The sequence below is a fragment of the Equus asinus genome, chromosome 6 (assembly GCF_041296235.1).
Source record: "Equus asinus isolate D_3611 breed Donkey chromosome 6, EquAss-T2T_v2, whole genome shotgun sequence".
Taxonomy (NCBI): domain Eukaryota; kingdom Metazoa; phylum Chordata; class Mammalia; order Perissodactyla; family Equidae; genus Equus; species Equus asinus.
This window is the reverse complement of record NC_091795.1, coordinates 99,627,232-99,752,294: the sequence shown is the minus strand read 5'-3', so window position 1 is coordinate 99,752,294 and position 125,063 is coordinate 99,627,232. Positions and strand designations below refer to the sequence as shown.

At 44.8% G+C, this 125,063-nt stretch overlaps 2 protein-coding genes across 2 annotated transcripts; both read left to right on the top strand.

Moving 5' to 3' along the window:
* The first annotated feature begins 13,979 nt into the window (after window positions 1–13,979).
* ALLC (allantoicase) lies at window positions 13,980–37,881 on the top strand. Its single transcript, XM_014866712.3, has 11 exons — window positions 13,980–14,069; window positions 15,542–15,592; window positions 18,062–18,149; window positions 19,435–19,560; window positions 20,755–20,834; window positions 21,967–22,099; window positions 30,483–30,638; window positions 31,042–31,115; window positions 32,111–32,219; window positions 36,742–36,866; window positions 37,675–37,881. Exons 1-11 carry the CDS (start codon window positions 13,980–13,982, stop codon window positions 37,879–37,881), a joined length of 1,239 nt encoding a protein of 412 aa, XP_014722198.1.
* A 1,189-nt stretch (window positions 37,882–39,070) lies between these two features.
* On the top strand, window positions 39,071–109,729 carry DCDC2C (doublecortin domain containing 2C). Its single transcript, XM_070511487.1, has 10 exons — window positions 39,071–39,357; window positions 47,006–47,057; window positions 64,907–64,983; window positions 69,527–69,655; window positions 76,345–76,482; window positions 80,824–80,866; window positions 93,865–93,988; window positions 96,568–96,668; window positions 103,023–103,091; window positions 109,565–109,729. Exons 1-10 carry the CDS (start codon window positions 39,071–39,073, stop codon window positions 109,727–109,729), a joined length of 1,185 nt encoding a protein of 394 aa, XP_070367588.1.
* The last annotated feature ends 15,334 nt before the right edge of the window (window positions 109,730–125,063 follow it).

Below are 125,063 nucleotides of genomic sequence, written 5' to 3'. Positions count from 1 at the left end.
AGCCAGGATCACATCACCCTGCAGGGGGTGTGACAACGAATGAGGTCACCTCTGCCCCGAGCCTGTCAGGTGCATGTGTGTGTGTCAGGTGGGTGCTCAGTTCCCATCTCCTGGGCCAGGGGCTCCGAGGGCAGGGACACGTGTCTTTGCTGCACACCATGAGGCGCAGCACACAAGTTACGGCCCAAGGGGTGGGGCGGGGGATCGTCTGCCGGCTGCAAGATATGCCAGTAGTCGAGAGGCGAAGTGGTAGGAGAGAAAGGGATTTATTACAGCTTGCTAGCGAGGGGGCAGATGGCCGACGCATGTCCAAAAGAACATCTTACAGAACGAAGACTGCAGGCCAGTCATGTAGGGGGCTGGTCTCCAGGTAGGGCGGTCATCTGGTCTCTGGCTGGAGGCAGACGTCTGGTCTTAGTTCCTGATCATCTTTTGTTTTACCGGATGTGCGTCAGAGACGGGAGCAACGCCTTATACCCTGATCTTTCCCTTGTCATTGATGACGGCTATCAGCATAGACTCTCTGCCCGGGGGGCATCACATTCGTAAGGAACTCAGAAGAACAAAGTTATCTACCTACAGCAGCTGGGAGGGGCCATAAAATCTGCAGAGCGTGTACATCTGCTGGAGGGCCCACATCCAGCTGGGCTAGTTAATCAGAGGTCATTCACAGTTACAATGTGGTTTCTTTTCTACAATATGGCTTCCCTTATGTCAACCTTGTGTTGACAGGTATCACACACTTGGCAAGGTGTGCTTTCTCAGGGTCCATGAACTCTTTTCAATCACATGAAAATTTCACGAGTATCTGCATTTTCCTGGGGCTAAGGGCCCTTCCCCTTGGTCAAATCCCCCACAGGCTGTCTTCTTCAGAAACATCGCTGGAAACCATTGCTGAGTGTGCCAGATAAATGCAAGAATAGGAGCCTTCTAGAGACAAGACTGACTCAGAGTCACAGCTGGACGGGGAGGGGGGACTTCAGGCCCAGGCCGGCGCTGGAGGGACCTTGTCCGGCTATGGGCCTTGGCCAGCCGTCCTGCAGAGACTCTCCGGGCTCCTCCGGGGGGGGGGGGGGCTGCTCCACCTCAGAGCCCCATCTCCCCACAGCCCTTGTGACATCACACAGGCACGGCCAATCTCCAGAAAGCTCTGTCTCGCTAGCTCAGGCCTCTATAAATTCTCTCCTGGCTGGGACCCGAGCACCGTGGGACCTTGGCTGGCTTGTGGGGAGCAAGAAATCCAGTCCCAAACCCTGAACTTCAGACTTCTGGGTGAGGTCGGAGTGCCGTTTATAAATAACTTGCTATTTTTAAGTTGTCATTGCCAAAAGAACAGGGGGACAGCAGAGATGAGTTTAATAGAGTGATGAGCATTTGACACCTTGGGAAGGTGAGGGTGGGGCAGGTCATGGCAGACACTGCCTGGGTGCTGTTGGCTGAGTGGTATGGGGGTGGTCCAGCACCAGGAATCATGTTTCCAGAGTGGGGAATGGCCCCGGAGCGAGGTGAGAGGCTCTGGGCTCTGGTCCCTGTGCTGCTGGGGTTTAAGTCACGTGACTTTGGCCTTTACAGAAACTCTGGAAGAACTAAGCCCATTGGTGAACTGAACCTATGTCCAAAAAAAAATAGCCAAGCATTCGAGCAAAATTTGAATGTATATGCATCAGTTTAGCACGGGATCTCACGTGCTGATTTCGGGCTCCTCCGTTTCCTGTGTTAGCTCACTCTGGGTGTGTCCCAAACTTGAATAAACTTCTTTTATTTCACCGTAAATCTCAGACTTTTGGCCAAAGGTTTTTTAAGGAAGTATCGACAGTGATGACAAAAGTCCCTGGAGCCCCTCTTTGACTTGCTGGCTTGTCAGAGGAAGAGCTCTCTCCCACATTTCCTGGGTGCATCCTGTTGGGTCTTTTCTTATTTTAAGGCAAATGCCAAAGGAAAAAAAAAGGAGGGAACAGTGCTTGACTGTGTGAAATTTCAAGATTATTCTTTTCCATCAGAAGAGAATAATTGCCTCACCTCAGTGGAATAACCCGTTGCAATGTTCCTCGTTTCTGATGAATAAATTGCACTTTGCACGCAAAGCTTTAGCATATTCACTGTACATCACAGCCTGGCCTCAGTCACAGCTTGCCTCTCTTAAAGGGCATCCTGTTCCTTTGCGTAGATGTATTTAAAAGCTAATTTAAGCAAGGGTTTCCAATGACAGATTTAGAGGTAGATGCCACAGGTGGTCTGAGCGGTGGGTGGCCTGTTGGGAGAAGGTCAGGTCAGGCCTGGCGGCTCCCTCCCCGTTGCCTCGTAGAGCTTGGCTACTCTGTCAGTAGAAACCGTAGGAAAGAATTGACTATAGAGGACCATGAGCTGGGAGCTTGTTGAGCCCGTCACCAAAGTCACAGAGCCGTGAACTCCTCCCACCAGGGCAGAGAACCGGCTTCCTTGGAGCGTGAGGTCCCGGTGGAGGAGTCTTCCAGGACCTCCTGAGGGCCTGCGAAGGCCAGGCTGTCCGTGAACACTCTTGGGATTTGTGGCTGAGGAGAGACACAGCAGACACAAATCACAGGGCCTGTCTGCAGCTGACGATGGCACTGTGTGTGGTCAGGCGGTGCTGTGGTCTGGAGACCCACACTGGAGGCGTCGTCTCTTTTCTTTCTTAGGTTTTTATCTTAGAGGTGGAAAGACTTTCACCCAAAAGTCTGCGAGACTGTTTGGAGAGCACAGATAAGCCCTGCAGCTCCCAGGGAGAGAGTGATGCCTTCGCTGCTTTCTCTATAGTTAACAAAGTGGGTAGGTGCCTGTGTGTAAAACCTGTCCCCCTCCCTTTTCATTCCTGTGTGACACTGGGCAAGCCCTTCACCTCTCTGGGCTTCTCTGCAATGGACCTGATCACATGTAACTGTTGGGTGGGGTGAGGAAGGCATGAGAGGGGATGTGAAGATACAGAGTTGAGGCTTAAGGATGTCGGCTCCGTGCTGTGTGCTCCTGTCTCATATCGTTACACATGTTTTATTAAAAGTGTGGCAGAACCTGAACTTAACGAGACCCAAGCCCTCAGTGGAGAGCTCAGCTTGGGAGACAAGCCTCCAGCTGTGGGGTCGGCGAGGGTTGAGGGGGATGGTTGGGGGTTTTAATGAGACCTGACCAGCCAGGGTGCTGTCTGGGCTGGATCAGCTGTGAAACCAGAGGCTCCTGAGAGCTGTTATCAGGGAAGAGCTTCACCTCGGGGTACCTGCTGGAAGGCGGGGGGCTGGCTGTTCCAGACAGACAGGGCACCCTGAGGTTCTCCCATGGGGGTCAGGCCAGGCGTCCTGGGTGCGTCTCTGTGTGCCCAGGATGCAGCACCATGACCTGTAACTCGGGCACAGGTGATGCTGCAACAGTCTCTGGCGGTGGGGGCCAGGGGGCCGCCGAGCGCTGTTTTCTCTCCCAGAAGCCTAAGGTTCTTCACTGTGCTGATGATAACTCGTCTCAGGTGTTGGGAAGTTTGAATGAAAAGTATGGGCGTGTGTTAGTTTTCTGTTGCTGTCACACATTCTGAGTGTCTGAAGCAACACAGCTTATTACCTCAGTCTGTAGGTCAGACGTCCAGGTGGGCTCAGCTGAGTTCTCTGCTCTGGGTTTCGCCAGGCTGAAATCACAGTATCGATGGCTGGGCCGTATCAGGAGGCTCTGGTGGGAATCCTCTTTGAGCTCACTGAGGTGGTAGCAGGACACTGTTCCTGTGGTTGTACGACTGAAGTTCCCGGTTTCTTGCTGGCTTCAGTGGGGCCACCCTTAACTTCTAGAGGCCTCTTTCTGGGCCTCGCACGTGGGCCCCAGTCTCAGAGCCAGCAAGGCCTGAGGGGGCCTCTCTTTTGCAGTGTGATCCAGTGTCATGCTTTGAGTCTTTCTGACTGCCTTCTGCTGTGTGGTTCCTGTGCTTCCAGCCGGAGAAAGTCCTCTGCTCTTAAGTTCTCGTGTGATTGGACTGGACCCTCTGGGACTATCCAGAATTACCTCCGTGTCTTAGAGTCTGTGAACTTAATCACGTCTGCAAATTCCCCCTCGCCGTGTAAGGCAACATGGTCACAGGTCTCAGAGATTAGGGAGCAGACTTTGTTGGGGCCCTTCTGCCTGCCAGAGGTGGAAGTGCTGTGCCAACGCCAACGCCCTACATGTGTCATTTGTTATTAGGACCATCAGTGTGTCCCTGGCTTCTCTCTCCTGGACTCAAATCTTGCATTTAGGAAGTATGTGTTTATGTGTCCCATTCATGGAACTCAGACCCAACGGACTGGGGAATATAGATGTGGGGCTAAGTCTGACTGTCTGCAGGGACACAGCCCCCGGTCCGTATACCTGCGTCCCCAGAGACAACGTAGCACCATTGTCTGTTTCTGGTGAATCCCAGCCGAGCTCAGATTTGTACCCTCCTGATCGCCTGCATGACAGCCACCACAGGAGGTCCTCTCTGCTCCTGCCCACATGCCAACCCCTCTCACCACACCCCGCCAGTCTTCACCCCACACACGATCTTTGAAGGTGTGTGGGTTCAACAGAATTCTGCATCGTCCTCAGTGCCCAGAGAGGGTCCTGCACAGAGCTGGCTATTGGTGGATACTTTGGGAATTGCTGACCCATGAGTTATAGAGACCGATGACAAGGCACCACTTGAAGAAGACCCTATGGGAGGTGGGCTTGAGGGCTGGTGAGATTCCTGTGGGAGGTGACGCTGTCCTGGTTGTCTCCGGGGGGTCTCATGAGCAGGTGATGCAGCTTCTTCTCTAGTTTTGTGTAGACACGTGACTCAAAAAGTAAAACAGACAAATGCACGATTAAAATAAAGCATTGTTCTTTACAGTTCCCGGGGCACTTCCTCTGGCTTTGGGGCTCAGTGTGACCTCTGGGTCCACCAAGGGAGTGAGTGGGTGTGGAGCGACTGCTGTGAAGGCGCGGGGAGGCCGCCCCGTGGTGGGCAGAAGGCGACGGCTCCTCCCACTCGTGGGCTCCTTGGCAAATGCTTCTCCGACTATAAGGCCTTCTGCCTCCAGAACTTCTGGTGGAAACTTCTGCAGCTTGCCTTCTGCCAGGACGCCTGAGTTCTCAGCTGTGAGATGGTGGTGTGGAGATGGGTCTGCCACTTTGGAGAAGTGTGCACCTGGCACTTCGGTCTTCTCATCTGTAAAATGGCAGAGTTGAGTAAAGTTAGAGATTCTCGGCCCTGGTCCCACCCTGTAGATTCTGATTCCTTTGTCTGTGGTGCAACCCTGGAACTGAGGCTTTAATGGCCTGGGAGGGAACTGGCTGGGTGGCATAGTGGTTAAGTTTGTGCACTCCCCTTTGGCAGCCTGGGGTTCCTAGGTTCAGATCTGGACAGGGACCTAGCACTGCTCCTCAAGTCACGCTGTGGCAGCATCCCACATAAAACAGAGGAAGATTGGCACACATATTAGCTCAGCGACAATCTTCCCCACAAAAGAAAAACAAACAAATAAAGGCCCAGGAGGTGATTGGTCTCCAACCACCAGGTGGAGAACTGCCTTGGATGACACCGAGTCCCCGTCCCACCGGCCAGTGTGGGTACCTTACAGTGGGCCACCGGGGGGCTGCGGACGGAATGCAACAGAGACACGCAGTTGGTCTCTCAAGTGGGTGTGCAAGAGGATCTGCCGAGTGGAGGACGGAAATAACCCAGCCACATATTTTATTTTTTTAAATAGTAAGAAGGAAACTAATCACACATATAGTTATAAGCAAACATTTGTGTCTCGGGGGTGCAGCCTGTCTTGCTGACAGTGACGGGCAATCAAGGAAGACTGGAGCCCTGGTACACAGCTGTGATGTTACACCTTCCAGAGATGTCTCAGGAGCTGAAGAGGCCAGGCTAAATGTCACGTGGAAACATGGGGTGTCCAGGTCATGGCTGAGGGGCGTCTGGAACCAGCACTTGCACTCCAGGCCCTGCTCGTCTTTGGTTTGCCCTGCATCTTTGGTTTAATTGGCCCTTTCTGCCCTGTAAGCGCCTTTCTTCCCAAACAGCACCTCCCGGGGTGCAGAACACTTTTGGAGTTGCCCACAGCAGAGTGCTGGGCCTCAGCCTGCACCCTTGAGTTTCTCCGGCCTCTTTCCCATGCAGAGAAACATCCGGGGCTGGGATCTCAGAATGTTCCAGAGCCATATCATAGCCTAGGATATTAGAACGGGATTCGGGATCATCGTAACACCTGCGTTTGGAAAGCATCGACAAAGACCTTTGGCAATGTCTTCTCATGCCCTCTGCTGGCTGCGCCTGCTTCCTAGGCCGGGAAAAGGTGGGAGAAGTGAGGTCCCCTTCCCCGGTGAGGAAGTCGGGCTCCTTGGCTGGGGCTGGGTGCTGACCGCCGTCCCAGGAAGCAGGGTAGGGAGAGGCGCCTTGTGCTTGTGTGAAGGGGAAAGTGGCTGACTGCAGTTGGGCAGGACCACAGCTGTGAGGTCCAAGAGGCCAGCCTTCCAGAAGTTGGGATGAGCCAAGGGTGCGTGCCTGATGTCCAGGCATTTAGATTGTGGCTGAGGACTCAGTGAAGGATGGGGGGGTGGGGGGTCTCAGCATCAGCTCCCAGGAGGGGGCGACGTGCAGTAACTGTGCCGCAGGTGAGACATTCCGGAGGACAACAACCCAGAGCCTTGAGGAGAGAGGCGTTCGTCCAGATGATGGGAGCACCTGTTTACTGGGAAGGCAGAGCTGAGGCCCGGAGGAGAAGCTGTGAGAACGACTAAGCGGGCTTCGTGGTCAGCACCATCTCTCTCAGGAGCTGATGGCTTGCTTGTCCACAAGGCACCCGCTTTCTTGGGGGCACTTAGCTGTTGGGATCCTAGATGCTCAGGAGTTGGTTCGTTCTCACCCACTAACCTTACTGCGTCCCTGCAGGGGGCTGGGCACTGTGCTGCAGAGCCGGCCGCAGGCCACCCGAGATGCCTGTTACCCCTCCAGATGGCACTACCTTCCCTGAATATCTTCCATTGAAATGTACATCTTTCTCAGCATCCTCCCAAGAAACCCCGCGGCACAGTTACAGGAGATTAGCCGGCCCCAGGCCTCAGAGCTGGGCCAGTAGGGCAGGACGGAGATCTGCGCTGTCTCTGTAGAGACAGCTCTAAACACTGACCCAAGAAACCCGCCTGTGGGAGCCGATGATCATGCCCCGCTTGAAAGTCCGCCTGCCCTCGGCCTCCCGCTGAGCTCCTTCCCTCCCCTTCCTTTCCACCTCTAACTGCGCTGCTCCCAGGTGTCGTGCTTGAGCCCTGGGCGCCTCTCTGTCCACCTTCTCCCCAGACCATCTCATCCTCTCTTCCTGGTTTCAGTCACTGCCGTCGTCAGCCCTATCTCTCTCTCCCTGCTTCCTCTCTAGCTATTTCCCAGTGTTTTTGAATATGCTCCTCTCCTGACACCCGTGATATCTTGCTCCGATTCCCACAAACCTTCCACAGTGTTCTCCTGGTCCTTACTTTGTCTCTGCTTAGCCCACCCTCCACACTGTGGCTCAGAGAGCTGTCTACAGTGAAAATCAGACCATTCCCTCTGCCCCAAATGCATCCCATAAAACAAAGCCTGGACTCTGTAGGCAGATACATAGGACCTTCCTTCCCTGATGCCGTGTGCCTTCCCGGCCATTGCTCACCACTCTCTCCCTGGACATGTTAATGTTGAGCTGCAAGCTCCTTGCGCAGTCTTCCCTCCATGCCCAGGCCTGGAATGTCCCTCCATCAGGTTCTGAGTCCTGGTCACCGTTTAGGACTCAGCTCACCTGGTCCAGGATGTCCATGACCCTGGTCCTGCCCCGGCTCCTGTAGCATTCCTGCATCGCTCTGCCGCTGACCCACTGTGTTGTCTTATTTGTTGCACGTCTTTCTGTGGGGGCTCTTAGGTGGTGAAGACTGGGTCTTGTCTACCTTTGGTCCTTGGTGCCACAGTTCTTGGGAAGCAGAAGGTGGGCGACAGATGCATAGTGGGTAGAAGATGGGGAGAGGCCAGCGCTAGCTGACATCTTACTGATGACTTTTCAGGTTTTTCTGTGGTGTAGAGTGGGGTTGCCAAACCACGGCCTGAGGGCCAAATCCAGTCTGTCACCTGTTTTTATAAGGTCCACAAGCTAAGAATGGTTTTTACACTTTGAAGTGGTTGAAAAGACCAAAAGAAGGAGAATATTTCACGACACGTAAAAATGACGTGAAATCCAAATTTCAGCGTCCATACATGTGTTTCACTGGAACCCGGCCACACTGGTTTGTTCACATATTGTCTCCGGCTGCTTTTGTGCAAGAGGCTGTACGCCTTGTGAAACTGGAAGTATTTACAACCTGGCCCTTAACAGAGACGTCTGACAACCCCCGGCAGTGGAGCGCTAGCTTTGGGGGCAGCGGAGGAAGATCTGAACTCACCATCCTGTTTCAGACCCAGCGCTGCTGGATGAGCGTGATATAACTGCCTTGAGCTGCGGTTTCCGTGGGAACAGGAGGACACCTTGTGCGGAGGTCAGGGACTTAGAGCCTATGTCAGGTACCCAGTGCATGCCTGGCACATAGTAGGTCTTCAGTAGTAGGAAGCCAAAAAGATGGCTTTACAGTTTTGTTGAAGCCTTCCTGCATTGACGAGAGGTTCTTAAAGATTTCTAAGACCACACCAAATATTGATATTACGTCTAAGGTCATTAGCGAAAAGGGATGTTAAAATAACGGATGTTCTCCTGGAATGAGCATGACAATACTTTGTAAACCGTACACCCGTGCCATTGACTAGAACTTTCTGCAATGATGGAAATGTCTGTTCTGTGCTGTTAATACAGTAGCTACCAGCCGCACCTGGCATCTGAGCACGTAAAATGTGGCTGGTACAATTAAGAAATGGAATTTTCAATTTCATTGGATTTAAACTTAAATATCACACGTGGCAAGTGTTTCCCATCTCAGCGCAACCATAGATCGCTTAGACACCATGGCCAGTGTTAAAGCTTGTGCACGCTCAGTACCTAGTACTGAGTGTCTCTGTTTATAAGTCTGATTTCTTTGTGTAAAGACAAGGAAGCAGAAAAGAGAGTGAGTTCCTGTGGAGAAGATGGTGGTAGATTTTACCCCCTACCCCCCAACCTCGGCTACTGCTGTTGCTATTAACTGCACTGGGGGTTTCATAGTCCTTTGAGATTTACCTCTATCGTGACTCCTCTGCAGTAGTTTGCAAAGGGCTCTTTGGCTTCCTTTCATCTCAGTGTAACGCATTTTAAACGCACTTGGGTATCAGGTCTTAATTGCAAATGGAGCTTTGCCAAGAAAATGATAACGCATTTAAGTGACTATTTCTTGGAAGTTGCTATAAAGGTCCCTTTATTATTCCCACCTCTAGTGAGGCTCGCGGGCCAGGGGTGAACCAGCGGACATGGACTCGTGGGAAGGCTGAGGAAGAAGCCCACGGAGAAATTTCTGCTCCAAGCTAAGTTCACTTCTGCCAATTAAAGCAGATGTGTCCAAATGCTAGATTTCATGTGGAAAAACAAACATTAGCCTGGAAACGCCTGTTTTGAGGTGATCTTTGTGACGATGCATGTATCTTACTCAGCTGGAGGAGGGCGTGCTCACCCGGTTTGAGCCCTGGACACGGCTTCTGCTCCGAGGCGATCAGCTGAAAGGTGCAGCCTGCTTTGCCACCTTAGCCAGAGAGGACACTGCTGCACGATGGATGTTTGCTGAGGGGGGTTTTATTTGTTTTCCAAATGGAAACATTCATTTCCAGAAGGGACGTTCTTTTTCTAAAAGGAGTGCTGAACCCAAGTGTTTTATTATCTAAATTGAGTCAGTTTTGGGGAGTGGGTGAATAAAAATCTGAAGCGTTGAGACTGATACCTTGAAACCAGGGTAAAATGCCCCTCTCTCTCCATCTCTTTCTCCCTCGAATTCTCAGCCTCTGGTTCATGCTTGTAATGCGGCCTGCTTGGTGTAAGTCATCTGAGGCGCATCAAAGCAAAAGATACAAGACAGCAAGGATAAAGAACAGCATGGTCCACCTTCCCCCTGTTCTGGCCAGCAGGGAGGTGGAATGAACAGCTCCCGTGCAGGCTGTGCCCCACGTTAATACAACACCTCGCTTTCTCCATCAAACTGGGCAGCTGAGAAAGGAGCCTTCAATTATTGACTTAGGGAAAATGTTTGAATGCTCTGTCCCAGTGCATATGGAGCTCTCTGCAACTGACTGAAAACAAAATGAATGGTTGGGTAGATCAAATGTTTTCTAATTAAGCCCATTAAATACTCAGGCAGCCTTTGTTGAGTGTTCAGGACTGGCCTGTCACTGTGTGGCTGTGTGTGGGATGTAGGACAGTTCCTGAACTGTTGTGGTGAAGAGGGGAGGCCAGGAGGGACCCACCGGCTCCGCCAGGCCCCGTTGGTGACCGGCCTGAGCATTCGTGGCTGCGTGCTCTGCCCTCCTGAGTCCCTGGGGCGGGCAGGTGGAAAGGCTGGCAGAGCTCGAGCAAATGAGAATGCCTCCGCTTTGATGAGCTGCCCGAGAAGGTCAGGTCACAGTGAGAACCCCAGCAGGAAGCCGTTTGGTTGGTCTGTGTGTGGGGTATGCATCTGTCTTGTGGTTCAGTGTTGGTTGTAGTTTTGCACGACGCTGAGGTGGCAGGTGTGGGGCGGGCTCTGTCCCATGATCTCGTCAGAGCGTTTCCAGCACGGCCCAGTAAAACTCTGCGATGACGGAAAGGTTCTTTGTCTGCCCTGTCCAATACGGAAGCCACACGTGGGCTATCGAGCAGTTGAAATGTGGTTGGCACAAGGGGGAGGTGGATGCTTACTTTTATTTAATTTTAATTAATTTTCAATTTATTAACTAGCCACGTATGGCTAGTGGCTTCCAGGTTGGAGATCGCCGGTCCGGACAAATGTCGTCATCCAGCTCTGTGGCTCCTGAGCCTGCCCTGCCCCCTGCTCTGTGCGTGCCATCTCTCCTGCAGCTCCTTCTCGATTCCCCGCTCCCAGAGGAGCTCCTGAAGCTCACAGGGTGTGTGTCCTCAGTGCCCGTTGTGCCGTGAGGATGTCTCCATTACCACCATCACCTGTCGTTGTACCTGTACCCTGCCCTCCACTGTGAGCCCCTCGAGAGCAGGGGTAACCCCACGGCTTGGCCCGCTGCCTGACCATCCCAGGAGCCCTGCACACAGTTGCTGAGTGAATAAATACACAGCGGAACTAAGTGTGCTTATCCAACAAACCTGATGTAGCAGTTCCCTGTGCCAGCACTACGCTGAGCGTTCAAATATCCACCACATTTGGGCACATCTGGGTTGGAAATATCGTTCACTTCCCAGCTTTGTTGGGTTAGACAATTTACTTGACCGCTCAAAGATGCGTTTTCATCATTCGTAAGATGTGAATAATACCAAAATCACAGAGTTGTTCTGAGGATTAAAATGAGATAAAGTATTTGAACCATGCATGATGTCATTGCAAACTCGTGACGAATGTTAGTAAATTTCTCCTTCCGCACATCTTCCTCCTTGGAAGGTTTTAGTCCCTTTTAGGGAATCAGTATTTAAAAACACAAAATGAGTTAGGAAACATTATGCACTCATTCGTATATTCAACAAATATTTACTGAGCATCTTGTATGTGCCAGGCAATGCACCAAGCTCCAGGGATACGCTAGTGGACAGAACAAAAATCACTGTCCTCCTGGAGCGTACACCTAATTGGGAAAGAGGACAAAATTATAAACAAGGTAATTACATACTATGTCTACCTGCCATAGAAACAGAGGCAGACGGGGTTGGGGTGTCAGACGTGCTGTGGGAGTGGAGATGCCTCTGTAAATAGCGGGTATTGTAGCTTTGCTGTAACAGCTTTACTGCGAAGGTGGTAGTCAAGCAAAGGCTTGGAGAGAGGTGAGGGGTGAACCGCACAGATATCCCGGAAGAGCATCCCAGCAGAGGGAACAGCCATTGCAAAGTCACGGAGGGCAGACATGACTGTCACGTGCAACAGTGAGGAGCAACAAGGACTGAGTGTGGCTGTAGTAGAGTGAGGCGAAGAGGAAAGAAGAGGTCAGAGAAATGGCTGCCCAATGAGGGAGGGTCTTGTGACCACTGTAAGGAGACCAGTTCTCCCTGAGTGAAAGGAGAACCACTGCAGGGTTTTTGACAATCTGACTCTTGTTTTCCAAAGTGCCGTGTTGAGAATGGACTATAGAGAGGGTGGACATGGGAGAGCAGTTGGGGAACGTTAATGATCCAGGAGAGAGACGATGATGGCATCTCCCCACCCCTCATTCTCTCTCTTTGTGCGTGTGTGTAATGGGTATAATATGTATAACCTTTATTGTATTACATATTGTATTGTAATGCGTATCATCTTTATAAAGATTTCAAACATGTACAGAAGTAGATAAAAATGTATGGATCCTCCATGTACCCATCATCTAGCTACGACAATTATCAACTCATGGCCAACCTTGTTCACCTATGCCCTTACTCCCTTCCCTCCTTCTTAGATAATTTTGAAGAAAACTATCCAGATTATTTTAAAGAAACTTCCAGGTATGATATCATTTCAAGGTTCTGAATCTAATTTGAATGTAGATGTGATTTTCCCACAGAGTGGATTGAGGTGTAAGGGAAAGAGGAGACGAGTGAAAGACGACTCCAAGGTTTTTCCTTGAGCAGCTGGGAGGATGAGTTGCCACTAGCTGAGATGGAAAGACCGAGGGTAGATAGAGCAGGGCTAGGAAGAGCGGGAGCTGAGTGTGGGACACGCCAGCCCTGGGGCACGATTAGACATCCAAGGGGAGATATTTTGAGTTGGTGGATGGAAGTCCAGGAAGGTGATATGTATTTGGGGATGATCAGCACATGGATGGTATTAAGAAGCAGGAGACTGCTGAGCTCTCTGGAGGGACATGTGCAGAGAAAGAGGAGAGTCAGCTCAGCCTAGGACACTAGCCCGCAGAGGTCACCGGCAGAGGAGAATGGCAAGGAACAGCCTCTCAGGTTGTAGTTATCACCAAATCACTCTGCAGAGATTGGTCCAAGTGACTCTCCTGAGAGCAGATCATGGGGAAAGTAACCATTTCATAGGGAAGAATGTCATTTTATGATTAATTGTATTCCTGCAATTTCAAGAGAGAGTTGATATCATCTCATGTCCATTGACTGTTTATATTTATTTTGTGAGTAAGAATAATTCTTAATGAGATATTAGTTTTTATGTAGTTTTCTCTATTCACCATGAGGAGGTAGAGAAAAAGGTTGGTGACAAATGCTCACCCATTGGCTCAGGAGTGGGGCGATCTCGGCAGTCCTGTCTCCTCTGGCCTCCCTCGGCACCACTCTCCATTTCTCCGTCTCTGCTTTCTCAACTCTAGAGTAAGGATGCGGGGGAGCTGGATTCCATTATGTTAGCTCCATGATGATATGACAGGTGGTCTTGAATCCTCCTGGATGGAGAAATCTCTGTGACTCGGTCTCTGGTTGTTCCAGAGCGTCGCTCACTGCGTGCGTCTGTGGGCATCTGTTTCCCACTGGGTGGGGAGCCCTGTAGGCAGGGTGTGCCTTCTCTGGACCCCATTTCTAGCCAGGGCCTGTCACCCAGTTGCTCAATAAGTGTTTTTTGAATGGATCCAAAGACTGTTAAAAGCAAATTATTCTTTTCTAAATTAAAATATTTCCCCCCTTTAAATAATGAAACTTTGCATTTTGTGGCAGTAGGATGTGTACATTTTATTCTTAAATACTTCAGAAGGAAGCTGTGCTCTAAATTCCTCCCATTTCCGTGTGTTTGGGCAAAGTCACCTTTTAATTCAACCTGTGAGGATCCTTGAGTGGGAGGGCACCTGCCATATCCAGTTGACAGTGGTGTTGTCTGAATGTCCCAAGTCTTGGTTTTGGGAGCCTGGATGAGGGCCTCACTCGCTTACACATGCTCTGCTACCCTTTGCACCCAGAAGTTGACCGAGTCTGCCTTTCTCATTGCCAGGAAGCATGGTTGACTCTCCCAAGGAGGGGAAATGGGCCAGGGCTCCGGACTTCACTCAGCTGACCGACATGGCGTCTGAGTCCGTGGGAGGACAGGTAAGTGGGTCTCTCCCAACCGGAACAAGCACTTAACGTGCCCGTGCTCAGGATCCAACTCACTACTGCCGAGAGCCTAACCAGAAGGGCGAGAATTGGGCTGAGGGATCGGCTGCCTGAGGAAGCCCATTATTGCAAAAGTTTTCCAAAGAAGTTTTCTTAAATCGGTGGTAATTATGAGCAAGGGCAACATTGCCTTAAGTTTAAAACAGAAAGACATTTTGCACCTGTGAAAAGAATTCACTATCCCTCTGTGTGTTTTCTTACGCTGTAGATAGTGCTCCTTAAACTTTAGTATGAGAATCACCTGGAGAACTTGTTAACACAATGTGCAGGTGCTGTGGTACCAGCAATGTGCAGAAAGCACTAAGACACCAGGAATGTGCAAAGGTGCTAAGGTACTGGTCATGTGCAGAGGTGCTATGTATGATACAGAAGGAAAAGACCCACATCTGCCCTTAAGGAGCTCACGCTCTGCCGGGAGACAGTCCGCACCGGAGCTGTCATCCAGGCAAGGACAGGTGCTGTGAGAGCACCTCGACTCCAGCCGTGGGCAGCCGCGGGTAGGGAAGGGTTGGGAAGGATTGTCCAGGTAAGTGATGTTGAAAGGAGTCTGCAAGCGGGAGAGGGAGCTGTCGAGGCAAAGAAGGGGTGAGGGGCGTTTCAGACAGGGGATGCTGCTCCAGTTGGTTTAGTGTTTCTGGAACGCACCAGATGTGTGTGGGGCAGTCAGGAGCATGAGCCTGGAAAGGCCCCAAGTGCCCTGTGAGAGGTGCTGCCGAGGAGCCATTGAAGGATCTGGATAGGGGAGTGACTCCGACAGGTCCTGATGAATTCTCAGGGGGCAGGCCAACCCAACACAGCAGCGATGCCCCTACCCTCGGCCACCCAAACAGCCAGCAGCTTCAAAACAGTGAGATCCTCTCCGCCTTTTAGGTTCTGAGCAGGAGTCAGAGAGCGGTACGCTCCAAACTGCAGCTGTCACTGGGTCCCTGGTTAGCCAGGGTGACCAGCAGGCTGTTTTCCTAGGGAAAATCCAGTTCCCATTGTTTCCTTGGGGTAATTACTAGCACCCTCCCCACTCGAAAATGTCCTGCAGGGCATCGTTCAGTGAGCCGGCCAAGCCACAGGGATGACCCAGCGCGTGGCGTTTTTCACTGCTTTGTTTGTGAAAGAGGTCCTCGGTTCTTGAGAAGACGTTGGTTTATTTCCTTCCCCAGTGTAAGAAGTTGGCACGTTTGCATCCAGATGGTGAAGAGGATTAAGAAAAAGGGTGGGAAGGAAAGATTAAGTGGGAGGCAGCAGTGACATCTAAGCATTTCAAAGCATCGTGGCTTAATTGCATATTGTTTCTTTTCCCCTTGGCAATTTCCCATTTTCTTTTTAGTGCATCTCATAATGTTTCACTAGGGAATGAAATAAAATGGTTTTAAATTTATAGTTATTTTATCTTTACTTCTTTCTTTGTCTAGATTTTATTTGCGACAGATGACTTTTTTGCTCCTGCAGAAAACCTCATCAAGGTATTGTGAATTGGCGTTCGTGCTGGCGTAGAAGATGGTGCAGCCATGTTAATTGAAATCTGCCCGCATATTTGTGATGTGCACCAGTGAAGAGCATATTAGAACAGGAGAAACACATAGAGATCAGCTTCCACTCATGCTAAGACATAGCAGAGACAGTCGGGGCCTGACACAGGAATTTGGGACCATGCTGCTTGTAGGAAAACTACTGAGATCCTCATATATTATTGCTCTTCTAACGTGGCGTTCATAAGCTGTGTTGGGAAGAAAACTAGTACACATCTTGAATTTTTTGGAAAATGTTTTACCTGCCTAATTATAAAAGTGTAGGACGTGCTTATTAAAAAAAACACAGAGAAAACACTAACAAACATATTAGGAGGGGAAAGAATGGAAGCTCTCCTGGCATCCTGCTGCTTTGCACACCTGCGTGTGGTCAGAATTCTTGCGAGTGTGGAGATGGACACAGGTACACACAGAGTTGGCGCCCATGCACAGAGTGTGACTGCACCTAAGGGTCTCCCACCTGATGTCCTCCACCGTGGTCAGTGGCCATCTGGACACTGTGGTGCAACGTTGCTCTGTCTGGGCAGGACTTGACCAGGTCCAGAGCACATTGAAGTATGACCCTCTGAGGGCATCTTGCATATATGAACTTATTCCTCAAAGAAAATGCTAATAAAATGAGGAACAGAGGTGTTGGCTAACTTGTTCTAGGTCACACAGCTAATAACGTCAAAGCTCTTACCATTTTACTATATGTTCTATCTTTGAAAGATTTAAATGTGTATGTACCTAGACCTAACTATTCCACAGATTTACATTATTTGCACATGTAGGCAAAGATATGTAGAAAATATTTATTCTAGTTTTGCTTGGAGGGGGAAAAAACCAACCGAAATGTCCACCAATAGGAAATTAGCTAAAGAACCTATGGATCTCTCAGATATGGAATATTATGTGGCTACTAAAAAGAATGAGCCAGCTCTCCACACGCTGGCAACGAGGGGTCCGTGCATGTCGTGTGTGCATAAACATGTCTGAAAAGATGCACATCAAACTGGGAAGTGTGGTTGTCTGCCAAGAGCTGGGCTTGGGAAATGGGTGCGAGAGAGAATGGGCTTTATTTCTTGTATTTTACACTTGAGTATATATATATATATATATATAATTGAGTATACATACATTCCTACACTTGAGTATACATTATACATATGTGTATACATAGTCACGCTTACAAATCACTTTTACAAGTCTGGAAAAAAAGAATATTACAGATAATGCTAAAGCCTCTTTGGCCAGCAACTTCGATGCCAATCCACTCCTTCCCTTTATAGAGTTAACATGATTGTAAGATTGGCATATTCTTCTAATACATGGTGTAATTTAAAATAAATATATCCATATGCATATCCACATCTAGAAAATAGTACTACTTTTTATTTTTGAATTTGTGTGCATATTCTCATCCAGTACTCCACGTTCTGCAAAGGTGCTTTCTCCCTGGATGCTCATGGGCTCCATCCAGGCTGGTACTTGGAGGTCTGGGTGACCCCTGAGCTGCCGGGTGATAACCAACCACTTCATGACGCATGGTGGCGTGTGGCATCCTTGGATGTGCCACATGCAGCAGCTCCGTGGGCACCCTGCCCAGGCCCCACCACCATGTCTGTGCCTTGATCTTTTTCTTCTGCAGCTCTGGGGAGCTTTTCCTAAGCAGAAACATTAGATCCTCCTTGCACCCAACTTGATGTGAAAGGAGAAAATGTCCCCAAACTTGGCCACCCACCAAGCCCAGAGCAGTTTCTAGAGTCTACACTATTCAAGGGGCCTTCACAAGTTTTATGTCAACTTCATAGCAATTTTGCGAGAGACGTCTTCACCATCCTGTTCTTAAAAATGAAGCCGTTTGTCTCAGGGCCCGATAAGTGGCTGAGCTGAGCTTCACACTGGCTTCGGTGACTTCAGAGTCCACTTTTCCTCAGGTGGGCATGGAGCAGCTTGGAGCACTGAGCTTGAAAGCTCTGCTGGACCCCAAGCATCTGACCTACTCTTCATATGACTTCGACTGAGTTCCTCGTTGCTTGGGAAGTCTCAGTCTCCCTTCTCATTTTGTCCCAAAGGCCTTTCAGTGCGCCCCCAGATTGCAGCTGGGAATTGCACCATTAGCGGGGCCTGTGGAATTAATTGTGATTTTACCTGTTGCTGTCAGGGGTTGATTTCTGTGTTCTGGGGCCTGCAGAGGAGAGTTTCTTTCTCTGAAGACGATACAATGATAAGGCGGCATCCCCTGATTTGGAACTGGTTATCTGTCGGGTGAAGATTGGGGCAGGGACTCCCCACGATGGGCTTCCCAAGAGGCCTTGTTGGCACAGCCCTTCTGTATCTTTGGGGCAAAAGTTAATACGCTGGAAGCCCAGGCTCTCGAATGAATATTAATTATCGACTTGCTATACTTGTTTGCTTTAGAGTGACAGCCCAAGCTTTAAAGAACATGAATATACCGAGTTTGGGAAATGGATGGATGGATGGGAGACCAGAAGGAAAAGGATTCCAGGTAATAAGATGATGATTCTGTTCACTTGATACTGCAAAGTTTAGAAACAGGGGCTGTTGGAAAGCCAGTGTACATTTTGGGCCAATTTTAACATGGGCCCTTGGAATGCTCCATCATCTCGGATGTCCCTTCTGAACATCAGGCTCTGAGAATTCAGGAAGGGGTAGCTGGAGACCTGGTCATCTGTGCACCGCCAGGCAAAGGGCAAGCACTTTGTTAGGGAAATGAAAATATTATGAGGGCTGTGAATGAAGGGGAAGAACAGATAGTCACTGAGCAATGTGGTGAACATTACTTGGTAAATCCACTTATATTTAGTCTTCACCACAACTCTCTGAAGGAGGTGTTCTTGTCCCCATTTAAGTGCTATGGAAATAGGCTCACTAACTTAGCCAAGGTCACATAAATGGCAAGATAAGCTGGTAATTGAAGCAAGATCTGTCCCACGCCATTGCACATGCTATCTTTTATGTTACCTTAAGATGTTACTGTTATTCATTGCTTCTCATCATTTTCAATCAAAATAGACCTTTTAAAGTTGAAGAAATGCCTGTAAAAGCAAACTAATCCAGCATTAGGCTAATAATTGGATTTTTTTGCTATTGTCTCAAGTATTACATAGATATTTCTAATTTTCTATATTTCTATGGTACTCCAAACAATATTAGAGTCTAAAAATCTGGACATTTTAAGGTGGGTCTATATCTGACTGGAAGTAACCAAGAACTACAAGTGACATACTGACTTTAAGAGTTCTTGGACTCCGGCAGATGCCGTGGAAAGTGTTCTGGGTGGGGGCACCGTAGGAAATCCCTGAGGCCCGAGATGACAGTGAGCTGGGTGTTTCTGGGAGACCCAGCTCTACACTGAACACCTGCTGAGCTGGGCTATGCGTTCTCTACACCACACAGTCACACTCAAACTTTTTGGAAGCTAATCTCGTCTCTGATTTGCAGCTGAAGAAATGAGGCTCAGAGAGGCCAAACCATTTGCTAAAGACACACATAGGAAAGGATCAGTTTGGAATCAGAATTGCCTGTCCCTCCATCTAAGCCCTGTACATGTTCTGGTCTGACTAGAATTGAGGATTTGTGTGGGGAATGGTGGGCACATGTGGCCACATTGTGAGCGATCTTCAAGTCACAGCTGGGAATTAACGCAGACATGCTTCTCCATGTTGGGAGGAGGGTGTTCCCGTTGTGTATTTCCGTTTGGGCTCTCCTCAATCACACGCTTCCTCTGCTGAGTTAAAGCTACTGAGGATGCTCTTGTTTACATCTCATAGGTCACGACTGGTGCATCATCAGGCTGGGAGTGCAAGGAATTATCCGGGGCTTCGACGTGGACATTTCTTACTTCACGGGAGATTACGCTCCTCAAATGTCAATTCAAGCAGCGTGCTTCGAAGAAGGTGCCTCGGGAACCACGGGCCCCCAGATCGAGCACTGTGGGGTTGTGAGGTTCATTGGGCCCAGTCCCTGACTGTACACTTTCCACCCAGATGGGCTCAGCAGCTCGTCAAGGCCACTCTACTGCCATGGAGCTTAGCACTCTGTTCCCAGTAGAGTGCTCTGTGATTTTTGATTTTTAACTTAACAGTGTTCTTTGGCCCAGTTTAGATTTCATTATTCCCACACTCCTCAGGCCTCACCCAGAGGCACACCCTCCTGTCCTCGTGAGAGTTGGTGAACAGGTTGCCTGGGAGGGTGGCAGGGGGAGGGCTGCCTGGCTGCTCCAGACCATGTAGGGCCACGTCTGAGCCAGCTGTGGGGCCAGTGGCAACAGCTCTGTGTCCAGCTCTCCCAGCGTGCGTTTGATGCAGCAACTACAGGGTTTCAGAAGGGCTTCCCTTCTTCATTTTGGAATGCTGGCCCATGTGAATCATACGGGCTCTGTAAGTTAGGCCCGTGTTTTTATTCCTTTAATTGTCATTATCTGACGTTGGTCCCAGAATTAATTTTTTAGAAATATGTATCATTGTGTGTGTGTATGCATGTACTTAGGGAAGATAAATCATGCCGGTTGGTGAATTTATACTGAAAGTGCTATGTGCACAGTACTGCATGAGGCTCTGTGGATATGAATGGAGCCTGCTCCTGGGAGACAGCTGGGTACCTGAAAAGTTAAATGGTAATGGGGGAGATGTTACTTTACAAGCAGGAAATAACTAACGACAAGCTGGTGAGACTCCTTCAGCAAGCCCGTCAGTCACCCCAGTTTCAGTTCTAAGGTTGCCATTGGGGAAAGTAGTTTCTTTGGAATTGACCTTGCAATGTCCTGAACCTTTACTAATCTGACTTTTGAAACTCTAGTCATGTGTTGAATTTGTTGAAGTTTGATCTAACTTGAAAAAGGTATTTACTATTTTGACAAGCAAATGTACTATCAAATGTATTGCACTACTTTTTGAAATTACCATATTTTAAAGATTGAGGAACTTCAATGAGCGTGTCTATTACTTTGATCATCTGCTACTTTGATGTAAGAAATGATATCTTTAGTGTTATTTGGAAAAATGAAAATAACCATACAACCCACTAAGGGAGCGTGTTGTCTTTGATTTTTGAACCCAAACTGTAACCCTAAATGGTCACTCTAACTTCAGATAAACAACCAGAAATCCCAGCAAGAGGAATCAGGATGGGAGCTGCAGCCAGCCCTGAGGAGTTTGAAGCTATTGCTGAGGTAGGCCTCCAAAAACAACTTTGTCTTGTCTGGATTGTTACGACAGCAAGGAAACTTCTTTGCACGCCTGGTCATGCAAGGGGGTTCTTCGGGACACCCAGCCCTGGCACACCTCTCCTCATTTCCTTGCCCAGTATGACCTTGCAGACGTTCCATGAGTGGTTCATGCAACTCCTGTACAAGGGAACTCCGTGGCCTTGCGAGATCTAGGGTAGGGCTTCTCACAGGGCTGTGTGCTTACTGGGACCCACCTGCAAATTGCTGCAGGCCTCTGATGAAATAAATACAGAAATTAATGGTAAGAGTTTAAATACTTTACTTTTCCGTTAAGGAAGACTCACCCTGTGCCATCTTTCTCTATTTTGTATGTGGGTCTCCACCACAGCATGGCTGCCAGCTAGTGGTGTAGGTCCACACCCGGGGAACTGAACTCAGGCCACCAAAGCAGAATGTGCTGAACTTAACCACTAGGCCATGGGGCTGGCTCAGAGTTTGAATACTTACAGCAATTTAACAAAGTAATTTTATGCCTGATGAATTTAACAAAAGAAATAATTTGGGCTTGTGTTTTGGTACATTCTTGTTTTATTAAGTTTGTGTAGTAATTAATTTATATTGTGTTTTACAAATGTGTTGATCTATAACAGACTGGGAAATAAATAACAATCACAAACAGGTCCTTCAGTTTGAGAAGCACTGATCTAGAGAAAATTGTTGCAAGGTTCAGGCCAACAAATTTACCTGAGATCTCACGGTCCACGGGACTATCCCTAGTTTTTATTTGAATGTGCACATCACCACTCAATTTTGTTCTTTCTAAGAATCCTCAAGGTGAAGGCATTTGGAGGGATCTCAGAGCTTCTCCTTCATTCCCAGCCCTCCCCACCCACACACTGCCACCATCACCCAGTGGCTATTTTGATCAGGGTGAAAAAGTACAGAGCTTTAATATGTTTATTATGAAACCTGGGACTTGATCTTTGTTAGTATTTTTATTAAAGTGGTCCATTAGGCATTCATCATTAATTTTTATTCTGAAGTATCTCTACCCTGTGAACCCCACACAGGCACTAGGATGAGAGAATTTATTGTTCCCTAGAGCCGTTGCTAACATTTTTGTATTTATTGCCAGTTAAAGTCCGACGATTGGGATTACTTGGTTCCCATGACAGAGCTTAAACCAGGAAGGCCTGCTTCCAGCCACAATTATTTTCCTGTCAATTCCCAGCAAAGATGGACTCACATAAGACTCAACATTTTCCCAGGTAAATATGACGTGGACCCATCTCCACTTCTATCGTTTCTGTTCTTAAGGTTGGCATGTTTAAAAATGCCAAATGAAGTCACTCTTTCCTTCTTGGTCACCGACCTCTCTAGCATTTTAGCATTATAATTTGCCCTTTTTGTGCTCTAGGAAATTCTTGTTTTAACTCACCCATCCATAGGTAGTTATCAGAAAACTGTCAAGTAAATTAGGATGTGATGGAACTAAGCTGTATCAGGTTAGATAGCTCCTAACAGTTTCTATTTCACAGATATATTAGCAGTTGAAGTGGTATGTAAAAATGACGATTTTATTTAACAGCTTTATTGTAAAGCAATTCACATAATATGCAATTTACCCATTTGAAGTGTACGATTCAATGTTTTATAGTATATGTAAGCATATGGTTTAAATTTTATGTAAGTATATAGTATACATGAAACTGTCACCACAGTCAATTTTAGAACATTTTTGTCACCTCAAAAAGAAATCCTATGCCCTTTAGCTATCAACCCTCATCTTCCCCAGCCATAAGCAATCACTAGTCTACTTTCTGTCTCTATAGATTTGACTGTTGTGGACATTTTATACAAATGGTCTATTGTGACTGGCTTTTTCACTAAGCATAATTTTTTCAAGGCTCATCCGTGTTGTAGCATGTGTCAGTACTTTATTCCTTTTTATGGCTGAATAATATTCCATTGTATGGATAGACTACACTGTTATCCATTCGTGAATTCATAGACATTTGGGTTGTTTCCACCTGTTGCCTACTTATGAATAATGCTGCTTGTATACATTCCTATACAAGTTTTTGTGTGGACATATGTTTTCATTTGGGTATATATCTAGGATTGGAATTGCTGGGTCATATGATAACTGTGTTTTCAATTGTTTGAGGAACTATCAGACTGTTTTCCAAAATGGCTCATCATTTTACATTCCCATAGCAGTGTATGAGGCTTTGGCTTTCTTCACAGCCTCTCCAACAATTGTTATTATCTGACTGTTTGATTATAGCTATCCTAGAGGATGTGAAGTGGCATCTCCGTGTGGTTTTGATTTGCATTTCCCTGATGACTAATGATGATGGGCATTTTTTCAGTTGCTTACTTGGCCATTTGTATATTTTCTTTGAAAAACTGTCTATTCAGATCTTTCACTCACTCTTAAATGGGCTTTTGTCTTTTATTATTGAGTTGTAAGAATTCTTTATATATTCTGAATAAAAATCCTTTATCAGATGTATGATTTACGAATATTTTCTACCATTCTGTGGGATGTCCTTTCACTTCTTTTGAAGCACGATGGTTCTTAATTTTGATGAAGTTCAACTATGTGTTTTTTTCTTTGGTTGCTTGTATTTTGTAGTCATATCTAGGAAATCATTGCCAATCTGAGGTCATGAAGAATTATTACCCCTATCTTTTATTCCAAGAATTTTATCATTTTAGCTCTTAGGTTTAGCTCTTTTGATCAATTTTTGTATATGGTGTGAGTTAGGACTCAATTTCATCCTTTTGCGTGTAGATATCAGTTGTCCAAGAACCATTTGTTGAAAAGACTCTTCTTTCCCGATTGAATTTTGGCTTTGAAACACTTGGCAAAAATTAGTTGACCCACAGACACATGGGTTTATTTCTGGCATCTCAGGTCTATGTATCTATCCTTTTGACACCCCCATACTGTCTTGATTAGTGTTACTTTGTAGTAAGTTTTGAAATCAGAAAGTGCGAGCCTTTCAAATTTGTTCTTTTTCAAGATTGCTGTGGTTATTTGGAGTCTTTTACAACTCCATATGTAGTTTTATATTTTAGAATCAGCTTGTAAATTACAGAAAAGCCAGCTGGGATTCTGATACAGATTGCATTACATCTTTAGATAAATTTGGGGAGTATTGCCATCTTAACATATTGTCTTCCAATCCATGAACATGGGATGTTTTCCCACTTATTTAAACCTCCTTTAGTTTCTTTCCACAATATTTTATAGTTTTTAGAGTATACATTTTGCGCTTCTTTTGTTAAATTAATTCCTATATCTTTTATTCTTTTTGATACTATTGTAAATGGAATTTTCTTAATTTCATTTTTGGGCTGCTCATTATAAGGGCATAGAAATACAATAATTTTTTTTTTAAAGATTGGCACCTGAGCTAACAACTGTTGCCAATCTTCTTTTTTTTTTTTATTCTTCTCCCCAAAGCCCCACAGTACATAGCTGTGGATTCTAGTTGTGAGTGCCTCTGGTTGTGCTATGTGGGACACTGCCTCAGCATGGCCTGATGAGTGGTACCATGTCCACACCCAGGATCCAAACCGGCAAAACCCTGGGCTGCTGAAGTGGAACACACCAACTTAACCACTCAGCCGTGGGGCCAGCCCCCTATAATCGATTTTTGAATATTAATCTTGCATCCTACAGCTTTGCTGAACTTGTTTATTAGTACTAATGGATTTTTAGTGGAATTCTTAGGATTTCCAAATACAAGATCATATTATCTGTGAATAGAGATAGTACAGTTTTTCTTCTTCCCTTCCAATCTGGATGCCGTCTATCTATCTGCCTACCTATCTGTCTGTCTATCTATCTATCTATCTATCTATCTATCTATCTATCTATCTACATATCTATCCTAATTGCCCTGGCTAGAATATCCAGTGCATCGTTGCATAGAAGTAGCAAGAGCAGAATCCTTGTCGTGTTCCTGATTTTAAAGGGAAAGCATTCAGTCCTTCACCATTAAGTATGACTTTAGCTGTGGATTTCATAGATGCCCTTTATCAGGTTATGAAATTTCCCTTCTATTCCTAATTTGTTGAGTGTGTTTATCATGAAAGGGTATTGGATTTTGTTAAATACTTTTGCTTTCTCTGAGGTGATTATGTGTTTTAATAAAATGTCTTTCATTCTATTGGTACAGTGTATTACAGTAATTGATCTTCAGATGTTAAACTTGCATTCCTGGGATAAATCCCACTTAGTCATGGTGTATAATTTTTTAAAATATGTTACTGGATTTGGTTTGCTAGTGTTTTGTTGAGGATTTTTGTGTCCATATTCATAAGAGATATTTGCCTATAGTTTTCTTTTCTTGTGATATCCTTGTCTAGTTTTTGTATCAGGGTAATACTGGCCTCATGGAACGTGTTGGGAAGTGTTCCCTCCTGTTCTATTTTTGGAAGAGTTTGTGAAGAATTGATATTTAAATTTTTTTGTTTACTAACTCAATCTGTTTACTTGATATAGGTCTATTCAGATTGTCTATTTCTTCTGGGGTCAGTTTCAGTAGTTTGTGTCTTCCTGGAATTTGTCCATTTCATCTATCTAATTTATTGGAATATAATTGTTCTTTTGTAATCCTTTTTATTTCTGTAAGGTCAGCAGGAATACCCTCTCTTACATTTATGATTTTAATAATTTGAATCTTCTCTCTTTTTTTCTTGGTCAATCTACCTAAAGGTTTGTTAATTTTGTTAATCTCCTCAAAGAACCAGCTTTCAGTTGCATTGATATTCTCTCTTTCGTTAATTCCACTCTAATCTTTATTATTTCCTTGCCTCTACTTGCTTTAGGGTTAGTTTGCTCTTTTTTTCTAGTGTCCTAAGGTAGAGGTTCTTATTTTTTAATGTGGCATTTACAGCTATAAATTTCCCTTTAAGCACTGCTTACTGCACACCAGAATTTTTGGTATGTTGTGTGTGTATTTTCATTCATCTCAAAGTTTTTTCTATTTTACTTTTTGATTTCTTCTTTGACCCAATGGTTATTTAGAATGTGTTGTTTAATTTTCATGTATTGATGAGTTTCCTCAAATTTCTTTCTCATTGATTTCTAATTTCATTCCATTGTGATTAGAGAACATGCTTTATATTCTTTCAATCCATTTGTTTTATTACCTCATCTAAGGCCAATCCTGTGGAATGTTCCATGTGCACTTGAGAAGAATGTATATTCTGCTGTCGTTGGGTGGAGTGTTCTACAAGCCAACTAGGTATAGTCAGCGTACAGTGTTGTTCAAGGCTTCTCTTTCCTCATTGATCTTTTGTCTAGTTGTTCTATCCGTTACTGGAAGTGGAGTATTGAAGTCTCCAACTATTATTGTTGAGTTATCTATTTCTCCTTTCATTTCTGTCAGTTTTTCCTTTATGTATTTTGGTTCTATGTTATTAGGTTCATATTTGTTTACAATTATTATATCTTCCTGATGGATTGATCCTTTTATCATTATAAAGTGTCCCTCTTCATCTCTAGTAAACTTTTTGTTTTAAAGTCTATTTGTCTGTTATTAGTAAAGCCACTCCAGCTTGTTTGTGTTTGCTGTTTGCATGATAGAATTTTTTCCATACTATTTTTCGTCTAGTTGGACTATTTCTGGCTTTTGACTGTTTAATGCATTCATAATTGTTATTTACTCAGTTGGATTTACATATACCATTTTACTTTTTGTTTTCCATATGTCTTGTCTTTTTGTTCCTCTTTTCCCCCTTACTTCTCTTTTGAGTAATTGAATATTTTGTAAGTAGGACTTTAATTTCTTTAATGATTTTTTCATTATTTTATTGTTATTTCCTTTCAGAAGCATTACTCTTACATAGCTCTATTTCCCTTTCCCCCTTTTAGTGGCATTATTGTTATACAAAGTACATCTATGAATGTTACAAACTCAATAATACATTTTTATAATTATTTATATAATTTTATGTCTTTTAAAGAAGCTGAGAGAAGAAAGAGTGAGTATATACTTATATTTATTTAAGGTTTATTATATTAAACTTTCCACTTATCATTTCTGATTTTCTTCATTTATTCCTGAGAATTTGAGTTACCATACGTAGTTATTTCCTTAGCCCAGCGCAGCTCCCAATAACTTCCTCTGTGCTGTTTCTGGCAAATATGTTACACATAAATTACTTTTCTTTATATTATAAGCCCCAAAATGCACTACATACATAAGATTTTATACTATTGCTTTTTAAGTCACTTCAGAGAAGAAGGGAGACAAAATATGCCTTTATACTGTCTCATAATAATTACATAATTGTCTTTGCAGGTGCTCTGTTTTTTCATGTCCAGCTCCTGGCTGCGTTGTTTTAGTGAAGGCAATTTCACTCTCACAGTGTGAGGCTTCTCAGGTTGCTGCTTAGGGAGGCGCAGGCTTGGATGTGCCCATGGTGATCCTGAGGCGACAATTTTGGCAGAGCTCTCGTTGACTATCTCTTTCTCTAACCATATCCACAAGTAGCTCCACTAACTGCCATCTGATGGCTCTATTTTTCTAACAGCGTCCTGGGCATAAATTGCTCCACATACCAATCCAATTAAATTTGAGTTCCTCTGAGGTGATAGTTTTTGAGGTCAGCAATTGAGATTTGTTCTGATCCCAGAAGGGCTTCTTGGAGCTCTTCCCCTGTTCTTTCCAGCAAACTACCTGGCTTACGGTTTATACCACAGTCTTATAGTTTATTTCTCTCTCTAGTGAATCTGCCAGTCTCCCCTTCATAGCTTTTGAGCACAACCCACCTTGTGTTTGAGAGCACCCTTAGGCTTGAACTTCTCCATAGTCTGTTGCACGTGGAGTCAGCTCATTGGGAAGAGGCTTGGAGCTCTCTGTTCTATGACTTGCTTCTTCCCCTGGGCAAAATCTCTTGAGTCCTGGCTTTGGAGCTCAGGGTGGGGACAATGGCGCACTTCTCTCTGAGTGACACCCCTGCTTTAGGAGCTATGTGCTCAGTGGAGGGGAGGCGGTAGCCTCAGGTCTCCTTGGCTTGCCTCTCTCAGCGTGGAGCCTCTGCCTTATGAACTGAGACATGGTGATCACGGCCCCAGCATCTCAGCAGGGCTGTGCCCAAGGTAGAGCCCCTGTCCTTTGAGTGGGGCCTGGGTTGAAGAAAGGAGGCCCCTCTTCTCCACCACACTTACCTGGGACTTAGCCTCAACAACAGGCAGGTGGGGCAGAGTGAGAAACGGCCATGTCCTGCTCTTCCCAGGAGGAAAGCCCCCAACTGGGAGCTGGGGGAGGGCAGCCCTGCGTTCTTGGCTGTCCCTGTCTGGAGTGGAGTCCCCACCTCACTAAGTGGGAGGAGGGAGTGAAGGTGCTGACCTGGCTCAGACACCACAGATTCTCACGGTTCTTACCCAGTTTCAGTAGATTCTCTTGAATAAATGTTGCTTCACTTGCCCTCATGACTATTTCCAGAGATCTGGAAGTGGTTGAGTTTTTCCTGTTTTTCACCAGTTTCACTGTGGACTCAGTCAGCAGAGCTCCTCATGCTCTTATGACAGAAGCGGAGCTCTTGACTTTCATTTCAGATGCAATGTATTTCTAGTTATCATGCTTTAAATTAAGACAGCAATGTGTAAAGATCTGAACATGTTATTGATTGCTCGTTGAAACCATGTGTTCTAAAACCAGTGGAAGCAACTGAAAGGGCAAAGCCAACAAGAGAGATTTAGGCCTTTTTCCATTTGTTAATTCAGCAAACGCTTACAGTGTAGCTACCTTGAGCTGGGGACCGAGCACTGGCCATCTAGTCATCCCCTGATGATGAGAGGGGCAGAGCTAACAGAATGTGAGCCCCATGAAGGCAGGGCTCATGTGTCTGGGTTGTTGTTTGTGTCCCCTGGTACCTAGCACAACTTGGGGACCAGACTAGATGCTCAGCAACCATTCGTTGTTAGATTGAATTGACAGAGTCCCTGCCCTTATGAAGTGAGCAACCCCGGTGGGAAGAAGGACACGTGAAAATAACTGCAAAATAGTGATGTGTTGTAACAGAAGAGTTTAGGTAAAGCCCTGAGAAATTTCCATTTGGCAATTTTTGATTTACCAAAATAGCAACTTCACACGTTCCACCCAGTTTGTACAGAGGTTAGAAGTTGCGGTGGGGGGGGGGGGGGGGACTCTGAAAAATGCCACGAGAGAAGCCCTGCTCTGTGGGATCAGGTCTTGAGGTTCGCTGCTCACATTAAAGTTCTTTTTAAATTGGCTTATCCGCTGATGGAAGGCGAGGGGGCACTGTCTGTATGCAGGTCTCTCCTCCCGTCTCAGTGGCATCCTTCTCTGCTCCTGAGGATTCCACCTGGGATCCAAGTGTAAAAGGGAAGGAAGCAGTACGCAAACTGGATGGGACATAAGAGGTGGGAAGGGAGTTGCTTTAAACGAGAGGCCCTCAGAGCATCGAGAGGCACTTCTGATGTTCCTTGATAGTTTTGATTAAAAGTGAAGCTGGATATTAACTCTGTAAAGAAGAATCTTATCTTTTAAAATATAAAATCAGCTTTACATTCAACAGACAATATCTTTTATCCCATTAATGGAGATCATACTGGTCAATGGACCAGAGTCGTGGTTCGCAGATTCCAGCACCTGCTGAATTACTCCCTCTAGAATATTTTCTAGGGTTGTGAGCCAACGCAGTCTGGTTTTATTTATTGTGATATCAAGACTTCCACTCTTCTACTGAAATTTTTCAGATCACTCAGTTTCACCAAATTTTTTGGGTGAAAATATGTAGGGCTTGGTTTCAGTATAACAGTCTGATGAATGATTTTGAGCTTCTATATAAATAAACCTTCTAGGAAGTAATATTCAAACTCATAAAAAAATTTATTAAAATCAGATAATGTGGAATGATCTTGGAGGCCGTTTTCTGTTCTTCAGACGTGATCTCAGGCTGCTGTGGTTCACAGGAGCTGTTTGATTTTGTGAATATTACCATTCGTATTCTCAATTGCATTGCTAAGCAGTGTGTCATTGTAGAAATAAAAACACAAGGCTCTGGTAGGAGTCCCTGTGGGATTTAGGATTGCTGATTTCTGGCTCCAAATATTATCTGTCAGGTGGATTTCCCAGTTGCTTTGACCTTCCTGAAGTTATTAATTCGATAAAAGAATGTGGGCACCTACTGAGTGCCAGGGCCTCTTCTAGGGAGAGATGGCATAGAAGCAAATAAAATAGGCGACTATTCTGGCCTTCAGAGACTTTATATTTTCTTTTTGTGGGACTTATATCAGCGGGGACTCCAATAAAAACGATACTTTCAGCTTGATTAGAACTATGGGGTAGAGACTCATGAGGTGGTAAAACTTAAGCTGGGGAATGTGGCAGGCCAGGCGGGCAGGAAGGAGGTAACATTATAGAGTGAGAGGAAGGCCTTTCTGAGGCCATGACGCTTCAGTTGAGATCTAAGCACAACAAGCAGTCTTTTGGAGAGCTGGAAAAGTTGTTCCGGGACAAGGGAATGTCAAGTGCAAAGGCCCTGGGGCGGTGGGCTTGGTGTATTTGAGAAACAAAGCTGGCAGATGTGGAGGGCTTTGTAGTTTATGATCTACACACAGTCACTCTCCAAGTAAGAAATGACTCAGGCATCTTTCCTTTTCAGATGGTGGAATTGCACGTCTTAGGGTATATGGTACTGGACAAAAAGACTGGACTGCGAGTGACTCCAAAGAACCATCAGACCTAGTGACCATTGCTTATGGAGGTGTCTGTGTAGGATTTAGCAACACACATTTTGGGCATCCAAACAATATGATAGGTGAGACAATGTTCTAGGAGCCGGCTTCTATTTGCAATGTCTGGGCACCAGAATTAAACACCCAATACGGTATGAGTGATTTAAGACGAAGGGGCCATCCGCAGCATGGGAGTGGCTGAGAATAATTTTCCATATATTGGATTTGGTGCCTTTATGACATGAAGTAAATCGATATCAATTTTCCTTCCTAATTTTGGCTTAAGCAGTTGCCATAAAAGGAGAAGTAAAATTTACTAACCCTATGGTTGTATGTGAATTTACTGAGACATTAACTTTAGTGAAAATAGTTTATGTAGCAATGTTCAGGTGCGTGGGATCTGTGATTTAATTACACTAATGCATTCATTCTCACACTTACAATAACATCCTGTGATACCCTGTGAAATGATGTTCTTTTCGGAAGGCGTTGGCCCGGCGAAGTCTATGGCAGATGGATGGGAAACGGCAAGAAGGCTGGACAGGCCACCGATATTGGAGGTAAGATTTTAAAAACAACCATAGTTTAAAGTTCTTTAAGAAATGTTTTTTTATTTTTTTCATTTTACATCAAGGAAACTCTTATTTTAGAAGCCTCTTAAGCATTGTTCTAAAAGCTCATTACTTTTCCACGTTTTCCAAATTTCCTACTGCCCCACTCTGCTATCAGGGCAGAGACCCAGCAGCCCAAGCACGCTGGTTATTGCCAGCTCCTCGAATGCACTGCTGGGGCTCCCCTCTGCTTCCTTCATAAAGAAACAGACCTACAATGTCAAGATATAAAACCCACAAATAAATTTGTTGGTCAATCTGGAGAAAAAACACCAGTTTAATCATTTCTTATACCTGTGCATCCCTGGACACCTGTGACAGATCCGGGACTCCAGAGACGGCTCGGCTGCTTCATGTGGCCAGCCACTAACTTGAGATAAGGAAGTCAAAACGAAAGCAAAACGAAACAGAACACCTTTGAATCTGTAAATCCCATTGAAAACTTAGTCGTAAACACCCCTTTTGGGATAGTTTTCACGTCACCCATCACTTCTAGATATAAATGAATAAATGCTCCTTGCGGCAGACTAAGGTTTGGAGGCAGATCATACGTTGATATTGATTTGACCAAGAACACATCTAATTTGAAAGGCCAAAACAAACTGCTTACAGAACCTATGGGCTGGGCTGGGTAAAGATCCTGTTGTGTATAGCATTCTATGTGAATTTGTAATTGACATAGAAAATCATACCAGAAATTTATAAAGATTTGCCAAGTACCCAATCAACTCAGGAGTCGGCATGAGGCATTTAAGAAGTGGTACCAAAGAGGCAATTTACACAAAAAGTAATTTACAAATCAGGTCAGAGGAAACCTCTTATAGTAAGAAATAAGAGAAATAGCTTAAGTACGTGTCAACATTTTTCACCTGCTGGTTTTCAGGATTGGTTTCTTGAGTGACACTAAGTTGGCTTACGTTTTTTCTCTCTTTTTTGAATTCCAGAATGATGAGAATGGCATTCTCCTTGTTCCAGGTTGTGAATGGGCAGTTTTCCGACTGGCGCATCCTGGAGTAATAACTCAAATTGAAATCGATACCAAATATTTTAAAGGTAGACGTAAAGCCATGAGGAAATGCATGACGATCAGTGTGCTGGTTATAAAGATAGCGGGGTCCTGAGGCGGGCTGGGGACTCAGGACAGTGGGCTGTGGACCTGGCTTTCCACTCGCCAGCTATGTGATTTGAGCAAGTTACTTTAACTCTGTTAAAGAGTCTCCCCCTTTATAAAACGTCAGAGCTGAACTGGATGACCACAAATTCATGTGAGATTCTACGATGCCTAAGGCTCTTTACTACAGAGGCTCTGAATCCCATCTGGAAAAAGCCTATGAAATGCTCCCTGGTTAGGTCCTGAGAAGAACTGGATGGGGGGCATCTTCTGATAGGGAGGGGTCCTGAGCATATTGATCGGGGGACCGTATCTTCTCTGGACTGGACTTGGAAGGCAGTGATCTACATATTTTTTAAATCATGAAATTCCAAAGTAAAAAAATAAATGGATAAGCACCCGTGATATTCTATATCTACTTTCTTATGAAGTATATATGCGTCATTATATTAAGAAAGTTCAAGAGAAGATATGAAACTTTTATAATGGTTAGGTGAAATTTTGACAAGTATTGGATTGGGTGTCTGATGATTGTTCAGCTGTCTCTCAATAAACGTGGCCGTTTATGTCATATTTTGGATGCCTGATATATAAATATCTTGTGAATCATTATGACTTCACTCAATTATTAACTGTTACACAAGGTACAATGTATGTTTAAGGAGAGCTTCATCATCAGTGGTAGTGGATATAAATTAACTATTTCAAGAGGTCTTGATAATTTTAACTTATATTTGGAAGACTGGGTTTTAGATCCGACTAGCTGGTCATTGCTTGCACTTTTCAACGTGGCTGATGAAGAGCTCATCCTGAGGGTTGGGAGAAATGGCAGCGCAGCTCCTTTCTTATTGTTCATGATGCTTGCATTTCTAGTAGCATCTTTAATCCAGCGTTCTCTGCACGGATAGTTTAAAATCACTTGTTTATTTTTGTGAGGGTAGTTTCGTTAAAACCAGGTAACAACCAGTAAATATATGTGACCAGGGACCCCCAAACTGAAATGTGCCACGAATAGATTGCTGTTAGCCCCTTAGGATATCTCCATTACAACATGATGACAGCCATGGGAATGAGGGAGCACACCAGTATCCACTTATAATACCAAAATGCAAAGCTCAATACATATATTCATACATGTGTGTGTACATATAAAGAAATAGAAACAGTCCCCCTAACGTTCTCCTCCTGCATCCTCTGGGTTCTCATGCACACCCCAGGAGTGTACTTGTCTACTTGGAGACCATTGTTTTAAGAGACAAGCCACAGTGGGCCTGAGAGCAATCAGAATCCTCTTCTGTTAGGGTTTGTGGTCAGCCATGCCTCCTCTGTTGATCTTAAAGTCTTGGGGAACCACGGTAGAAGTTCTCCTCACAAAAAGCGTGAGGTCGTTCCACAAAGGTGCTCTACTCCACAGGGCACATCATTCCGATGAAATTCCAAGGAGTCCAGAGAAACTCAAGACCGTACATTTTCAGCTGCAGAACACTCAGAAATCTTTGATCACAGTGCATCTGATCGGTGCTAAGCACTGGTTAACTTACTCAGTATTTCTTCTTTTTATTGTCATGCTACAAAATATGATGCCATAAGGAAAATATTTTCCAGCTTCATAATAATTTCGGATGAGCCACACAGCAGCACGTGAGTAACCAAATCTGCAATCTAGGAAGTTTATCGAATACATTCAACTTTCCAAGTGAAATGACACCCATTCAAACTCCAATGCGCCAGCCCATTAACATACGTCGGGCCCTTTCTGATTCCTCTGGAAAACAAACACTCATCTATTTCATGAGCAGAGCCAGCTCCATCACAAACCTGCACGTCCCTCCTCTCACATATGTCATACTTGTGCTTTTGCTTAGAAAGAACAATGATTTGTTCTTTGCTGGGTGTTTGATCCAATTTAAAAAGTCTGACATCCTGGAGTCTCGATTCTATTTCATTGATCTGTGTGTCTGTTTTTGTGCCAGTACCATGCTGTTTCGGTTACTATAGTTTTGTAGTATATTTTGAAGTCAGGGAGTGTGATACCTCCAACTTTGTTCTTTTTCCTCAGGATTCCTTTGGCTATTCAGAGTCTTTTGTTGTTCTATATAAATTTTAGGATTCTTTGTTCTATTTCTGTGAAAAACGTTGTTGGAACTTTGATAGGGATTGCATTGAATCTGTAGATTGCTTTAGGAAGTATGGACATTTTAACGATGTTAATTCTTCCAATCCAAGAGCATGGAATATCTTTTCATTTCTTTGTGTCTTCTTTGATTTCTTTCAATAATGTTTTATAGTTTTTGGTGTACGGACCTTTCACCTCTTTGGTTAAGGTTATTCCTAGGTATTTTATTCTTTTTGTTGCAATTATAAATAGGATTGTATTCTTAATTTCTCTTTCTGCTACTTTGTTGTTAGTGTATAGAAATGCAACTGATTTCTCTATGTTGATTTTGTATCCTGCAACTTGACTGTATTCATTTATTGTTTCTAAAAGTTTTTTTAGTGGATTCTTTAGGGTTTTCTATATATAAAATCATGTTGTCTGCAAAAAGTGACAGTTTCACTTCTTCTTTTCCAATTTGGATCCCTTTTATTTCTTTTTCTTCCCTGATTGCTCTGGATAGGATTTCCAATATTATGTTAAATAAGAGTGGTGACAGTGGGCATCCTTGTCTGGTTCCTGTTCTTAGAGGGATAGCTTTCAGTTTTTCTCCATTGAGAATGATATTAGCTGTGGGTTTGTCACATATGGGCTTTATTATGTTGAAGTATTTTCCTTCTATACTCATTTTATTTAGAGTTTTTATCATAAATGGATGCTGTATCTTGTCAAATTCTTTCTCTGCATCTATTGAGATGATCATGTAATTTTTATTCTTCATTTTGTTAATGTGGTGTATCGCGTTGATTGATTTGCAGATGTTGAACCATCCCTGCATCCCTGGAATGAAACCCACTTGATTATGATGTATGATCTTTTTAATATATTGTTGTATTCAGTTCGGCAGTATTTTGTTGAAGATTTTTGCATTGATGTTCACCAGTGATATCAGCCTGTAATTTTCTTTTTTTGTGTCTTTTTCTTTTTCTTGCCTGGTTTTGGTATCAGGAAAATGTTGGCTTTGTAGAATGAGTTAGGAAGCCTCTCCTCCTGGTCAATTTTTTGGAAGAGTCTGAGAAGGATGGGTATTAAGTCTTCTTTGAATGTTTGGTAGAATTCACCAGGGAAGCCATCTGGTCCTGGACTTTTATTTTTTGGGAGGTTTTTGATTGCTATTTCTATCTCCTTACTGGTGATTGGTTTATTCAAATTCTCTACTACTTCTTGGTCCAGTTTTGGAAGGTTATGTTTCTAAGAATTTATCCATTTTATCCATCAAACTAAAAAGCTTCTGCACAGCAAAGGAAACCAACAAAATGAAAAGACAACCTAACAATTAGGAGAAGATATTTGCAAACCATGTATCAGATAAGGGATTAATATCCAAAACATACAAAGAACTCATAACATCTCAACAACAAAAAAACCAATGAGCCAATTAAAAGATGGGCAAAAGATCTGAACAGAGATTTCTCCAAAGAAGATATATGGATGGTCAACAGGCACATGAAAAGATGCTCAACATCATTAGCTATCAGGGAAATGCAAATCAAAACTACAATGAGCTATCACCTCACTCCGGTCAGAATGGGTATAATTAACAAGACAGAAAACAACAAGTGTTGGAGAGGATGTGGAGAGAAGGGAACCCTCGTACACTGCTGGTGGGAATGCAAACTGGTGCAGCCACTATGGAAAACAGTATGAAGCATCCTCAGAAAATTAAAAACCGATCTACCATGTGATCCAGCTATTCCACTGCTGGGTATTTATCCAAAGAACTTGAAAACACGAATGCATAAAGATACATGCACCCCTATGTTCACTGCAGCCTTATTCACAATAGCCAAAACTTGGAAGCAACCTAGGTGCCCATCAAGGGACGAATGGATAAAGAAGATGTGGTATATATACACAATGGAATACTACTCAGCCATAAGAAATGATGAAATCTGGCCATTTGTGACAACATGGGTGGACGTTGAGGGTATTATGCTAAGTGAAATAGGTCAGAGGGAGAAAGTCAAACACTGTGTGATCTCACTCATAAGTAGAAGAGAAAAACAACGACAAACAAACACATAGCAACAGAGACTGGATTGGTGGTTACCGTTGGGGAAGGGAGGAGGGGAGAGGGCGAAAGGGGTGATTAGGTTCACATGTGTGGTGATGGACTATAATTAGTTTTTGGGTGGTGAACATGATGTAATCTACATAGAATTCGAAATATATTACTATGTACATCTGAAAACTATGCAATGTTATAATCCAATGATACTGCAATTAAAAAAAAAGTCTGACATCCTATAAACCAAACTGTGCTGAGTGCAAAGGGAGGGAGAGAGTCACTCTTTATTTTGTTCTAATAGGCAATTATCCTGACAGCTGTAAGCTGGATGGGTGTATCCTGACGACTCTGGAGGAAGAAGACATGATCAGGCAAAAGTGGGATCTTCCAGGCCACAAGTGGAAGCCACTGCTTCCAGTCACAAAGGTGAGCGTGGCGGAGCATCCGCCAGGCCGGCCCCCGACCTGGGTCACTTCACTCAGCTTCGCTTCCCAGGGTTGTGATACACCTCCAGACCTTCTGCTCAGTGTAACTAGTTTAAGTTAAACTGCTCAGTTTAACTTAAAAATCATATCTGTGCATTTATATAATAAAAAGATAGGCTCTATTTTTTCATACTTTTGCATTTCTAACAATCAAATTTTATTTTAAACCATCATGTGCAAAAGGCAGAAACAGTCCTGCATTGCTTAACAACAAGGAAGCGCTCTGAGAAATGCATCGTTTGGTGATTTCATCGTTGTGCCAACTTCATAGAGTGCACTTACACTAACCTAAATGGTCCAGCCTACTACATATCTAGGCCGTATGGTACTAATCTTATGGGACCACTATCATATATGGGGTCTCTCTAGCACATTTAAAGCTATAATGGTGTGTCTACTCAGATGGACACTGAGATAGTCCAGAAGCGTTTTCTTTTATCAAGTAGGAGGAAAGTCATTTGCAGGTCAGAGGGTGGGGTGGGACTGCTCCCACGCAATGATGGGTGACGGCCATCATGGTGACGTACAGCACTGTCCGTGGTCCAGATGGGCTGACTCACCCAGTGCAACCCCACTAGAGATCTGCTGGTAGAGAAAGGATGCCCAGATAATGCTGACGTGAACGCTCAGATCCCCTTGATGTTTGTTGTTTTTAATAGTTAACTTAGAGGACAAACTGATATGAAAAAGAAAGAATCAGGCATGTTGGTGCGTCATTACAGGGACCTCTATGTCTGCCTCTCTTTCAGCTATCTCCAAACAAAAGTCACTTGTTTGACAGCCTGACCCTGGAGCTCCAGGACGTCATCACTCACGTGCGGTTCACCATCTCTCCGGACGGGGGCGTGAGCCGCCTCCGCCTCAAGGGCTTCCCCAGCTCCATCTGCCTCCTGCGGCCCAGGGAGAAGCCCATGATGAGGTTCTCGGTTAAGGCGGGGTTCAGGGCGAACCTTTAATCCCAACAAAACCGTGTGCTGGTTCCATAATTACTCATACTTTTATTTTGAAGTAGTCTGAACACTTGAACCTTAAGAAGTTTCTAGCAATTAATCTTTTTAAGATTAATATAATTCCTGGTGATTTAATAAAGTGGTCACTCACACATTGCTATCTGTATCTAATGTTGCTATGAAGCGTTTGGTAGTTTAAAAATTGGCTGTGACTGTGAATGGGAGGTGGTTTCTTAAAGAATTCCATTTTTTTTAACAGTACAAGATCTTAATATTTATAGTATAATCTATACCGTCCGTCTGTAGATTCAGCAGGTAGCACATAGACTGTTGTCTTTAAAAATTTAAGACTATCAAAACCATTGGAAAAATGTATTTCTAGAACCATTCATTGTCCAGCTCAAGAGGATTGGCCTATCTTTACCCAGAATAGAGAATGGCTTTCCCAAGGACACATACCCCCTTGAATGGTTCTTCCCCTAAATAAAGGTGCATTCTGAATGTTAAACCTTTGAGATACCACGTGCTAGCTGTGCCTAGTAACCCAGTTTCTCACAAGCTCTGAATGGTTCCAGACAGTTCCTCCTCCATGCAGTTTTGATTCTCAAGATGGTCCTGATGCCCCCTCCCCCAGTCCACACCCCAACCTCTTCTGCACAGGCAGGTGCCAAGCGCAGCCGCAGGGTTTGCAGTGGCGCCTGGTGGATCCTCCACCTCCTCCCACCCCTGCCACGCTGGCAGCAGCCACTGCTTCCCTTCCGTTCCACGAGCTCTGCTGCCTTCACCTGTCTAGGCTCTCTGATGCCCCCTCAGCTGTCCTGGCTCTCTGATGCCCCCTCAGCTGTCCTGGCTCTCTGATGCCCCCTCAGCTGTCCTGGCTGTCTGATGCCCCCTCACCTGTCCTGGCTGTCTGATGCCCCCTCAGCTGTCCTGGCTGTCTGATGCCCCCTCACCTGTCTTGGCTCTCTGATGCCCTCTCACTTGTCCCAGCCCTGCTCTCCCCTCACCTGTCCGGCCCGCTGCCCCTCTCCCGGGCGGGTCGGCGACAGGCAGCGGTCACAATCGCCGGGTGGCGTCAACACAGGCGGGGAGCGCCAGGGACCCGTGCGCCCGGGCAGCTGCAGTCCTGCGCCCCTCGCGCAGCGCGCCCTGGCCGGTGCCCACGGGCGGTGGAGCGTCTGCTGTCCTCGCGGCCATGGGCACGCGCGGGGTCCCCGCGCTGGTGGACACCACGCCCGCCAAGACCATCCTGGTGTACCGCAACGGGGACCCGTTCTACGTGGGCCGCCGCGTGGTGCTGCCGCGCCGCCGCGCCGCCACCTTCGAGGCGCTGCTGGAGCAGCTGACGGAGCAGGTGCCGGTGCCGTTCGGGGTGCGGCGCCTCTTCACGCCGACGCGCGGGCGCCCGGTGCTCGAGCTGGCCGCCCTGCAGGCCGGCGGCAAGTACGTGGCGGCCGGCCGCGAGCGCTTCCAGAAGCTCGAGTGAGTGCGCCCCCTGCGCCCGGGCTCGCGGGGCGGACGGGGGCCGCGGGACCCTTCTCTGTCCCGAGCGCGGTGACCTGTCCTGTTCGCACAGGGCGGGGATGTGCCCTCGGGCCGAGCGCCGCCCGCCCTTGACGCGCGGGCACTGCCCCCGGGGGCTCCTCGTGCGGGCGGTGCACCCGGGCGCCCGGCGGTGGGGAGGGCGGCCGTCTGCCATCACCACGACCTGCGCACGTCAGGGAACGTTCGAAGGGGATGGAAAAGGGGGTGGCGGGCCGTGGGGATGACCAGAGGTTGCTCGGGGTAGGCCTCTTTGAAAAGATGTCCTCTGCACGAAGATCTGAAGGAAGAAGGGAGCGAGCCATGCGGACGGAGGAAAACTGGGGGAAGCAAGCTGAAGAGTGGGGATCAACTCCGGCCACCCCTCCACGGCGTGTGCAGAGACGGCTGTTCCGGGGTCGCTGGCCGTGCAGTCTATGAACGCACTTACTGAAGGGTGTAAATCCAGCCTTTTCACCGCTGGCTCTTCTGCTAGACTGTCACCCTACAGGACAGTGATCTGTAATCCTGGCACGTGAAGCAGCGCTGGAGTGCAGTACAGTCTCCGAAGGCTGGCCGGGAGCAAAGAAATGCCCTCCCCAGGGTCTGCTGCGATCAAGACGGCAGCCCCGGAGCCACGTGCTCTGCCCGGGGGACATAGCCTATGTATAAAGGCCAGGGCCACTGCAGAAAGCCATAAGCGAAGTTGACTGGTCATATTCAGGCTGCGGGTTGTACTGGAGGGTACCCACTCGATATGCCCATTTAATCCTCCTTGGTTAGCCTGGGACTGGTATTGCAATCCCTTTGAGATCTTTTTGACTCTGGGCTTATACAACACTGTTCTGCTTGTACTCTTACTTTTCTTCCTGGGAGTACCTCAGTCTCATAATTTCTCTAAACTTTCTTGGTAACTGTCATTATAAAATTTCTTTGCAACCTGAACCGCAATCTTGCAGTTCTTCAGAAATAGCTGCTGTGCGCTTCTTCGAGTCGGGCAGCCTCAGGTGCTGCAGAGGCAGCGAGGGCTTCATAGTGTATGTTTTGGGGAGATAAAAGACAAACAAAAAAGAAATTGGTAATACTATGACAGAAGCACAGGTTTAATTCTGTCTAGGTGCAGGACCTCAGAAAAGGCTCCCTTTACTAAACGGAAGTGGGTCAACTGTTCCTTAATCCTCCATGAATTCCTGACCTGCCTTAGCATTGCCTACTTCCTGTGTCTGCTTTTAAAAGAAATTATTCCTGTTCTTTACATTGTTGCTAACTCCATTTCTTTTATTGTGAAATATATCATATATACAGAAGAGCGGATACAATCTCTGTATAGTTTCAAGAATAGTAATAAAGCAAAGCTCTGAGTAAACCACAGCCCCGATTAAGAAAAAGCGTTACCAGTATTTTAAAAACCTCCTACCTCCACCCCTATCCTTTGCCCATAGGTAACCACTATTTTGGCTTCTGTAACAATCATTTTTTTGTAATAATCTATCCCTGAAGGATAGATTTTTTCAACGCTTTATGTTTGTATACTTTATGTAAATGCAATTATATTGCATTTTTTTGTTACTTACTTTTTCACACATTAATATGCTTGTGAGACTCATCCATGTTAAAGCATGTAGCTGTAGGTCATTCATTTTTACTGTTATTATTTCATTGACTAATATACCAGTTTATTTATCCAATCTGTTGATGGGTAATTTGGGTTGTTTTTAATTTTATGCTAAAATAAGCATTCTGCTGTAAACATTCTTTTGCATGTCTTTTGCATATGGGTAAGATTTTCTCTAGGAGGGTGTGTTAGCTATTTATTGCGTAACAAATTACCCCAAGCTTATTGGCTTAAAACAATGTTTATTGTCTCATAGTTTCTATGATCAGGAATTCCCGAGCAGCTTAGCTGAGTGTTTCTGGCTCAGAGACTCTCCTGAGGTTGCAATCAAGACGCTGGCTGCAGTCATCTGAAGGCCTCACTGTGGTGGGTACTTCCAGGCTCACTCATGTGGCCATGGCAGGAAGCTTCATCCTTGCTGTGTGAGCCTCTCCACAGGTGGCTTAGCAGCTGGCTCTCTGCAGTGGGAGTGATCCAGGCTGAAGCCACAATGTCTGTTGTTGCTGCTGGTTCTCTGTTATGCTGTCTTCTCTCTCCATCTGCCTAGTTATCTTTGACTGTGTGCTGGACACTACCTTTAAAACTTATTTTCAGAAATAATTTGAGGCCTAGGATGATAGTATCTTTTGCCAAAGTGGATTTTTGTATGCTTCAGCCAGGTACCTGTATCATCACCAGTTCATGATCATCTTAACACAGCTTCAGAGTGTGCGATAGTTTGGACCACCCAGATGGCTTGAAGCCAGGATGCTCCCTACCCTGGGTGCAGCCCTGTGGGGTCCCAGTTCACAAAGAGGGGTAGCTCACAAGGACCCCTGTTGTTGGTGGGCCCTGAACAGGGGCTTTTGCCTAAGTCTGTCAAAAACATGGTTCAGCCTCTTAGCTCTCTCTTCCTAACTGACAATAACCCCTGGGCCAAAGAGGCCCCAGATAGCAGGCTCATGTCTCTGGATTTCCCTTCTTTCCTGGAGCTTAGCCTGATAATCCCTCACTATCTTGTTAGATGTCTTATGTTTCAAAAAATTGTTTTTTGTTGATGCTGGCCCGGTGGTGTAATGGATAAGTTTGCACGCTTTGCTTCAGCAGCCTGTAGTTCCCCGGTTTGTATGCCGGGTGCAGACCTGTGCATTGCCTAACAAGCCATGCTGTGGCAGCATCCCACATATAAAACAGAGGAAGATGGGCACAGATGTTAGCTCAGGGCCAATCTTCCTCAAGAAAAAAACACTTTTTTTTGTTTTGTCCAACTTTATTAGTTTTTAGTGAAGGGTTGCTCAGTGTTGCTTAGTCCATGGTTCCCAGAAGCACGAGTCCTCTCTCCCTTGTTCTTCATGTACATTTCTGTTGCACGTGTGATTCTGTGGATGACCATCCTTCAGTCCGTGAAAGGTGTTTTTCCATTGTCTTCTAACTTAGAGGTTGCTGATGAGAAACCAGCTGTCATTCACTTCTTTGAAAGCACTATTTTATCTTTTTTGGCTATTTATCTTTGGCTATTTAAAATATCTTCTCTTTGACTTCAGTGTACTGGAGTTTAAGTGATATGTCGAAGTGCTGATTTATTCAATTCCCTTGAGTCTCTGGTGTGGTAGCTTTCATTCGTTTCGGGAAGTTCTCAGCCATCGTCTCTGCAGATGATGCCTCTGCCTTCTGCGTTCTCTGTTTGCTGCTGATCTGAGTCCATCTGGGTGGGCCTGTCCCATTGGCTGTGACCTCCAGGGGGCCTCCTCTTTTTCATGTATTTCTCTTTGATCTTTGTGCTCACCTCTAGGCACTTTATTCATGTAGATCCTCTGGCTAGCTTTTCTGCTGTGTATATATAACATGCTATCAAAGCAATTCATTGTTTTAAATTTAATTATTTTGTTTTTCATTTCTAAAATTTCTATCTGGTTCTTTTTCAAATGTTCCATGTTACTGTTTCCAGTTTCTTGGTCCTGCGTGCATTTCAAGCTTGCCTCTTGGGGAAGTAGTGTCCTTTTCTGGTCCATGTCTACATTCCCACTGTTTGAAACCTGTTTCTGCTCTCTGTTATTTCAGCTGGATTTCTCTCATGGTCCTTTCTATCCTTGTTAGTTTACTTATTTTTTGACTGTGAATGACTCCTTTTCTATGGAATTTTATTTGGGGAAATTCTTTGTGGGCTGAGATAAAGGTGAGACTCTCCAGAAAGGATTTCCACTTTCTTCTTCCAAACAGTGGGCATGCTCCCTAGCCAAAGATATTCTGAATTAAATGAGTAGCTTGAGTTTTTTTGGACCACCCAGATAGTGTGATTTGGGGAGCTAGCTGGCTTGGGATCCAGATTCTTAATGACATTTGCAAAGATGCAAACTTACCATCCTATTGTTTTTGAAGAAAAATTGTAAGTCACAGACATCATAGTTGCTAAGAGGTAAAGTTTGGGTTAATATGAGATTTTAGATTTAAATTTATTACTATGGTAATCCTGATGTGTATGAGAATTCACTGACAAGAATATCTTTCTTTGTAGATGTTTGATTTTGTGATTATTTTTTCAGGGTTATTTACTGCATGCTATAGACCGAATGTCTGTGTCCTCCCGAAATTCGTAGGTTGAAACCAAACCCTCCATGAGATGGAACTGGGAGGTGGGGTCTTTGGGTGGTGATTAGGTCATGAGGTTGGTGTCCTCATGAATGGACTTGGTGTTCTTACAAAAGACACCGCAGAGAACACCCTCACCTGTTCCACCATGTGAGGAAGCAGCGAGAAGACAGCCGTTTGTGAACCAGGAAGCAGGTCCTCACCAGGTGCTGTGATCTTGGACTTCCAGGCTCCGGCACCGGGAGGCACGTTTGTTGTTTAAGCTGCCCAGGCCGTGGTGTGGCTGTTGCTGCAGCCTGAACAGACTCAGACGCTGCTTATGCTGGATTCTGGTTCTGTAGCAGCGTCCAGTTTTGTTTTGCAACAACAGAAGAATACGTTTCTACAAAAATTGACTTCAAAATCCTTTTCCATATGTGAATGATGAAAACTATTTAGTTTTCCCCCCAAAACATTTCCTTGTAAGCGTGGCACATCTTTTATATGCAAGCAGATGAGGAAGGAACCTGTGAGGTGCCGGCTCTCATTCCTGGAAAGGGCTCAGCGGCGGCTGCTCTTCCCTCTTTCCTGAGGTCAAGAGAGTGTCTGATAGACCCTGGGAGCCCTCGAATTTTGTAGAGAAATTTTCAGAGTTTAGTTAAAATGTTTTGGACTTGTGGCAAAAATATTGAAAAAACCTTTGGGGTGTTTCTCTTTGCAGATTTCTTAACATTTAGTATTATTTTCTGTAAGGAAGGACATGTGATCCAGTTCCCTGAGCAGGGAGGGGAGACGGGATTCTGACGTGGTCAATGGGCTTGATTATTCTGCATTTCCATGTACCTTCATTGCTGCAAAATAGATGGGTGATATTTGCATGTGAAGTTCAACAGGGAGAGACATTGGGTTTCATTTTCTTTGCTGCTTTTTAGATCAGTGAAGTATGAAATCGGAATCCCGGCTTTGGTGAATAAAGCTCTGAAAAGTGTTTTGGCTTGGTTTCCGCTGGTATCAGTGAGCTAGCACTTGTCATAATGTATATTCTGTAATTACCGAGCCATCGAGCAGTTAAAATTAATTTTCACCAGCAAATAATCTTCTAATTGTGCCGCCGGCAAATGAGGTTTGAAGTGAAACCTGGTGATACATTAACCATCCTGGAGCTGTGCTCAAAATAATGGCTGTGAAACGGTACAGTGACAAGACCAACACCGTAAAAATCTATCAAATCTAGTCATTATTCAAACATTTCCTGCATTTTCTGGAATAAATTAATTTGAGATGAAGAACGTAATTTTTTCTCTACAAAACAAAATGTTACAGGCTGATGATTACTTTTCAAAAAAAAAAAAAGTCCCATAAAGGCTAGAATTAATTCTTTTGTGGAGAAAGCCACATTCAAAACAAAATCTAAAGCAGGGCAGTGTGTGTGTGTGTGTGTGTGTGTGTGTGTTTGGGGGAGACCCCAAAGAATCTGGACTATAGTAGGAATGCTGTCCTACTTACCTTATGAGTTTGTCGTTGAGACAAAGGAAAAGTGCTGTTTAGATCAAACTCTCCGAGTCCCTCTGCACCCCAATCCTTCCTCCTAACCTCCTGAGCACCCGTGTGTGCCCTGGGGAGTCGTGGACAGCAGGACCAGGAGGAGCGGGCGTGGAGAGGCAGCTGTGCCAGGGGAAGAGGAATGTGGTCTCAGAGCCAGAAGACCTGGGTTTATCCGAATCCTGGCCTTTCCTATCTGAGTAACATTTAGCAAATTAAATAACGTCTCTGAGACTCAGTTTCCTCATCAATAAAATGGGGTTAGTAATATCTACTCCAGTGTGGTGGGATGGGAATTAAATGGATGCAGTACTAACATGCCTGACACTGATGCTAGTGGATGGCCTCTTCCTTTCCTCGATTCTCTGGAAGCAGCAAGGAGGGACGTTACGTTGCACATTAACGTCCAGTCTCCGCTTCAAATACCTGCTCCCCCCGCCACCCCCAAGGAAACCTCTGGCCAACCAGGAAACTCCAAGCGCCTGGTTTAAAGACTCCAGTCCATTGCATGTCTGAGGAATTGCTTGTTCCTCTTTCTGTTCTATTTATATGTTCTTCGGGATGCAACGTTGAAACAATAAATAACACTTTGTGTTTTTGTAGGATCTTTCCATGCCTTAATTTTTCCATATTTATTTTAACTTTTTGTTTCCACTGATAATAAATTGTCTTATTTGGAGGATTAATGTCCATAATAAAATATGGAATTTGGGGACTGAAAACTCATTCAGCGTACTATTTGAAGACTAGAAGAGTTCAAAGAAGGGCCTGTGAGCTGAAGTGACAAATGGGAGACCTGCAGGCTGCACTCAGCCAGCAGGAACGTTTTGTTTAGTTCACACAGTTTTCAAAGATTTGAATTGGTTGCAACATTTTATAACAGGGGAGTTCATGCAATAATGAGAAATTTTGGTTTCTATTGGAAAAAAGTAGAGGATTTGATTGTTCAAAAGGACTTGGTTTTAGTTGCCTCTACCAGCACACGAAAACAGTGCCCTGGGGCTACGAAGCTCCTGCATCTTAGTTGGGAAGCACTCTCCCACTAGCCACAGTCCCCACCATTCCCTAATATTGCCCTTGGCAAGAGTCATCATTTATTTGCCTGGCCTCTGTAGGCTTCTGAGCTTATGACCCCTGACCCTGTATTGAATAATTTTTAAATTTCTTTTTCCTTCTATCTACTGACTCTCAGTCAATCCCTCTTTGAATATTGCTAAAATCATCAAAAACAACAATATCAAATATATAGAGATATATATATTTAAATCAAGATGAATCCTTAACACATGTAAATCTTCAGGTATTATTTATTATTGTTAAACTAATTTTTCTATTTTTGAGGCATATAGAAGGCATTCCAAAAGTCCCCTAGGGTCAAAAATTGCATTAATGGGGCTCATACACATTTTGTTCTGATGACTCTATTTTTCAGTGTTCTTTTTGGCAGAACGGGTACAATGATGAAATTCTATGAGACAGGAGGGAACGGTGGAGGTGACAAGGAGCTGGCCAACAAACTCTACCCTGACTTTGGCCAGTTGTGGGACCCTGGATGCACTCACAATTCTGGGCCTTTAGTGACCTGATAAAAAAGGGAGTTGAATTAGATGATCTCTCAGGTCCCTCTTTGATCAATAGGTTGAATGAGGGACAACAATGCCATTTAAGAGACTGTGTCCCCTGGGCGACAACAGTGGTAGCCAGTGTGAAAATTGTCCTCCAACGACATTGCTATGACATATTGATTATTGATGTGATCCTAGCTTATGCTGTGCTCTTGATGTTAATTTTCAGTTGCTGCGGAGTTGTGAGTTGTAATGCTGAAAAGGAGTAGTCTCTGAAGAGGCTCAAGTTTTCTGTCTAAATATTTACCTTCTAATTAAGATTTCCTTTCTTCTTTTGCAGTTATATTCATATAGTTCCCAGAAAACCTGCAAAGATGAGAAAGTTGAAGGAAGTAAGTGTTCACTGCTAACTACTGAAGATGGGATAAGTTGGACGACTTGGTAAAAATTTAAATATCAATATTGAATAACTGAAGTTTTACAAAAACAGCATTTTATAGGCAACTGCCTGAAAAGGCATGTTTGCTCCTGAAGCCAGAATTCCCTGTGCGAGCTTGACATACCTGTCAAAGCATCAACGGAAGTAAGATGATGGAAGTCATTAAGAATATTCTGAGACATGGTTAGGGAGATAGTCATCTCTGAGATGCACTGCGCAATTATTTATTAAAACTTTTCACTTTCTTTTGCTTTTTGGGTTTAGAAAGATGGGTGTCAGGAAAAGTTACTTTAGGTTATACAAGGTTGCAGCTAATTATGATGCTGAATTTGAAGATTGCCCCATGTGCACCTATTAGTTTTGCACTTGGTAGACATTTGAAAGGTCTGCAGGGTGGGGACCTTGCATGGCTCTGTTCACATCACTTGATTCTTAGCGCCCCCTCCCCAAATTTAGTGTATAAGTTAAAAGAGATCCACTTTTTAAAATAAGCAATAAAAATCGCCAGGTTTTAAGTGAGAAAGCCTATTGATATTTAGGATGTAACATGATTTTTACTTTAAAAAAAAACCAGACTTGTCATTTTGTGGAGTGTTTCAAAGGTGAGATGCTTTTAGAGCATCTACTTCTCTAAGTGGTGGTTTTGCTATTCTTGAGTTTTCTTCTCTGTAAAATGGAGGTGAGAATCTTCACCTTCAAGGATTGTTGTGAGAGTCAAATGATGAGCTATAGATAATGTACCAGCACCAGATAAATGTTGGTTCTCTTCCCCCACATATTAAAGAAGTGGGACTTCTCTGTGTCCTTGAATCACCACCCAGTGTTCCAGCAAAGGACATTCTAGTCGCTTGAGATGACCACAAGCACTGGGCTGCAGAGGCATCAGTTGCCTCCTTCGCATGTGCACTTCGAGGCAGTGTGGTGAATCAAGTCAAATTTCTTACTTACTCACCTTACGTTGTAACTTGCCAGGGGCAGGAGGGCAAGAATCCAACGAGAAAGCAATTCTGGCCATCACTGAATTTCAGGGTTCCCTTACTAAAGAAAGTAGGAATGGTAGATGATTATTCTAACGTCTACGTGCCTGCCTTCCCCTCACCAGGTGGGATGGGGAGTGGGTTGAAGCAACAAATCTGAAAAGTACCCCTCCACAGCATCTGTTGGAGTTTGAGTCCATGTTTATTCTTTGTACATTTTGGTGATTTAAAAAATAAGACACGGTTAGAAGGTAGCATTTAGCATTTTAGGACAGGAAGGAAACTTCCAGATTTTGACCAACGTCTTTGCTTTCTAGTTGAGGACGCTTTGATCAGAGAGGTCTAGGTGACATACCCAATGGCAAACAAGCATGCCAGAATTTAAACACCCATGGGAGCCTTATCCTCTTCACATTGGCCCAAGATTGCTGTGTGCTCCCAAAAATGAGACTCTAGGCGTCCAAAGGGTTTTGTAGTTTTTCTTTTGGAATTTACGCCTTTTTCATTTCAAAAATATGACTATCAAAGTAGTTCTTGTTGAGTAAAATGTCAATAAAGCTGGACAGAAAAGCTCAGTGAAGAGAATGGAAATCCCCACAATCCAACCTCCCAAACTCACCACTTCAGTACTCCCTGCATTTTGTCCTGTCCACTCCCAGTTGTTTTTCTATGCACAGAAGCAAATATGTACACAGAGACACACATGCATATGTCTACATACATGTACATATCCGCAGAAACGGAATCCATCGATACATACTATTTTTCTGTCTGCTTTTTATTAACTGTGTATCACGACAGTTTCTCATATAATAAATGATCTTCTGCAACATGATTTTTAATGGCTGTAGAATATTCCATCATGTGAACCTATCATCCTGATTTAACCTGTTCCCCATCAGCAGACTTGACGTCATTTGGCCTCTTCATTCTGGTAAACGGTGATCTAACGGGTTCCTCATAGAGACATCTTTGCTCACAGTCATGACTGTTTATAGAGAAGTGGAATTCCATGCACATTTTCGCCTCTTTAATATTTACTTCTGGAAAGTTTCTAATAACACATACTGCTTAGAATGGAGTGTGACAACACCCATGACTCCCCGTGGGTGGGGTAGGGCTGAGCAGGATGACGTGCGTTGTGCTTGGCCTGCGAGGTGCTAGGTGCCCTCTCCTTTTGTGGGAGAAGTCACTCCATAAAAATGGGTTGTGGTTATTGTGGTTTGACTTGTGAATTTTTGCCTTGGAGGGAGTATAGTGTTTTCATGGACATGCGTCTGGGGTGCAGCCAACACTGAAGGAGTTGGGGCCGCCACCAAGAGCTTTGATGGAAAGTCAAGATTTGGTCCAAGAAATCTGCTGTTCCAGTGAGGGGACCATAAGATAGCCTGAAATTAGCATCTGTGTCCTGCTGTCCTGTACGAGGACATAGAGTGACCAGTCACAGGTGGAGGTTTGTCAGTCACTCGAGTGGGTTCTTCTCTCTCTTGTCACTTGTAACTACCTACACTCATTCTCTTTTGTCACCTCTTCTTACTCACCACTGCTTACAAGAAACCACATTTTGCCTGCTCCGTGGTTTGTGGGAAAATACCCGTGATTCTGAGGTTATATATTTAATGGGCTAAAAGACTTGCCTCTTATTGATTTGTTTCAATCGTTTACCTTGTTCTAGGAAAAGAAATGCTCTGATGAGATGTCACATGCTCAGTGCTAGCACTTTATGGGAGCGAGCCCTCTATGCTATTGAATGTGTGTGCGCCTGTTCTCTTAGCCGGGCTCCGTACGTCCCCATGTACCTTTGTGTGTTGGAAGGTCACTCTGGTCCTCGCTGTGCTTCATCGTTATGTTTGGTCTTTCTCATCTTGCTTCTTATTGTAACATGGAATGCCTATAGTTTGTGTTCTCAGGTTTCCACATCCATAGTCTCATCTGGGAAATGGAAAGATAGGCACCAGGTGAGGTAGAACAGGTCAGAATACCTGCCATTTAAAGGAAGAATAAAGAGTTCAAGAAAGGTAGCTAGTTAGTAATGGGACTTGGACTGAAACCACGTATTCCAGAGATGATTGCAGGGTTTCCCCCACTCTCTCCCCAGGGAAAGACCATCACTGCATTGTACAAACTATCAGTATGAAATGAGTTTCTTCTTTTTAGTTCGTGGAGTTAAGTAGGTCTATGAATTATTTCTAAGGGGCATTTAAGCACTTGCCTGACAGGGAGAGAAGCACTGTGTGCAGTGGGGGCAAGGGCCAACCCCACAAGGTCATGCAGTAAAGGCACGAAGCAGTCTCTGCAGGGAGACCGAGAAGCAGAGGTCAGCACGATGGGGCCTGTGAGTCTCCAAGGTTTGTGCAGAGGGCTGAGGGCAGCGACCGCCTGTAGGATGAGCTGCAGAGGGGGCACCCGGCCCCAGTGCTGCCCCACCTCTTTCTAGGGTGAGTGGAGAACAGCTCTGTGAGCAGGGGAAAGCTGTGTGAGACCCGGTGCCCAGGGCCAAGGGTGCTTCCAGCCTGGGACCAAAAGCTCCTGGAGGCCTTGTCGGGTGTCGAGGCCATGCACAGCCCTTCCTGCACCTGCTCCAGCTCACTCACTCAGGGGACAGCCCTGAGTCTGTTCGCACATGGGGCTTAAGGATGTTTATAGCAGCATTTTAAATTTTTTTATAATTACAAAAATGTGGGAACAACTTGACTGCCCATCCATAGAGGAATGGTTGAATGATTCATGACGTGTCATACTGTGACGAGATCGATAGGTATTGATCTGAAATAGCATCTCTCAGAATGTTGTTGGGATTAACTGAGATGATCTACGTCAAACATTCAGCACGTGCCTGGCATGTAGCAAGAGCTCCACACATAGTTGACATTGTTATTACTCATAACGTCTTTAAGTTGGAGTGGCTCAGCCTGTCCAAATTTGAGATCCATGAAGGCCTACCAATTTGAATACCAGTGCAAACTGTTAGAAAAATTAAATAAAGTACATTGTAAGCTTTGGCTAGGTCCAAAGATTCAATGTTTAAATGTTTTACTAAGTTATTTTGCCTTATTTTATGATATGGTAACACAGAATGGAACTACCTAGCTTTCTGTAGGTTATTCTTTCACAGAATTTCTGTTTTGGTCAAAATATATTAGTGGGAAAATTGACAAAACTTCTCAAGAGGGCTTGATTTAGTATAGAAATTTACTGACAATTAATTGAATACCATAAGGTACACTGAATGTAACCATGGAAATGATTTATAAAATACCTCAATATAATGAATTTGAAATTATGTTTCATTAAATGGAGGAAAATTATACTCAAAATAGAAGCTCTTGGGATCTTGACTTTCAAAGACCGAGTCTTAACGGTTTTAACAGGAAAAATGCCCTCGGTCTCCCTTTAATTCAAGGACTTCTATTGTAGCTCTTAGAGCTCTGGTTTGTAATCTCAGATTGTATTGATTTAGGCAGAATTTAGAAGACCTCTCCAGTCCTTTTCTCTGCATTTCTGGAAACAAATGAGCCCCAATTTAATATTTTTTCCCCATGAGAGCTCTGTTGTGAGTCTGCTCTTTCAGTGGGCCTACCTACGTGAAAACAACCACACCGTTAATGCAGACCTTCTTTGTCTCAAGTTTTCGTGGAAGAGAAGGAGGTCATTCACCGAGGGGAATTTTCCAGAGAACTGCAGCTCCCAATGAGTCTAACATAAAGAATGTTTTAAAATTAACTTTTAATATAAATTTTAGTAAAGTGTTTTATGTGACTCCCTACCTTATTGCAAAGCATGGGGAATGAAATTTAACTTCATCTCGATCTCTCAGGGTTAGGCCGAGGTCCTTCCGACCGACAGCCAGCACTAAATTCCACCAACTTTCTCTTAGTGGTCTTGCCACTGGGGCTCCGTGTTTGTTGTTGAACTGTCCTGAACACGTTTTTGGAAGCTTCTGTTTCTGTTAAAAAAATACTATATAATTCATGTTCATTGTACAGAAATTAGAAAATGTATGTAATTTAAAAGGAAACACATCCATAACCCTATTACCCAGAGATTAACCTCCATGTTTTCTATGTGCTTCTAAGTATATAGACATATATATACTTGTAGCTTTATAAATATATTTATTTGAGCAAAAATGAGAGCATAGTCTACATTATTTTTTATAAATCCCCCTTTCTTAACAATGTATCATGAAATCTTTACGTGTTAACAAATATGCTCCCATAATAATTTTTAATTTTTAGTGCATTCAGAGTATTCCATTATACCGTATTTTTCAGCTTTATTGAGGTATAATTGCCAAATAAAAGTCTAAAATATTTAAAGTGTACAATGCGATGATTTGATATATGTTGTAAAAGGATCCATCAAGTTAATTAACACATCCATCACCTCACACATTGATCTTTCTTATTTTTTTTATGAGAACATGTAAATTGTACTCTCTTAGAAGATTTCAATTATGCAATACAGTGTCATCAACTCTAGTCGCCATGTTTCACCTTAGGTCCTCAGACCTTGTCCATCTTAGAGCTGAAAGTTTGTGCCCTTCTACCAAACTCTCCCTGTTCCCCCACCTCCCGGCCCCTGGCAACCACCTTTCTACTCTCTTTTTCTTTGAGTTTGACTTTTTAAAAAAAGATTCTACATATAAGTGACAGTATGCAGAACTTGTCTTTCTCTGTCTGGCTTATTTCACTTAATATGATAATCTCCAGTTTCATCCATGTTGTCACAAATGGCAAAATTCCCTTCTTTTTTTATAGCTGAATAATATTCCAGTGTATTATATAACACATTTTCTTTATCCATTCACCCATCAGCACACAGTTTGTTTCCATACCTTGGTTATTGTGAATAATGCTGCAATGAACATGGGAATATGTACAGCTCTTTAAAATAATCATTTCATTTCCTTTGGATATATACCCAGAAGTGGGATTGCTAGATCATATGGTAGTTCTATTTTAAATTTTTTGAGGAACCCCCATACCGATTACTATAGTGGCTGTACCAGTTTACATTCCCACCAACAGTGCACAAGGCTTCCCTTTCCTCCACATCTTTGCCAGCATTTGTTATCTCTTGCCTTTTTTGCCAACAGGTGTGAGGTGATAGCTCGTTGTGGTTTTGATTTGCATTTCCCTGATGATTACTGATGCTGAGCACCTTTTCATGTACCTTTGGGCCATTTGATGTCTTCTTTGGAAATATGTCTATTCAAGTCCTTTGCCCGTTTTTAAATTGGGGTCTTTGCTTTTGCTTTTTTGCTATTGAGTTGTATGAGTGCCTTGATATTTGGGAATTAATCCCTTATCAGATATACGGTTTGCAAATATTTCCTTCTAATAAGTAGGTTATTTTTTCATTTTGTTGTTGGTTTCCTTTGCTGAGCAAAAGCTTTTAAGTTTGATGTGGTCCCACTTGTTTATTTTTGCTTTTGTTTCATTTGCTTTTCATGTCAAATCCAAAAAAATTATTGCCAAGGCCAATGTCAAGGAGCTTATTCCCTATGTTTTTTTCTAGGAGTTTTATGGTTTCAGGTCTTATGTCCAAGTCTTTAATCCATTTCAAGTTTATTTTTGTGTATGGTGTAAGACAAGGGTCCAGTTTCATTCTTTTGCGTGTGGCTGTCCAGTTTTCCCAGCACCATTTATTGAAGAGACTATGCTTTCCTCATTGTATATTCTTGGCTCCTTTGTTGAAAATGGTTGACCATATATACATGGGTTTATTTCTGGGCCCTCTATTCTATTCCATTGATCTATGTGCCTGTTTTTATGCTGATACCATACAGTTTTGATTACTATAGGTTTGTAATATAGTTTGAAATCAGGAAGTGTGATGCCTCCAGCTTGGCTCTTCTTTCTCAAGATTGCTTTTGCTATTCAGGATCTCTTGTGGGTAAACTGATGACGTGGGAGAGAATAGGGAGAGTTGCTGGAGAACTGTCCTTGAGCGGATGAGGAAAGATGAGAAGAGTAATAATAACTGTCTCTGTGGATTTGCCTATTCTGGACATGTCATATAAATCGGATTATACAATATGTGGCCTTTGCATGTGACTTCTTACACTTAGCATATGTGTTCAAGGTTTATCCATGTTGTAGCATGTGTTGGTTCTTCATTCCTCTCTATGGCTGAATAATATTCCATTACATGGATATACCACATTTTATTTATCCATTCAACGGTTGATGAACATTTGGGCCTTTTAATTAGAGCCATGCTGGTGGATGTGAAGTCCTCTTTCTCATTCTTGAAATTATTTCTTTCCTTGTCTTCTGAAACTCTTCTTCTTGTTTCCTCTGATTGTTTCTTCTAAATTTTACTTGTGGCACTATTGTCACTGTCTGTCCTTTGAATGTCCATGTCTCTCAGGGTGCTGTCCTACTTCCTTTTCTCTTCTCATCCAGGCAGCACACTCGCCTCATCCCTTCCATGACTTCCATTATCCTCTGTTTTCCCAAGACTCCCCGGTCTCTCTCTAACTCAGGATCCACATCTCTGTCTATAGGGCATTGTCACTTGGATGTCTCAAAGACAACTCTAACTCCATGTGTCCAAGTTTGAACCTATTGGTTTCTGTCCCCAAACCCAATTTTTGTTTGCGTTCTCCATTTCAGAGAATGGAACTGTCCACCCTATTCCAAAAACCAGAAACCCAGATATTGTTCTCAACTCTTACCTCTTCCAGCAACTCCCCAGCCCCTCCGACCCCATCCGTTCTACTTCCTCTCAGATCCATTCAGTTATTGCCATCTCTGTTACTCCTATTCTTGTTGAGTGCACCAAGATCTGTTCCTAGAAAGAGAATTGTGCCTTCCCACTGGTCTCCCTACTTCCAACCTTGTCCTTTTCCAATTTGATCCACCACTTCCCTTGTTCAAACACTTCGAGGCACACCTCTTTTCTCCAAGGGGATGGAGTTGACACTGTTCACCATGAATGTTAAGGCCCTTCTTGATCTGGCTTTTGCTTGCTTCCTCAGCCTCACCTCTCACACTCCTTCCTCTGTGTTTGAGATCCAGTCCATGGTGAATTTTGTTTCCCCAAAGCTTGTACCCACATACCCACTCCTCTAAGGGCATTTTGGGGATGCTGCTCTTTCTGCCTCGTTTAACATTTCTTCCCATCCTGAACTGACTGGCTCCTCCTTGTAATTCAGGTCTTGACCTAGATGCCCTTTCCTCCAGGAAGCCTCCTTTCTCCCCCCGTCAGGATTAGGCGCTCCCCTTTTCTGCTCCCGTAGCGCCCCATGCTTGCCTTGACAGCGCCCTTGTCACACTGCTGTGTGCGCTTGTTCACTTGTTTATAGATCACTTGTTTAGTGTGCGTGTCCACACTAGGCTCCCGCTCTCTGAGGCCAGGCATGGTGATGCTCTTGTTCACCTTTGTATCCCTAACACTTAGCACGGTTCCTACTATGGGGCGGATCCTCCATACGTAGGACTTAAATATGTGGATGAAGCTGACCGAGCACCTTCAGGAGGTCCTGCAGCCTGGCAGAATTTGAGGGGCAGATATTCTCTCCTGGGGTCTTTTCCTGTGGATTGGTTTCAGTCGGGGCCCTGCTTCTGAGTAGGGAGTTACCAGGACAGCCAGCAGGCTCCATAAATCACCTGGCTGTCTGCCTCTGTGGCATGGTTTCTCTAGTTCGCAGAATCAGCGATTTTGGAGGCGTTCAGCATGTCAGGTTCAACCTATAAATCCATTTTTCAGCCTGGAGTGCCTCTGTGGGAGCGTGACACAAATCAGCTATGTGGCCACTGGCACCAACGATGATAATCTTGTGGCCAACCCCAGGTCAGCCCTGGAGAGTGCTCCTCGTCTGGGTTGTGCTCTGGGATGCCTTGGTTCTTAGCCTCCAAGAAAGTCCGGGGATTCGCTGACAGGCCCTGACTGCAGTGTGGAGCTGTCCTTTGTCCTGAGTGAGGCAGAGCTGGGCGAGGGGAAATGTAGAGGAGAGGAGAGTCAGCCTTGATCCTCAGTATTAGTGCTAATATTGAATAGACCCTCACTGCACACTCACTCTGCAGTGGGCAGAGGCTTTTCCTGTAGCGTCTCAAAACCTGACAACCTTCTGCAAGTTTGGTGTAATGATTTTCACTTGATAGGTGCTCATGCTCATTCCTACTGCCCCACAGCATCTCTTCCTGCCGCTGTGGGGGGATTTAGTGCAGCTTCCTCATTCCGAGTTGGTGCTTCCATCTTCTCTTTCCTGCCTATCCTAGTGTGCTGTGGGGTCATAGTTACACTTAGGACTAGATGCAGGGTTGAAGGCAGTGATGATGGTGGTGGTGGCAGTGGTGTTGGGGCAACTAGTCCCCCCTGCTTTTTTTATGGGGTATAATTATAAGATGTTAAATAGGACTTTGCCTAATATCTTGGGATTTTGGCTGCCACTTTCCACATTCTAAAGTGTCAGACATAAAAATGTAGGATACACGTAAGATACCAAGCTGGTCCACCCAACATCACCTTTGCAACCTTCCATAAGGAGGACTATACATTAGTAAGTTTATTGGATGACGGGAATTTTTAAGAGTAGAGAAAGCTTTGGTGTTTCTCCTCTCCTCCCTATGGGAGTTTCACATCCCTTCAAATCAAATATGAGGTTCCAGAAAACCGGGGTGCCTCCCGACAGGAAGGGGGCTGGGTGCTGAACCAGAGAGGTTCTACGCAAGAGGAGCATGGGAGGCACTTGGGAGGACCCAGCCTGTGAGCTTGGGGTTTGGGTTTGCAGGTTGGACCTGCAGGAGGTCAGAGGTTGGACCTACTTCTCTCTCCCCCAAAGCATCAGAAGGATAGAGGCCTCTGAGCTCCCTGTGAGGACAGGGTGGGGAGAAAGCATTTATGCAAGCTGCATGTCCACCATGTGGTGGGATGGTGTGACAAAGGTGCATGACTTTCCCTGGGAGATGAATATTTCAGAAGGTCGCCAGACTTGAGCTGTTCAAGAACGATGGCCAGTCATGGTAAAGGTCTGTGGGGAATGTTGCAAGGGGGTGGAGGGTTTGGAGCAAGGAGTCAGCAGGAGAGTGCGTCTCCTGCGTTAGAAACAGGGCAGCATGAGGTCCCTGGGGAGGTTCTCAGAAGAACCCACAAAGCCCCCCTCCTTGTGAAAACCATATTTGGACACTTGCCAAGCAGGTCAGATGCAGCAGCTCCCATGATGTTAGATGTTGCCCTTCCTAAGCCCTCCAGCCCAGCCCTGGAAAGCCAGAAGGAGTAGGAGGAGGAAGAGAAGGAGGAGGAGGAGGAGGAGGAGGAGGAGGTTGAAGGCAGAGTGAAAAAAGACTGTGTGCTCTGCTTACTGCAGCCGGGCCAGGCTGGAGCTGAAGGGAGAAGCCCTCCGTGGGATGTAGGATTAAGATCTAAATTGGACTGGGTGGGGCTTTTTCTGTGTCTGTTGAGATGATCATGTGGTTTTCGTTTTTTGTTTGTTAATATTATAAATTACATTGAAGATTTTTCAAATGTTAAGCCAACCTTGCCTTCCTGGGACAAACTCCACTTGGTCATAAAGTATTATCCCTTTTATATATTGTTGGATTTTATTTGCTAAAATTTTGTTTGGCAATTTTGCGTCTATGTTCATGGAGAAATATTGGTCTGTAGTTTTTTTATTCTTGTAATGTCTATGTCTGGTTTTGGTATCATTTCTTCCTTAAATGTTTGGTAGAATGTCCTAGAGATGCCACCTAGGCCTGGAGTTATCTTTGTGGGAAGGTTTTTAACTACAAATCCAACTTCTTTAGCAGATATAGGGCTCTTCAGGGTGTCTGTTTCTTCTTGAGTGAACTTGGAGTAGTTTGTGTCTATTAATTTGTCTATTTCATTTACATTGTTGAATTTATTATCATGAAGTTATTTATAATATTCTTTTATTTTATGACTATCTGTGGAATCTGAAGTGATGTGACCTCTCTCAATCCTGATATTGGTCATTTGTGTCTTCTCTCCATTTTTCCTTATCAGTCTGGCTATAGGTTTATCAATTTTATTGATCTTCTCAAAGAACCAACTTTTGGTTTTGTTGGTTTTCTCTATTTTTTTTTTCTGTTTCATTGATTTTGTTCTGAGCTTTATTTTTTCCTGTTGTGTCGGGAGTTATGCTTCTCTTTGAAAGTATCTCTTTTCCCCACCTTCACTTTCTTCCCTTTCTCTTTAGGACATCCTGTTCCTCCATGCTCCCCCAGATGCCCTTCCTCCCTGGGCTCAGTCCTTGATGATTTCTGCTGCTGTGTTAACAAGAGAGAGCTAACTTACTTTCTCTGCCGTGTGTGATGTATTAGCATTTTTGTCAGAGACATTTTGGAGACAATGTCTTGGCCCAAAGAGTGAGCGAAGGTAGAGATTTTAGTTCCAGGGTCAGGCGGATGGGGAAGACACTTTTGGACTGGCCGGCTTCCGCATACTCCAGATCCTACCATTCCTTGGGTCCTGCTCACCTCCTTCCTTCTCACCTCTGCTAACTGCTAGGTAGCCCTCGCTTCCTTTCCTAGGCTTGTCACAGAAGCTGACTTCAGTAACTCTTCCCTCTCCATAGGTTGACATTTATCAGCTGCTTCACTATTCTCTTTTAACTCTACAATTTAGCCATCCAGACAGAAAGGAACGATGAATTTTGACGAAATTTATACTGATCAAGTGTGAGTTGTGCTCCTCCTGCGCTTGCACCACCTCTTCTATCCTTGTTTTTCTTTAATACTCCACCCCCCTTGTCTTAATTTTCTTTCTTCCTAACTTTTTGGTTATTTTATTCATGTTGGTTATCATTAGAGACCTTGCATAAAATGGAGGTGATCAACACAAAGCCAGTAGGAGTGGTGAGTCTCATTTGTTACTATTTTAATAGTAATTGAGGGCGTCTCTGGATGCTGAGTCACCCCAGGGACACTTTTCGTTGATTCGTTGCTGTGCATATGTGTCCCCCACTTTTGGAGAAAGAGGCTCAAGGTTGCTGAGGTGGTGATGATGGTGATGAGGAGAGGGAGGGAGAGAGACTTACATTCAAGGAGCCATTGGTAATTCAAAATAGTTTGGAGAAGATGAAGTATCTTTCAATAAAAAGAAATAAATCACTGAACAAATAGGATTTGAAATAGAAAACCGTGAAATGCGTCGCTGTTCAGGAGGAGTAGTTGGGAGGAAGCACCCTCGTCCAGGAGTCAAGAGCTCTTGGCTTCGGTTGCTTTGGCACCACCTTGCAGACTTCGGGCGTCACCGCTCTCCGAGCCTCAGTCTTCTCCTCAGAAACATGGGAATGTTGGCTGGGACAGTCCAAAGCCCTCTGCTCCTCCAGCTCCAGCAGCCTCCGCTCAAGGCCCATCACAATTCAGATCGGCTGCTGTCTCAGAGGGCACACAGGTAACCCAAACGTGGACCTCTCCTGCCAGGGTCATCTCAGTTGAGGAGCCCTCAGTGAGGGCTGGGCAAGTGTGTGCCCTTGCTTCCTTCTCAACTTTCCGGAGGGGGCAAAATCCTAACTTTTAGAATCGTGATAGCTGGAAATCAGCTAAGTCAATTATAAAATCCTAGTCATGGTTCTTTGTTTTATGTAAAAAAATTGAAAAATTTTTCAGATGGTAAATACCCCCCACCCCATCCCCCCAAAGCCAACCATACTTTAGACACACCTGCCTGTTCTCCCCCTCAGGAGCCCATAATGCAGCAGCATAAAACCAAGGACAGGACTGCAAAAGGTATTGAGGGGCACCCAGCTCTGACATGTTTCTACAGGCGATGGTGCCGGGTGCAGGGAGGGTGGTTGCTGATCTGCTGCCTCTCCCCGTTCCTCATGTCACTGCTCCGGAATGGCTAACCTATGAAGCCTCTTGGACATTTTGGGAAAGAGCGAAGCTGATGTTTCTTTGACTCACAGCATCACAGAATGAGAATCTGAAGTGACTTTGGAGGTGATCCAGTGCAACCTTTTTTCCTTAATGAATCAAATGAGAAATGCAAAGAGCACTGCACTTCCCCTGGGGTTTCTGAGATCTGTGGCCATCGTGTGTCTCTTTAGAAGTTGATCCGTTTAGACTTTTGGCGGAGCGTCTGCCATTAGGTCCTTTAGCGCGGTATCTCTGTAAACTCGCCTTCGCGGTGCTGCATGCATGACGCTCTCCCGAGCACTATTCGCTTGTTATGAGATTCTCCCCTCAGTGTGGTCACATGGTGAGGTCTATTCTTGATGCTAGATTCTCTTGAGTCCTTCTTGTTTGGTGTTTGCCTGGAGAAGGCCGAGAGGATGTCCACTGGGGGTAGTTGGAGGAGCATGATGAGCTGCAAAGAGCAGGGTCTCGGGGGCCTAAGGACAGCAACAAAAGTGACAACAGCTGCTCTCAGTTGAGCTCAGCGCTTTGCGGGCATTTTGTAAGCACTAGACACTGTGTGATCTCTCTCTCTGTTACTCGTCTCGGAAGCACACCTTTATTTGCACTGAGTGCACAATGAAACAGAGGGCTGGGGAGGTAACACCACTTGATCAAGGTCACACAGCTAGGGAGTGACACAGCCAGTACTGGAATGGAGGGGCACTCCAAACACAGGCTTCTCAGTGCTATATTAGCATAGGCTCAAATCCCCATTTTGCTAAAACCTACTACAATAAAATATTTTTTGATGGTTTATCATGGCCAAGAAACTTAATAAGCGTGTTCTTGGCAAGTTATAGAACCTCTCTGATTCTTTGTTACTGGACATTTGCCTGCTTATTTTGAGGGTTAGTATGAATGCATCTAAAGGCATGAAAGCAGTGCCTGATACACAGCAGGCATTCAACAAACCACGGCTGCCGCCTGGGGAGGTACATCTCTGGTAATCTCGAGTGTCCCCCGTCACTGATGTTGATTTGGCCTAATTGCCTTGGACTGTTGTTAAAGAGCTCTTTGCCTCTCAGGGCAGGTGAGTGACACGAGTCTTTGAAACTGTCATTGCCATCAGACAGTAACAGAAAACAACATTTTGTTGACAATTGTTAGGAGATTATTATATGGAGTACAGGGGGGAAGCATCCATGGGCCAGCCCCATGGCATAGTGGTTAAGTTAGTGTGCTCCACTTTGGCTGCCTGGGTTCATGGTTTTGGATCCCAGATGCAGACCTATACCACTTGTCAGCCATGCTGTGGTGGTGAGCCACATATAAAGCAGAGGAAGATGGGCACAGATGCTAGCTCAGGGCCAATCTTCCTCAAGCTAAAAAAGAGGAAGATTGGCAATGGATGTTAGCTCAGGGCCAATCTTCCTCAGCAAAAAGAAAAAATAAAAAAATCCAGAATCGTGAATTTAACTGCTGGAGTCATTTAATTAGGCAGATGGCATCAAGGTTAATGAATTATTAACACATTAAAAAAGCAATTAGCTCATTGCTTTCATAATTTTTTTTTTTTTAAAGATTTTATTTTTTTCCTTTTTCTACCCAAAGCCCCCCAGTACATAGTTGTATATTCTTCGTGTGGGTCCTTCCAGTTGTGGCATGTGGGACGCTGCCTCAGCATGGTTTGATGAGCAGTGCCATGTCCGCGCCCAGGATTCGAACCAACGAAACACTGGGCCGCCTGCAGCGGAGCGCGCGAACTTAACCACTCGGCCACGGGGCCAGCCCCCATTGCTTTCATAAGTTTATGCAATCAACCAGAAAGCTGCTTCTTAGTGTAGCTGTACCTTAATAGAATTTTGCAGAGGACAGTTTCTGATTTGTTTTCAAACCATCTGTAAATTCATGCTGGTTGTTGATTTTCATGGCATTGAGTTTCTCTCTGTTAGTACGCAGGTGTGTATAATTTTACATGTAGTATGACAATAGATAACAATGGATGTAGGTGGGTGTCACCACAATCTTCAATGGCCTATTTTCCCTGGGATCCTTTCTGGAGTATCAGAGCTGTTTTTCACGTGTTGTCATAGCCTTCGTTCATCATTCATTCATTCGTGTTTGTGAAATAGTTGTTGAACTCCTGCAATGGTCCACTCCACGTTCAGGCACTGGGGACACTTGGTGAACATGACAGTCAGGGTCCCTGCTCTCAGGAGGCTGACATTCTACAAGGAGGAGTCAATAATAAGCAAATAAGCATGAAAATATTAGGCTATAGTAAGTGCTAGATGAAAATAAATCAAGGTGCGTGGTTAGTCGGTCAGGGAAGGCCTCTCTGAGGAGCTGACATCTTTAAGCTGAGTTCTTAAGGCAGAGAGAGCAAGCTATGCAAACATCTGGGGGAACATTCCAGGCTCAAGATCTCGTGAGGCATCAGCTTGATGTTTAAAGGACTGGAAGAGTGAAAGAAGGGCCGTAGTGTGCGGAGGAAGGGGAGGAGAGATGGGGTGAGGGCAGAGAGGCAGCACGTGCCAGCTCACGTGGGCCACGTGGGCAGTGGGATTGACTGTAAGCGTGGGTCTTTCCACCCCCCGGGGTTTAAGTCAGAGAGTAAGCCATTCTGATTTATGTTCACAACAGCTGCTCTGCTGGCTGTGAAGAAAGGACTGTCGGGGAAGGGAGACGAGTTAGAGGAAAGATGGGGGCTTGGCCAGCGTGGTAGCTGTGGAGACGGCAAGAACTGAGTGGGTGCAGGGTACAGTTTTGAGGCAGAAATGAGAGATGTGCTGATGGTTTAGTTGTGGGGTGTACGGAGAGAGAAGACTCAAGAACGTCTCCCCGATTTTGTAGTTGAAAAAATGGGTCTACGGTGGAGCGATTTTCTGAGACGGGGATGTCTGGGGATAATCACTCGGCTGTGGGTGAAATTCTGCCATGCCGTTTTGACCCTAATAAGATCAAGATGCCAAATGGTCTTTCTACTTCTCACCCTTCACCACCTCACGACCCATGTGAACACTGCCTCCTCGTCTCCTTCAGAAGACCCAAGTGACACATTTCCCCTCTCCTCTTTTAGAAAATGGCTCTGGGGAAATCCTGAGGTGTCAATAATTGGTCACCTCTGTGAGTGGTGTGTGCAGCTCGTTTATCTCTCACTGGGATAAACTGGGAGTATACGTGTATCATGCTTGGCAAAGGAGCTTTTGTAGGTTACTGTACTCAACTTGGGGTAATTCAGTAGAGCTGCGGTGACATTGAGGGTTAGGTGGCCTGCTGTGTATGAGCTGGGCAGCCTGGAAGGGGCCTGGGGGTGGCAGGAGAGCAGACAGCTGGGCAGGCGAGGGCGGGAGGCCCAACTCTGGGTAGAAACCCCCTGTCCCTTGGCCCTCCCTGCTACGCCGGCTGCAGGAGGACGTCTAGCAAACCTTGCACACGGGGTCTAAAGCAGGAGACGAGCCTCCACCAGCTGGTGGGGCTGGCGCTGGAGTCGGAGCAGTAGCAGGAGCAGGCAGAGGCTCCAGGCCGAGATGAGGTCCAGGAGCCCGGAGTGAGGGAGGGACACATTTGCCAGACCTGGACTCCGGGCCGGCAGTGAAGGCTTCTGATGCTGAGTGACTCAGATCCCTTCCCTGAGCTTCCTGTCAGGCCTGGGTCAGCAAGGGGAAGGGGTCCCAGCCCGGGAGGATCCACAGCCGTAGGCGTGTGGAAGAAGCATCAGCCCCTGGAGATGGGGTCCATGAGGCCCTCCGGCGGCCTTGAGCGAGGTGGGCTGGGCTCCGACTGCATCTCTGCCGGAGCTCCCGGCGCAGCGGCAGCCTTCCTGCAGGAATGGCGGCGTGTGCCGTGCGGACACCGAGTGAGTTCTAATGAGGGCCGGCTGAAAAGGGTGGTTTGGTGGGTTCTGTCGGTTTAGGGATGGCCTTGAAGCAGGTGGGAAGCCTGGAGGGTTGGGGAAGGCGCTGAGCTAGGAGGGGCCTGAGCCGAGGCACCGTGCAGCAGAGGCCCAGGCCTGCGTGTGGACTGGCCGGTGGACCAGGCGGCCGACTGGGACGCAGTGCAGTGGGCGGAGGGGCAGAGGGCAGAATGAGGCTGCGCGGAAAAATGCGGACGGGGAGGGAATGTGGAGGCCTCGTGTGCCAGGTTGGGTGGCTGGATCTGGTGGGCTGGGGGGATAGAGAAGGAACATGGTCGGGGAGTGACCTGTCAGAGGAGGTCGTGATTGCCGGACTGGAGAGCGGCCTCGAGGGAGGGCCCAGATTGCGTGTGGGGCCGGGTCCGCGCCACGTGGCACAGGTTAACGTCAGTGCACAGTTGAAATCCCCTCCACTTGCTTTTCCATGTGCCCTTACACAATAGGACCGGGAGGAGGAGAGCCTTTGCCCAGCCCCGCCCCTGGCAGGTCTCAGAGACTCTCTTCTGCCTGAGTATCTTGGCCTCTGTGGACTGAGGTTGAAGCTGAATGAGGCCCCAGAGGTGGCTCAGCCCTCGGGCTGGATTCACACAAGAGAGAAGAGACGGGTCAGGAAGAAGTGGTAGGCGTTCTCACCTGTGCCAGGCCAGTCTGCCTCCAACCTCATGGCCGGAATTAGCAGCTACTCATCCATTCTTGGGGCCCAAGGTTTGGCCAAGCCACGTCCCTGGGGAGTGGATCATCCACACTTGTTGGACAAGCCACGGGGCACGTCCTCAGCAGAACCATCCAGCCCGTCTCTCCGAGCCCTCACTCACCGCTCTAACCCCTTATGCCTTCACATGTGCACCTTGCCCTCCACTTGGAATACACAGCCCTCCAACCCCCATCCCCTGGCAGTGCCCTGGCTGGAATCCTGTCCACCACCCTGCATGGAATCCAGCTTTCTCTGAACCCCTCCTGGGTCTCCCTGTGTGTCCTCTTAGCAAGCCTCCCCACCTTTACTTAGGTTCTGGGGGTGATGCTGTGCATACCATGGGTATTTAACAAATGTTTCTAAGTTTGGACTGAATTCTGAGGCTTATTTTTCCTTTTTCAGATCAAACCAGTGGTACATTGTGATATAAAGGTGCCGTCCAGGTGGCAAACATATCATCGTACATCCCGACATATACAGTGAGTACGGTGTTGTGTGTGAGAAGTCGCAACTTGCTAGAGCTCCTTAAAGATAGTGCTCCACCCGACACATTCTCCTCCTCCTCTCCTTTCCTCCTTTGCCTCCCCTCCTTCTCTTCCCCTCCTCCTCCCCCCCTCCCTTCTCCCCCTTCCCCTCTCTCTGTGATGCTAATTCTTCTTGTGGGACACTTTCTGTAGGGCCCAGCCTTTCAGGTGCTGCATACTTTTTCTGTCTTGAACCCGGATTACAGGTTACATGGCAGTGGGAACACACAATTCAGTCTTAGGCTTTTAATTTTTTTTTTTAGTCTAGCAATTGCAGCTGCTGGATGTTGAAAGGAAATTTAGAAGTTATATTTCCCACCGTGAGCTCTCTCTGCCACAGGCTGTAGGTTGCAGCATGTCCTAGAAAAGCGTTGCCTGAGGACCAGGATGTCGGAGCCGATTCCGGGCTGCCCTGGAGCGCTGGCGGTGCCAGGCACGGAGGAGCCCATAGAATATGTCCAGGGATTGAGACTGCCTTGTGGCCAATCTTCCTTATATGTTGGGCAGTAGAAAGAGAACATGTGACTCAAATAAAACATTGGTCCGAATCCTGCTTTTCCTCTTACCAGCTTTGTGGACTGCACACAATTCATCTTTTTGAATTGGCTTCCTCGTTTGTAAAACAGGACTGATAATATGCACCTGCAGGGCGTGGTGAGGGTTAACCGCCCCCTGCTTGTCCTGGGGTAGGAAGTCTCCAAATGGCAGCTCTTCCCCAGAATCCTTGTTATGTTGTGGTGTTTTAATGTTTTAGGGATTAAAATCCCTGATGTGAAGTTTGGGATAGCACCGCACCCGCTTTACCGTGTCCTGCTCCCGGTGCAGAGAATCTCCGTGGGTTTCCCGAGAGTCGAGGGCTCCCAGTGTCAGGAGGACACTAGCGGCGGTGTCCACTCCCAGCCTTTGCTGACCACAGTCACTTTGGCCACACTCCTGATGAGCTGCCCTTCACTCTCATGCTGCCCAGCAAAGGGATGGAAGCCCATGAGGCTGGACAGTCCCTGCCAGACCCAGCTGAGCCCTAGACGGGGAAGCAGAAGCACGAAGGAAACCTGTTCATCAGCTAAACTCTGCTCCTTTGACTTGTCCTCAAAACATCGGTGATCATTTCTTTAAAACACCTTTCCTTAAGCTTCTGCAGGGGAGCTGTTTAAACATACTAGGTCTCTCCATTGTGCCTTTTATAAATATGAAAGCTCTTTTAAAATAATGAAAGACGGTATTTCTAAATTTCATGGAGGACACCTCTTTCTGAAGAATGCATGGAAATCTCAGGGAACAATATTGGCTTATGGGTCCTTCCTGGGAAAGACAAATATCCCTAGGCCGACATTTTTTTGGCATGACCCAAGGCATGAATGATTCTCACTTGTTTTGACAGACCTTTTTTTTTCTGTTATAAACCATTTACTCTTGCAGCATAGGCTCCATTCCACTAGATGGACCCAAATATCCATCCAAACACAGGGTCTTGTCTACAAAGAAAAGCCCTGATCATGTTTGCTTGGAGACCTTGTAACTATAAAAACAAACAAACAGAAAATAGTTATGACAGCTCGCAGAGTCTTTGATGTTTGAGGAGGAAAGGGGTTTTGACCCTCCCTTGTCAACCGGGGAGCCGAGGTGGAGGGAGGGGGGCCTTGCTGAGCCTGAGTTCTGCAGCAGCCAGACTTGGAGAGAAGCTGATGCCCCGACTGTTGGGTCTCCTCTGAATTCAGCTGGTCCTGACCAGGGGCGTTGGAAGTGGCCAGCTTGGAGTTTGAGGCTCAGATGCAGGTCCTGGTTCTGTCACTAACTAAGCTGTGGGATATGGTAAATGTTGAGTAAATGGCAGACATCATCATCATCATCATCATCATCATGTCACCCAACTAAAATCCACTCCTGGATCGTGTGCTGTTTCCTATTTAAAAATATTTAAAATATTTCCTATGTAAAGAATTGAAAATACATCCTACTTATAATGTTTCCCATTAAAAATTAATTGGCACATTAGTTGCGCTGACAAAAATAGTTTTACACCTTTAACTTCTCTTACTTCAAAGTTATTTTTTTAACTATTTTTTTTATGGCCAGAGTAATTTATGCTCATGGTAAATATATAGTTTTAAAATGTGTAAATTAAAACTAAGTCTTCCTCCCACTTTTCATCCTCAATTCTCTAGTAATTTCCCAGGAGGAACCACTGTTAAGAGTTTTTGGAGTATTCTTGTAAGGCAGCTTCTGCATAGTCAAGCTCTTACAGCATATGCTTACACTGTTGTGTGTCTTCCTTTTTTTCACGACACAGTTCATCCTGGAGACGGTTCTTTATCAGCACATATAGATAAGCTGTGCTTTAAAAAATGGCTACACAGTATTCCAAAATTCGGACGTACCATAATCTAACAATGGTGGCCTTTGCTGTGTGACCGGGGGCTCCTGCCATCCACTACCTGTCCATCACAGACTTCCCAGGGAAACTGTTCTTGGGTGTTTTGGATGGGATTGTTTATCCATCCACCTGGCATGTCAGGTGCGAGATGGACTCTCGGACGCTGCACAGCACAGACCTCAAGTCCGGCACAGCAGGAGGGGTCGAATTCATTCTTCAGCTCAACCAGCAAAGTTTTGGAGATGTGTTAAGTCTGTCACTGCCTCTGAACTTGCAATTTCTTAATCTATAAAGTGGAGATAAGATTTCTTTCCTTTATCTTTAAACATTAAAAAAAATTTCTTATAGGTAGTTTTCCCCATATTTACATGCTTATTATAAAAAATGTGGAAATCTAGAAAAGTGGAAGAATAAAATAAAAGTCACTCATTACCCCACTCCTCAGTCACAGCCACTATTAAGCTGGAGGTACAGCTACTTTTAGTGTTCTCTCTGTACCTGTAGTTGTATGCTTTTACAGGATTAGTTAGATTTGACTATTTTTCCCCTGTAAATACAAATTCTGTGTAAATAATTTTAAGTGGCCTCATAATTTATTCTTGTATGGCCATGCTGTAATTTATTTAACTGTTCCTCCATACTTGGACATTTAGGTTTTTTTCATATATTTTTAACATAAATAATCCCATGAGAAATATCTTTACATGTAAATCTCTGTCCCGTTTCCATGGGTTGGATTTCGTGGAATGGAAACCCTGGGTCAATGGTTATTGGTCCTGTACCTCCCATTGATCTCTGTTACCAAATTGCCCTTCGGGAGGATTGTGCTCAGTTTTAGCAATACCAAAGTGTGTGTGTGTGTGAATTAGTCTGCTTGGGCTGCCAAAACTTTAGGGGGACACAATTCAGTCCATAACAGTGTGACTATTTCCCCACACTCAGAATAAGAATATATATTAAATGTCTTTAAACATTTAGACAAAAATACATGACCTTGTTTAAACATTTATTTATTTTATTAGTAGTAGTAATCTAGGTTTGGAAAGACTTTTGGCATAAACCGTTTCGGAAAAGCAACAGGTGGAAACCTTGTGTAAATCTTGATTGTAGTAGTAATGTCACATGGATGTCACTTGCACAGAACATTCTTACTAGGGCTTGTGTGGGGTAGTATTCTAAATACGAAGAAATCAGATTCTGGGTTAATTGGAAGCCTCTTGCCACAGAGCCGTGCTAGAGAAAAAGCGGATTCTCTTTATTGTGCACAAATACGTTAAATTAAAATTTATATTTACCCTGAAAAAAAAGAGATGTATTTCTCCAATTTTAAATTATTTGCATTTCAGGAAAAACAACAATAATAAAACAACAGTCACCATAAATACTAACGTAAAAAACTGAAAACCAGAATTGTAAAGTTGAGCTCCTATATTGTTAAATATTGTCCATCACTTTTAGGCTTAAAGGAATAAGCCTTGTATTTTACATTATTTTAATACAAGTCACAAGAGTTTGGAACTGTTGCCATGTGGCTTTGACTAAACCGCAGGACCTCATTAGCACCAGAGAACTAATAACTTTGCACTGGTCTTTGTGGGAGACCCCTCACCCCCGTCCCCCGCTGTACTTAGAAATAACAAAACAAACCCACTGGGATCCCAGTGAAGCTGCCTCAGAACTGCAGGAGTGAAACCAATTGTTTCTGTTATCTTTTCAGAGGACTGCACATTATTTCCTTCGGGACACTATCTTGGCTCCATGGGAAGCGAAATAGCTGCCTTTTTAAAGGCAAAAATTCCCCCTTTGTTTTCCAAATGGACACAATTTTCGTCCATTTTACCCACGATAGTGGAGGCGTATTTTTTAAGAAGTAGGGTTTTGTCTTGTTCATCTGGGCATTTTATATTCTGTGAAAAGATGTGTCCCCAACGTGACTGTGATGTCAGCAGGCTTCAGGCATCCTGTGCAGCTGAGAACGGTCCCTGGGGGCGGGGTGTGCCCCGCGGGGCTGTGCAGTGCCTTGCGCGGATTATAGTTCTATCATTACACATCTTTCTTTGAATTTTCAGTGTTTGCTCCTCAAATTTCAAATACTAGTGAATGCTTTCTTTTTTATTCTTACAGTGTTTTCACAAATGGAAGATTATTTATTCCACCTACAAAAATTATTATACCCAAATTTAGTCTGACGGAATGGAATAGCGTGCTGGCCATGATTGGAGAAAAAGTCTTTCCTCTGGGAGGTGTTCGAAAGTAAGTCATTCTCTCTCCTGCGGGAGACCTGGTCACAGCAGCTCGTTTTGTGACCTTCTGTGGAAATGCCCTGCCTGGACCAGCAAGGGCTAAAATGAGTCATCGTGAATCTGATTTCAATTGTTTGAAGCTGACAATATTTCCCCAGTGTTTGTGTCATACATGTTCAACCATTTTCTTTCATGTCCTCATTCAACAAAGTTCATTGAGCATCTGCCACGTGCTAGGTGTGGTGAACACAGTCTAACAAGACAGGGTGGTGCCCCCTGAGCCCCTACTGGGTGGGCCAATGATGAGTGTGTCCTTAGCTGCTGCTGTTGGTTTATGGAGGCCTCTCGGCTGGTCTGGAGAAGTCAGGGGAAGCCACGTGGCGGGGGCCCATGTCTGAGCTGAGACTTGACTGATTAGCATGGAGATGAAGTCCAGGTACGAAGGAGGCAGAGTGGTGCAGTGGTCACTAGCGTGACCTGGAGCCAAACCTGGTCTCTACCACCTGCGTCCTAGTCACCTCAGGGACATGCTTAAATTCTTCTTCTTCTTTTTTCTTTTTGGTGAGGAAAGTTGTTCCCTGAGCTAACATCTGTTGCCAGTCTTCCTCTGTTTTGTATGTGGGATGCCACCACAGCGTGGCTTGATAAGTGGTGTGTAGGTCTGTGCCTGAGATCTGACCCTGTGAACCACAGGCCGCTGAAGCAGAGTGTGTGAAATTAATCACCACGCCCTCAGTGCTTAAATTCTTGAGACCTGTTTCCTCATCTGTAAAATTGGAAATAATAGTAGGACCTACTTCTAAGAGTCGTCATATGTGTGAAGTACTTAAATAGTGCTTGGTGTGTAGTGAGGGCTAATGATTATGATTGTGAACAAGCATGGAGTTTTGGGGGGAATACTATGCTATTAGTTATACTCAGCATTATTGTGAGGGAAGTAGCTAGACTTGAGGCTGGAACAACTGTCAGGGATCCAGACCAGGAAGGTCAGACAGGCCAGGCAAGGCGCTTGCAGTCTTGTAGGCACTGGGTCCTGTTTGTGTGGACAAAGCTCACTGTGCCCGTCATGACAATGGATTGAGGGTAGGGGTGGAGAGAGGCGAGGTGACCTTGGGGGTGGAGAGAGATGAGGTGGTCATAGAGTTGGGGAGAGGTGAAGTCACCTGGGAGGTGGAGAGAGGTGAGGTGACCATGGGGGTGGAGAGACACTAGGTGGTGATGGGGGTGGAGAGAGGTGAGGTGACACTGGGGGTGGAGAGAGGTGCTTAAGAGGTTGTCATGTTAAGTCTTGGTAACTACTTGGTTAGGAGGAGAGGTGAGGGAGAGGAACCCACAGGATTCCTGATTTGAGAAACTGAACCAATGAGGTTCTTTTCTGAGGTGGTGAACACGATGCTGGTTTGGGTGTTGATGATGGATTGAAGGGGTCAGTATGACATGCCTGTGGGACGTCCAGGTCTGGGCTGCGAGTTTTAGATTTGGGATTTGTTAAGTCAGTGGCTAGAGAGTGGAGCTGTGTGTGGTGAGACCCCCCTGGAAGCCAGCCCAGAGCAGGGGCACAGCTCAGATGCTGCGGGGACCTCAGTGGGCTCCTTGTCACCTCATGGGAATGTGGGTCCCTTGGAGGCAGATGAGATTTCTCACAAGAAGGCAGAAATATCAAATAGTTTAAGACAAAGACGATAGTCGTCTAATAGTCGTCTTCTAATCAGTTCTTTTATTGCCTGGCCCCTTTTCTACCCACAGGTGCGGTTTTAGGCGTCCTCTAAGAGGACCCATTTTCCTCTGAATGGGTGCCCTAGAGCATCTCTCCAGGCTGCCGTTGGTGCCTCCTTTGTGGCCCTGAGGCCTTGCCTTCTCTCTTTCTCTCTGGCCCCTGGGTGTCTCCCTGGACTAGTTGGTGCTTGATCCGCCTTTGCCCCCGGATTTTGAGTTCCCCTTGGCCCTGTGCTCTGTGGCAATGGAGTAGCTGGCCCTTCGCCTGTTCCCAGTCTTGGGCCCTAGAACCAGCTTGGGCAGAACTCTTGGGAGTAGACTTTGCAGCAGGAGAGAAGGGAGCCCACAGAGGAGGGTGTACACACATGGCAGTGGGGAGGCGGGCAGACCAGAAGGCGTCAGCCGTGGGAGCAGGGCAGAAATGCCTCCACGGGCAAGGACGCCAACAAAAGCCACAGATGAGTGAGACGAGAACTGGAATGTGCTCTCAGGACTGCCCTTAGCAGGTGGCCCAGAGCACTTTGAGGTAGAAGCCAGGTTGTGTGGGCAGGGCTTGAGTGAGGGGTGGGGAAGGGGAGGTGGGAGTGTGGGGTGGGTGTGGCTGTAAAAGGAGGAGAGAGGACAAATAAGAAGAGATCCAATCATTGCTTGTGAGGGCTCCAGGCAAACTCTTTCTTATCAAGGAGTGTAGGAGACACATTTCTCTCCTGAGGGTAAAGCCCCAGGGCATGGGGAGGGTGAAGATGAAGGAGAGTATGGAACAATTGGAACAGAGTCCTGAGCAGATGGAAGGCCTGTGACCTGGGTGTGCGTGGAAGAAAGGTCGTCTCTGGTGAATGGAGAGGAGAATGCGGTCAGCGAGAGCGATGGGGCATAGGGGCATAGGTGTGCTGAGCAGGGTGGAGGGCCCAGCCAGACCAACCTGCAGGACTGCGTGTTCTCACCCTGGCAGCCTGGGGTGAGAGAGGGCAGATGGACTCCTCCACAGGCTGAGTGTGGGGAAGGACAAGCAGGGGAGAGGCGCAGCGTGTCAGCCAGGGTTTAAGGCGAAGCAGGTGGAGACAGAGCTGGCTGTGGAGCGGACAGGGACGGTCGGGTCTCAGACAACGGGCCTGGCTGTTAGAATGGATCAGAGGGAGGGAGCAGTGGAGAGCCGGAAGGCTGAGAGGTTGCAGGCAGCGGGGTTAAGACCTTGGCGCTGGGAACATCGCTGGGGTACTGAGAAGGCCCCATAACCTGGAGTGGGAGTGAGTTGAGAAAGTGTAGGAAGACCCAAGTCTTTACAGCTGAAAAGTAAGGAAATGTGGTATGACGCTGAATGTTAGAGGGACCGTCTTTATGGAGAGTAATGGTCCCCAGATGGTAGGCAGTGGGGTAGAAGAGCAAAAACATTTACTGCGATTTCACTTTCTTGTCAGTTAACTCTCTCAGGGGTAAATGGAAATATCAAAGATTGATTTACAGTCCACAGTCATGATACCAACAATGAAAACTGATGTATTGACTTGTGAGTAGGATGTACTGTGTTGGGACGTTTCGAGCGATGGGATGGTCATTAACCCAGCAAGGACAGTGCATACCAACGGGGCCCTCAATGCCCCGGGGAAGGTAGATGTAAGAACATTAGTTCTGTAAATGCCCAAATAATTCCAGAATGCGGTGATAAATATTAGCGTTTCATTCTTAAAGCAATAGAGACGATGGTGTGGAGGAGATAGACTTGTGTATCCTTTGGTGAGAAGCCACCAACAGTAGTGGAATTAGTCACAGCTTTCACATATGCAGTGCTGGTGGAGAAGCTGAGAGGGAACATCCTTCTCCAAGAGAAGAAAGCGTGGAAGTAGGAGATTTACGGGGAAAATAGGACATTAGATCAGTAGGCTTCTTTCTTTTTTCTTACTGGACTTAAATTAGTTCTTTATGCTTGAATTTAGAAAAAGTGCAGAGCTTGGAAATAAAAGAAATGCTTAGAAAGTACAAATAGTAAGCTTGAGAGAGCGACGTACTATGCACAGAACAGCCTTTTTTACTATTCATGTATGTGACGCCTGTGAACAGAACCTACAGCTAATGTTCAACAGACATTTGGAAAGTCCTTTGTGCTTATCTGTGTTAATCATTCCTTGGATAATGTTAATATGGTTCAGCGGAGGTTTCCGCTACACTTCTTTCTTGTGTCTGTTGGGAACAGCCAAATTCTCAGCGGTATTAAAATTAGTTGATTTATTGGATAGTTTTGAACTTTTGGTATGATATATATAGTCCAGAGAAATCTGTAAGTAAAATTGTGCGTGGGTCTCTGCGTGAGGAGTTAGTGCTGATCTTGGTGTTAGAAAAATGTGCTTCTGGTAGACATTGGTTGGGTGCGGATTACGCGGTGAGCACCAGGCTGAGCTCAGAGACCCAGCCCGTTCTGCTCACCCCACTGAGCTGGTTGCCCAGCAGAGAAGACAGACTCCAATCAGTAATTACAGTGGGGCAGGGTGTTTATGAGAGGGGAGCACAACCGGGGTGGAGCCAGTCCAGGCCTAACCCCAGAAGAAGAGACTTTTGCTCCAAGTATGAGACATGAGTAGAAATCAGGGCAGGGCTGGGCCAGGGAGAAGATGAGCAAGGCACTGGCACGCCCCTGTGGGTGGGCACCTCCCCAGATTTGCACCCTGGTGCCTCTCTTGCCTCAGCCTGGTCTCCGGCCTGTGTGGGAAAATGCAGTGTCAGTGGAAATGCCTGGACGTGGGAGCCAGACACGTTCCAAGAAAGGACAGGCAGTTAGCGTGGCTGGAGGAAGGTGAGGATGGAAGAGGATAAACTGTCCACGGTTCCACTGTCCTGGGTTCTTTCCATGTTAACTGCTGGACGGAACAGGTGATGAGCCGACCCTGAGAGACTCTTCGAGTCTTTGAAATACAAGGATTTCCACTCTCAATTTTCAATTCAATCCCTATCTGTTGAGCACGTACTGTGACCTCACTGTTCTGTCCACGCTTTTTTGCCATCCATGGACCCTTTCAAATTGAGCTCTTCCCTCTTTCTTTAATTCTGTGAAATTAGTCTCCATTATTTCTACACGTATTTCTTCATTTCCGCTTTTATTTTAACATTTTGGGGATTCTTATTGTCTGAGTGTTGGCACTTCTACTCATCCTTATTTCTTAACTTTTCTTTTATTTCTGTTTCTTATCATTCTCTGCCTCCTTCTGCGGGAGTTCCTCAATTTTATCTTCCAAACAGTAATTTATGCTTATTTCTTTATTTCTTATTTCTTTTAGAACATTTTTCATGCTTATGTTAAGTTCTTGGTCCATCTGTTCCAACACTTCTGCTTCTGGTGAGATCATTCAAACACCCCACCCGTGAGCCCTACCATCCAGTCCGGAGCCTGGCTCGGGTGAAGGTGCTCTCCTCAAGGCCACAGCCAGTCAGTCCCATCGTCTCCCTTAGCCCCTCGCCTGCTGAGGGCATCTGCTCTTCCCCAACTTACTCCTGGGGCCACTTGCACCTGCTGTCTGAGCCCTCCACTATCCGAGCACTGATGGCCCACGGTGACGGCAGGAGAAGAACAGAATTCCAAGCGTTGTTTTTTGCGTTGAAGCCTGTGCTCCGTGTCCCAGGGCCGGCTCTCCAGTGGTGTCTCACGTTACCTCCTGTCTTGACGTTTTCTTTCCATCGCTCCTCCATGGTTGATCTAAGGCAGCAGTTCTCGCATGGGGCCCCAGGAGCAGCAGCATGGTGTCAGCTGGCACTTGTTAGGAGGGAGTGCTCTGCCTCCTCCCAGACTCATGAATCGGAAGCCCCATGGAAGGGTGGGCCTGGTCCCCTGTGCTTAACAGCCTCCCAGGTGATCCAATGCATCAGGGTTTGGGAGCGATTGTGGGAGGATGAGTTGTGTGGGCTCCACCTTCTCGCTGCGCCCTGCTTCCCTTCTGCTCCCCGGTCCTGTGCTGGCTGCTGCAGTTTGTGGCCGCAGGTACACCCTCGCAGTGGCTCTGTCTCCTCACACAGGTGAGGCCTTTCCTCCTCACAGCCCATCCACGATGGTCAGCTTACTGTTGCTAAAACACAGCTCGTCTCCCACTCTGCTAGGAAATCTCTGAGCACTCTGACTAAATCGGTGATAAATTCCTCTCCCTAGAATTCCAGGTTCTAGAAGTCAACATTCCAGCTCTGTGTCTGCCTTTCATCCTTCAGGGCAGTCAGCCCCCTGTGTTCCGGCTTTTTGCGCAGACCCCTTCTGCTACCCCATGTAGCTTCATCCCGTCTTCACATGAGGGATCCCAGCCACCCTTCACACCCCACTACAAATTCTCCCACCTTTGGGAAGCCTACGGTTGAGTTTATTCTCTCTCCTTTTGGAACCCCAGCCCTTCCCTGGTCCTATTTGTTTTTATAGGTTTTTGTCCACTTCTGGACTTGGGGAAGCAGTGACTTACTCATATTTTTAACCCAAGGCAATACCTATCTCATTGCCTTATGCATAATAGATGCTCAGCATTGAATGAATTGAATCATTTCTTAAATGAATAAATTAGTGAATGAATGCTTGCTAAAAAAGAGTACAGAATAAAGAGTAGACAAATATTAGTCTTTTGATGCTTATAAAAAGGCATATTATTCGCTAATAAGTGCTGGTTTGTTTTCCAAGTATTGTTAGAACATTATAAGCCAATTTGTATTAATTTTAGCTGTTATTAGTTAAAATTAATTGAATACCAACCAAGAGCTTAAAATGTCCTCAAGGGCCTCTGAACACTTGTATGTAATTAAAAATATATTTTAATTAAAAGATCTGAAAAAGGAAAGGAAGCCTAATCCTGAAAGAGCAGCTCCCACGGGGTTTCATTAGCGCATTTGGACTGCACTTGCTGACGAGCGCACCGGTTCTCCGACAGTCCCCACGCTAGTCACATCGCGTCCAAAAATACCGCCAGCCTCGACATCGCTGGTCTTAAATCTCTAGCCCATTTCCTCTTTCTTTCTTTGCAGATTATTTACAATGAATGGGCATCTTTTGGACAACTCAAAGGATCTGCAAGACCAGCATTTTTACGTGGCGGCAGGACTGGAGTCCTTCAAGTATTTCCCTTACTGGAAGTCCCCAAATGTTCCCAGTGAGGTCCAACAGTGAGCACATTTCATACCTTTCCTTCCGGCCTTGGAAAAATTTGCCTCCCCCCGCCCCACCCCAGTATCTCTCCCAAATATGACCAGTTCAGTTATCGGCTATTTTTCTGCAGTGAAACTTGATATTCTTATTTTATATGTGATACAGTTTTGGATTTTCACAATTAGGCAAGGAGGAGCTACTGTTGTGTGGTTTATTCACAAGGACAGTAAGATCTCGTGTTGAGCCCCTTGTCTTTTCCCGGGAGTCTTAGAGATCCAGAGTCTAAATGTGCAAAATAGTTGCAGAACTGGCCCCAGGACACAGTTACGATAGCCCACGCTCCATCCAGCACGGCGTTTTGTCCTCTTAGTTTGACTTGCTTTTCCTTGTCTAAAATACAGAGTTTGTGTTGGCGGCAGTCTCTCCTGGTGAAAAAAGCAGTGATTTTTATGGTACTCCTGGACCTGGCTACCAGGGTGCTCACTGTGTGTGTATTTATGGACACAGAAGCACGACTAGAAGGAAGATGCAGACGTTGGTGGGAACTCTGTCCTGTCCCCTGAGATTTGTCTGACAGTTGTCTCTTGTCAGGACGGTTTGCTGACTCCACTCATGCCGTCTGCAGTAGGCCCATGAGCACCTGTGATTAATGCATCATGTTCTCTTGTAGACTTACGCCTGAGGGAGCCCGGTGGCTTTATCCTGAGGCAGAAAAGCCCAGCATTTGAGTTCTGACCTGCTTGGCAGTGTCCTGCATGGATGCTCTCTTAGCCATGGGCAGCCTTCCCTACCTGTCTGCAGAGAGCCCGTCCCACAGTTCACTGTGGGTGAAGTCCCCTGGCGAGGTGGCCTGATTTCCGTTCTCAGGGCATAGTTTCATTTGACGCTTCCTTAATGAAATGTCAGAGTCCCTCTCACCTTTGCTTCTTAGGTTGTATTTGTGTGTAAATCTGCAATATTTCCTACTCCAAATACCTGTAGAACTGTATAATCCAAAACAGTTTCCTAACCTTTCTGTTACTGTATTGGCCAGAATACAGTAGATCCATAAGCCTCTTTATTGGTCTGGGGCCCTCAGCAGCCACAGCTCCGGGTGAGCTCGTGTGTCTGATACTGAGTGTCAGGCCTGGACCTGGCTCAGCGGTGGGTCATGAGGGAAGCTGACCTGCAAAATCAAAGTTCAGAGGAATATGCTGGTCCAAATCTTCAATTTTCTTGTCCCAAATGAAAGCCCTGGGATTAAGGCTGAGGCTGGGATCACTGCCCTTGGGTCAGCTAAGAAGACAGGCACCGGGCTTGGGGTGACAGGCAGGCATCCCTCAGGGATCTCTTCCTAGGGACCTATGGTTCTAGTACCAATTCCAGTGTGTGGAGGTTTTCCCACAACACCAAGCAATGCTTGGACACCAGCTGGGAGTCCTACAACTCAACTCACTTCTAACACTGTCTACCTGGACATAGCATCAAATCCTGCAGGCTAAGTGCTCAGTCCTACAAGACTGCCTCCCTGCCCCCGCTTGTCACCTGTGCTTCTGACAGACCAGCTATAGATTGGAGGTTCTAACGCCCCAATCCATCCCTGCACTGGGTTCAGTTAATTTGCTAGAGCAGCTCACAGAACTCAGAGAAGCATTTTACTGACTAGATCACCTGTTTGTTATAGAAGGTATAACTCAGGAACAGCCCGATGGAAGTGCTGCACAGGGCCAGGTGTGGGGAGGGGCATGGAGCTTCCGTGCTTTCTGAGTGCACCACTCTCCCTGAATCCTCACGAGTTCACCAACCCAGAAACTCTGAACCCTGTCCTTCGGGTTTTATGGAGGCTTCATTACATAGGCGTGGTTGATTAGATCCTTAGCCTTTGGCCTTCAAATTCAACCTCTGGCCCGTCTCCCCTTCTTGGTGGTCAACCCATCAATCACGTGGTCCATTCTTCTGGCAAATGGACTCCATCCTTAGGTGCTTTCCAAAAGTCACCTTATTAACATGATAAAAGACACCTTTATTGCTTTCATCAGTTAGGAAATTCCAGAGGTTTTAGGGGCTTTGTGCCAGAAATGGGGACAAAGACCAATGTCGACGAAAATAATCCATAACCAATCTATAAATGAAAATTTGGGAGAGTTTATTCTGAGCTGAAATCTGAGGACCATGGGCCGGGGCCTTTCTTCCTGAAGGAAGAAAGGGCACCAAAGAAGTGAGGTATACAGAGTGGTTATATACCCCCATACAGGACGTTTCACATATGATTGAAATGTCCCTCCCACAATAGTCACAAGATTGCCCTGTCAGCACAGCCCTTGATGGACACAGCAGGTAGTGGGTCTGCTATCCTGACGGGTGTAGCAGGAGGCAAGTCTATTGTCTCCAGCTGGGCGGTCACAGGTGAGCTCAGCAATCAGTTCCTAGCCTAAGGAAAGATGCTTAATCCTTAAGGGAATGCCAACGTTGGGAGGGGGAGGGAAGTTGCACCTTTATCTCAGGGCCTTTATCTCAATATGCCATAGGGAATCTCTAAAGCAGATATACAATACATGCTCAATGGCCTCAGTCAGGCCCTTTTGGAAAGACAAGGTCAGGCCGAATTAGGTTTACACAAAATGGCTTCCTCATATACTCTAATATATCCTATTACTTGCCATTTTTATTTGTCACCAAATATGTATTTCTTATTATAAATCACAACGTCACAGGGCCCCTTGGCCGTGTGGGCAAGACTTTTAGTTGCATGGGGAATGGGTCCTTCCAACCACCCTTTCTTGCTTACCCTGGAAGGTGGGGTCTCTGCTGGGGTGCCAGGCCCCCCGAGCTGCTGCCCCCCCTCTCTTCAGTGTGTACACGCAGCCCGAGTGTTCCTTTCACAAGACTCCGTCACATGTAATTTTTAACGTGGGCGCCAAGCGCCAGTTCCCACACTGAGGGGAGTTCCTGCTTTCCAGGTCTTGCTGAGACACGAGTTCCTTTAGCTCCTCTGTGGGATTTGGCACCCTCGAATGCTTAGCCCCAGGGGTTATTCGAGCTAGCTGTAGAGTCGGGCCTATTTGAGGGCCTGCCAGGGACCTTGCCCCTAGCTGTTTCTCTGTCAAGTTTTTAATGGTCATTATCTTGAGCAATGAAAAAGCCAGGTCAGTTTTCACGTCAGTGGGGAATAGGCAGCTGGTTTCAGGTAGTGCGGGAGGTGGGCCTGCACCCCTGGCCCGTGCACAAGTGGGTGTGCGTTTGGGAAAGTGGAGACACCACCTGGAACAGCGTCTGCGGTGACCTCATGCCCATGCGGGCTCGTGGCCTCTTAGGGTGTCTACTCTAAGGCAGAGAACGGCTCCCTTTGTCCTGTCTGTGGACGGATGGCCCCACAGAAGTGTGCTGTCCAGGCGGATGGTTAGGGGAGGGTCCTGCCTCGTGCCTGGCGAGTGTGGATATTATGGACTGCCTTCTTCATTGCTGACATCCTAACAGCAGGTGGGTAGAAATACCCTAGGGGCTGATGAACGGAGTGGAATGGGTCTCTCCACTCTGTGTCCCCTGCTCCTCACACACATTCTTTGCCTTTTGATGTTTTTTCCTGTCAGCCATTCGTGTGTTGAACCCTGAACTGAGTCTGTCCGTTGCTTGAGTATCTTTTTCCCTCGTCAGAGCCTCAGGTTTGAGAGTTGACAGAGTTGCTAAGAGACTGAAGTCCTTTAACAGATGCAGGAGGTGCTCTTCTGCTGGAGAACCATTTAGTGGAAGCATTTCCAAATTTGTGTGGCAACGACTGGCGTCAGCTTGGATAAAGAAGGGTCAGAAATGGACGCGTGCGTTTGTACTGTTGCCGGGCAGTTGCACAGGAGCTGTGTGACACGGTGGAAGAGATGGACTGGGTTTTCCTTGGGCTGAAGGCTCAGTTCTTCCCTGCTCAGCTGTGGGGCCTTGAGTAAGGCTCTCGTGTCCTGGAGCCTGGGTTCCTCACTAGCCTGAAGAGAACCATAAGGGTTGCGCCCCCCAGGTCACTGTGAGACCTCCGTGAAGAAAGGTGCTTGTGACAGCCGAAGTCAACTGTAAAAACTTTGAAGATGTTAGGATTTCCCCCCACTATCCTGTAAAAGCTTCAGAGCAGAAGGTGCCTGTAAGCCTTGGGCCAGGCCGCCACTCTGATGAATGAGAATCCACTGGATTTTCAAAGATCTCAGGCAAGGAAGTTGAACAGACTCCCTTTCTCTCTGGGGCTGGAAAACCGTTGGTGTGAGCCTGCATCCTCTGAGGGCAGTAAGCTCCTTCCTCTTGGTCATGCCTCCTGAAAGCCAGGGCTGCGGTCTACATTTTTACACAGTTGTTTTTGGGGGAGCTTTAAACATTTCAGGCTGTCTTTTGTCTTGCAGAAAATACGCGGACATTGAGAAACACTCACGAAGAAAGAAAAAAGTAAGTACTTTTTAAAAAAGGAAAGATGAGAACTGTGATTGATTCTGGCGTCTTCTGCATTGACAAGGACACGTCCCAGGCTGAGGGCCCCAGCCTTGCAGAACAGAGCTTCTCGGCACACTGTTAGGTGCCAGGTTTGCTCCTGCAAATGAGATGGATGAGAAGTTAGGTGTATACCTGGAGCTCAGGGTCTGAAACTAGCAGGCACAGCGAGTTGTTCGTAATACAACACAGGAGGTGCGAAGATAAAAATATATACAGATCTTGTGGGACGGGGAGTGTTACCGGGGAAGGGCCCACTGCCCGATGAGCACAGAAGCCCATGCTATGGCTCTGGCTTTTGAGAAAAGACAAGGCTTTATTGTGAGGTCAATCAGCAAGGAAACACGAGGGAAGACTTTCAAATCTGTCTCTCTGATCCAAGGTTCAGGGCGAAATTTAAGGATTTAGGGGTTGCTAAGCTATAGCTAGGCCAGAATAAGCTGATTGGCTAGTCTCGGATCAGTCCATATATGGTAATCAAGCTGCTGGAAGCCAGGTTTTCCTTGTTGAAGAACTTCTCGCTTTGTAAAGGGCTCAGGTGGCAACATTTCTGAAGATTCTTGATTCTGGAGTCATCCTGGGGCTATGGGTTCCCACCTGGCACATGTGCAGTGCTGTCTCTGTTATTGAGCAAGGTTTGATTAATCAAAAACCTGTTTCAAGGAAGCAAGACTTGGGGCCGGCCCCGTGGCCCAGTGGTTAAGTTCACGCTCAGCTGTGGCGGCCCAGGGTTTCACTGGTTCGGATCCTGGGCACAGACATTGCACCGCTCGTCAGGCCACGTTGAGGTGGTGTCCCACATGCCACAACTAGAAGGACCCACAACTAAAAATATACGACTATCTACTGGGGGGATTTGGGGAGAAAAAGCAAAAAAAAAAAAAAAGATTGGCAAGTTGTTAGCTCAGGTGCCAATCTTAAAAAAAAGAAAAGGAAGCAAGACTAGTTTAAGCTGGTCAGTGTTTGATGTGCTGTTTCAATAGCAGCAAAAGTGAGCCAAGCTTGGCACAGCTGGGAATGGCTGGGGTGGGGCATGGGCCGGGAGGACGACATTTCAGGCAGATCTGGCAGCTGGAGGAAGGCACAGAGGTGAGAAACAGCTCGCTCTGAGTGTGTGTCTGTGCATGTGTTTATCTACACACAATTTGATAGTGCAATATAAAGCGGGGAAAGGATGGTAGGAAGTGTCAGAATTTGAGACTAGAAAGGCAGGTAGAAGCCAGATTTTGGAGCCTGCACAGGTCCCTATCACCTGTTTATGTGATGGTCACAAATCCCTAACCATCTTATAAAAACTGCATTTTAGTGGCTCTGCTGACATTAACATTTATTCAACAAAGCTCTTGAATGCCTACTATTTGCCAGTTCCTAACTTTCAGGCCCTTTTGCTCAAGTCCCCTCCCTCCTGTAATGCATTGGCCTCGAGGTCCCCCCATGTATTGATCTATTCTTTTCAAATATGTAACAGCCAGCCCTTGGATTTGCTTTTCTCCTGTCGCAGCTTGGATTTCATAACCACCAGTTTAATCATTCTCTTGCAAGTAGCTTTGGCTTCCTTTCTCCCATCAACTACTTTGTATTCAGGTGACAAAAGTCCAGTCTCGGATGAGCCCAGCCTTAGCTTTGTCTGCACTCTTGCTGAAGGAGCTCAGTGTTGCTGGAGATGATAATGTGGGGACCTGGATTTGGCCACCCCAAGATATGTCTCTTTGGCATGATGATTATTTGAGCCTAGTTACTTTGCAGACAGGAAAGCAACTGAAAAGTAGAATTTACTTACCCTTTGTAAGAGACATTTACATTGTAAAGGAACTCTCCATCTGTAAAGATATCTCCCTCTGTACCAGGAAGAAGGGGAGATGACTTTATCTCTAGAAATCCTTAATCAATGGGGAAGGCAAGGACTTAAATCTGCATTTGTTTATTGTGCTTGTCTGGTAACCTCCTGTAACTGACTCCCCTCCACCTCCCAACCTTGGCATTTCTTTAAGGATTAAGCATCTTTCCTTAGGCTAGGAACTGATTGCTGCGCTCACCTGTGACCACCCAGCTCACCTGTGACCACCCAGCTCACCTGTGACCACCCAGCTAGAGACAATAGACTTGCCTCCTGCTAGGCCCTCCGAGAGAGCAGACCCACTACCTGCTGTGTCCATCAAGCGCTGTGCCAACAGGGCAATCTTGTGACTATTGTGGGAGGGACATTTCAATCATATGTGAAATATCCTGTTTGGGAGTATATAACCACTATGTGCACCCCACTTCTTTGGTGCCCTTTCTTCCTTCAGGAAGAAAGGCCGCGGGCCATGGTCCTCATAAAGCTTTGTTTAATTTTCTCTTGCTATTCTGTCATGTGAATTTAATTTGTCCTCCAGCCAGACGAACCTGCATTAGGTAGAGGAAAAGTTTTCCTCCCCTACAATAACACAACTGACCTCTTTTCACGTTGATTTCATGACCTCAATCCTTATCCAACCTGCCTTCACTGAAAAAGCCTTACCACTAAAAAAATACCTTTCTGGATATGTTTTGCTAAATTTTGTTAGGGATTTTTGCATGTCTGTTCATAAGTGAGATTAGCCTATAATACTTCCTTTTCCTGTTGTCCTTGTTTAGCTTTGGGTTTCGAGAACCGACTCTATTGCTATTTTGGCAGCTTGTTGAGCTGAAATGATCATCTTGTTGATGCAAATAATCCATAACCAACCTATGAATCAAAATTGGGGTGAGTTTATTATGAACCAAATGTGAGGGCCATATAGCCTGGGAGAGTCCTTGCACAAAGGGAGGGAGCACTGCAAAGAAGTGGGGTGTACACAGTGGTTATGTAGCATCAAAGAGCATGTGTCACACATGCTTGAAATGTCCCTTTTACAAGAGTCACGAGATTGCCCTGTCAGCACAGCGATTGATGGACATAGCAGGCAATACATCTGGTATCTTGTGGACATAGCAGGAAGCAGGTCTGTTGTCTGGAGCTGGGTGGTCACAGGTGAGCACAGCAATCAGTTCCTAGCCTAGGGAGAGATGCTTATCCTTCAGGAAATGCCAGTGTGGGGAAAGTTGCACCTTTATCTTAAGGCCATTTGTTCTGCCTTTGGGACATAGCAAATGCTTAAAGCAGATATACAGTGCATGCTCAATGGCCACATCGGGCCCTTTTCAGAAAAAAATAAGGTTAGGCCAAATCAGCTTTGGCTTCCTCACCCAAATGGCTTCCTCATATACCCCAATATATCCTATTACTTGCCATTTTTCTCAGTCTTATTTGTTTTTGATTTTCTTTCTCTAAGGATTGCATTTTAGTATTAAGTGTTTGTTGAATGAATGAATGAATGAATGAGGATCATTGAGAACACAAATATGATAGGCATGATTCTGCCTGAAGGATGTGCTCCCTCTAGTTGGGATAGACAAACACATGGGCTTATTTCATGATAAAAAGTTTGTATAAATGAGTCACATGTGTAGAATGACAGTTTGTAGGAGAGGATGTCGTCGACCCAGGTGGAGGTCAGCAGACAAAGTGCAGGTCATGAAGTGTCATTCAGAGAAGGTGCACATGTTCCAGGTGGGGACTAGCCTGCACACGTGCACACGCGATTCCACTGCTCAGTTTTCTCTGCTGCCTAAACAGCGTCCTCACGTGCGGGCACTGGAGTTTGAACGATGACATTTAGCATGAATGGAGCAACTTGAAATTCCACACTTCAGTTTGGAAACTGCTGAGCACACTGTTGACGATGTCTGCTGGACCACGGCTTGGTTCATCGTTACCGCTTTGCTTATCTCTTCATTTCTTTGTGTTGTTGTCTGGACTCTGGTCCCTGAGAGCAGGGGTATAACTTTCTTTTCCTTCTATTAAATGTTGTTCTAGTCAGTCTAAACTTTGAGGCCTGTTTGTTCTGATATCGTCTACATTTCTTCTCTTTTCTGGGTCATTTGGGAAGCTTTAGACAGAATGATCACAAACATAGTGTAAAGTGCAATGCAACAAAATGTGTTATTTGGAAATTTCCTATGAAGTCTGTGTGACAGAAGTATATAGCAGCATAGCAAGCACATTTTGTTCTGGAAAATGGAAAGTCCTACAAGAAAGCGAAAGGCATTGATTTTAACAAAGGTTGATGTAAAAATGACTGTCAAGGGGTTCACATTATTTGTGCCTCTTGTATAGAGGTCTACATGATATGCTGATCTCAGAACTCAGTACTGGAAAAAATCCCCGCCCCGTCTGAGGAGTGGGCACGTTGCTGAGAATGGAAACTACTCTGCAGGTGGGCTCCTATGGCTGCGGGAGGCCTGAATTTATAATTAGTCTGAGCAACTATAATATATATAACGATAAATATATTTGTTTCTTTATTTGCTTGTTCCAGATTTTCCATTTCTAGCTTATGAAACTTCTTGTATCTATTTTCTGTGTGCACCACCTCAACATTCTTTTGGAAAGTGGGGAAGATATTAAAAAGTCAACACTAGAAACCCAGGATGGCCCTTTAGTGGGGATATCACCTGCAGCATATGAGGGGCTGTTGTGACCCTTGGTGGTCTTCGAAGTCCAAGATCGTCTGGTGGGCAGAGGAGCAGCTGTCTATAAAAATGGTGCTGAATTTTCTTTTAAATCTGTAAGTGTGTTTGTTGTGTTTTTTTTTTTTTTTAAATGGACATGGAATACATGGCAAAGAATCTTTCTTGACTCTTCCATGGACATATCACATGTGCAGCCCAGAGCTGTTGACCCCCAGGCTCTCCCAGCTGAAAGGGGCATTTGCTGATTCATCCCGTGGCCTGGGGAACCCTTGTATCTGGAGATACAGAGATGAGCAGAGGGTAAGTTTCTGCTGGATGAGAAGGCAGACGTGTCAAGGAAAAGGACAGAGCGATCCCAACAGTCCTCACCCAATGAACTGAATGCCTTCCACTGTTTAAGCCCAAGCCTAGAAGTCACTCCCAATTCCACAGCATCAACCCCCCCACCTGACAGTTCCAGTAGGTCAAGAATCCCTGTTCTATTAAACTTTCAGACGCACCTGTCTCTCCATCAACATTGCGCAGTAGAGTCAGGGAAACACAATACCTGTGGCAGGAAAGCGGGATTCAGGGGGCAGGTTGGAAAGGCAGGCAGGGCCAGGTAATAAGGGTCTGGCAGGCCAGGTGACAACGTTTGTGTTCATAGGGATCCACATTTCAGCAATGAAGGGCATGAAATGAACAGATGTACACTTGAGAATGTCTACTAGTGGTGGAATAAAATGTATGGATTGAAAATAGAGCAAGAATAGAGGAGGAGAGGTCAGTTCTGAGGCCACCACAACGCACCCAGGAGGTGACAGATGGAGCAGAGCAGTCGGATTTGAGAGATGCTGTGTATCATTGATTCTGCAAGGAACTTTTTTCTCCATCTTAACATCTCTGAAATAGGGTGTATCTTATGCTGATGGCATCTGACAACTCTTGTTAGCAGTCGTGTGGCAGTGTCATTTGTTGTCACAGTGAACTTTGCTACAGCTGCTCATTTTACTGTCTCTTCAAGTGAGGTTTGGCATGGTTGGCACTGTACATGCGCATTTAATTGCTGTGTAAATGTCCTTAAAATGATTATGTTATGATGCAAAATTGAAATGAAAATTTATTATATACACAGAAAAGCATGAAGATAGAAAAGCAAGATGTGAATTTGATATTAGTGGGGTATGTTCTTCTTCAATTCTACATAGTTTTGCAAAGCAACAACCAACTCTTTTATGGACCAAAGAAAGGGAGATACCCACATGTAGTTGAAGCTGTCAGCTTCAGTATCTATTATTGTCTAACAAGCCGTCTGCAGACCTAGGGGCTTAAAATAACAGCGATTTTTGATTTCTCTAAATTCTGTGGTTGGCTCAGTGGGTTTGGGCCAGTTTCACTGAGGTTCCTTGTGGGGCCGTGTTCAGCTGGAGAGTTCACTGGCTGGAATGTCTAAGCCAGCCTTACTGACACGTCTCGCAATTGGTGCTGGTTGTCAGGCATTTCTGTCCTCATCCACGTGGTTGCAAGGTTCCAGGAGGTGGAGAAATAGACTCCGTCTCAGCAGAGGAATGTAGCAAAGTGATAATCCCTCTGCACACCAGGAAGCAGTCCACCACACTGGTTTGCATTTGTTACCGAGATAGGTGCAGGGGATTGCCTCCCAAACTCCAGGCAAGAAAGCGCCAGCATCAAAATGTGCGGAGGAGCTTGGAAGGAAATTCCAGGAATAATGGTGGAGCACTGTGTCCACACTGCATGGAAAGGCACAGACATCTTGGACTCTGAGGCAGAAATGGTTTAGAAGAGCCAGACTCTGGATGTAAGGTCTTGGGAGGGTTCAACTGATTTCTGTTACATTCTCCTCTTTCTTTATGTACAAGAGGGATGTGATAAAAATTTACATCTATATAGTTTTAAAAGGGCTTTTTAAGTAAGTAGAAAATAGAACTTCTAGGTAATAAAGAATCTCTGTGGCGTGGTTTAAATGGTTTAAATGGCAACTTGATTTCTTTCTTGGTAGCACATAAAAAAAATAACCATGTGTCTTATGAGTCATGGCGTCTTGAGTCAATGAAATGGGAAGGAACACAATGGAAAAGGGACACAGGCAGGTCTTGATGGCTGTGGAGTATGAGGAAGTGGGAGAGGTCAGGGACGACTCCAGGTTGCCTCGGGGGACAGCTGGGGGATGGTGGTGTCAGGAGCCGAGATCTGGGCTCCAGGAAGAGGAGGTGGATTTTGGTGTGTGTGTATGTGTGAGAAATTGCTTTGCTCTAGATTAGCACATTTATCAAATCATGGCAAAGCAGTCACATGAGAGATGATATTCTTGCAGAAAAGTATTTTTAATGTCAAAAAGAATTTTGTATAACATAAAATAGAGGACAAATCTCCTTTATTTTTCTGGGATTATCATTGTGGATTCTTTAATGAGTAACCCAGTGAACCTTCTTTGGGCCTAAGTGGATGCCTCCGAAGTGGACGAAATCTTTTCTACATATTATGGTAACAGATTTTTTTTCTTAGTAAACTAATTACTACCACCAAGGGAAAGCCATGGTACTTTGAGAGCAAGGCTTTTGGACTCCACTTCTTGGTTGGAATCCTGGCTGTCCTTGGCTGTGTGGCTAGATGTTACTGACCTCTTAGGGTCTCAGTTAGTGAAGCTGATTCTCCTCATCTTTTACTTCCTATTTTTTTCCTGAGATCTCTGTCATCACACTTATTTCCAAGGGCATGAAGTTGTAATTTAAGCTCTTGTAGATACCCCATCCAGAATATTAAAAAAGTTGAAGAACAAAGCTGTTTGCTTCTTATATCTAGATTCCCATTTCGAATGGAATGAAAATTTTATCTTAATTGAGCTGAACCTTAAATTGCACTGTTAAAAATGCTCATTGCCCAAGAAAATGGCAAAGAAATCATATCAGTGCATTTTTACCGATTAGCACATTTGAAATATAGTTCAAAAACGGTCTGTGTTGATTGGCTCAGTTCTCTTGTTGCTTGATGCAAATATTTGCAGATTGGAAAATTCATCATAAGGAGACTGTCAAAGCCTTATATGGCACAATTAACTTGAAACATGACTTTTTCAGTCCAACGAAAATAATTGAATGAAGCTACTCTTATTTAGTTATATCAAATTCAGTTTTGTAGCAACTGCATTTACTGTGAGTTTATATCTATTACCTTCCAAAGAAGTAAGACTAATTTACTAGATATTTAAAATTGCATTCATATGTTAAAATGAATATTTTAGGGTGCAAGCCTCTGTAAAATATCAGTAAATAGTTAATAAGCATTGTATTTATATCACATTCCCAATCAGAATGTTAAATGTTACCTAGTTGTCTTTTGGGCACAGAGCACAAGTGTTGGTAATGAACAGTAAGGAAAATGAGATAAAGCGTTGGTGAGTTAAACTGGGGGGGCGTGTGTGTGCGTGCATGAGTGTGTGTGTGTGTGTGTGTTTGGGGTTGACAACCGCCCTTGGCCTGGCCTGTAGAGGTCAGTGTGAAATAAGTGCTCTGGAACTGACATTTGTGGGCTGATAATGTCAAGGCCATGGCAGCATCACACAGCAATTGAGGCAGTGTTTGATGTCATCTGCTCGCAGCCTGAAGACGCAGCAGTCGGGTTCAAATGTTAGCACATCTTCCGCTTTAGTAATGCTCAGAGCAGGGACCCGTTCACGGATGGAGGACCTGGACACACTTGGAACCAGGACATTCACTTGGAGCCAAAGAAATGCCTTTTGTGGCGACATTTGTCGTCTTCTACCTGAGGACGGATTGACCCTGAAATGGGTTGTTACTGTTCTTCCATTAGACAAACTGTCTCATTCATCCTGAGTTACCTTGGGTGGCTGCCTTTCATGTGCATGAGCAAGAGAATCTGTTACAATAGCATTAAAATATAGCTAGATGGATTGAAATAGGCTCTGGAGGAAAATAATGGTTCTTAACGCACTACAGAGAAATAAACCTAACATGCCTCAGGTGTATTTTCTGAAAATGTTTTTAATAGGAAGAAGGAATAATGAAATCGAAAAGAAGTACCTGTTGCCTTTGTAAATAGAGCTCACGTTAATATCTGAGCGGCTGGAGACTCGGGGGCAGACACGAGTGGGGATCGGAGGCATGAGGCTCATGAAAGTTTCCTTGTGTTTGAAAGCAATAGATTCTGTTTTCCTGCTTAATCTGTTGTTTGCCAAGAACTGCTGTAAATCCGTGTTGCTCTGACAATGAAAAGACATCCAGAATGCCCACTTTATGCCAAGCACTGGGCAAGTAAAGATGCAGGTGGCCCTCGTCCTGTCCTTGGGGAGCTTGCTGGCCAGAGGGAGAGAAGTAGAAAACCACAGGCATGTGACTGACGGTGGAGCTGTGTGTACAGTGGAGGGGAGCCTGGAGGAGGGATTGCTCTGTGTTGGGACAAGACAATAGCGTTGGGTCTTGAAGGATCTGTAGACAAGTTGGCTAGGTACACCAGGGGAAGTGGCTACTCTGGAGAACATGAGAATGTGGAAGCGCCAGCATGTTGGGGAACAGCAAGACGCATGGTGAGGCTGCCCCTGATGGGAATGGGAGGGCAGGCTGGGCCCGTGTGCGTGGCTGTGCTGCTGGGAGTTCGGGCTTCATCCTGGAGGGAGAAAGACCTGGAGAGCCCGAAAACGAGACGCGGCGTTCAGTCACCTCGTGGACCCTCCGTTCCTTCACCTGGGGGAGCCTCTCCGGGCCTCTCGCCTGGACAGCCGCATTTCCCGATGGCTCTCTGTAGCTCAGGATTCCAACTGTGTCCACTCATCGAGTCACCGACATCTGCTTCTAACATTTTTAGAGTACTTCTGTGCACCCAGCAGGCTTCTAAAATCCTTACTGGAAGGAAGTTTTGCAAACCTCACTCGGATCCTCAGAGAGGCCCTCTTATCAGTCCCAGGTCATGTAGAGGCCCTGAGACAGCTGTGGTGAAGGGCCTGACCCCCAGTGGCTGAGCGGGGGGAGGATGACTCTGCAGTTGAGCCCCGACTACATACCAGGCTCCAGACGGTCAGAGGGGTGTCTACAGCCAGTCTGGTGCACAGCTCTTCCTCCACGAGAAAGGCCAGAACCTCAGCTTCACACCGAGGCCTTTTGTGTCTGTTTCCAGTTCTTGTCACACACCGTGTACTAGACACGTGTGCTAGGTGTGGTCTGCTCATACTTCAAATGGTGTGGGTCTGGTCACACTCAGTAGGTGTGCAGGTCTAGTCATATACTTTGTAAGCTCTCAGTGTAATTTTCAGGGGTTTATTACTTTTTTTTTGTTTTAAGTGGACTTATGTCAATATTTTGTTTCTTTCTATAGCTCTTCCAACTGTTACAGTTTGCTCTGTTTAGATAAGATCATCCACTTCAGTGAGAGTCATTTACAGCTGGTTTTAAAGGTAATTAGGTCAAGACACGCAGGAATCAAAGTCGAGTGCAGGGCAGTTTGGTGGAGCTGGAGATTTGCATGTCCTGCCGATGGCACTGGCTTGGAGGGACAGCGAGGACTGCCCTTGGGGAAGCTGTAAACCCCGTGATTGGGTGAGCCACATCACCAACAAGGGAGACAGTCACCCCGGGCCTCCAGCTGTGATACCTGAGAAGGGACATGGCACGTAGGGTCCAGCCAGGGATGCATAACCTTCATCTAATTATGCAGAAACACCGCACAATGCCAACTTCAGATTTTTCCTATAAAACAAAACAGTCCTGTATTCTTCAAAAGTGCCAGTGTCATGAAAGACAAAGGAAGGCTGAGGAATGATTCCAGGTTACAGGAGGCTAAGAAGACACGACACCTAAATGTGATAGGTGATCCTGGACTGGGCCTTTCCTGGAGGGGCAATCCTATAAAGACATTACTGCACAGAATGGGGCTATGGATGGCGGATTAGGTAAGCGTGTTGCATCAAGGTTAACTTCTTGAATTTGGTGACTGTCCCGTGATTCTGTAAGGGTCATCTCCGTCGTTAGGAAACATGTCTTCAGTATTAAGTAGGTCACGTGTCTTCAGTATTACGTACTGAGGCGCTTGGAGGTAAAGGTGCATGATGTGTGCAACCTACTCCTGAATTGTTTAGAAAACGTACGTATTTAACATCCACAGAAGGAGATTCTTGGCCTGTAGAAGCTGTGTGTAGCAACCCCTCACCTTTCCTTGTCTGAAGAATGCCAGATTTTGAGCTCTTTTTTTCCTGCTTTGCCACATCTCCCTCCTCAGGTCATTAAATCAGCAGAGATGTACTGAGCAGCTGTTATGATGGCTCAGCTGAGCACAGGTACATGCTGTGAGCCCACTGTGTGTGGAGCACCAGTAGTGCACAGAGGGCAAGGTCTGCATCCTGGTGACAATATGTCAGGCGTTACAGGGACGCAGCAGAGGGCCCTCTGAGGGCAGGCTCCGACTGCGGTTTGAAGGATGAGAAGTCGTAGGTTAGGAAGCAGGGGAGGGAGGGAGTCCGGTGGAGTGTCTTGGGTAGAAAGGCCTGGGTTGTGCAAAGCCTGAGCAGTGAGGGGTGTGGGCGTGGGAGGGCAGGTGGGCTTAGGGCGTGAAGGTCACCTTGCTAAGCTAGGGTGTTTGAGCACCTTCCTAAAGCTGCGACAACTCCCTTCACTGTTTGAACGATGGGAGTGATCAGGTTCGTAGTCATTCAATGGTCACTTAGTCGTTCAGCTGATAGCTATTGAGGGCTTCCTATGTGCCAGGCACTGTTCTAGGCTTTGGGAATGTGTTATTAGAAAAACAAACAAACCGACAAAGCTGCCCTCATGGAGCTTCCAACATCTAGCGTTGGAAGATAATAAACATCATAGATAAATTATTAGGTTTACGCTAAAGTGCTGTGGGGGAATGTGGGGAAGGATAAGGAAGGAGCCGGGAGGGACAGGGCGAGAGTGGGCAAGGTGGTCCTCACCGGGGAGCTGATGTTGGAGCCTCGACTTGACAAGAGGCCAAACCAGCGTGGCTCTAAGTTTCACTAGATTTCATAGAAATAAGATGTTTTTAAAAACTTCATATACTTAGGTAAGAGATGAGATTAAACAGTAAAATTGGTTTAATGACATTATATCCACTTTTCCCTGCCATGTTACTCCCTGGAAGTTTCTTTTGTTTTGTGTGACTTTCCAGGTCTGTGTGGGGCCACCTCATTTTCATCTTGTCACTGGGCTTGGGGTGATGGGGAGCCGGGGGCCCGACGGCAGAGGGTCTTGTTGGCTCTGTGCTCTTTGCTCTGTATCACGGCTGCTTTTGTCTCCTATGAGGAGGGTGGGTGTGTCACTTTGTCGCTGTCCTTTAAGTATTATTTAAGAGATAATAAAATAAATACAAGGTGTCTTTATCTTAGAGGATAAAGATATGGAAAATCATCCCAGCAAACAGATGTCAGTGATGCTAAGAAGAATCAAGTATGTGTTCAGAATCCCAGCCCCCAGCTCCCTGCAAAATGCAGGCACTGCAGACCAGTGTCCGTTTCTAAAACCAATTCTGTCTGCAAAGACCTTGTTTCCTACGCTAAAGGACACAATTTCAACTTGCAGGAAAGCCCCTTAAAATAGGTAGCAAGATTTTGCTTGGTTGTTGTATATGGGTGAAGGGCTATTTTCACACTTTAATTTCCTCAAGGACAAAAATCTGGTAGTTCTTGTCATCTACAATATATTAATGGTACAAGGTAAATGTTTTTAGTTTGACATTTTCTTAAGTGACCTAGAGAGCTCAAGAGAAATATTTATTTGTATAGTTTTGCCTGTATTCACTTCTAGATACTTTAGCAAAGATAGAAAAGAGGAAAACTGAAAAAGAGAGTCTGTATTGTGAAGCTAGTTTATGCAATAGAGTTGGGATGGTGCTAAGAATTGGTCCGTCTTGCGCTGTGGTCTAGTTGTGTCTTGTGCTCATTGTCTACAGATGGTTTTTAGAAATCTGAGTTCCCCCTTACCGTATCCCAAAACAAACCTGCCGTACGTTTCTTTATCAGACATGCTCCATCTTGCTTGGAGGTTCCAGCAGGAGTGGTTTTGTAGTTGAAGCGGCAATTTTATTAGGCTTTTGGGAGTGTCCCTGAAGCCACACGGACCTCCTCAGACTAGACCCGCTCGTCTCCTTCTAATGCAGCTCCTCGTTATCACACGGCCACCTTCCGTTAGGAAGAGGATCGGCCTTCCCCTCCTGGGGAGGCACTGCCTGCCGTGTCCCTGGGACAGAGGGAGAGAAGCATTTTTTGTCACTTTGCAGAAATGTAAGGATTGGAGAGTCCAGATGGTGCTAGAAGGGGGCCTCTTGAAGGTGCCTGAATCTCATCCCACTGCTTTCCCCAAGGAGCTGTGGGCTTTCTCTGATCATCCTCAAAATCACTGAACACTCAGTGTTTGTGTTGTTCCTGACATACTTTTTATTCTTAATTTGTACCTTAGGAGGATTCCAAAGGAAAAGAACCTCCTAAACATGACAACATTCCACCTAGAGCTCAGGATTCTGTTTTTTACGCCAAAGGACAGAAGAAAACACTGGTAGAGCCTTTAATCCAAGGTGGTGCAGGTAATGTGGAATTTCATGTCGCTGTAGGCTGTAAAAAATGCTACTGTGTGAAGAAGGCGTGTTTTCAGATCAATTTCGTACTGCATGGATACGACTTGTAATTATCTGATTTAAAAACCTGACTTGCAGCTATCTGATTTATTAATAAAATGTTCAGCTTGTAGGGCAGTGGTTGGGAGAGTAGACAAACAAAATTCCAGTGCTGAAGGCCGTGGGCTTGTCCAAGGCGGAAGCCCTCCACGCTAAGGCTAGTATTAGGGTAGTTCTGTAGCTCTGTGTCCGTCAGGGCGGGCGTGTCTTCCCCGAAGGACCAATGACACAGAAGACAACCAACACACAAGTCAGCCTTTGGGGGAAACATGAAAATAGGAGCTGACTTGTCTGGGTTTACTTTTTGAGTATGAGACGCATTTAAAAGATTGAACTTCAGAAGTGATTTTAAAATGAAATAACTTAAATCTACTCCTACTCCTGTTCTTGCTCCTGCTGGTAGTACTGTTACTGGTGCTGCTCCTCCCACCACCTTTTACTGAGCTCTGACTCACGTGAGCCCCGTGGCCATCTCACCAGTGTGTGTGATGGATGCTTAATGAGAGACTCAAGGCCTACGGCTGCCTGTGGAGAGGGGAGGAAAAGGGCAGGAGGAGGGGTCCCTTCACTTCTCTGCAGCGTCTGACAAGTGTGGGAAGTCATTTTTCTTAAAACCGTCTTCTCGCTTGGCTTTCACTACCATCTCACGCAGCTCAGTTTTCTCTTCTTTGCTCTCTGATTGTTTCTTAGCTCCTCTCTTGCTCCTCCGTTTGCTTCCAGGTTACAAAGCTGGACATTTCCCTGATGCTTTCTCTCGCTCCTCTCCCGCTTCTGGTGCTCCCGGCCCATGATGAATGCATCATCGTGCTGTGCACCAGGCACTCGCTAGACAAGGGGGTGTTTGGATATGTTCCACCCTCCATGGAGCTCACTGCCTGGCAGACGTGTGCGCGCACAGGTGGTGCTGTTCTAACACATTGTGGTCAGGTTAGGTCTAAGACCAAAGCCTGTTCAATCTGTACTATCCGAACTGCTGCACTATATTAACAGTAATAGAAAATTTAATCACTGTGTGTAAAATTTCTTTCTTGGCAAAACATTTCGTACATGAGTAGCTTGGACTGCCCAACACACATCGGGCCTTCCCCTGGGAAATAGCATGGTGTGGTGGGCTCGAATTCCAGCTATGGTCATCACCAACCTGTGACCATGGGTAGACTCCTTATCTGCAAATGGGCATAGTAGGTTCATTCAAGAATTGCCATGAGTATTAAATATTGAATGCATAGAGGAGTGCCTGGAACCCAGCGGGTTCCTGATGAATGCTGCCTTCCTGCCCCTTCCTTTCCCTTTCCATCCCTTCACCCTTGAGAGCAGGGACTCCTCCAGCCCAAGACTCAGGGCATGGTTCTTGTGGGGCTGAGGGCCGGGAAGGGCAAGAATGGACCCAGGGAAGAGTGGGAGGTCCAGGACTCTTGACCGAGCAATGGAAGGGGTCTGTGATTGGAGTTGCCCAGTTTGCTTCAATGAGCTCATCACTGGCCGCATTTATGTCCTTTTGGATGTTGAAAGAACTGGCTGGCCCACTTTTTTATCTTCTGCTGTCACTTCTGGTCGGAGTGAGGATAAAGTTTTCAAGAACTTCAGGATTTTATAAACACTTAATATAAAACACATCCAGCTGCATTGCTAATTACAGTGATTTTTATCTATTGACTAACTTGAGTATCTTACAATGCACAACTTTAACAACTAGTTTGTTCAAACCCAGTTTGTTCAAACCCAGTTCTTGAATATATTTATATTATATATTTATATTATATTTATATATAATATATATAAAATATATTTATATTATAATAAACTGCATGTCCTTAAAAATCTATGATTTTGCGGGGCTGGCCCCGTGGCCGAGTGGTTAAGTTCGCGTGCTCTGCTGCAGGCGGCCCAGTGTTTTGTTGGTTCGAATCCTGGGCGCGGACATGGCACTGCTCGTCAGACCATGCTGAGGCAGCGTCCCACATGCCACAACTAGAAGGACCCGCAATGAAAAATATACAACTATGTACCGGGGGGCTTTGGGGAGAAAAAGGGAAAAAATAAAATCTTTAAAAAAAAAAAATCTATGATTTTGCTATCTGATGGGTTGCTTGATTTTGATCTCTGGTGGGTTGCTTTGTGTTTATTTCTAACTGAATTAACTGGACATGTGCTTGTGAAATGTCCACTGTATTTTGTCTCTGGGACTAAGTCCCATGGAGGGTGAAACATAGTGATGACCATGACATCCAAGCTCTAGGACCTTAGTGGAGACAGGGACGTACACAGACAATGCAGACATTGAGTCCCTCACAGTCTACAGCCTTGACAGAAGCCAACACAAGGGCAATGGGGACGGAGGTGAGGTGTTTGGGGTCTGGGGTCCATGGGCCAGGCTGCCTGACGATGACACAGGAAGCTCAGAGGATGCTGAGCTGTAACTTTTGTTTGGGTCAGAAAATGTACAATGGACATTGGTTTGAAACCCTGTCCGTGTTATTTTTCCCCAGAAGGTGACGTGTATAAAGCCCAGACTCCTAACACAGAGACCCAAGGAGTGCCAGAAGTGACAGAGGACCAGTATGTGCAGGTGGAAGTGCCTCTGGACCAGGTGGGTAGCAGGCATCGCATGGCCGTGCCCACCGCCTTCTTAGTCTGCTCCAGCAGCCCTGCCTGCCTGCAGTGTCATCCCCAACCCCTCCCCCAAGCAATCCCTGGCTTCTAGAATGTTCTAAGACTACTCCAGTTAGCTACTGCTCATCCTTTGGATCCTATATCACCTGTTTTCCTGCCTTTCCCTCTCTCCTGACAGGCTCTTCTTCTATTGGGACCCTTCTTAACGCTGTCACAGTGTGTGGCAGCATAGTTAGCTTTGTCATCATTTGATCATTGTCTCTTCTCCCCTCTAAGCTATAAACTCCCTAAGGGAGGGGGTGGTCTGCTTTGCTCCCTATTGTTGCCCTTGTTTCTAGCAGGGTTCCCGGTGGGTAGGAGGCCCTTACTAATCAATTGTGGAATAACAGAATGACAGAATGATTGGTGTGGTGGGGGCTCATGGGTCTGCCACTTCCCAGCTTTCTGAGCTTGGGCCTCAATCTCCTTATCTGTGCCGTGGGGGTGATATCACCATGCAGCTTTGTGTAGGGCTACATGAAGCAATGCACGTGTGAGACCCAGTCAGAGCCCGGTGTTTAGCGACCCTCACTCACTGTTGCCTTCCTCCTGGCTTCCCAGAGGAGTGGGAAGTGGAGTCCTGCAGAGGATCCAAATGGAGGGAAGGAGATGAGATGGGAGAGGGGGCTGGATCAAGGCCCGCCCCCTAGTGCCTGGACAGAGGGCCCCAGGCCTGGGTTTCAGCCCAGCTCTGTGCGCTCCCCTCCTGCACTGGGGCAGGTCTCCACGGTCCTCTGGCCCTGGTTCCTGCACCTGCAAAGGGGAGACGGTCAGAGAAGCTCTAAAACGCACCACTTTGTCTCCAGTGTCTACCTGAAGGCGCTAACAGTCCAATTCCAATTGTCAGTTTTTGAGAAAACAATTTGTATTCCGTGAAAGGTCAGTATTAGCATTCGAGTCCCATTTGGTCCTCTTAAATGGACTAGGTCCCAGCCTTGCGCTTATAATTCCAGAGCACCAAATCCATAGCCAGCGAGCTTTTCTGCTCCTGTTTCAGAAATCACTCACTCTTAACGCTGTCATTTATTTTTAACTTCTGCTATTTTTCTTTCCTGCGATACAGTTTTAACGTATCACAGACTATGTCTTAATGTACTAGCCTTCCACTTCCTTTTGGTATTTTGAGCACTTTTCCAGTGTGTCTTGTTGTATTTTCTAAATTACTCGTAATATTATTTATTCTTTTCCCTGACATGAAAAAAATGACCAAAAGATTTGATTTTCTCTTAAAACTCAAACTAACAGTTTAAATATTTTTGTTGCACATTTAAGAACTATATAGTAATAAGTAAATGAAGACATTTTAGCCAGCTCCTTTTACACTAAATTTATCACCCACTCCCCCCTCCAACCCTGATTATTGTTATTGGTGTATTATCACTGCTTTGAGCGTGTCTTCCTGACGGTCCACGATGACTGCTCACTTGCATTTTGACCTGGGCTCAGATTCCTAAAATGCTCCCATTTTTCTGGTTCTGTCTTCTAATTGTTTTATTTTTAATGTACTCATGGAGTGATGCTTACTTTATATATTTCCAATCGCAGACGCCCCTTTCTCTATCCTCCAACTTCAGTCACTTGGTTTTCTACCGGCTGAGACGCTGGCCGTTGATCTCTGCAGAGCCCTCTCTCCCTGCGTGTGTTGGAAGGTGCCTTCTCACATTCCTGGGCTCCTGGCGGTAAAAGCTCGTTCTTGAGAACAACCTTGATGTGGAGACCCTCACAGGCTTCCACTGATGCCCGTCGTTGGCTCATGAGAGAACAGGGTGGAGGCGCCGGTTAGAGAAGCACATTTTAGTTACCTGAGTGGCCTCAGTTCCCCGCATCGTGAGTGGGGGAGCTTCGAAGTCGCTGGACCCTATTTGTCCTGAACCACATGGTTCCTGCACAGGGCAGAAGGCTTAGTTTGGGGGAAATACAATGAAGTGAAAGGGAGAGAATGCCAGGGGTTGAAACTTGGGGTGTACGAAGGGTTTTACTGATGGTCATCTATCGCCGTGGATATGGTCCACCCATAGCCACCTTTTTTGTTTTCTTCCTATGGGGCATTGTCTCCTTTTAAGTTTTTATTTTTAAGAAATTACAATTTATTTTCAATTTTTTGTTTCTCTTTGGTTTTCATAGCAGATAACGTGTCCGCCTGCCACCCAGCCCTCCTGCTCCAACATTCTATGAGCGGAGCTGGAATGCAGGCCTACCTGGCGGTCGTGTTAACAGTCCACTTTATAAACTTTTCTTCTCTGAGTGATGAATTTTTGCACTGGCTTTGAAAGTCCTGAGTATTATACTCCAATGTTAAGAAAACAATTTTTAGCACTTAGAATCCACACAAAAATGGCACCCAGATATTAAAACATTGAAGTTGAAATTGTCTCATTTAAAGGAACACATTTTTCACAAGAGTAATGTCTTCTGCCAGATTTAAGATTAATTTTTATAAATACTTTAAGAAGACAGAAAAATGCCTAGAATTGTGGGCTCTGTTTGGCCCAGGACTCTGACGTTTGCTTCCTTATTTGGGGAGATGGGGTAGCAGTTCTCTGCATGTGCCCTTCTGTTGTGGGTTAGCCCCAGGACGGCTTCCCCAGCAGGCGACCAGCATGTGTGCAAATCCCTGTCTCGGGGTCATGCATGAGAAGGGGCAATGGCTGAAATCACAAAGGACTGGGTCCAGTTCCGACCTCTACTGAAATTCAGTTATATTCAGTGGGTCCCCAAGAGTCAGTGCAAGGAGAGGGTGTCTTCACTTAGATTCTCCAGTAGCAACCGGAGCGATGCCCCTGCCCACCACTTCCTTTACTTCATTGCACTCCAGAGACAGGGCCAAGAATAAGACACTAACTAAAGTAAAACCCAAATAATGTGGACTAATTAGGAGAAGGTCAGTCTAAATTTGTGTAATCTCTGTGTTGTTTAATTAGGAAAAACATAATGGAGCTTTAAAGCGTTGGTACTTTCAGATGTGTAGAGAAACTCAGACTAAGCTGACAAAGGCCCTTGGGGTATCCACTTTAATGAATAAATTAAAAAGTATAATTAGTACTATATCTGTTAGGATGCTTTTAGCTGTGAAGAACAGAAAACCTAAGGAGAAGTGGCTAAACAATAAGGAACACTTATCACGCTATGTAATAGAAGGCTAGAGGCCTTCCGTGTGATGGAAGCTTCCAGTTGTCCAGCTCAGAGGTGCAGTTGAGGCCCAGTTCCTCCCATTGCTACATCCTGCCTTCCTCAGTATGCTGACTGTTGGCTTCAGGCTCATTTCCTCACAGTCTCAAGATGTTTGCCTCAGCTCTGGGAGGCACCTTGAGACTCATGAATGTTGAGAAGATCAGAGAGACTGTCTCCTTCCTGTGTCTTTTTCAAATAGTGAGAGAAGTCTTCTGAGGGGCGCTCCAGAAATCTACCGCATGCCTCTGCCTAATCCTTATTGCTAGTGGAGAGAGGCGATCGATTTTTGGTGGTGTCGACTAATCAGGGTTTACTTCTGGTGTCTGGAAAGGGGCCCAGGCTCTGCTGAATTAACGACTAATATGTGAAGAAAATTGGGATTTTTTTTTTAACACAGAACATGGTAAGGAATGGCTATGAGATAGGTAGCTATCAGTGTCTACACATGAGTGTTTAGGCTGCACCATCTTCCCATTCTTCATGATTGAAATGTCCATCCTCCTACCTTCTCCCAGGCTTTGGATCCTGTCCCCTCAGAGCTTCTCAAGAATCTTGTGCTATCAATTATTTTTTTTCTTTTTTGGTATATTCAACTTCTCCCTTCACTTGACCTCCTGGCTGGATTTTAAACATGTTGAAAGCACTCCTGTTATAAACAAAAACAAACCCTCCCTTTCCTCAGTCGTCTTTGGGCAGCACCCATCTCTCGCCTCACTTGTGGAACCAGTCTTTGGAGAGAGTGGTCCCTCCTCACTTTCTCCATCTTCTCCTCTCTCCTTCGCCTTTTCTGACTTCTGCCCGTAATGATCCAAAACAGCTCTTGACCTGATGCCACCAAATCCAGCACATTTCTCAGTTCTCATCACGCTTGACCTTTCACTTTCAATTGATACTTTTGGCTGCTCTCTTTTCCTTTGCACTCTCTTCATTTGGCAAGACCCACCTATCTCCTAATTTTCCTTCTTTCTCTGGCCACTCTTCTTTCTAAGCTTCTGGTCTTCTATCTGGCCATCAAATGTTGGGCTTCAACATGGGTCAGGGCTGGGGCATCTTTTCTTCTCACTCTAGACCTTTTCCCTGGGCAGAATTCTATATCACCATGGCTTCAGTCTCTGTGTAGCTCTCTCTTCTGAGCTCCAGCACATACATACATCTGCTGAGTTTATATCACCTGTTAGATGTTCTAAGATACTGAAGCTCAGCAAAGTGAGAATAAATCCATGGTCTCCTTCCCCAGCATCCTCGAGCCTTGTTCTCGTCCTGTCTCAGTGAATGTATGATAGCCCATCCAGCCGCTAAGACAAAAAAGAAACTTAGGAGATACTCCTGAGACTGACCTTTTTCAACTCTTGCACATCCAGATCATCTTAAGTTCTATCAATTTTCCCTCCTAAATATGTCTGGAATTGATCCAGCCCTCCCTCTCTACATCGCCATCACTTTAGTCCTAACTACTGTCGTCTCCTGGCCAGGTGTCTATGATCACTCTTCTTCTCCGCACACTCGCCATCCCTGACATCTCTAAAGCTCAGTGCTTTCTCCTGCAACATGGCTGTCACATCCCTTTGCCTGGGATGGTCTTTCTTTTCCTTTTATGTATTAATGTTTTTTCATCCTTCACATTTTAAATTAATAGTCACACTAGAGGAAATGTTTTCTAGTCTCCCGTATGTGTTAAATCTATTATATTCTATTTAGCTCCATGTATCTCTCATGTAGCCCCTATCACAGTTGTGGTTTTATGCTTAATTGTGTGACTATTTGATTAATATTTGCCTTCCCTGTAGGACTCTAAGCTACTTGAAGGCCATGTTTGTTTATACTCACTGTCACTATTGTGTCTCAGCTTGGGGGGGAATGCAGTATGGTAGGCGTTCTGTTTATATTTGCTGAATAAGTGGATGAATCAACGATTGGCATTGCATCAATTATTCCTTGAAAGAATGTGCTTTTGAAAAGTTTATTTTTTTGTTTGATTTGAGCAGTCCCCACAGAGTTGTATTCTTTTCTATGTAAACTGTAGGAAGAGACTGCTCATACAGTCATAGTCTGAATTTTCAGGAAGTCTGGATGACTGAGGCCTGAGCTAATGGGTTTGCCGTATTGCGTACTCACCCCCATGTCTACGTAGCCACAGATCTCTGCTCTTGCACATTCAACAGTCAGCTGGCAGGAGCTGTTGGATCCTTAGGGCTCTTCACTAACATCAATTCTGGTCACATGGTAAGAATGTACTTCTCCAGCCACTTTAACTCAGGTGTGGCTATTCGACCTGCCTTACCAATGATGGGTGAGGGGAAGAAATGAGTGACTCTTCTGGGCAGACATTTGCCACACTGCCCTTCTGTGCCTTTGAGAGCATGGAGACGTGAGGAAACATGAGTCTCCATCAGCCTGGTGTCCTGGGTGGCTGTGATGAGCAGGAAGCGCCCTCTGAAGCCCACCGTGGACATATAGCAGGTGCACTTGGTTTGCTTGTTATTGCAGTCTCATCTGCATATGCTTACTGATACAGAAATGTAAATGAACTAGCCCCTATGGGAGGGATTTATTTTTTGCCACAGAACTACATGATTTTCCCCAAGGGTGGAGAGAGGTTCCAGGGCATCAATTAAGGACAGTGCATTGCCTTTTGCCAACTAGTTTTGAAAGCTGGCAAATAATCAACAAGGAGACTGAACACACACTGCTATGCGATGACCGAGATCAGCCAGGCTATAGCAGGCATCTCTTGAACACTGAAAGAGGGTGCTGGTTGGTGTCCCCAAGGGTGCACCGAGAATTACAATGGCATTTATTACCTGCTGACCAGAGGCATCTGGAGTGACCAATCCACTCCTTTTTTTACACAAAATGGATTTATAGTGTTTCTCCTTAAAGATTTATCCAACAATTTTGTTAAACAGGTTGGCATTTCATTGGTGGAGCCAAAGGTAAAAATACAGAGCGGCCACAATCCTGTATTTGAATTAGCACTGTGGAAAAACTATGGTGACTTTTCAGCTTTGTCCTCGAACTGATGTAGAAAGTCACACTATTTCGTGTGCTTTTTGCTTCTTTAAAGGAGTCTGACATAGGTTGACTATAAGTACATCTAAAACACGGCATATTTTCGCCCTAGAGACCAGCTGAGATAGTTAAAGAAGTTGAAGAGATACACGATGATGCTCCTGATTTTGAAAGCAACAAGGTAAATCAATTCTACTTTTATCTTGTATTTAATGGCTTTGGTCTAAGGCCCCTCTTTATCCTTTTCACATGCTGAATGGAGTTCACATGTGATAGAGAAGGGCTTGGAGAGCCTCAGCTGGTCCCAGGGTACAGATCAGCGTAGAATGAGAAGCGTAGCTTGTGCTCTCCAGGCGGGCTGCACCTGAGATGAGGTCTCTTATGTGCCAGAAATTACAGGAATAGTTTTAATGGCTTCTATCCTGTCCTAATTACCTTTTATTGCACTTCGACTCACAGACTGAAAAACTTGTTTTCTACCAACTTTGAAGTATATTTCTAGAGGGGAGAGTTGGGGGAGGTGAACCATGGCGGACAGGTGTAGGCGGCTCCATTTTCATGGGCACCATGGATGTGCTGTTTGGCTGGTCGTTGGTGTTGGTAAATAGCACGTCTTGTTGGGGGACGGCAGGATGTGTGCCGTGTGCGCTCTGTAGATGGCAGCATGAGCTCGCACGGGAGGACTCGGCTGTGTGGTTGGTTTGTTCCTCCGATCCAGATGCTTTAGATGTACAGCAGTGTGGGAAGCGTGAGTCCGTGGTGTGCTGTGAGATTATATGACTAATCTATCTAACATATGTGAATGGGGAAAAAAATACTTTTATTTGTTTTTTGAGGGATATTTAGCAATTAAAATGGTATACATTTAAGGTATACGATTTGATGATTTGGTATAGACATATATTGTGAAATAATCACAATCAAGCTAATTAACACATCCATCACCACAATAGTTACCATTTTCTTGTCTTTTTTTGTGGTGAGAATATTTAAGAGAAAATCTACTTTAGGGGCCGGCCCATCAGCCAAGTGGTTAAGTTTGTGCGCTCTGCTTAGGCAGCCCAGGGTTTAGCTTGTTCGAATCCTGGGCGCAGACATGGCACCACTCATCAGGCTATGCTGAGGCGGCGTCCCACATGCCGCAACTGGAAGGACCCACAACTAAAATTACACAGCTATGTGCTAGGGGGCTTTGGTGAGAAAAAGGAAAAGTAAAATCTTAAAAAAAAAAGAACATCTGCTTTAAATCTACAATTCATACACCTAACAAACAGATTGTTGGGAGTTTGTTTGAAAAAATCTGTTTTTTCAAGGTGGTTTCTTGTTGTTGTTTTTTTTTTTTAAAGTTTCAGGATGTGGTTATGTATCCTGGTTGTTGGTTTTTAGTTCTCGATGTGAGCTGCCACCACAGTATGACAATTGACAGACGGGTGGTGTTATTCCACAACTGGGAAACGAACCCGGGCTGTGGTGGTGAGCACGCTGAATCTTAGCCACTAGACCACCGGGGCTGGCTGGGTTTTCTTGCTTTTTAAATTTTGGCCCCAAGCAGGAGGTTGTGTAATAAATCTGGGCTATCAAATTTGAGTCTATTCTGATGCTGAATCCTCTTGAGCTACAAATAAACTTGAAGGTGCAACAGCCTCACAACCAACACGTTCCTACTCTTGAACTTGCCCTGCAGCTACGGGCACCATGTTGAAGACGGGAGAGAAATGACTCTAGAGGGCCCGTGGGTGCACGCTGGAGCCACTGGGAGTTGTCTCCTGGGTCTGCTCATCTTGAAAGGGGGCATTTGTGGGAAAAGACACGGGTCCTCAGGAAGTTTGTTCAAGTTTTTCAACATCAAAGGAGTTTATGACCTAAACAGACAGTCGAAGGGAATGATCTTTCAAACAATTCGCTCTTCCTTCTTTATATTCTGAAGTGTTTTTGATTTGGAGTCAGTTTTCAGGGAAAGCTGTCCTGTCTGTGTCCGGAAGATTTGGGAAGACTGTCAAATGAGGAGGGAGAATATTTAATTGCTTTGGTGACAAGGGGTGACGACAGTGGGGAAGACGTTTGCCGCAGAGCATGAGAAGAGGGGCAAAAAAGACCACTTGCTTGCATTCAGGGAGCAGAACACGGGACTGCTGTTATGTCTAAGTTAGGGAGGAGCTGAATGCTGTGTTTTAGTAGAAATATGACACGGGCATTTTGATGACACTGAGTTTACACGATCACCTGTATACCTTGTACAGATCGAAATTTGTCATCTAGCCTTGTTGACTTGTTATGTAAATCTACTCAGGCCTCTGGGGGCGTTAGTAACTTGACATCAGTCAGGAGATTGAATTTCTTACAGTGAGTCGAAGTGTCTTTCTTAATGCAAGCAATATTATCTGAATAATGGCAAGTCCAGATACCTCGCTTTTAGATATCTGGGGTAAGAATCTAAGCTTTTAGGGAAAAGAAGTGAGAAGGAGCAATCAGACCTTCCCTCTCTTGCCCAAACCTGAATGTTGGGAAGTCGGACAGGAAGGGCTGGAGAGAGCAGACCGGTATTTACTGAGCGCTTGCCCTGTGTCAGAGACCACACTGGCCCCTCTCACACGTGTCCCATCTCAGCCTCACATTCACCTTCAAGGTAGGTGTCAGTAGCCCACTTTGTAGATTCAGAAACAGTGGGAAGGAGAGACCACATGTAACTTGATGACGTCACAGAGTCAGCAAGTAGGGGAGCTTGGCTGTGAACCCAGTTTTGAATGATTCCAGAGCCTGTGCTTTCCTCTCCTCAGTGCACTACGCTAGTTGCATGTAATTTCTCAGAAGAGATATTTCCTGTATCAGGCTTCGTGGTCTGTTCCTCCTGGAACAATTGCTTCGTGATCTTGTGTCTTGTGCTGATCGTCTGCAGGATGTCCAGAAACGTTTTAGTTCTGTCAGGTCCACACAACTCGTCTTTGCTCCCAGCATGAGCCAGACAAAACTTTGTTGGTGTCTCTGTTCCTTACGGGTGTGGAACGCCCCAAGAAATTGAAGGTTTTTGGCCCTAAAATCTAGCCTATGTTTTTGAAGGATCAGAAAGAGAGCAAGCATTTTATATGCACAATAGTAGCTCGTATTAATAATAAAAAGGCAAAAATTCTCAATTATCACTTTCTGATCAATAGGCCACAGTGATCTGTGTCTGCTCTCAGTGGACTGCAGTTTCACTTGGCGTTTCATTTGTCTGAAATTAATCCTGTGATATTTACTTGATGTTGGCTAGGTTAGGTTTCTTACACGTGTTGCTTCTGGCTTGACCGCCCACCTCTAAACAGATTGTGAAGTCCATAGGGGGCTGAGAATGTGCCTTGTCATCTTACATGTCCTCACAGTGTCTAGGAAAGTGCTTCAGAGGCAGTAGGCTTTTAGTAATATTTGTGGCTTCGAGTTACCTATGACGAGTTGCTTAAACTTAAGTATACAATCTTGGAGTAAAAGGGTAATGACCTTGGAAAGTTGTAAGAGAGCATATTATCATGAACATCATTTTAAAAATACATATTTCTGATGTTTGATCACAAGGATTTCTGTTATCATTTAAAATAGTTTTGTGGTAAAATATATGTAACATAAAATTTGCCATTTTAACCATTTTCACATGTACAGGTTGATGGTGTTAAGTGCATTTGCAATGTTGTGCAAGCACCATCACTATCTGTGTGTAGAACTTTTCCATCATCCCCGACAGAAGCTCTGTAAGGAGTAAGCAGTGCTCCCCACGGCCTCCTCTCCCAGCCCCAACTCTGTTGGCGTTTATGCATTTAAAGCAATCCCAGACTGAGGGAGTTATTTATATGTAGGTCTTACCATCAGATCCTGCTCAACCCCCCCGCCCTGGGAATTATGGACAAGTGTGTTTATTTTGTCATCGTGTGTGTCACTGGCACAGAAGTAGATGAAGACAAAATCAAATGCAAAGAATAGAGCTGTGCTTTCATATGACACCTCTTCCTCCAGAGGATGCTTCAAATGTGTTCATTATACAGTCATGCCATCTTTGCCAATATCTGACACTTGAATAATATTTTTCATCTTAAAAACAGAATATTATCAACATTAATTAGCTAATTTGAAAAACTTCTGTGAACTTATAAAGATGAAATGTTTCCTTTTTCCTTTTATGCATTTCAAATTGTGTTCATGGCACACGATTTTAATTAAACCGGGTGCTTGAGAACTGTCTGAATCAAGATAGGCTGGAATTCCTCTAGTTCTTTCAGTGCCTGATCTGTTTCGATCCATTGATTGTAAAACCTTTTATGTGCAAGCAAGGCTTTTTTGTTTATGCTACCCACTAAATTTGTAAACCATGTGTAAAAGTTTTGAAAAGTTTCCGAAGGAACGTGGAAGAGGTGAACGGCAGTGCTGAAAAGTGTATGGCCAGACCGCGTATTCGGGCTCTCCAAGGAGGGCGTGAACCCCCTACCCCTGGGGTAGTTTACGGTGGGCTGGAGGCCAGTTCTGCAGGCAGGTTTCAGAGAGACTTACGCATGGGAATGGGCGGTCCTGTGCGAGGACCTAAGGCTTTTTCTGACTCTGGGTTATCAGACTCCTAATAGTTTTTCAGTTTTTCCTGCCTTGGAAAAGGCTATATAAAAATTCATGGGTAATTTGGTTTATTTGATGAAGTGAGGAGAGAGAGAGATGAGGGAGAGAGGGAGAGAGAAAGAGACGTTGATTTTAATATTTTGGGTGGTAAGTTTTTCTTTCTTTCAGAGTATGCTTGGCACTTTTCTGTCTCTTTTTTGCGCTGTGCGTGCTGCCTGGCATGCCCTCAGTCTAATTTCTGCCTTTTTTTCTGCCTAGTTTCTCCCACCCTCCAAGGCTCCTTGTAAATGCCAACCTCCTCATTAAGCTTTCTGGATCTTTCACCAAGAGGTAGTGTCTCTTCCTCCATGGTCCCCAACAGTATTTTGTCTCTACTTCTCACACCATCTGAGTCCCACTTTGGCTTTTCTTAGAGTTATTCGCGTGCCTCTGTCTCCTCTGATAGATAAGTTTTGTGAAGGAAGGGTCTGTGCTCAGTCCCTTTCACTGTCATCCTTAGCACTTTTCACATCACCAGGCACACAGGAGTAACTGGTCTTGAACTTGCTCAAGCACCTTGAGGATTGTCGGTCACTATCGCACGGCTTTGTGGCAGTTTGAAGAACTCTGGATCAGAAGGCAGGGGTGTGGCAAAGCCAGGGGGAAGTGATTCCTGATTACATGGGACTGAAAATGAAGCTGAATATTCAGTGAGTCTCAAAAGGCTATGTGTTAAGAAGTAACCATCCCCAAAGACGTGACATTTCTCTATGCAAAAATGAAACTCTTCTCTTTGGAAAATACCATAAAGCCAAAAGTCCAAAACATGGAGGAAACTACTTGCGACACAAGTAACATTTTCTTAATTTACAAATGGCTCCCAAATCATTAATATAACCCAATCAAAGAAAGGCAAATGAAACAAATCAGAAATCCACAGAGAAGACAAATCTCCAAAAGACGTAAGAAAATATATTCTTATCGTTCCCAATTAAAGAAATGCAGATCATAAACAACGAGTTTTTAAAAAAATCATATTGACACTGTCCAGTGCTGGGAAGATGTAGGAAAGCAACAATGCTTCTTAACAGGGTCAAAGTATAAATTGGTGCAGTCTTTAGGGAAGGGATTTCTGCTGTTTCTATTAAAATTAAATGTGCATTTTTTTAAACCATGATTTCCATAGCTAGGGGTATTTCACAAATATACTTATTAATAACAAAAAAGAGAAACATGAGATAGTCATTCTTAGGAGCTGATTGATTTTTGTTTCACCCATGCAATGGACAACACTACAGTTGTAAAAACAATGAGGTAGACCCACATATCCTGAAGGGTGAGAACTCCAAGAGACTGTGTTAAGTGTAAAAAAAAAAAAAAACGAAGGTGCAACAGAGTATATAGTATGCTGTATATGTATAAAAGTATTTAACAAGATGTACAGAAAAACGAAGAACTAGAATGGGAAAGGATAGTGCGCGACAAAGCGGAAGGGGAGTAGGAAGAAGTGGGACACAGAAATGGAGCTGGGGAGGGCGCGAAGGCTCGAAGGGGAACTCCTGAGTGATATGTGTAACAAGAAAGATTGACCCAGCCCAGGAAGTGAGAGGAGCTGGGGAAGATGAAGGATTTATGTGACAGTGTCCTTCTTGCAGATAGTTGATTACTATATTTATTTTTTTAATAATAGGAAAAAGAAGATGAAAGGCTTTATGAAGACAATGAAGGAAAGGTTTGTATCAACAAATTCTGTAGTTTTGTGTTTCCTATTCCGAAGACAGACCTAACAAGATAATCAGTGGATTTCAAAATCTTGTCAGGTGCTTTTTAGAAATACAGTTTCTATGCCTCCATCATGTCCTGTAGCTCTGTTCCTGGAGATAGAAAACAAACTCAGAGGAAAAAAGACTTCATTAAGGCATTCCAAATAGGTGGATGGATCCACTGTGAAGGCAGATGAAAAACAGGAGAATGAAGACCCCTTTAGGATCATGAATTGGTGATGCCCTCCAGGAGTTATCTGCACACGGGCACCTGGAGGCACTCACTTGGGTTTTCTGGGCAGTCATCAAACCTACACCTTCAGACCCTGGCCATTAGGCTAAGGATGAATGTGTCAACCTGGTGAAGTCCCGGAAGGAGGATGGACTCCTCCATAGCCACAAGGCCTGCAGCCCTGGGAAGGCGAGGCTCTGGCTGGGCAGCTGGCCTCATGTGGCAGGCAAGGATATGTCCATCTCCTTGAAAGCAGTAGCTTTGTCCTAAGTGAAATTACAGTCTCACTGTTACTTGTTCAATGATTAAGTGATCATTCTGATTTTTGTCTGAGTACGTAAGATTTTATTTGTTTATTCCTTAGTTTACTTATACACCTCATCACTCCATAAAAAACTTGGGCCATAAATACTAATATTTGGGAAGGTTGCTTAATCCAAGCCAGCTTGTGGAAACCACTTGGGATTTGACATGAGATCAACCTAGAGTTGAATGCTCCATCCGTCACTCACGTGTGTGACCTTGGGAAGACCCCTTAAAATCTCAGAGCCTTAGTGCCCCACGCCATTTGAAGTTTGTTCGATGGTTTATTCATAACAAAATCAACCTCCAGGATTAGTGCTAATATATATAAAATATGCTCAGTGTTACGATTTTTATTTATGTTTTTAGAAATAACTGAATTGTAAAAGAATACCGACAGTATTGGGGAGAGGGCACGCACGTGAGCTACCATTGTGTTTGTGCACGTATTTCTATCGCGCAGCTGTGTAGAAGACCTCTGAATTCCAGTTCTGGTTCTTCCTTTAACTTGCTAGGTGTCCTTTGTTAAGTAACCTTACCTCTCTGCGCTTCAGTAATTCAAGTGACAGTTATTTTACATGTTTATAGGTTTATCTACTTCGCAAGTATCAATCGAGACAATGGATTTGAAAGTTCTTGAAAAGTATAGCACATCTATGTTTAAAATTGTGTTTGCATTATTTGACTGAAAGTGTGTGTTCCTCAGTTGGAAATTATACGCTTGGTTGTTCCCACTCTTAACTCTCTTGTTAAAATCAGTGTAATCAATTTTGTGATCTGGCACTCCACCCTCTGGAACTCTCGAGAACCAACCTATCTGCACTTTACTGGAAAAACAAGAATGAGTGTTCGTGGGGATGTCCCTGCAAGTTTAAATAACATCCACTCGGGTTCTAGTGTCCAGAATTCTTTGGAAAATTTATCGTTTGCTTGGCGTATGTGCCACTTGCCCTTTTAATCACAATGTTTTACCGAACATGATGGAATGAAGAGTGAAAACTTTGGACGTATGGAAACTGTGTCTGTGAAAGCATTGTCACTTCTCTGAGCCAGTTTCCTTATGTGTAAAACTGGGATAATTTCCAACTTGTGGGGTCAGTATAAAGATTAGCAATATGCATAAAGCACCTTATACAGTGGGCTGCGAGTAAATCATAGCTACTGTTATTACTGTTATTCTCCAGTCTAATCATGATTCCTACCAGAGGTTTAAAGTCCTTGAAAGTAGGAATTTGATTTTGTTTATATTTTCACTTTTCTCAGTATTAGGCACACACAATCTCTTATTCACAGTTGGCATTGATTGCATTTTTAAGTTGAATTTTCTTCTATGACATCTCACATTTTAAAATTAAGAATACTTTATCAAATTATAAATGATTCATATTTATTGTAGAATTACTAGCAAATACAGATAAGAAAACAAAGTAAAAACATTGAATTCCTTTGTTTAGAATCTATTTTCACTTTTGCGTGTATTCTTAAAAGCTGTTTTCCATTTTCCATTTGCTTTTTCCTGTAGCATATTAAAGAGGTTCTCACTTTACAGATAATTAAAAAAATCTGTTTTAACAAATACTATGAATCAATTTTTAGGATTTTTCAATATTCTAAATTTTTTCTCAATATACTTCAGAATGCTGATTTTGTTTATTTGAAATAGATTTAAAACTTTTCGAGCAGAGCTGCCATTCACATTTGGAGGAAAACAACCAACAAAAAAAATATGCATCATGTGCTTATGTGGAATTCTTCCAGAGCAACTGGAAGTTTTGCTTCTTGCATGACATCTGTTCTGACCATTTCATCTTGTGCCAGGATTAAAAAAGACAGTTTTATTTCTCTTTTACTGAAATAAATATTCAATTTGATTTCTCATTGGGTAAATTTTTTGTGATTGTGGTGAAAAATTGAGAGACTTAAAAAAAGGAAACAGATGGAATAATTTATCCAGGAATACATTTAAAAATGTAAACTAAAATTTAAATCATGAAGCTAGATGTTGAATTAGTCTTCCTCCATCCCATATCAGACTGACGATAACTCTCTGAGACAGGGCACTAACAAAGAACGTTCGGAATACCTGGGCTGTGCACTTTGGTGGTTTTGTTTTATTTTGCGTTATGTAATATGAACACATGCATCACTTCTGATTTATAGGTATCAAGGCAGGTTGCCACAGTGACAAGTTTCAGGTACCAAGTGTCTAAGAAGAAGAAATGATGATTGTGACATTTTTCCCCAAAGGCTTAAAAAATTAAGTATAATTTGATTACTAATAAGTGTGCCATGAGTAAAAAAAAGTATTTTAAATAAGATTTTTAGCATTTATATTCTTCAACTCATGAAATGGCTTATCACATTTTAGAGGTACGTTTTGTATGTTTTATGACAATGTCATGTATGATTAGATGAAGGCAAAGTCCCTTCAAATGCATGTTGAGGTCAACATGGGACCACACCTCAAACCCTGTGGAGCATATCATGCATTAGATGCCGTCAATGTGACAGAAAAATAGGAGATTTTGTCTGCCTTTGAAGCATTTATATTTTAGCCCATTGGAAAGCCAGGAGAGAAAAATTACCAAGCAACACGTGAAGAACTCATGTCTGTTATTAAATTTATTCCTTGAGATACATGTAAACTTCAAAAAAATTGTATTTGGGTGTCACTTGTTCCGGTAAAATCTGGATGTCTGTAAAGCACAACATGCAGAGCATCAGCATAAATTGCAAATCGGCTCTCTGCTCCCTGATTGGCAGCGAAGAATTGAGAATCATTTTGTCTCAGGTTATTTGCCCTAGGCTAGAATTAATGGAAGACATCCTTTTAGTGGCAAGGCTTATATCTTCTGTACAACAAGGTGGAGTTCACAGTTTCATCTTCTTGCCCAAGAAAGTTCTGTAAATAGCACTGGGCTCTTGGACCAGAAGCAACAGTGCCTAGGTGAGAAAAAGTGGCAGGTGTATTGTCAGACGATGCCTGGCCAGCTGTGCAGATGTGTGCAACTCCATGTGGAATGGAGTGGTTGTTTTCCTCCCTGATTTCCATGCTTCCTAGGACCTGGAGGGCTGGTCCCATGCCCCTCTTGAAGAAATGCCTTCCAGCATGGCGCCAGTTCTCACTCTTACTTGACTTCAAAGTTTACATTTCTGGCCCCATTGATCTTTCCCTCTTTTCTAATGCCATATCTCCAATTGGTTCACGAATCACCTCTTCCAGGAAACTTTTCAATTACCCATTCTGGTCATTTCTTAATGCTCTCTTCTAGCAATTATGCATGGTATTTTAATCACATCATTTTTTCTAATTATCCCACCAATTATTTTGTATGAGCTTTCAAGTCTTCAGCAACTCTCTACTGCATGCCTTCTGTTCATTTTTTCCTGTTAAAATGGTCAGCTCCATCTGTAAGGGCCGTTTCTGCTCATGGTCTCCTCCTCTTCCTTCCCTGCCAAGGAGCATGACTTGTTCAAAAAATTCTTAGGTGAACAAACCTGAATGTTCTAGGACTAGACTTTGGCATAAAAAAGCGAGATCTGGTCCTCTCAGAGCTTTAGTCTCCAGTGCTTCCTGTTGTTGAAAAACTAGAAATTTCAAAACACGATGTGACTTTAGGGGAGTCAGAATAAGGAATTGAAAACAAAGTAGAGCACTGTGGGTAATTTTGGTACAATAGTTACAGAACAGGAGTTACCTATCATTGATAAATGTCGTGTTCTTATTTTCTCTAAAAAAGAGAGCCATGTTCTACTTTGTTTTTAGTTTTCTTGTCTTTATGACTCCACCCCAAATCATATTGTGCTTAGAAATTCATTGAGGATCGAAATCTTACAGGATGAGAGGTTTTGAAAGAAATGGGCACGTCCCATAATGTGCACTTCAGCTTCAAGTGGTCTGCCAGAGATTTGGTAAGAAAAATGAGTAGTTGATATGTTATCAGGTGTAAGGTGAGTGATAAAACAGTGAAACCTTTTTTAAAGTAATCAAAGTAGTGGTTTATATCAATTGACATAAACCATATTTAATTGATTTACCATGCTAATAAATACGAGGCTCAGAACACAAGGCATTGTCCATCGCTGGCAGCTACTGATGAAAACACCATCTAAACGTCTTGCTGAAATGAAATGCACACGCAAATCCACAGCAGTGATTTACTCTCGTTGTGTGCTTTATCAGTCAATCAGCTGAGGGTTTTCATTTAATTAACACTGCCAGAAAGGCCAAGAAAACCAGGGATTTTTTGATCTAGCATTGTCTCTAACTCAGGATTTTTATGACAAAATGAAAATGCCATCAATTCTTTAATTGATTTTTGAAATTCGTTGCCGGCCCAGGATCTTTACCATTCTTTTCTCTTTACTATCTTGATACCATTCTGTCACTACAGCTAAGTATTTAATTGCTTTCCTAAGAGACAAGGTTCATATTGATCAACACTGGAGTCTCAAAAGCTAAGTGTCAGTCATCAATAATGCTAAGTGGGATATTAAATATTAAGTATTATGAAATTTTTGGCGAATTATACAGTTCTAGAAAAAGAAAGCTTGGATTCCTCTATATGTAGGAGATTCATTTGGAGTCAAAAGAGGAATTTTCACTTTAAAATAAAAAGGATGCTTTATCTTCAATACAATTACAGATACATATTCTGTGTAATGCTCTTTTGATATTTTATAATAGAACAGACGTGGAATGAACCAACCCGTCTTTTCATGTGATGGGCTCCATTGAAACAGTTTTGTTGTATTCATGACAATTTTAGAAATCATGATTAGGGACCTGAAGGAAGAGGCTCCAGTCTAGTTTGGAGAAGTAGCAAGTGAAAAAGATCAGTGAACTCTAAGATGAGTGAGAGCTGGGGATCTAATGCACGGTTAATAACACTGTGTTGTATACCGGACATTTGCTAAGAGAGTCGATCTGAAGTGTTCCCACCACACGCACAAAACAAGTGACTATGTGAGGTGATGATGTGCTAATTAACTTGGTTGTGGTAATCATTTCACAATGTATACGTATGTTAAATCATCATGTTGTACGCCTCAAAAAACATGATGTTGTACCACCTAAATGTGTACAATTTTTATTTTTCAATCATATCTCAATAATGCTAGAAAACAAGATCAGCAAGTGCAGGCCAGTTTCCACCATCACACCTTCCATCTCGGAAGCTTCTGCATCTTTGCTCCTGGTTTCTAGGCTGGGGACTCAAAATGCCCTCCCTGCTCCTCTTCTCCCGTGGCCTCTGATTCTCTTACCATTCTCGCCCGTCTCCCAGCCCTGTGTTTGCAGCACTCTGGGCTCCATTCCAAGTCCAGGCTGCAGGCTCTGCCTCTCTTCCTGCAGACCAGCCTCCTCTCTGAGCTGCTGCCTCTGGGCAGAGGGCAGCATCAAGGCAGCGTGTCTCACATGCTGCCACTGGGCTCTCTCTGTCTCTCTGATAGGCTCCATGTTTATTTGTTGACCTTGACTTTGTGAAAGGGAAAGGAGGTAGATTTAAGCCAGATGCTCAGGAAGACTCTCTGCTCCTCATCAGCTTGCATTTGGCCATTCATTTATTAGCTTTTTTTTTTCTTTCGCTAGTTGTCCACAATATTATCTGCTACAGAAATTTATTTTAAACAGATGAACAAAAACTCTAACTTTGGACTGTCTGCCAGGACAGAGGCAAAGTATAGAATGAGATTTTGCTGTGAGCAACTCTTAGCTAAAAGTGTTATCAGAGATACCTTCCAAGGGGTGAGAGTAAAGAATTTTATAGAACTTTATGCCCAGCTTGTAATGCCTAAGTAGCAGGAATGGGACACTGGGAAACAAGAGATGGTCCTTTTCAGTTTGTCAAAGTGGTGCACTCAGCTGTGAGTCTAGCCCTGGAATATGGTGCATCATAATCTATTTCTGTTCTCCATGAGTGGTCATCTTATCACACCTCTGTTGGCCACGGGTGGACAGATTTTTCTTAAAATATGACCACATAAGGCACAGACCATTGCAGTCACAAAAGGGAAACATTTTATTCATATTTATATGTATTTATTCCTATTTACTTGGTTTTCCATGTGAGTTATAGAGATGCTATCTGTAACTTTTCAAACATGGGTTATTTTTGATTATAAGAACATGTGGTCAGTGTGCAGTGTTTTTGTAAGGCACCAAACCAGCTGGACTGTAGGTGTGTGTAACATGGACAGGGCCAGAAATAGAATTTTGGGGCAAAAAAAGTAACATTTTAAAATGTTCATTTCTGGGAAGGCTTAATAAGAAACTGGTATACACTGCACTCTGGGTACTTTCAGGTGAATTTATGGCTTAGTTACCCTAAATTGACAGCCATATTTTGGGGAAACAAGTATCTTCTCCCATGAGTGGTTTAGAGGAAAGAAAATCAGAAACATGAAGAGGGGAGGGGCTGGAAGGTCTGTGGGCTCTTTGAATCCACAGATGAGATTGTTCAGGAGCCTTTTTTCTTGATTCTACATATCTTCTGTGAAGCTGGCAGCATTCCCCAAGAGAAAGCCAAGTGAGAAATAGCGGGGTTGTTGTACCTCAGAGCTGAGGTTCCTGTGCAGACTGCCTGGAGATGCCGTCCAGGGGCCATAATCAATGCAAGTCAGGCATTTGTTTCTTCTTTATTCATCTTCAGGGTTTCTCTATAACGATATTGGAAGGAGGGAAATCCATGACAGTGCAAAAAAGAGTTCTATAAATAAAATTTACGTTTTTTTCTGCTTATAAATAGAATGAGTAGGGGAAGACAGGCTCTTTTTGAAGTTGTAATATATCAAAAAGCAAATTTACCACCTTACATTGAAATACATCTGAGAATACATTTTACAAATTGGCAAATATCGTAGGCACAGAATGCAAATGAATTTTAGTAAACATATGTATAGTTGGAGTGGAGTAAAATGCTCCTAAATGTTCTTCAGTTCCATTCTCTGCATTGGAAGTCTGTGCGACATTCTCTCAACATTCCTTTTCACTACTGCCCAAACGTGTCACAAAGTGTACGCACCTGCAACAGAGAAATAAGCCTGCTTTAGCCCAGAGCTGGTTCCCTGCCTGGGCAGTCCATCCATGGACTATACTGGGTCTATGGGATCTTAAAATTCTGAGCCAGAAGCACCCCTGGAAATAATTCTTCTCCAGTCCTTTCAAATTACTGAGGAGGAAATGGAAACATCTCTTTGCTTCTCTCAATACTGTAATTTGAAATTCTTTACATATTTCCCTATTACAATAGAAGTGTCTTCAACCGATTCCGAATCCCCAGCGAGGGTGTGCTCTTCATTCAGTGCCCTTCAGGTATACAGGTCTCTGCGCAAGGTTCAGACACAATGAGACGCGGTGAGACATGGACTTTGCTGTCTGATTCACCACCTGCCGCTCTCCTGAGTCCTGCAGAAAAGCCGTGGGCGTGGGGAGGACGAGGCTGGGTTAAGGGGAGGGGGGGTTAAGACCACATTTTTAATGCAAAGCTCTATTCTTCCAAGTCTGAAAATATGCAATTAAACATAAAAAAATCAGGTTTTAAAAATTAAAGTAATAAAAAGCTACCTAAATAGGTGAAGTGAGTGACTTCTCTTTTCTAATGAAAAGAAGAAAATCCTAATTCAGAAATTCTCCCTGCAAGTGGTGAGCTTGGAGGCTGGGGCTGCATTTGTTTTAGGCCTTGGGGGTTTGAAGTACAAACGAGAGTGGTAAGAGGCTCATGGTACCACCAGTAGAACCGGGTCATAGGCATCTAGTGTTGACGATATGCGATGTGAATTCCGTGGTGCTCCATCAAATTTTGATAAATACTTTAGAGCAGTGGTCCTCAAACTTATTATTGTCAGACCCCTTTAGACTCGGAAATAATGTTGAGGACCCCAAAGAGCTTTTGTTTAGGTGGGTTCAATCTATCAGTAGTTACTGTAGTAGGAATTAAGACTGAGAAATTTAAAACCACTTATTTATCGATTCATTTAAAAATAACTAACAAATAAAATATATGTCATTATAACTGACATATTTTTCATGAAAAGTAACTATATTTTCCAAAACAAAAAGGAAATCGGTGTAGACTGGCACTGCTTTACGTTTTAGCGGATCTCTTTGGTCATCTGGCTTAATGGAAGACAGCTGGATTTCATATCTGCTTTTTGCCTCAGTTTGATGCTATAGGATGTTGTGATTGAAGTAGGTGAAGAAGATCCAGCCTCACATAGATATGTACTTCCAAAAGAGAGGAATGTTTTAATAGGACTTTCAGATAATTGTGAATATTCTTCGATACTACACCAAAATTTGACAAGTGATAGTTTCTTAAAGGGTAGCTGCAATTTGGAATCAGAAACCATATTGGTGAACTTTAATCTTTTATTACGTTAGAATCCATTGTTATATCTTGCACTTTGGATGGAATTTTACCCATCCATGATTTTGCCACGTGATGCAGTGGTCATTTGGAAAATATTGGTTCAGTGAGTTATGCAAATGTGGACACATTTAATTATTGGTTCAGTGAGTTATGCAAATGTTGACACGTTAATTATACATTATTTTAAAAAAATCATGTGCATTAATATTTCCAGGAATATCTTTAGAAAAGACTTTTAGTGTTGGGAAGTTATCCAACACATGTACATGTTTTGTCGACTCTAGTTTTTTTGAAGCTCAAATTTTGTTCTTTGACCCAAACTTTGTCACTTGTTGTCACTGAAGTGCCTCATTTTGTCCAAGAAAGTACCTTCCCAATACCAATCACCGAATAACTACACTCTGTCTGTTCTTCATCCTTCAAGTAAAATGGCATTCCATGAAGCAAGTGGCTAGTTTAGCATGCACCTCAACCAATCATGAGTGCCATTTCTTGAGATGATGGTGGTACTGTGATGTGCAGTGAAAAGTTTTAGGTGTACGTCTCATTTCCTTACACAGAATATTAAAAAGACCTACTCTAGGTCAATATTTAATAAAATTAATAATTTCTATTCCTTCATCAAGTACATTTTTTTTTCTTTGCTGAGGAAGATTGGCTCTGACCTAACATCTGTTGCCAATCTTCCTCTTTTTCCTTGAGGAAGATTCACCCTGTGCTAACATCTGTGCCAATCTTCCTCTATTTTGTATGTGGGTTGCCAACACAGCCTGGCTGACAAGTGGTGTGGGTCTGTGCCTGGGGTCTGAACCTGTGAACCTGGGCCACCGAAGCAGAGTGTGCCGAACCCAACCACTAGACCATAGGACCGGCCCCTGATCAAGGACATTTTAAGTGACATGGTCATTTTTTGCAAAACTGCAAGTGCATCATAGTGAGGAATAGAATGGTGACAAGTGTGCTTTGGTGTCACAGCCTTAATCCTCACTCGGGCAGTGGCAGTTTTACCCACTGTTGTTTTTACACCATTTGTGCAAATGTCACATAGTGAGAGAAGTGAGCAAATCTTGGTTTTATGGTGAACACAGTTTTGACCTCACCGACCTCTTGGAAGGTTCTATAGACCCCCAGGGATCCACAGACCACCTTCTGGGAACCAATGCATCAGACGGGGTGGTGATGGTGTATGAGTTCAAAGTACGTAACAGTTCCTTGTCTGCAGGAGATGCCCGTGTGGTACTGGACTCGTGTAAGTAGGCGTTCCTCGGGTACTTGTTTATGTTCTGGAGAACCAGCTTGTGAGCGGAGAGATTGTAGAGTAGAGGTCAAAGCAGGCTATGCCCCTCTCTAGCTGTGTGATCTTGACCAAGTCACGTAATCTGTCCCAGGCCGTGGCTGTCCCATTTCTACCATGTGGGTGATGGGACCCTGTAGGGTTACTGGGAGGGGTAAATAAGTTGATCACGAACTGTGCTGGCAGATCGTAAGAGCTCAGTAATCATTCACTATTGTTATTCTTTGACAGAGAAATAAAAAGTATTAGAAGATAGAACGCATTTCTTAATGGTTATGAACCAGAAATCAAGAAGAGAAGCATCTAGAATGAACTGTTGCTCAGCATTCCAGGTGGTGTTACCTTTAGTCAGAGTGCTTCAAGCCCCAGAGGAAGAGAACTTCCCCTTTCTCCCTAAAATGTCTTGGTTCCTCAGCTCCCGAAGGTCCATGGGCTTCTATCCACTTCCTGCCTCGTCACTATCTTTGATGTTGCCTCTTTCTTGGAACGTTTGTTCTGCTCTCCAGGAGGCAGAAGTGTCAACTTTGAACAGTTGTTCCTGGCCCTTCCAGCACATGTGGCTGCCACCTTCTTACCTCGCCTGTAGTCCCTTGTTAACCTAGAACGTTTACTGCCACTTGCTTTGGGATTAGTTCCAGGTGAAAGTTGCTGCAGTTGCTTTTCATGTCAGGTTTTCCACGCCCAGCACCGATATGCAGCAATCCCACTTTCTCCCTCTCTGTTGTCTCCTTAAACCCCTTGATATATATGGCCAACCCCTGATTCTAGTGTTGCTTCTCTCTTGTAACCATTCACATGTAATGGTTAAACTCAGTGATCATTTCTTCAGCTGCCCTATCCGCCAAATCTTTGGGATATTTTTCGGACACTGCCTGTCAACCTCATGGTCATAAAACTCCTCTATTCCGTGGATGCTCTCTGGTTCTTATGAGCCTCCTGATGTCTCTGTCTTGGCTCCACCTTGAAGCAGAGACCTCACAGTTTGTCTTGCCTCCTGGTTCTTCCTCCTATTGCTTGTCTTCGTAGGGAAGTTTACCCTGATGACTCTGAAGGTTGCCTCTATTGTGTTGACCTCCCACTCTTGTCCCACTTCTGTTTCCAGATGCCATTTCAGTCCTTGTCTTTTGTGGGATCTCTAATGACTTCCGTTCTTCCAGACCTTCCAGAGCACGTAGAGTCTACACCTCATGATTTTATGAGCGCTTCACTTCCATTTAGACAGACTACTTCCTCTCAAGTAAGTCATGTCCTAAACACAAGTTCGTTCTAATCTCTGCAGTGGCACCTTTGTTCTTCTTGTCTTCCAGGCCTGAAGAGATAGTGTCCTATCTGTCACTCTCCCCTTTGCCTCACACCCTATTTCCATTCGGTGAGTCAGTGAGGGGTCAGCCAGTGCTTCTTTCCCGTGTTCTGAGTCCTCCCTCTACCTCTCCCTCTCCGCACTGGGCGACCTTGGTCAACTCCTGGGCTCGCACTGCTCTCCTGACTCTCTTCCCACCCCCCAACATTTGCCCCTTTAATTGTGTCACTGTTCCTTTCAAAACCATTATTGACCCTATCTGAGTCCAACAGCTGCTGAAACCACCCTTGACCGCTCCAGACTTTGGTGGTTTCTGAAATCTGGCAAAACTTACTCTGCACTAACACAGTTGTCTACTTAGCTGTCTGCTGTCTCCTTGGGCATGCATTGCGCATTTGGCGATCAATGCCTCAGTGTGACTGTGAATTCCTTGAGCATGAAGACCACACCTTGCATTTCCCTGGCAGCTGGTACCTGTGGCCGGCAGAGCCCTGGGCACATAGGAGCTGCTCAAAAGGCAATTGGTTATTGGCTAATAATTGATATTTCCAGGAAATAGATATTTAAAACAGGGATCAAAATTTGTTTTCAGTCTCTGCAATTGAAAATTTCCTCCCTTTTTAGAATTTCCTCCTTTGTGCCTAATATACTGAAGAACTATTTTGTATTCTACTTCATGTGTTGTCCTTATTTTATTTACTGCTTTTGTTGTCTTGGTTTCTGATTTTTAAAAACTCTCCTTTAAGGATGATGGTAAATCCATGAAGGAAGGACTGGGTAGGAGCAGATATATTTTTTAGAAGCATTTTCTTATTGCTCTTGTGCTTGATTTTCCCAAGAGGTCATAATTATTACATTATCATCAATATTTACTGAAATTCTGTCATTTTTCCAATAGTTAATATTGATATCAAAATTCAGGATTTAGATTTTAAAATCAAATTAGTTGTTATAATGGACATTTTAAGAAACGGTCTTAACATAATTCCAAAGTACTTCTGCCTGGGCTGCACCCATAAGTGAAGAAGTCCTTACAGTGAGAATTTTAATGCTATCATCTTTTACCCCCATTCTGGTCTCATAGAGAATTGCAATGTAGATTGAGGAAAAGTCTACCTTCTGTTGAATTGTTAGTGACATTTCATTTCTAGGTCAATTTTGACAAGTCTAAGCTGTTATTTAAAACTTGGAAATATAAACTAAAGTAGGGGTGAATGCAATCACTGATGTGTAGGGTTAACTTATATCTATTTTTTTCCCTTATCGATAACATGGGTAACTGAAAATCAAGGAGATCCCAAAATACCCTCCTGTACGTGAAATGTCCCTACTCCAACCCCCAGAAACCATGCACAGAGCTGCTAACAGGGCGTACACCTTTTGTTCTCTCTGCTCGCTCTTGGAATGCATTTCAGTGAGGGAGAGTGGAAGTTATGGGCAGGTTAATGCAGGAAGGGCGTAAATAGAATGAGAGAATCCAGGATGAACCCTGGCGAGGTGCCACTGATGTGCTGGGAGCAGGGTCTACCTGAGTTTTTCTCATATTGGCTAGGATGAGTCAGCTCCCTCATGGTGGAGAAAGTATCAGACGTGAGTAGGAATGGATAGGAAGAAAAACCCAGTATCTCCATTCTGTCATCTCCATGTAGTGACCGAGGTGGGCGTTTTTGGAGAACCTGTTTCTTCAGTGGTAAATGGAAGTAAAGTCAAAAGGGCTGCTTTATTAGTGTCGCCTTGTATCAGCTGCTAGTGGGCCCTGAAACATGGCAAAGAATGAATGTCGTTTCATGTCTGTGTTTCCAGTCCACTGCTTCTGTGAAATGTCGTAAAAAGTATTTTATGGCATTTTAAAGGAAGTGACTAGGTTTTTGCAAATAAATTTTTAGTGTTTAATCTTAGAGATGGTGGTAGGACTCGCAGATTGCTCACACACAAGTTCAATGATGCTGCACGCCAGATTGAACGGTTTTAGTGAGAATGGCTTGATAAAATGCCAATACAGCAATACTTCATTTATCCCTCATTTTTGAGCTGTGATGAGTTTTGCAAAAAGTGAATTTCCGTATATCTGATGCCTCTGAGGATAAGCCACAATTTCTTCACTTTTTAAAACCTGTCTCCTGATGCATCGGTCATCATTTTGCACACAGCAAATCTCTTTGCTGTGTTTTCTGATGTTTTCAAAGATGCTTGAGGTCTGCAGGCTTTTGTCCCTTTGCAAAGGGGCTCCACTCCCTGCGCTTTGGGAATTCTCCCGCTTGCTTTGTGGGGTTATTGCTGTCTTCTCTCACTGCGGGACTCAGGGGAGCCCAGCAGCTTCCCTCCTCCTCTAATGCATGGTGGCAGGAGGAAACAGAGAAATGAGACTGTGCACACAGGCTTGAGCGAGATATTGCAGACTTTCCTATCGACAAAGTGTGTAAACTCAACATGCATATTTGTGACATATCTTTTTGGTTTCTTTTTTTGCTTTTAGCTATTTTCTGGGCAGGTGATGTTGAGGCATGTAGATTTCAGATAAATGAGGTGTTGCTGCAGAGCCCCCGTGAGTTCTCGTGTCCCGCTGCTCTTTCTCTCATTGTGAGGATGATTGTCCTGGGCAGCTTCTCACAGGCGTGGCTTACGAAGGCCGGAAACTGTCCACTAGGCTGCCTCCAGAGGGACTGTGCTGGTATTTTTTTTTCTTCAAAAGAAATTTTTTTTTCAGTGTTGACCACAGTTTCCTCTGTTCATAGTTGGTCTCTTTTTTTGTTTGTTTGTGTTTTTTGCTTTTTGGTTTTTTTTCCCTTCCCAAAGCTCCAGCGCATAGTTGTATATTCTAGTTGTAAGTCCTAGTTTTTCTATGTGCGTCACCACCACAGCATCACTTCTGACCGACAAGTGGTGTGGTTCTGCCACCAGGAACTGAACCGGGGCCGCTGAAGCGGTGAGAGCACCCAACTGTAACCACTAGGCCGTCAGGGCTGGCTCAGCTGATTTGTTTATAACAGCATTATTGAGGTATAATTTACACACATTGGAATTTGAGGCGTTTTGGCAAATGTACACAAATACACAGTGAGGGGTGCAGGAGAGAGCTGGGCAGGCTTTCCAATCAGACGTTGGATCTCAGCCCTTCTCCAACTTTCTCACTTCCCAAATTTCCCCCTCAAATTTCCAGGTGCTCAGCTGCTCTGAGTGGTCACCTGCCAACCTGGGCAGGAAGGCTGTGATTTTCCACAGCCATAGCAGGGGGCGGTGAGGAGCACCCTCAGGCCGGAGGGGGCAGAGTGGGAGACTACAGCAGTCAGTAAGCAGTAAACCCTCTTCCGTTTCTGCCTTCCTCTGGTGTCTGCAGTGCCTCCAGAGCTCGTTTTAATAATCGTGATATATTTTTTTCAGTTTTATAATTCTAATCGGCGGGAAGAATCACCTGATCTACCACTTCATGCCTTTGTTCCCTCCTCAGGTCATTTTATCTCCTTTTTAAAAATGGAGGTATAATTTACGAACAATAAAATGCACCCTCTTCAGTGTAGAGTTTGGAGAGTTTTGGGGACACACACAATTATGGAACTACTAGCTTAACCAAGTGTGGCGCATCCATTGTCCCCAAATTCCCTCACGTCCCTCCATAGTCAACCACCTCCCCCTGCTCCCCTCTCCTCTATGACCTGGCAACCACTCATCTGTTTGCTGTCCTAAGGTTTTACCTTTTCCAGAATATCATATAGCTGGAATTGGATAGTGTATGCTCTTTTGAATCTGCTTTCTTTCACTTGCCGTGATACATAGGGAATTCATCCATCTTGTATGTACCACCTAGTCATCCTTTTTAATTGCTGAGTAGTATTCCATTTTATGGAATATCGCAGCTTGTTTATCCATTCACCAAGTGAAGGACATTTGGGTATTCCCAGTTTTTGGCAATTTTGATAAAACTGGTATGAACATTCATGTACAGACTGGGTAAATAGGAGTGGGATTGCTGGATCATGTGATCAAAGCATATTTAACTTTGAGAGAAACTGGCAAACTTTCCCTAAGCAGCTGTACAATTTTGCAATCCCACCAGCCATGAATGAGAGTTTCGATTGATCTGCAGCCTCACCAGCCGTTCTGTGCTTGGACCTCATTTGTGACTTTATTTTGCATTTCCCTGATGACTAATGGTGTTGAGCATCTTTTCATGTGCTATTTGCCATCTACTATACATCTTCTTTGGAGACACGTCTATACAAATCATTTGCCTCCATTTTTATTTTTGGTTTGTTTGCTTTCTTTTTATTGAGTGTTCTTTATGTTTTCTAGATACAAATGATTTATCAGATACGTGTTTTGCAAATATCTTTTCTCAGT

Bases quoted from the DNA above. Each gene is read 5' to 3' on its own strand.
- DCDC2C (XM_070511487.1), top strand. From the start codon at position 39,071: ATGGGCACGCGCGGGGTCCCCGCGCTGGTGGACACCACGCCCGCCAAG. The intron at 47,058-64,906 runs GTAAGTGTTCAC...TTCCTTTTTCAG, and splicing joins AGATGAGAAAGTTGAAGGAA to ATCAAACCAGTGGTACATTG. The intron at 69,656-76,344 runs GTAAGTCATTCT...CTTTCTTTGCAG, and splicing joins CCTCTGGGAGGTGTTCGAAA to ATTATTTACAATGAATGGGC.
- ALLC (XM_014866712.3), top strand. From the start codon at position 13,980: ATGGTTGACTCTCCCAAGGAGGGGAAATGGGCCAGGGCTCCGGACTTC. The intron at 30,639-31,041 runs GTGAGACAATGT...TCTTTTCGGAAG, and splicing joins GCATCCAAACAATATGATAG to GCGTTGGCCCGGCGAAGTCT. The intron at 31,116-32,110 runs GTAAGATTTTAA...TTTGAATTCCAG, and splicing joins ACAGGCCACCGATATTGGAG to AATGATGAGAATGGCATTCT.